Source organism: Salvelinus fontinalis, chromosome 40 (assembly GCF_029448725.1).
Source record: "Salvelinus fontinalis isolate EN_2023a chromosome 40, ASM2944872v1, whole genome shotgun sequence".
Taxonomy (NCBI): Eukaryota; Metazoa; Chordata; class Actinopteri; order Salmoniformes; family Salmonidae; genus Salvelinus; species Salvelinus fontinalis.
The window spans coordinates 7,525,772-7,647,691 of record NC_074704.1 but is presented as its reverse complement, the minus strand read 5'-3'; the positions used below and the strand labels follow the sequence as shown (position 1 = coordinate 7,647,691).

The window sequence follows — 121,920 nt, the reverse complement described above, 5'->3', positions numbered from 1 at the left end:
CTACCGCAGGTACGGGCACATAGGGGTGGTGTCGCCACAGGTGTTATCGGTGACAGCAAGGCTCGCGGCAGAAACTCTTCAAATTCCACCATGGTCGAGCATATCCCGGAGTCATGACCCTCAACGGTTGACGGTTCTGAGGTGAAGTTTCCTAACTTCATCTCCCGCACTAGGTCAGCCAGCTTCAAGTAGTCCCGCCACGGTTCGAAACTCTTGTTTTCGGACTCCATGTAAGGCGGTAGGTCTATGAGTTGACAAATCATAGCGTTCATTCTCACAATTTTTTTTATAGCTCAACAGACTAGTGTCTGATAACGATCAGAATGTACCAGAATAAAGAAAGCGGTGTCTAAACTTCTGAACAGTGCGATGTGTTCAATTAATTGACAACTCAACTGAAGGCTTGACAACATGCACCTTTGGGCTTGTCCGTGTTTTGGAAAGCAGCCAATCAGATGGTGTCGAGCGCGAGCAGTGCGGAGTCCGTGGCACGCGACAACAGCCAATCAAATGGTTTCAAACTGACAACTGATAAATTGGTCATTTTAGAAGATCAACTATTTGGGATACAATTTTACTCAATATTAGAAAACTTAAAATATAAGTGTTGAATCTATTCTAGGGTCTAAATTGATAGGACTTCTAATTCTTAGTTATAGGGAGCTGTTTGATAATAGCCTATTTTAATAACAAAATATCACTGAGCGGGTCGTCTTCTTTCTCTGTTAAAATTCAAAACTGCGTCGACTTCCTTGCTGTTCACTACTACCACCATTCGTTTTTGTAACATTTTTCCTGGCTCATCGAGTGAATTCAGTAATCATTAGTAGAGAAGGAACGTGTCAAACAATCAATCTTTATTAATCACATTGAAAACGATTTCATAAAACACAACAGAAACGACAAAGTAACAACATACAACTGAAACAGACAATATTATAAAACATACAATGGAAACTACATAAACAGCAATCCTACTGAAATGACCAGTCCAGGCGAGTACCAGGGGGGGCGACCTGGAGCCTCTCTGCCCCCACATCCCAGCACTCTGACTGGGCATCACTCTCACTGGACCTGCGGAGTTCGAGGGACGGGGGCGGGGTAATGGCAGAATTTATATATATCACAAACACACACACACACACCACAACAAAAATCCATCTGTAATCATATAAGATCTGTGATTGAGGTAATCATTAATAATGATTTCCACTTTGGGGATAATTAATAAAGATATGTTTAAAATCAATCTTATTGAAGAAAGAGGACAAAGACTGGATAGATTTAACAGTTTAGTAACTAGATCTACATCTTAAATGACACCCCATTCTCTATATAGTGGCCTACTTCTGACCAGGCCCTGGTCAATAACAGAGCACCAAATAGGGAATAGGGGGCCATTTGGAACAGAGCCAGGACATGTCTGGGCCTGACCTGCAGCTGTAGGGCAGTTGGAGGGCAGAGTAGAGCTCTGGGGTGCTGGGCGTGTGAACTTTGACCCTGCCATGAACCTGCAGAGACCCCGATGACCCTAACCAGGGCATGATCCCAGACTCGGCAGAGGAGGGCGTGGCCAGCCGGCAGCCGGACAAGATCATGTGATCAGAATCTGAGAGATCTGCGAGTGCAAACAGGAATCCCCTGAAGTGACTAAAATACGATGCTATAGTAAAACCTGTTAGTAAAGCAATAACTATAGTTGAAACCAAACTAGTAAAGCTTTAGCAAATATCTATCAGTATGTAGTGTTCATTGTTGATTACAAACTGGGTAGTTGGAGCCTAAATACTGATTGGCTGAAAGCCATGGTATATCAGACATGTATCATGGGTATGACAAAAACAAAGTAAAATTTACATTGGTAACCAGTTTATAATAGCAATAAGGCACCTCAGGGGTTTGTGGTATATGGCCAATATTTAAAATTTAACTAGGCAAATCAGATAAGAACAAATTCTTATTTACAATGGACGGCCTACCCCGGCCAAACCCGGACGACGCTGGGCCAATTGTGCGCCGTCCTATGGGACTCCCAATCACGGCCGGTTGTGATACAGCTTGGAATCAGTAGTGACGCGTGTCTGTAGTGACGCATCAGCACTGAGATGCAGTGGCTTAGACTGCTGCGCCACTCGGGAATCCCCAATAAACACTACATGACAAAAGTATGTGGACACCCGTTCAAATTAGTAGCTTCGGCTTTTTCAGCCACGTTCGTTGCTGACAGGTGTATAAAATCGAGCACACAGCCATGCAATCTTCATAGACAAACATTGTAGGCAGAATGGCCTGACTGACTTTCAACATGTCTGCCTTTCCAACAAGTCAGTTCATCACATTTCTGCCCTGCTAGAGCTGCTCCTGTCAACTAAGTGCCGTTATTGTGAAGTGTAAACATCTAGGAGCAACAACGGCTCAGCTGCAAAGTGGTAGGCCACGCAAGCTCACAGAACGGGACCACCAAGTGCTGAGGCACGTAGCGAGTAAAAATAGTCTGTCCTCGGTTGCAACAGTCACTAACGAGTTCCAAACTGCCTCTAGAAGCAATATCAACACAATACCTGTTCGTCGGGAGCTTCATGAAGTGGGTTTCCATGGCCGAGCAGCCGCACACAAGCTTAGGATCACCATACACAATGCCAAGCGTCGGCTGGAGTGGTGTAAAGCTCACTGCCATTCGACTCTGGAGCAGTGGAAACGCGTTCTCTAGAGTGATGAATCACGCTTCACCATCTGGCAGTCAGACGGACAAATCTGGGTTTGGAGGATGACAGGAGAACGCTACCAGCCCCAATGTATAAGGCCAACTGTAAAGTTTGGTGGTGGAGGAATAATGTTCTGGGGCTGTTTTTCATGGTTCGGGCTAGGCGCCTTAGTTCCAGTGAAGGGAAATCTTAATGCTACAGCATACAATGACATTCTAGACAATTCTTCGCTTCCAACTTTGTGGCAACAGTTTGGGGAAGGCCCTTTCCTGTTTCAGCATGACAATTTCCCCGTGCACAAAGTAAGGTCCATACAGAAATGGTTTGCCGAGATCGGTGTGGAAGAACTTGACTGGCCTGCTCAGAGCCCTGACCTCAACCCCATCGAACACCTTAGGGAAAATTTGGAACGCCGACTGTGAGCCAGGCCTAATTGTCCAACAGAGCCCGACCTCACTAATGTGCTCGTGGGTGAAAGTCCCTGCAGCGATGTTCCAACATCTAGTGGAAAGCCTTCCCAGAAGAGTGGAGTCTGTTATAGCAGCAAAGGAGGGACCAACTCCATATTAATATCCCTAATTTTGGAATGAGATGTTTGACCAACAGGTGTTCACATACAACTGGTCATGTATATACAGTAGATGTATAGAACAGGATTTCTGCTGACTCACTGAGGACGGTGCTCTCTCTCCTGTTGTGATGCTGCAACGGAGAGTCAAATAGATACTGCTGCTTCACCACACAGGCCCTCTGCTGCTCAAAGTCACGTCTCTACACACACACAGCAGTATTTAAAAAAATGTATTACAAGCATTTCGCTACACTAGCAATAACATCTGCTAACCATGTGTATGTGACCAATAACATCTTCTAACCATGTGTATGTGACCAATAACATCTTCTAACCATCTATAAGCGACCAATAAACATCTGCTAGCCATGTGTATGTGACCAATAACATCTGCTAACCATGTGTATGTGACCAATAACATCTACTAACCATGTGTATGTGACCAATAAACATCTGCTAACCATGTGTATGTGACCAATAACATCTGTTAAATATGTGTATGTGACCAATAACATCTGCTAAATATGTGTATGTGACCAATAACATTTGCTAAATATGTGTATGTGACCAATAACATCTGCTAAATATGTGTATGTGACCAATAACATTTGCTAAATATGTGTATGTGACCAATAACATTTGCTAATTATGTGTATGTGGCCAATAACATCTGCTAAATATGTGTATGTGACCAATAACATTTGCTAAATATGTGTATGTGACCAATAAAATGTGATATATTTGATTTGCCGAACAAGGCAGAAAGTAACCTCCCCTGCAGCCGATTGTGTTGACGAGCTGGAACGCGCTCTGTATTACATTGGGTTGAAAGTTGCCGATGTACAGCACTGATCTTGGGTCAGTGTTCCATTATTTTCGGCTTGGGGAGAGAAAGCTGATCCTAGATAAATTACTTCACTACCGTTCAAAAGTTTGGGGTCATTTAGAAATGTCCTTGTTTTTGAAAGAAAAGCACATTTTTGTGTCCGTTAAAATAACATCAAATTGATCAGAAATACAGTGTAGAAATTGATAATTATAGAGCATTGGTTAAATGAGGACATTCATACTATGGAAGAGTGGAGTGGTAGACTGAAAGAACTGTATTTAATGGAAAAGATCACCTACAACATAAAACTGCAGACAGATTTAGTCTACTTGAAAAGGATGGGAACCGCTCGTTGTAAATAATATTGTGTAGACACGACTCAGTCTCAAAGCAACCAAACATACGATAATTGTATATATATATATTATTTTATTGTTTAATCATTATTACTTTAGTTTCTTCATTGTAAAGTTGTCTTGTTTATTGTATAGCCTACTTGTTGGTGTCTCAGACGACCCGAACCTTAATAATAATCCCACACTTAAGTCACAGACAATACTTCTACTAGTTGACTGGACGGACACACAGCAGGATACTGACACAGTCCGCAGTGATCGGGAATGCGTTTTGGGGGGGCTGGATACACCGCGAACCAGCCCCTACTGTTGTCGATCACAAATACTAATGCCAAGTTCACGTGCAATCGGAGTTATCGGAAATACCTAGTTCCGACTGGGAAGATTCACTTGAATAACCTTAAAAATTGGAATTACAAGTGTGAAACGGAGAATATGTTGTTGCCAATCTATTGGCTTATGAATTGTTGCGATTTGAAAAGAACTTGAACACAATCATGTCGGAGTTACGACTGCCCATTGTCCAGTGTCCCAGGAGAATATGAAGCCAGCATAATACAGCATTAAAGTGATAGTCGCTACTAGGAAACTGACATTTCTGACTCGCTAACTTGATAGACACCGTAATAACCATAATGAATCGGCCTTGGAAGAGCCATAAGTGTCAACAAACAAAATTCATTATTTTACATGAACCTGCTTAACTTGTATTAAATGCATTATGAAGAAAATTGTGATTTAGGCTCCACGAAATATGAAATGCGTTATGAAGAATAACCTGTACTGTTGCCTTCACGAAAAAAAGGGGCCTTTCTGACTACAAGTGCACCAGTATCCCAAAGGATTAAGCGAAATCAAACATAGAAAACAGCAGTGGCATTAATAAAAATGTTTTTCCAACGGATTAAGTCGCACATAAATGTATGTCTTTTCTCACAAATTCTGATCAGAAAGTCTCCTCAGAAAAATCGAAAACAGTATATATAGCAATACAAACACCTTTTATAAAACGGGATAAAATAAATACAACATTAAGGTATATTCATAACGTTCATTAATGAAAAAAAAATTGAAATATAGGCTATCGTGCTTAAATTCTTGTCTTTTCTCACGAATTAAGCCACAAAACAACATGCTGAAATACATTATGTACATGCACGAATTGAATGTGAGATTGTGTTGTCAAATTGGCCTGAACCGGTTTTGAGTGACCATTTACAATTTATTTACAATAAATTTACAGAATAATAGCAAACCACTCAATTCAATTGGGCACACGTCAATTCACGGGAGACTGCCAGGGTTGGGTCACTAACCTTGATTTACAGAACAGTGATGATTAATGGCCCATCTCAGGTTCCTATACAACAATGGGTTGATGACTGTCCATCTGTGGAGCATTCTAGAAGGCCTGGGCTGATCCAGAAAGCTGGTTGCGTGTCTGGTACTTCCCTACTTAGTCTGTTAATTTGGGAGGTAAAGATTGCCTATTGACAAGATTGAAACGGTGTCTGTTTCCTTACATCAGTGTTTCCCAACTCCAGTCCCCCAACAGCACACATCGTTGTTGTAGCTCCACGTGGAAAAAGTACCCACTTGTCAAACTTGAGTAAAAGTAAAGATACCTTAATATGAAACGACTCAAGTATAAGTGAATGTCACCCGGTAAAATACTACTTGAGTAAAAGTCTAAAAGTAAATGGTTTAAAATATACTTAAATATCTGAAGTAAATGTAATTGCTAAAATATACTTAGGTATCAAAAGTAAAAAGTAAAGCAAACCAGATGGCACCTTTGTGTTGTTCTTTATTAATTTACAGATGGCCAGGGACACACTCCAACACTCAGACATCATTTATAAACGAAGCATGGGTTTAGTGAGTCGGCCCGATCAGATGCAGTAGGGATGTTCTCTTGATAAGTGTGAATTAAACAATTGTCGTGTCCTGATAAGCATTCAAAATGTAAAGAATAGTTTTGGGTATCAGGGAAAATGTACGGAGTAAAAAGTACATCATTTTCTTTAGGAATGTAGTGAAGTAAAAGTAAAAACCTTAATTTAATTAGGCATATCAATTAAGAACAAATTCATCTTTACAATGACGGCCAAACCCGGACGACGCTGGGCCAATTGTGCGATACCCTATGGGACTCCCAATCACGGCCGGTTGAGATACAGCCTGGATTCGAATCAAGGTGTCTGTAGTGACGCCTCAAGCACTGAGCTGCAGTGCCTTAGACCGCTGCGCCACTCGGAAGCCCAAGAAAAGTCCAGATAACCCCAAAACTACTTAATTAGTACTTTCAAGTATTTCACTAAAGTACTTTACGCCAATGGGCGAGACATAGACAGAGCTGTAGGTGGTTTCGACCAGGGGACAATGGTGCTCGTTGGCGGCTTGGGCCCCGGTGGCCCCGCAGAGAGGGCAGACATACAGCCGCAGGTACGGGCACATCATGTCCCCATCCTGGCCCGTTGTGTTTGCAGAAGCTGCAGAACTTGCGCTCAGGTGATGGCACCTCCTCCGGTGTGTTTCTCCCACTCTGGCCCCAGGTGCCAGCGGGGGATTTGGACGCTGCTGTAGGGGGCTCGGGACCCTCGGTGCTGCTCGGCCATAAAGGAGCGTCTTCGTGCAAGAGGTCGATTTCTGAATCCAGAGGTTCCATTTCGTGCCATAAGGGTGGTGTCGCCACAGGTGTTATCGGTGACAGCAAGGCTCGCGGCCGAAACTCTTCAAATTCCACCATGGTCGAGCATACGCCGGAGTCATGACCCTCAACGGTTGACGGTTCTGAGGTGAAGTTTTCTAACTTCATCTCCCGCACTAGGTCAGCCAGCTTCAAGTAGTCCCGCCACGGTTCGAAACTCTTGTTTTCGGACTCCGTGTAAGGCGGTAGGTCTATGAGTTGACAAATCATAGCGTTCATTCTCACACTTGTATATTTTATAGCCCAAAAGACTAGTGTCTGATAACGATCAGAATGTACCAGAATAAAGAATGCTGGGTCTAAACTGACAACTCAACTGAAGGCAAATTTGACAACGTTCACGTTTTAACCTGTCGGTGTTTTGTTAAACAGCCAATCAGATGGCGTTGTGCGGAGTCCGTGGCACTTTACAAAGCCAATCAAATGGTTTCAAACTGACAACTGCTAAATTGGCCATTTTAGAAGATCAACTGTTTGGGATACAATTTTACACCTCAACAATATTAAAAACTTCAAATATAACTGTTTAATCTATTCTATGTTCTAAATTGATAGGACTTGTAATTCTTAGTTATAGGAAGCTGTTTGATAATAGCCTATTTTAATAAGAAAATATCAGTAAAATAACTGTTAAAATTCAAAACTGCTTTTTAAAATGTTTATTTTATTTAACTGAAACAGACAATATTATAAAACATACAATGGAAACTACATAATTAGCCATCCTACTGAAATGACCAGTCAGGACGGGGACGGGAGTTGGGGGAGTCGGGGTTTGGAGAGAGGGATGGGGACGGAGGGGAATACCGGGATTGGAGGAATGGGGAGATGGAGGAATTTAGTTACAGTCAAATAAATACACACGCAACAATCTACACAAAAGTCCATCTGTTATCATATAAGATCAATGATTACCTCATTCACCGATATTGATTTTCCCTTTGGGGTGATTAATAAAGTTACGTTGAAATCCATCGAATTGAAGAAAGACGGCAAAAAAGGAAGAATTGAAACAGTTTAGTAACGAGGTCTGCGTCTTAAATGACTCCACATTCCCATCCCAAGTATCAACCCAGATTTGAACTGAAAGTGTGTGAAGTTATATGGGCCCAACGTTATAATGATAATGCAGGTCTATAAATCACATTTTATTGTGTCACATACACATATTTATCAGATGTTATTGTGGGTGTAGTGAAATGCTTGTGTACCTAGCTCCAACAGTGCAGTAGTATCTAACTATTCACAACAATACACACAAATCTAAAATTAAAATAATGGAATGAAGAAATATATAAATATTATGCTGAGCAATGTCGGAGTGGCATTGACTAAAATACAGTAGAATAGAATATAGTATATACATATGAGATGAGTAAAGCAGCATGTAAACATTATTAAAGTGATTAATGTTCCATTATTAAAGTAGCCAGTGATTCCATGTCTGTGTATATAGTGCAGCAGCCTCTAACGTGCAGGGTTGAATTGGCATAAAAAGCTACCACCCGGTTTAAGGGTGGACAGTTTAAGGGTTATTTTCTTCTCCTCTGCCTTTCCCAATGCTGAGGACATCAGTTTGGAACAGTATGTGGTTACTGTGTTTTGTAGAATGTGTTATAAATAAATCATTACTAAGGTGAATCTTTGGTTATTGTACATCTCCTCATCTCAGTCGTGGCTCTATGAAACATGTTGCTTTTATAACTAACCAGTCTAAAAAGATTCCCAGCATAAAGACCACCTTTACAACTAAGATCTAAAGTCCACCTGTAGACAATGCCCTATATAGTGCACTACTTTAGACCACAGCCCTATATTGTGCACTACTTTAGACCACAGGCCTATATAGTGCACTACTTTAGACCACAGCCCTATATTGTGCACTACCAGCATAGCATAGGAGAGCTAGGAACACAAGCATTTTGCTACACCCGCAATAACATCTGCTAAATATGTGTATGTGACCAATAACATCTGCTAAATATGTGTATGTGACCAATAACATCTGCTAAATATGTGTATGTGACCAATACATTTTGAATTATTTGATTTGCCGAACAGGGCAGAAAGTAACCTCCCTTGCAGCCGATTGTGTTGACGAGCTGGAACGCGCTCTGTATTACATTGGGTTGAAAGTTGCGGATGCACAGCACTGATCTTGGGTCAGTTTTACATTATTTTCTGGTCGGCTTGGGGAGAGAAAGCTCATCCTAGTTAAGTTACTACACTACCGTTCAAAAGTTTGGGGTCATTTAGAAATGTCCTTGTTTTTGAAAGGAAAGCACATGTTAATATAACATCAAATTGATCAGACACCCGCAATAACATCTGCTAAATATGTGTATGTGACCAATAACATTTGCTAAATATGTGTATGTGACCAATAAAATGTAATTTATTTGATTTGCGAACAAGGCCGAAAGTAACCTCCCCTGCAGCCGATTGTGTTGACGAGCTGGAACGCGCTCTGTATTACATTGGGTTGAAAGTTGCCGATGTACAGCACTGATCTTGGGTCAGATTTCAATTATTTTCTGGTCGGCTTGGGGAGAGAAAGCTGATCCTAGTTAAGTTACTACACTACCGTTCAAAAGTTTGGGGTCAATTCGAAATGTCCTTGTTTTTGAAAGGAAAGCACATTTTTTTTGTCCGTTAAAATAACATCAAATTGTAGACATTGATAATTATAGAGCATTGGTTAAATGAGGACATTCATAATATGGAAGAGTGGAGCGGTAGACTGAAAGAACTGTATTTAATGGAAAAGATCCCCTACAACATAAAACTGCAGACAGATTTAGTCTACTTGAAAAGGATGGGAACCGCTCGTTGTAAATAATATTGTGTAGACACGACTCAGTCTCAAAGCAACCAAACATTTGATAATTGTATATATATATATATATTATTTTATTATTATTACTTTAGTTTCTTCGTTGTAAAGTTATCTTGTTTATTGTATAGCCTACTTGTTGGTGTCTCAGACGACCCGAACCTTAATAATAATCCCACACTTACGTCACAGACAATAATTCTACTAGTTGACTGGACGGACACACAGCAGGATACTGACACTCAGTCCGCAGTGGTCGGGAATGCGTTTTGGGCTGGACACACCGCGAACCAGCCCCTACTGTTGTCGATCACGAATACTAACGCCACGTTCACGTGCAAATGGAGTTATCGGAAATACCTAGTTCCGATTGGGAAGTTTCACTTGAATAACCCTAAAAATTGGAATTACAACGGGAAACATTGAAAATGTTGTTGTCAATCTATTGGTTAATGAATTGTTCCGACTTGAAAAGAACTTGACCATAATCATGTCGGAGTTACGACTTCCCATTGTCCAGTGTCCCAGGAGAATATGAAGCCAGCATTATACACCATTCATGTGAATAGTCAGTACTTGGAAACTGACATTTCTGACTCGCTAACATGATTGACACCGTAATAATCATAATGAATCGGCCTTGGAAGAGCCATAAGTGTCAACCAACAAAATTCATTATTTTACATTAACCTGTTTAACTTGTATTAAATGCATTATGAAGAAAATTGTGATTTAGGCTCCACGAAATATGAAATGCGTTATGAAGAATATCGTGTACTGTTGCCTTCACGAAAAAAAGGGCTTTTCTGACTACAAGTGCACCAGTTTCCCAAAGTATTAAGCGAAATCAAACATAGAAAAAAGCAGTGGCATTAATAAAAATGTTTTTCCCACGGATTAAGTCGCACATAAATGTATGTCTTTTCTCACAAATTCTGATCAGAAAGTCTCCTCAGAAAAATCGAAAACAGTATATATAGCAATACAAACACCTTTTATAAAACGGGATTAAATAAATACAACATTAAGGTATATTCATAACGTTCATTAATGAAGAAAAAATAGAAATATAGGCTATCGTGTTTAAATTCTTGTCTTTTCTCACGAATTAAGCCACAAAACAACATGCTGAAATACATTATGTACATGCACGAATTGAATGTGAGATTGTGTTGTCAAATTGGCCTGAACCGGTTTTGAGTGACCATTTACAATTTATTTACAATAAATTTACAGAATAATAGCAAACCACTCAATTTAATTTGTGCACACGTCAATTCACGGGAGACTGCCAGGGTTGGGTCACTAACCTTGATTTACAGAACAGTGATGATTAATGGCCCATCTCAGGTTCCTATACAACAATGGGTTGATGACTGTCCATCTGTGGAGCATTCTAGAAGGACTGGGCTGATCCAGAAAGCTGGTTGTGTGTCTTCTACCGCCCTACTTAGTCTGTTAATTTGGGAGGTAAAGATTGCCTATTGACAAGATTGAAACGGTATCTGTTTCCTTACATCAGTGTTTCCCAACTCCAGTCCCCCAACAGCACACATCGTTGTTGTAGCTCCACGTGGAAAAAGTACCCACTTGTCAAACTTGAGTAAAAGTAAAGATACCTTATTATGAAATGACTCAAGTATAAGTGAATGTCACCCGGTAAAATACTACTTGAGTAAAAGTCTAAAAGTAAATGGTTTAAAATATACTTAAATATCTAAAGTAAATGTAATTGATAAAATATACTTAGGTATCAAAAGTAAAAAGTAAAGCAAACCAGATGGCACCTTTGTGTTGTTCTTTATTAATTTACAGATGGCCAGGGACACACTCCAACACTCAGACATCATTTATAAACGAAGCATGTGTTTAGTGAGTCGGCCCGATCAGATGCAGTAGGGATGTTCTCTTGATAAGTGTGTGAATTAAACAATTGTCGTGTCCTGATAAGCATTCAAAATGTAAAGAATAGTTTTGGGTATCAGGGAAAATGTACGGAGTAAAAAGTACATAATTTTCTTTAGGAATGTAGTGAAGTGAAAGTAAAAACCTTCATTTAATTAGGCATATCAATTATGAACAAATTCATCTTTACAATGACGGCCAAACCCGGACGACGCTGGGCCAATTGTGCGATACCCTATGGGACTCCCAATCACGGCCGGTTGAGATACAGCCTGGATTCGAATCAAGGTGTCTGTAGTGACGCCTCAAGCACTGAGCTGCAGTGCCTTAGACCGCTGCGCCACTCGGAAGCCCAAGTAAAGGACAGATACCCCAAAACTACTTAAGTAGTACTTTCAAGTATTTCACTAAAGTACTTTACACCAATGGACGTGACATAGACAGAGCTGTAGGTGGTTTCGACCAGGGGACAATGGTGCCTGTTGGCGGCTTGGGCCCCGGTGGCCCCGCAGAGAGGGCAGTCATACAGCCGCAGGTACGGGCACATCATGTTCCCATCCTGGTCCTTGAGGCTGTGGGACCCATACACAGACTCAGACTCCCCGTTGTATTTGCAGAAGCCGCAGAACTTGCGCTCAGGTGATGGCACCTCCTCCGGTGTGTTTCTCCCACTCTGGCCCCAGGTGCCAGCGGGGGATCTGGACGCTGCTGTAGGGGGCTCGGGACCCTCGGTGCTGCTCGGCCATAAAGGAGCGTCTTCGTGCAAGAGGTCGATTTCTGAATCCAGGGGTTCCATTTCGTGCCATAGGGGTGGTGTCGCCACAGGTGTTATCGGTGACAGCAAGGCTCGCGGCCGAAACTCTTCAAATTCCACCATGGTCGAGCATACGCCAGAGTCATGACCCTCAACGGTTGACGGTTCTTTGGTGAAGTTTCCTAACTTCATCTCCCGCACTAGGTCAGCCAGCTTCAAGTAGTCCCGCCACGGTTCGAAACTCTTGTTTTCGGACTCCGTGTAAGGCGGTAGGTCTATGAGTTGACAAATCATAGCGTTCATTCTCACACTTGTATTTTTTATATCCAAACAGACTAGTGTCTGATAACGATCAGAATGTACCAGAATAAAGAACGCTGGGTCTCAACTGACAACTCAACTGAAGGCAAATTTGACAACGTTCACGTTTTAACCTGTCAGTGTTTTGTTAAACAGCCAATCAGATGGCGTAGTGCGGAGTCCGTGGCACTTGACAAAGCCAATCAAATGGTTTCAAACTGACAACAGCTAAATTGGTATTTTTAGAAGATCAACTATTTGGGATACAATTTTACACCTCAACAATATTAAAAACTTCAAATATAACTGTTTAATCTATTCTATGTTCTAAATTGATAGGACTTGTAATTCTTAGTTATAGGAAGCTGTTTGATAATAGCTTATTTTAATAAGAAAATATCAGTAAAATAACTGTTAAAATTCAAAACTGCTTTTTAAAATATTTATATTATTTCACCTTTATTTAACCAGATAAGCCAGTTGAGAACAAGTTCTCATTTACAACTGCGACCTGGCCAAGATAAAGCAAAGCAGTGCGACACAAACAACACCACAGAGTTACACGTGGAATAAACAAGCGTACAGTCAATAACACAATAGAAAAAAGTCTATATACAGTGAACTTCCTTGCTGTTCACTATGCTTCGACGTCCTTGCTGTTCACTATGCTTCGACGTCCTTGCTGTTCACTACGACCAAAACGATTTTAATACACAATGGAAATGACAAAGGAACAACAACTGAAACAGACAATATTATAAAACATACAATGGAAACTACACTAACAGCCATCCTACTGAAATGACCAGTCCAGGCAGGGACGGGGACGGGAGTTGGGGGAGTCGGGGTTTGGAGAGAGGGATGGTGGCGGAGGGGAATACCGGGATTAGAGGAATGGGGAGATGGAGGAATTTCGTTACAGTCAAATAAATACACACGCAACAATCTACACAAAAGTCCATCTGTTATCATATAAGATCAATGATTACCTCAATCACCAATAATGATTTTCCCTTTGGGGTGATTAATAAAGTTACGTTGAAATCCATCGAATTGAAGAAAGACTGCAAAGAAGGAAGGATTTAAACAGTTTAGTAACGAGGTCTGCGTCTTAAATGACTCTCCATTACCATCCCAAGTATCAACCCAGATTTGAACTGAAAGTGTGTGAAGTTATATGGGCCCAACGTTATAATAATAATGCAGGTCTGCAAATCACATTTTATTGTGTCACATACACATATTTATCAGATGTTATTGTGGGTGTAGTGAAATGCTTGTGTTCCTAGCTCTCCTATGCTATGCTGGTAGTGCACAATATAGGCCTGTGGTCTAAAGTAGTGCACAATATAGGCCTGTGGTCTAAAGTAGTGCACTATATAGGGCATTGTCTACAGGTGGACTTTAGATCTTAGTGGTAAAGGTGGTCTTTATGCTGGGAATCTTTTTAGACTGGTTAGTTATAAAAGCAACATGTTTCATAGAGCCACGACTGAGATGAGGAGATGTACAATAACCAAAGATTCACCTTAGTAATGATTTATTTATAACACATTCTACAAAACACAGTAACCACATACTGTTCCAAACTGATGTCCTCAGCATTAGGAAAGGCAGAGGAGAAGAAAATAACCCTTAAACTGTCCACCCTTAAACCGGGTGGTAGCTTTTTATGCCAATTCAAACCTGCACGTTAGAGGCTGCTGCACTATATACACATAAATACACACGCATCAATCTACACAAAAGGCCATCTGTTATCATATAAGATCAATGATTACCTCAATCACCAATAATGATTTTCCCTTTGGGATGATTAATAAAGTTACGTTGAAATCCATCGAATTGAAGAAAGACGGCAAAGAAGGAAGGATTTAAACAGTTTAGTAACGAGGTCTGCGTCTTAAATGACACCACATTACCATCCCAAGTATCAACCCAGATTTGAACTGAAAGTGTGTGAAGTTATATGGGCCCAACGTTATAATGATAATGCAGGTCTATAAATCACATTTTATTGTGTCACATACACATATTTATCAGATGTTATTGTGGGTGTAGTGAAATGCTTGTGTACCTAGCTCCAACAGTGCAGTAGTATCTAACTATTCACAACAATACACACAAATCTAAAATTAAAATAATGGAATGAAGAAATATAGAAATATTATGCTGAGCAATGTCGGAGTGTCTGTGTATATAGTGCAGCAGCCTCTAACGTGCAGGGTTGAACTGGCATAAAAAGCTACCACCCGGTTTAAGGGTGGACAGTTTAAGGGTTATTTTCTTCTCCTCTGTCTTTCCTAATGCTGAGGACATCAGTTTGGAACAGTATGTGGTTACTGTGTTTTGTAGAATGTGTTATAAATAAATCATTACTAAGGTGAATCTTTGGTTATTGTACATCTCCTCATCTCAGTCGTGGCTCTATGAAACATGTTGCTTTTACAACTAACCAGTCTAAAAAGATTCCCAGCATAAAGATCACCTTTACCACTAAGATCTAAAGTCTACCTGTAGACAATGCCCTATATAGTGCACTACTTTAGACCACAGGCCTATATAGTGCACTACTTTAGACCATAGCCCTATATAGTGCACTACTTTAGACCACAGGCCTATATCGTGCACTACTTTAGACCATAGCCCTATATCGTGCACTACTTTAGACCACAGGCCTACATAGTGCACTACTTTAGACGACAACCCTATTTAGTGCACTACTTTAGACCACAGGCCTATATCGTGCACTACTTTAGACCACAGCCCTATATAGTGCACTACTTTAGACCACAGCCCTATTTAGTGCACTAATTTAGACCACAGCCTTATATAGTGCACTACTTTTCACCACAGCCCTATGGCCCCTGATCAAAGTAGGGCACTATTTAGGAAACACAATGCAATTAAGGACACAAACATGATGTGCAGACAGGGACACCCGCTTTGAGGATAACACAGTGCCACCAACGCGGTCGCTACCAAGGACTGTGTGCTCTCCTTCTCCGTGGCCGACTTGAGCAAGACATTTAACCATGTTAACCCTCGCAAGGTTGCCGGGCCAGACGGCATCTCACCTTTTTAGGGACACCTCGCTGATAATTAAGACACACAGGAGTAGCCAATGCAGATACTATTGTTATTATTATAGAACACATGCTTAATAATAAACAAACATACTATTTAAACATAAGGTTCTGTAAAGTGAGATTAGATTTAACGTTAAAGTCGTATACAGCCAATCAAATGACATCACATTTTATTAGTCACATCGTCACATTAACCAACTAGGCAGTTTAAGAAATATAGTTTAGAAAATATTTACTAAAGAAAGTAAACAATAAAAAGTAACACAATAAAATAACAATAAGGAGGCTATATACAGGGGGTACCGGTACCGAGTCAATGCCCGGGGTACAGGTTAGTCCAGGTAATCTGTACATTTAGGTAGGGGTAAAGTGTCTATTCATTGATAATCAACAGCAAGTAGCAGAAGTGTAAAAACAAAGGGGGGGGGGGGGGGGGGGGGGGGGTATGAATGTAAATACTCCGGGTGGCCACGTGATTAATTGTTCAGACTCCGGGTCGAAGCTGTTATTAAGGAACCTTTTGTACCTAGACTTGGCGCTCTGGTATCGCTTGCCGTGCAGTGGCAGAGAGAGGAGTCTATGATTTGGATGACTTCAACCATTTGTTGGGCCTTCCTCTCCAATCTAAGTAGCATACACGTTGGAAAGTAAAAAAACAAGAAACCACCCTTCTAGATCTATTAAAATACAAGTATAACACTAAAATAGTAGCTAGCACGGTAAATGAGACATACAAAGTAGCTCTGCACACCACGTCATAAAACAGAAGTTGTCTTCTTGTCAATAGTAATGTTCTGATAATAGTTCTTTTAGGACCGTAGACTTGCAGATGTACAGTTAGATTAGAGCATGTCGTTTTAAAATAAGAGTCAGGAAAACAAGTCTCAAAACAAGACAACTTTTTTTTCCCTCCCCAAAGTAGCAGGGAGAAACGTGGATAAACGTCTAATTCTGCAGTGAGAGTTTGTTGATAAGGGCGGTTTATTAGTCGACACAGTATTAGAGGTTGGGAGGTTTTACAAAATCTCACAGCAACATCTAAAGACGCAGTTAGTTTGGTCACAGACAGACAGATTTACACTTTAAAGTAAAAACAGAAAACTCAAAGCCACAATGTGTTGTAAAGAACAAGTGAACGGGCAAATAATCACAAACCACACGTTATAAACAAATAGAAATAAGTGAAAAAAAGTTGAAAACACACGAGAAAAAGTAAAGGCAATAAATAAAATCACACGACTAACAGGCTATTAAATAGTTTACAAACTAGTCAGTCTGTTCCAAACGACGTCTAAGCTAAATATCCTCTCGTAAATCCTCTTACAACTGTCCGCATCCAGTGTGTTAGAGACGCTAAAGGAAGTCGCCAACACACCAGCAGTCTCTTCAGCGCTTCTCTAGCTCTGGTCCCACTCATCTCGCAACCATAAGTTGACTATGTTAGTAGGTCTAGAGGGTAGCGCAGTAACGGCCTGGACCAGAGCTAGCGCTTCTATCACTTGACATAGACCGACCTGTAGGTGGTGTCCACCCGGGGACAGAAGCGCTTGGTGTGGGCTTGGGCCCCGGTGGCCCCGCAGAGAGGGCAGATATACTGCCGCAGGTACGGGCACACCACGTCCCCATCCTGGTCCTTGAGACTGTGTGACCCAAACACAGACTCTGACTCCCCGTTGTGTTTGCAGAAGCTGCAGAACTTGCGCTCAGGCGATGGCACCTCCTCCGGCGTCTTGGAGCGGGTCGCCTTCTTCCTCTCCCTCTGGCCCCGGGTGCCCACGGAGGGTCTGGACGCTGCTGTAGGGGGCTCGGGACCCTCGGCGCTGCTCCGCCATAAAGGAGCGTCTTCGTGCAAGAGGTCGATTTCTGAATCCAGGGGTTCCATTTCGTGCCATAGGGGTGGTGTCGCCACAGGTGTTATCGGTGACAGCAAGGCTCGCGGCAGAAACTCTTCAAATTCCACCATGGTCGAGCATATCCCGGAGTCATGACCCTCAACGGTTGACGTTTCTGAGGTGAAGTTTCCTAACTTCATCTCCCGCACTAGGTCAGCCAGCTTCAAGTAGTCCCGCCACGGTTCGAAACTCTTGTTTTCGGACTCCATGTAAGGCGGTAGGTCTTGGAGTTGACAAATCATAGCGTTCATTCTCACATTTGTATTTTTTATATCCCAACAGACTAGTTAGTGTCTGATAACGATCAGAATGTACCAGAATAAAGAACGCGGTGTCTAAACTTCTGAACAGTGCGATGTGTTCAATTAATTGACAACTCAACTGAAGGCTTGACAACATGCACCTTTGGGCTTGTCCGTGTTTTGGAAAGCAGCCAATCAGATGGTGTCGAGCGCGAGCAGTGCGGAGTCCGTGGCACGCGACAACAGCCAATCAAATGGTTTCAAACTGACAACTGATAAATTGGTCATTTTAGAAGATCAACTATTTGGGATACAATTTTACTCAATATTAGAAAACTTAAAATATAAGTGTTGAATCTATTCTAGGGTCTAAATTGATAGGACTTCTAATTCTTAGTTATAGGGAGCTGTTTGATAATAGCCTAGTTTAATAACAAAATATCACTGAGCGGGTCGCCTTCTTTCTCTGTTAAATTTCAAAACTGCGTCGACTTCCTTGCTGTTCACTACTACCACCATTAAGTTATTGTAACATTTCTCCTGGCTCATCGATTCAATTCAGTAATCATTAGTAGAGAAGGAACGTGTCACAAACAATCAATCTTTATTAATCACATTGAAAAACGATTTCATAAAACACAACAGAAACGACAAACAACATACAACTGAAACAGACAATATTATAAAACATAGAATGGAAACTACATAAACAGCAATCCTACTGAAATGACCAGTCCAGGCGAGTACCAGGGGGGGCGACCTGGAGCCTCTCTGCCCCCACATCCCAGCACTCTGACTGGGCATCACTCTCACTGGACCTGCGGAGTTCGAGGGACGGGGTAATGGCAGAATTTATATATATCACAAACACACACCACAACAAAAATCCATCTGTAATCATATAAGATCTGTGATTGAGGTAATCATTAATAATGATTTCCACTTTGGGGATAATTAATAAAGATATGTTTAAAATCAATCTTATTGAAGAAAGAGGACAAAGACTGGATAGATTTAACAGTTTAATAACTAGATCTACATCTTAAATGACACCCCATTCCCTATATAGTGGCCTACATCTGACCAGGCCCTGGTCAATAACAGAGCACCAAATAGGGAATAGGGGGCCATTTGGAACAGAGCCAGGACATGTCTGGGCCTGACCTGCAGCTGTAGGGCAGTTGGAGGGCAGAGTAGAGCTCTGGGGTGCTGGGCGTGTGAACTTTGACCCTGCCATGAACCTGCAGAGACCCCGATGACCCTAACCAGGGCATGATCCCAGACTCGGCAGAGGAGGGCGTGGCCAGCCGGCAGCCGGACAAGATCATGTGATCCGAATCTGAGAGATCTGCGAGTGCAAACAGGAATCCCCTGAAGTGACTAAAATACGATGCTATAGTAAAACCTGTAAGTAAAGCAATAACTATAGTTGAAACCAAACTAGTAAAGCTTTTGCAAATATCTATCAGTATGTAGTGTTCATTGTTGATTATAAACTGGGTAGTTGGAGCCTAAATACTGATTGGCTGAAAGCCATGGTATATCAGACATGTATCATGGGTATGACAAAAACAAAGTAAAATTTACATTGGTAACCAGTTTATAATAGCAATAAGGCACCTCAGGGGTTTGTGGTATATGGCCAATATTTAAAATTTAACTAGGCAAGTCAGATAAGAACAAATTCTTATTTACAATGGACGGCCTACCCTGGCCAAACCCGGACGACGCTGGGCCAATTGTGCGCCGTCCTATGGGACTCCCAATCACGGCCGGTTGTGATACAGCCTGGAATCAGTAGTGACGCGTGTCTGTAGTGACGCATCAGCACTGAGATGCAGTGCCTTAGACTGCTGCGCCACTCAGGAATCCCCAATAAACACTACATGACAAAAGTATGTGGACACGCCTTCAAATTAGTAGCTTCGGCTTTTTCAGCCACGCTCGTTGCTGACAGGTGTATAAAATCGAGCACACAGCCATGCAATCTTCATAGACAAACATTGGAGGCAGAATGGCCTGACTGACTTTCAACATGTCTGCCTTTCCAACAAGTCAGTTCATCACATTTCTGCCCTGCTAGAGCTGCTCCTGTCAACTAAGTGCCGTTATTGTGAAGTGGAAACATCTAGGAGCAACAACGGCTCAGCTGCAAAGTGGTAGGCCACGCAAGCTCACAGAAAGGGACCACCGAGTGCTGAGGCACGTAGCGAGTAAAAATAGTCTGTCCTCGGTTGCAACAGTCACTAACGAGTTCCAAACTGCCTCTAGAAGCAATATCAACACAATACCTGTTCGTCGGGAGCTTCATGAAGTGGGTTTCCATGGCCAAGCAGCCGCACACAAGATTAGGATCACCATACACAATGCCAAGCGTCGGCTGGAGTGGTGTAAAGCTCACTGCCATTCGACTCTGGAGCAGTGGAAACGCGTTCTCTAGAGTGATGAATCACGCTTCACCATCTGGCAGTCAGACGGACAAATCTGGGTTTGGAGGATGACAGGAGAACGCTACCAGCCCCAATGTATAGGGCCAACTGTAAAGTTTGGTGGTGGAGGAATAATGTTCTGGGGCTGTTTTTCATGGTTCGGGCTAGGCGCCTTAGTTCCAGTGAAAGGAAATCTTAATGCTACAGCATACAATGACATTCTAGACAATCCTTCGCTTCCAACTTTGTGGCAACAGTTTGGGGAAGGCCCTTTCCTGTTTCAGCATGACAATTTCCCCGTGCACAAAGTAAGGTCCATACAGAAATGGTTTGCCGAGATCGGTGTGGAAGAACTTGACTGACCTGCTCAGAGCCCTGACCTCAACCCCATCGAACACCTTAGGGAAAATTTGGAACGCCGACTGTGAGCCAGGCCTAATTGTCCAACAGAGGCCGACCTCACTAATGTGCTCGTGGGTGAGTCCCTGCAGCGATGTTCCAACATCTAGTGGAAAGCCTTCCCAGAAGAGTGGAGTCTGTTATAGCAGCGAAGGAGGGACCAACTCCATATTAATATCCCTAATTTTGGAATGAGATGTTTGACAAACAGGTGTTCACATACAACTGGTCATGTATATACAGTAGATGTATAGAACAAGATTTCTGCTGACTCACTGAGGACGGTGCTCTCTCTCCTGTTGTGATGCTGCAACGGAGAGTCAAATAGATACTGCTGCTTCACCACACAGGCCCTCTGCTGCTCAAAGTCCCGTCTCTACACACACACAGCAGTATTTAAAAAAATGTATTAAAAGCATTTTGCTACACTAGCAATAACATCTGCTAACCATGTGTATGTGACCAATAACATCTGCTAACCATGTGTATGTGACCAATAAACATCTGCTAACCATGTGTATGTGACCATTAACATCTACTAACCATGTGTATGTGACCATTAACATCTACTAACCATGTGTATGTGACCATTAACATCTGCTAACCATGTGTATGTGACCATTAACATCTACTAACCATGTGTATGTGACCAATAACATCTGCTAACCATGTGTATGTGACCAATAAACATCTGCTAACCATGTGTATGTGACCATTAACATCTGCTAACCATGTGTACAGTGGGGCAAAAAAGTATTTAGTCAGCCACCAATTGTGCAAGTTCTCCCACTTAAAAATATGAGAGAGGCCTTTAATTTTCATCATAGGTACACTTCAACTATGACTGACAAAATGAGAAAAAAAATCCAGAAAATCACATTGTATGATTTTTAATGAATGTTTTTGCATATTATGGTGGAAAATAAGTATTTGGTCAATAACAAAAGTTTCTCAATACTTTGTTATATACCCTTTGTTGGCAATGACAGAGGTCAAACGTTTTCTGTAAGTCTTCACAAGGTTTTCACACACTGTTGCTGGTATTTTGGCCCATTCCTCCAAGCAGATCTCCTCTAGAGCAGTGATGTTTTGGGGCTGTTGCTGGGCAACACGGACTTTCAACTCCCTCCAAAGATTTTCTATGGGGTTGAGATCTGGAGACTGGCTAGGCCACTCCAGGACCTTGAAATGCTTCTTACGAAGCCACTCCTTCGTTGCCCGGGCGGTGTGTTTGGGATCATTGTCATGATGAAAGATCCAGCCACGTTTCATCTTCAATGCCCTTGCTGATGGAAGGAGGTTTTCACTCAAAATCTCACGATACATGGCCCCATTCATTGTGTCCTTTACACGGATCAGTCGTCCTGGTTCCTTTGCAGAAAAACAACCCCAAAGCATGATGTTTCCACCCCCATGCTTCACAGTAGGTATGGTGTTCTTTGGATGCAACTCAGCATTCTTTGTCCTCCAAACACGACGAGTTGAGTTTTTACCAAAAAGTTCTATTTTGGTTTCATCTGACCATATGACATTCTCCCAATCTTCTTCTGGATCATCCAAATTCTCTCTAGCAAACTTCAGACGGGCCTGGACATGTACTGGCTTAAGCAGGGGGATACGTCTGGCACTGCAGGATTTGAGTCCCTGGCGGCGTAGTGTGTTACTGATGGTAGGCTTTGTTACTTTGGTCCCAGCTCTCTGCAGGTCATTCACTAGGTCCCCCCGTGTGGTTCTGGGATTTTTGCTCACCGTTCTTGTGATCATTTTGACCCCACGGGGTGAGATCTTGCGTGGAGCCCCAGATCGAGGGAGATTATCAGTGGTCTTGTATGTCTTCCATTTCCTAATAATTGCTCCCACAGTTGATTTCTTCAAACCAAGCTGCTTACCTATTGCAGATTCAGTCTTCCCAGCCTGGTGCAGGTCTACAATTTTGTTTCTGGTGTCCTTTGACAGCTCTTTGGTCTTGGCCATAGTGGAGTTTGGAGTGTGACTGTTTGAGGTTGTTGGCAGGTGTCTTTTATACTGATAACAAGTTCAAACAGGTGCCATTAATACAGGTAACGAGTGGAGGACAGAGGAGCCTCTTAAAGAAGAAGTTACAGGTCTGTGAGAGCCAGAAATCTTGCTTGTTTGTAGGTGACCAAATACTTATTTTCCACCATAATTTGCAAATAAATTCTTTAAAAATCCTACAATGTGATTTTCAGGATTATTTTATATCATTTTGTCTGTCATAGTTGAAGTGTACCTATGATGAAAATTACAGGCCTCTCTCATCTTTTTAAGTGGGAGAACTTGCACAATTGGTGGCTGACTAAATACTTTTTTGCCCCACTGTATGTGACCAATAAACATCTGAATTGATTTGAGACACTAAGTACGTAATAAAATAACCACAGTCAAACACTTCACTAAGAGGGGTTAAAAGCAGAAGACAGATTTCAGGTGAATGCATTCAGTTGTACAACTGACTTGGTATCCCCCTTTCCCTAGCCACCCATCCCTTTAATCTTTCATTCAATCCAAGGAGACCGGTTTCACTCCCTCCCCCTTCCTGTCTCTCCCGTCCCTCACCTCGTGGCCCAATCGGATGGCGGCGTCGGTGAAGGCCCGTCTCTCCCTATGGAAGGTCCGCTTCTGGTGTTCTAGCTCCGCCCAGCTGTCCTGAAGCCGCTCCCACTCTTCCAGGAAGTAGCAGTCTGTCAGAGCGTCCGGGACCGGAGTGATCACACTGTCCTGGGGAGGGGGAGATAACATGGAGAAATGGGGAGGGAAGGTAGAGATGGAGGGGAGGAGAAAGAGAGAGGCGTGGGGAGAGAGAGGGCATGGAAGAAGGTGGATGACATGGAGAACCGGAGAGAAAGATGACTAAGTAACTTTGTCCAAAAGTTCAAAGCTTGCCTTAGCTGCCAAGTTAATGCCTAGACTAGACTAGACCAGCTCAGCGGATTAACATTCCTGTGTTTCACAGGTTTGAACCCAGCTGGTCACATACTTGTGTGTTTCTATGAACGCCAGTGTGTGTCGCTTTCTTCAGTGACTAGCCGTAACATTGTACCGTGTGTCGGTTTCTTTAGTAACGTGCCGTAACATTGTAGCGTGTCGGTTTCTTTAGTAACGAGCCATAACATTGTACCGTGTGTCGCTTTCTTTAGTGACGAGCTGTAACATTGCACCGTGTCGGTTTCTATAGTAACGAGCCGTAACATTGTACCGTGTGTCGCTTTCTTCAGTGACGAGCTGTAACATTGTACCGTGTGTCGGTTTCTTTAGTAACGAGCCGTAACATTGTACCGTATGTCGGTTTCTTTAGTAACGAGCCGTAACATTGTAGGGTGTCGGTTTCTTCAGTAACGTGTCGTAACATTGTAGCGTGTCGGTTTCTTTAGTAACGAGCCGTAACATTGTACCGTGTGTCGCTTTCTTCAATGACAAGCCGTAACATTGTAGCGTGTCGGTTTCTTTAGTAACGAGCCGTAACATTGTACCGTGTGTCGGTTTCTTTAGTAACGAGCCGTAACATTGTACCGTGTGTCGCTTTCTTCAGTGACGAGCTGTAACATTGTACCGTGTGTCGCTTTCTTCAGTAACGTGCCGTAACATTGTAGCGTGTCGGTTTCTTTAGTAACGAGCCGTAACATTGTAGCGTGTCGGTTTGTTTAGTAACGAGCCATAACATTGTACCGTGTGTCGGTTTCTTCAGTGACGAGCCGTAACATTGTACCATGTGTCGGTTTCTTTAGTAACGAGCCGTAACATTGTAGCGTGTCGGTTTCTTTAGTAACGAGCCATAACATTGTAGCGTGTCGGTTTCTTTAGTAACGAGCCGTAACATTGTTGCGGGTGTCGGTTTCTTTAGTAACGAGCCATAACATTGTAGTGTGTGTCGGTTTCTTCAGTAACGAGCCGTAACATTGTAGCGTGTTGGTTTCTTTAGTAACGAGCCGTAACATTGTAGCGCGTGTCGGTTTCTTTAGTAACAAGCCACAACATTGTAGCGCGTGTCGGTTTCTTTAGTAACGAGCCGTAACATTGTAGCGCGTGTCGGTTTCTTTAGTAACAAGCCATAACATTGTAGCGCGTGTCGGTTTCTTTAGTAACAAGCCATAACATTGTAGCGCGTGTCGGTTTCTTTAGTAACAAGCCATAACATTGTAGCGCGTGTCGGTTCCTTCAGTAACGAGCCGTAACATTGTAGCGCGTGTCGGTTTCTTTAGTAACGAGCCATAACATTGTAGCGTGTCGGTTTCTTTAGTAACGAGCCGTAACATTGTAGCGTGTCGGTTTCTTCAGTAACTAGCCATAACATTGTTGCGGGTGTCGGTTTCTTTAGTAACGAGCCGTAACATTGTTGCGGGTGTCGGTTTCTTCAGTAACGTGCCGTAACATTGTAGCGCGTGTCGGTTTCTTCAGTAACTAGCCATAACATTGTAGCGCGTGTCGGTTTCTTTAGTAACGAGCCGTAACATTGTTGCGGGTGTCGGTTTCTTCAGTAACGTGCCGTAACATTGTAGCGCGTGTCGGTTTCTTCAGTAACTAGCCATAACATTGTAGCGTGTTGGTTTCTTTAGTAACGAGCCATAACATTGTAGCGCGTGTCGGTTTCTTTAGTAACGAGCCGTAACATTGTTGCGGGTGTCGGTTTCTTCAGTAACGTGCCGTAACATTGTAGCGCGTGTCGGTTTCTTCAGTAACTAGCCATAACATTGTAGCGTGTTGGTTTCTTTAGTAACGAGCCATAACATTGTAGCGCGTGTCGGTTTCTTTAGTAACGAGCCGTAACATTGTTGCGGGTGTAGTCAACCTGTAGTAGATGCTGCTGCAGTTTGACCAACTGTTGACTCTGATCCAACTCTGTCTCTAGTTGGGCCAAGAGCTTATCCTGGTCAGTCCCCACAGCCACGTGACCTAAACACACAAAAACCACTGAATATTTCTTTAGTATTAAACAAATTCATGTTTATCTCATACAAGTCGCTGTGTGCTTCCGAAATGGCCCTATGTTCATAAGTGGTGCACTACATAGAGAATACGGTGCCATTTGGTGCTTCATCCCCTCTCACCCTGACTCAGGAGGTCCCGTAGTCTCCTCTGCACACTCTTCCATCCCTGGACTACACCCCCTGTCACATGGTCACCCAGGGACTCCTCTGACTGGACCAGCATCTTGGCGTTGTCTGGGTCCTCTTCCTGGTCACCCACAGTGTCCAATAGGGTCTGTGGGAAAAGTGACAAAGTAGTAGCTTTCGGGACAATCCTCTCAATCATACCCAGGGTTGGGTTCAGTTGCCAAATGTTGCAGATAGAAATGCCATGAATAGAGCTGACATGACTCCATATTCTATGTATCGAGAGGCATGTTAGTTCTACATAACATGTTTATAGCTGAACGTTCCAAAATGTTGTCTCCTGCTGACCGTGCCCAATTCCAGTTCCCATCCGTAGTCCCTTCCTCCACCCCAAGACCCTGTCCCTTCCCCCCACCCCAAGACCCCGTCCCTTCCCCAAGACCCTGTCCATTTCCTTCACCCCAAGACCCGGTCCCTTCCTCCACCCCAAGACCCTGTCCCTTCCCCCCACCCCAAGACACTGTCCCTTCCTCCCACCCCAAGACCCTGTCCCTTCCCCCCACCCCAAGACCCGGTCCCTTCCCCCCACCCCAAGACCCGGTCCCTTCCCCCCACCCCAAGACCCGGTCCCTTCCCCCCACCCCAAGACCCGGTCCCTTCCCCCCACGCCAAGACCCGGTCCCTTCCTCCACCCCAAGACCCTGTCCCTTCCTCCCACCCCAAGACAGGAGCCGTCTAACCCGTTCCCTGTCTGCTCTGAGCTATAGGAGCCGTCTAACCATTTAGTGTCTGCTCTGAGCTATAGGAGCCGTCTAACCCGTTCCCTGTCTGCTCTGTGCTATAGGAGCCGTCTAACCCGTTCCGTGTCTGCTCTGAGCTATAGGAGCCGTCTAACCCGTTCCCTGTCTGCTCTGAGCTATAGGAGCCGTCTAACCCGTTCCCTGTCTGCTCTGAGCTATAGGAGCCGTCTAACCCGTTCCGCTCTGAGCTATAGGAGCCGTCTAACCCGTTCCCTGTCTGCTCTGAGCTATAGGAGCCGTCTAACCCGTTCCGCTCTGAGCTATAGGAGCCGTCTAACCCGTTCCCTGTCTGCTCTGAGCTATAGGAGCCGTCTAACCCGTTCCGTGTCTGCTCTGAGCTATAGGAGCCGTCTAACCCGTTCCCTGTCTGCTCTGAGCTATAGGAGCCGTCTAACCCGTTCCCTGTCTGCTCTGAGCTATAGGAGCCGTCTAACCCGTTCCCTGTCTGCTCTGAGCTATAGGAGCCTTCTAACCCGTTCCGCTCTGAGATATAGGAGCCGTCTAACCCGTTCCCTGTCTGCTCTGAGCTATAGGAGCCTTCTAACCCGTTCCCTGTCTGCTCTGAGCTATAGGAGCCTTCTAACCCGTTCCCTGTCTGCTCTGAGCTATAGGAGCCGTCTAACCCGTTCCCTGTCTGCTCTGAGCTATAGGAGCCGTCTAACCCGTTCCCTGTCTGCTCTGAGCTATAGGAGCCGTCTAACCCGTTCCCTGTCTGCTCTGAGCTATAGGAGCCGTCTAACCCGTTCCGCTCTGAGCTATAGGAGCCGTCTAACCCGTTCCCTGTCTGCTCTGAGCTATAGGAGCTGTCTAACCCGTTCCCTGTCTGCTCTGAGCTATAGGAGCCGTCTAACCATTTAGTGTCTGCTCTGAGCTATAGGAGCCGTCTAACCCGTTCCCTGTCTGCTCTGAGCTATAGGAGCCGTCTAACCCGATCCCTGTCTGCTCTGAGCTATAGGAGCCGTCTAACCCGTTCCGCTCTGAGCTATAGGAGCCGTCTAACCCGTTCCCTGTCTGCTCTGAGCTATAGGAGCCGTCTAACCCGTTCCCTGTCTGCTCTGAGCTATAGGAGCCGTCTAACCCGTTCCCTGTCTGCTCTGAGCTATAGGAGCTGTCTAACCCGTTCCCTGTCTGCTCTGAGCTATAGGAGCCTTCTAACCCGTTCCCTGTCTGCTCTGAGCTATAGGAGCCGTCTAACCCGTTCCCTGTCTGCTCTGAGCTATAGGAGCCGTCTAACCCGTTCCCTGTCTGCTCTGAGCTATAGGAGCCGTCTAACCCGTTCCATGTCTGCTCTGAGCTATAGGAGCTGTCTAACCCGTTCCCTGTCTGCTCTGAGCTATAGGAGCCGTCTAACCCGTTCCATGTCTGCTCTGAGCTATAGGAGCCGTCTAACCCGTTCCGCTCTGAGCTATAGGAGCCGTCTAACCAGTTCCCTGTCTGCTCTGAGCTATAGGAGCCTTCTAACCCGTTCCGCTCTGAGCTATAGGAGCCGTCTAACCCGTTCCCTGTCTGCTCTGAGCTATAGGAGCCTTCTAACCCGTTCCGCTCTGAGCTATAGGAGCCGTCTAACCCGTTCCCTGTCTGCTCTGAGCTATAGGAGCCTTCTAACCCGTTCCGCTCTGAGCTATAGGACCCGTCGAACCCGTTCCCTGTCTGCTCTGAGCTATAGGAGCCGTCTAACCCGTTCCCTGTCTGCTCTGAGCTATAGGAGCCGTCTAACCCGTTCCCTGTCTGCTCTGAGCTATAGGAGCCGTCTAACCCGTTCCCTGTCTGCTCTGAGCTATAGGAGCCGTCTAACCCGTTCCCTGTCTGCTCTGAGCTATAGGAGCCGTCTAACCCGTTCCCTGTCTGCTCTGAGCTATAGGACCCGTCGAACCCGTTCCCTGTCTGCTCTGAGCTATAGGAGCCGTCTAACCCGTTCCCTGTCTGCTCTGAGCTATAGGAGCCGTCTAACCCGTTCCCTGTCTGCTCTGAGCTATAGGAGCCGTCTAACCCGTTCCGCTCTGAGCTATAGGAGCCGTCTAACCCGTTCCCTGTCTGCTCTGGGCTATAGGAGCCGTCTAACCATTTAGTGTCTGCTCTGAGCTATAGGAGCCGTCTAACCCGTTCCCTGTCTGCTCTGAGCTATAGGAGCTGTCTAACCATTTAGTGTCTGCTCTGAGTTATAGGAGCCGTCTAACCCGTTCCCTGTCTGCTCTGGGCTATAGGAGCCGTCTAACCATTTAGTGTCTGCTCTGAGTTATAGGAGCCGTCTAACCCGTTCCCTGTCTGCTCTGAGCTATAGGAGCCGTCTAACCCGTTCCCCGTCTGCTCTGAGCTATAGGAGCCGTCTAACCCGTTCCCTGTCTGCTCTGAGCTATAGGAGCCGTCTAACCCGTTCCATGTCTGCTCTGAGCTATAGGAGCCGTCTAACCCGTTCCCTGTCTGCTCTGAGCTATAAGAGCCACCTAACCCGTTCCATGTCTGCTCTGAGCGCGTGCAGTAGCGTGGTGAGTTTGTGTCGGAGCTTCATGGCCTCCCTTAACTCCGCCTCTCGCCGCTCCAGCATCACACGTAGCGCTGCCTCCTCCTTCCTGGGGGGTTGAAGGTTAAATCAGGTGCATTAGTGCTGGGCTGGAACAAAAGCCTGCATCTCAATTTCCTGGATCAGAATAGGTGATCTCTGGGGTTCCAACCGGAATCCACATTCCCAGTAGTCAACAGTAGTGCACTCTAAAGGGAATAGGGTGCCATTTTGGACTCAGACTCTTACCTTCCGTTGGTCCTGGCTGGTCTGTCCCTCTTCACCTGACCTCTGGGTACCGGGTTCAACAGCTCCATGGCTACAGAGAGAGGGAGAGAGACAGGCATGCAGTTAAGCCCCGCCCTCTTCAACATATCCATCAAAGATGTGGCGAGGGCACTAGAACAGTCTGCAGCACCCGGGCCTCACCCTACTAGAATCCAAAGTCAAACGTCAACTGTTTGCTGATGACCTGGTGCTTCTGTCACGAGCCAAGGAGTGCCTACAGCAGCACCTAGATCTTCTGCACAGAGTCTGTCAGACCTGGGCCCTGACAGTAAATCTCAGTAAGACAAAAATAATGGTGTTCCAAAAAAGTTCCAGTTGCCAGGCCCACAAATACAAATTCCATTTAGACACCGTTGCCCTAGAGCACACAAAAAAAACTATACATACCTTGGCCTAAACATCAGCGCCACAGGTAAGCTATGAACGATCTGAGACAAGGCAAGGGCCTTCAATGCCATCAAAAGGAACTCAATTTGACATACCAATTAGGACCTGGCTAAAAATACTTGAATCAGTTATAGAACCCATTGCCTTTAATGGTTGTGAGGTCTGGGGTCTGCTCGCCAACCAAGAATTCACAAAATGGGACAAACACAAAATTGAGATTACGCAAAAATATTCTCTGTGTACAAAGTAGAACACCAAATACATGCAGAGCAGAATTAGGCCGATACCCGCTAATGATCAAAATCCAGAAAAGAGCCGTTAAATTCTACAACCACCTAAAAGGAAGCAATTCCCAAACCTTCCACAACAAAGCCATCACCTACAGAGAGATGAACCTGGAGAAGAATCCCCTTAGCAAGCTGGTCCTGGGGCTCTGTTCACAAACACAAACAGACCCCACAGACCCCAGGACACAATTAGACAAAATCATGAGAAAACAAAAATAATTATTTCTAATATGTCAAGTAATTAACAAAAAACAGAGCAAACTAGAATGCTATTTGGCCCTAAACAGAGAGTACACAGTGGCAGAATACCTGACCACTGTGACTGACCCAAACTTAAGGAAAGCATTGACTATGTACAGACTCAGTGAGCATAGCCTTGCTATTGAGAAAGGCCGCCGTAGGCAGACACGGCTCTCAAGAGAAGACAGGCTATGTGCACACTGCCCACTAAATGAGGTGGAAACTGAGCTGCACTTCCTAACCTCCTGCCAAATGCATGACCATATTAGAGACACATATTTCCCTCAGATTACACAGACCCAAAGAATTTGAAAACAAACACAATTTTTGATAAACTCCCATATCTACTGGGTGAAATTTCACAGTGTGCATCACAGCAGCCAGATTTGTGACCTGTTACAACCCAGATCTAGGTATATTTATTTCATTTTTGAAATGTCTTCTTTAGTAACGTTTACTGTACATTATTGTATTGTTTATCTATTTCACATGTGAACATGTTTCCCATGCCAATAAAGCCCCTTAAATTGAAATTGAATTGAGAGAGAGCGAGTCCTGTTTAGTCTGAAGGTACTCTTAAAACCTCCACAGGATCAGTGGGTCCCCCTGCGGGACGGTTGAACTAACGTAGGCTAATGCGATTAGCATGAGGTTGTAAGTAACAAGAACATTTCCCAGGACATAGACATATCTGATATTGGCAGAAAGCTTAAATTCTTGTTAATCTAACTGCACTGTCCAATTTACAGTAGCTATTACAGTGAAAGAATACCATGCTATTGAGGAGAGTGCAGTTTTGAACTGGAAAAGTTGTTAAACAAATTAGGTGCATTTGGGCAGTCTTGATACAACATTCTGAACAGAAATTCAATGATTCATTGGATAAGTCAAACTTTGCACATACACTACTGCCATCTAGTGGCAAAAATCTAAATTGCACCTGGGCTGGACTAATACATTACGGCCTTTCTCTTGCATGTCAAAGAGTTTTTTTTTTTTGTACCATTGTATTACCTTTTACCAGATCTAACGTGTTATATTCTCCTACATTCATTTCACATTTCCACAAACTGTTTTATTTCGGATGGTATCAGGAATGTGTATCCTTGCTTCAGGTCCTGAGCGACAGGCAGTTAGACTTGGGTATGTTATTTTAGGCAAAAATTAAAAAAAAGGGCGGATCCTTAAAGCCAATAAGAAAAGGTAAAATATATTACTGTAATGTATTTATAAGGACTGAATGCTAAGGTTACCTTGGTTGCTAGCAACTTCAATTAGCACTGAGGTGTGAAGTGAGGTGTCAAAGCGCATGAGCCCAACAATGGCAGGAGAGTTTCACAGCCTCCCCCACCCAAATGCAGAGGCTTTTGAAGCTCTCTCCCTCTGTGCAGAGGTCATTACAATAGGCAGGTAGAAGGAGAGAAATGTAGAGAGAAAGGTGGAGTGGTATAGAATATGAGAGGGCACATTAAGTGTGAGAGAGATGGTTAGACAGAGATCCTTACAGGCGCCTCTCTCTCTGTGTCTCTCTGCAAGTTGGGTTAGTCTCTCCTTCAGTCTGGCGCTGTGCTGCTCTCTACGCCTCAACTCTGACCCCTGCTGATTACACCGAGACTGCAGGCTGGAACCCTTCAGAGAGTGTGTGTGTGAAAGAGAGAAGAGGGAAAAGGTTATTCATCAACATGGTTGATATTTTCCATCAAACTCATGATACCTGAGACACACCTTCTCTCTCTCGCGTCTCAGTGCATCCTGTAGTCTGGCAACGTGCTGATTTCTCTCAACCAGTTGCTCCTGTGAACAAAACCCATATTTTACCAGGTAAGTTAATGGAGATCACATTCTCATTTACAGCAATGACCTGGGGAATGGAGCAGGGGGGGGAGCCATTTCTAAACTGGGGATGATTGGGGGCCATGATGGTATGAGGGCCAGATTGGGAATTTAGCCAGGACACCAGGGTTAACACCTATACTCTAATTCCATGGCATCTTCTTGCCTTGTCTCTCAGATCGTTCACAGCTTTGTGGAAGTTACCTGTGGCCCTGATGTTTAGGCCGAGGTACATACGTGCCATCCGAAAGACAGCACAAGGCAATGTCCCCTATCACTGCCCTGGGGCATTGGGATATTTTTTTTAGACCAGAGGAAAGAGTGGGTCCTATTGGTTCTCCAACACCACTTCCAGCAGCATCTGGTCTCCCATCCAGGGGCTGACCAGGACCAACATTGCTTAGCTTCAGAAGCCAGCCAGCAGTGGTATGCTGGGTGGTATGCAGGGTGGTATGCTGGGTGGTATACTGCTGGCATAAGTTATTAACACAGAAAAACACACTATTCTATCACTCACATTCTCACCTGACTGACTCAAACTCACAATGTTAATTTGTTAAGTACACACCACACGCACAAGCTTACCCCAAGGGAGGGCCCAGTCTCTGTGTGCTCGTCCCTGCCGGACCACCAGGAGGCGTGGAGAGATAGGTTACTGAGAGGAGGGCTAGGCTCCCCATGGAGGAGGTATGTGTCCTGGAGGTCTGGAGACAGAGAGAGGGAGGGGATTGGATGGTGGTATGAGTGGAGAGAGGGAGGGGGTTGGATGGTGGTATGAGTGGAGAGAGGGAGGGGGTTGGATGGTGGTATGAGTGGAGAGAGGGAGCGGGTTGGATGGTGGTATGAGTGGAGAGAGGGAGGGGATTGGATGGTGGTATGAGTGGAGAGAGGTAGGGGGTTGGATGGTGGTATGAGCGGAGAGAGGGAGGGGGTTGGATGGTGGTATGAGCGGAGAGAGGGAGGGGATTGGATGTTGGATGGTGGTATGAGTGGAGAGAGGGAGGGGATTGGATGGTGGTATGAGTGGAGAGAGGTAGGGGGTTGGATGGTGGTATGAGCGGAGAGAGGGAGGGGGTTGGATGGTGGTATGAGCGGAGAGAGGGAGGGGATTGGATGGTGGTATGAGTGGAGAGAGGGAGGGGATTGGATGGTGGTATGAGTGGAGAGAGGGAGGGGATTGGATGGTGGTATGAGTGGAGAGAGGGAGGGGATTGGATGGTGGTATGAGTGGAGAGAGGGAGGGGATTGGATGGTGGTATGAGTGGAGAGAGGGAGGGGATTGGATGGTGGTATGAGTGGAGAGAGGGAGGGGGTTGGATGGTGGTATGAGTGGAGAGAGGGAGGGGGTTGGATGGTGGTATGAGTGGAGAGAGGGAGGGGATTGGATGGTGGTATGAGTGGAGAGAGGGAGGGGATTGGATGGTGGTATGAGTGGAGAGAGGGAGGGGATTGGATGGTGGTATGAGTGGAGAGAGTGAGGGGATTGGATGGTGGTATGAGTGGAGAGAGGGAGGGGATTGGATGGTGGTATGAGTGGAGAGAGGGAGGGGATTGGATGGTGGTATGAGTGGAGAGAGAGAGGGGATTGGATGGTGATATGAGTGGAGAGAGGGAGGGGGTTGGATGGTGGTATGAGTGGAGAGAGGGAGGGGGTTGGATGGTGGTATGAGTGGAGAGAGGGAGGGGGTTGGATGGTGGTATGAGTGGAGAGAGGGAGGGGGTTGGATGGTGGTATGAGTGGAGAGAGGGAGGGGGTTGGATGGTGGTATGAGTGGAGAGAGGGAGGGGATTGGATGGTGGTATGAGTGGAGAGAGGGAGGGGATTGGATGGTGGTATGAGTGGAGAGAGGGAGGGGATTGGATGGTGGTATGAGTGGAGAGAGGGAGGGGATTGGATGGTGGTATGAGTGGAGAGAGGGGGGGATTGGATGGTGGTATGAGTGGAGAGAGGGAGGGGGTTGGATGGTGGTATGAGTGGAGAGAGGGAGGGGGTTGGATGGTGGTATGAGTGGAGAGAGGGAGGGGATTGGATGGTGGTATGAGTGGAGAGAGGGAGGGGATTGGATGGTGGTATGAGTGGAGAGAGGGAGGGGATTGGATGGTGGTATGAGTGGAGAGAGGGGCAGAGGTGGTAAGAGATACTTTTTCATTATTTAACTAGTCAAGTCAGTTAAGAACAAACAATTATTTACAATGATGGCTTACACCTGCCAAACCCAGACAACGCTTGGCCAATTGAGCCCTATAGGATCCCAATCATTTCCGGTGAGATGAGGGAAAGAGGTATATACAGTGGACTTGGACTGAAATAGGTTCCAGTACTCATTTTGGGTGACAGTACTGTTTATATTTAGGTGCAGGAGCTCCACAATACTTCTGAGCTAATATAAGAGGAACAGGAGGTGTGTGTTAATATAAAGTTTTACCTGAGCTCTCCTGTCGTCTTCTCTGGTGTTGGGACCCTGCTGCCCGTCCCTGCCCACATCTAGAAGCCATCTGTGTTAACGTTTACTATCACAAACGGTACCTAGCTTAATAGGTATTCAGGTGTGTGTGTACTGTAGGTGTTGTTGGCCGTTCTACCTGAGCAGACGTTTGCTACTTTACTGGCAGCCATCTTTAATTACCAGCTGGCAAGTGCAACCAGGTGCTAGCATTTAAGCTAATCAATAACCTCTTTGATTGACATGCTCACAGCATTCTTTTTTCATACTGTTTGGTCGCGTTCCTCTGCTCAGACATTTCCGGCGCATAACAGATCTTACATGGTTCGAGCTAAGCCCCTTAGTTGCAGTGAAGGGAATTCTTAACGCTACAGAATACAATGTGTATCAGCTAACCAAGTTATAGCAATCTGGTACCTGACAGCACAGTCGATGACATAGCACGCAACCATTGGTTGATGCATGCAACATGGGCAGGGCAGTAAAGTACAAGGGAGAGTGAAAAGCAGCACACTTGACCCTCCAGGAACTGAGTTAGGCACCCTGCTTTATATTCTAGGGGACGTATTCAATTCTTACCCTACGAGGAGCCTGCTGGTCTTCTGTTCTACCTAATAATGAATTGCGCCCACATGGTGTTCCAGGTCTAACTCAGTCCCTGATTAGAGGGGAACCACAGAAGGAATGCAGGGGACCTGACTTCCAGGTCCAGAGTGGAGTCAGAGGGTTCTAGGGCCTACAGTCCAGGCTGCTGCCAATATACTGACTCATCTCTAGCCACTTTAATAATGAAATATTGATGTAATAAATGTATCACTAGGCACTTTAACAATGCCACTTTAGATAATGTTGACATACCCTACAATTCTCATCTCATATGTATATACTGTACTCTATACCATCTCCTGCATCTTGCCTATGCCGTTGAGCCATCACTCATTCATATATTTTTTATGTACATATTATTCATTCCTTTACACTTGTGTGTATGAGGTAGTTGTTGTTAGATTACTTGTTAGACATTACTGCATGGTCAGAACTAGAAGCACAAGCATTTCGCTAAAACTCGCCTTAACATCTGCTAACCATGTGTATGTGACCAATAACATTTGATTTGAAAGTATCAACATATATCTCCTCCCTATAAAATGGATGGAGCTCATTAAATACTTAATATTGCCATGAGACATTATTTTCCATATACATTAGAAATCTGAGAATGCACACAACTATATATTAGGAAGAATCCATACGATATATATAAATTATAAAGCTGACTAGTTCTCCAGCCATGTTTAATTTGCCTCTTTGGAGGACATTCTGTTTTAACTTTTCATTTTGGGGGGAAAAGGAAGAAAACAAAGATGAAAACAAAACCATGAACATTTTAGACCATTTGACCAAACAGAAGATGTAAGGGGGGACTGAGTCTTTATCTCAGGGATGGGTAACTCCCAAACAGAAGATGTAAGGAAGGACTGAGTCTTTATCTCAGGGATGGGTAACTCCCAAACAGAAGATGTAAGGGGGGACTGAGTCTTTATCTCAGGGATGGGTAACTCCCAAACAGAAGATGTAAGGAAGGACTGAGTCTTTATCTCAGGGATGGGTAACTCCCAAACAGAAGATGTAAGGGGGGACTGAGTCTTTAGCTCAGGGATGGGTAACTCCCAAACAGAAGATGTAAGGGTGGACTGAGTCTTTAGCTCAGGGATGGGTAACTCCCAAACAGAAGATGTAAGGAGGGACTGAGTCTTTAGCTCAGGGATGGGTAACTCCCAAACAGAAGATGTAAGGAAGGACTGAGTCTTTATCTCAGGGATGGGTAACTCCCAAACAGAAGATGTAAGGGGGGACTGAGTCTTTAGCTCAGGGATGGGTAACTCCCAAACAGAAGATGTAAGGGTGGACTGAGTCTTTAGCTCAGGGATGGGTAACTCCCAAACAGAAGATGTAAGGAGGGACTGAGTCTTTAGCTCAGGGATGGGTAACTCCCAAACAGAAGATGTAAGGAGGGACTGAGTCTTTAGCTCAGGGATGGGTAACTCCCAAACAGAAGATGTAAGGGGGGACTGAGTCTTTATCTCAGGGATGGGTGACTCCCAAACAGAAGATGTAAGGGGGGACTGAGTCTTTAGCTCAGGGATGGGTGACTCCCAAACAGAAGATGTAAGGGGGGACTGAGTCTTTATCTCAGGGATGGGTGACTCCCAAACAGAAGATGTAAGGGGGGACTGAGTCTTTAGCTCAGGGATGGGTGACTCCCAAACAGAAGATGTAAGGGGGGACTGAGTCTTTAGCTCAGGGATGGGTAACTCCCAAACAGAAGATGTAAGGAGGGACTGAGTCTTTAGCTCAGGGATGGGTAACTCCCAAACAGAAGATGTAAAGGGGGACTGAGTCTTTATCTCAGGGATGGGTAACTCCCAAACAGAAGATGTAAGGGGGGACTGAGTCTTTAGCTCAGGGATGGGTGACTCCCAAACAGAAGATGTAAGGGGGGACTGAGTCTTTAGCTCAGGGATGGGTAACTCCCAAACAGAAGATGTAAGGAGGGACTGAGTCTTTAGCTCAGGGATGGGTAACTCCCAAACAGAAGATGTAAAGGGGGACTGAGTCTTTATCTCAGGGATGGGTAACTCCCAAACAGAAGATGTAAGGGGGGACTGAGTCTTTAGCTCAGGGATGGGTAACTCCAGTCCTCTGGGGACTGATTAGTGTCACACTTTTCCTCCAGCCCGTTACTACACCTGACTCCACCAATCAACCAATCCTGATCTTCAGGTTGGAATGCAATTATATAAACACAACATGACACAATTTCAAAGATTTTCCTGGGTTACAGTTCATAGAAGGAAATCAGTCAATTGAAAGAAAGAAATTTGGCCATAATTGATGGATTTCACATGACTAGGCAATGGGTGGGTATAGGCCCACTTGGGATCCAGGCCAAGCAAAACAGAATGAGTTTCGCTCCACAAAAGGGCTTTATTACTGACAGAAATACTTCTCAGCATCACCCCTCCCCCTCAGACGATCCCGCAGGTGAAGAAACCGGATATGGATGTCCTGGGCTGGCATGGTTACACACGGTCTGCGGTTGTGAGGCCAGTTGGACGTACAGCCAAATTCTATAAAAGGATGTTGGATGTGGCTTATTGTAGAGAACTTAACATTCAATTATCTGACAACAGCTTTGGTGGACATTCCTGCAGTCAGCATGTCAATTGCACACTCCATCAAATTGAGACATCTGTGGCATTGTGTTGTGTGAAAAAAAATGCATATTTTTGAGCGGCCTTTTATTGTCCCCAGCACAAGGTGCACCAATCATGCTGTTTAATCAGCTTCTTGATATTCCTTAACTGTCAGGTAGATTAGCAAATGAGAAATGCTCACTAACAGGGATGTAAACAAATTTGTGCACAAAATGTGAAATAATGTTTTGTGCATATGGAAAATTGCTGGGATCTTTTATTTCAGCTGATGAAACATGGGACCAACACTCTACATGATGTGTCTGCAGGGAGACTGTCAGTGTCCCAAATGGCACCCTATATAGCATACTACTGTTGACCAGAGCCACACGGGACCTTAATCAAATGAGTAGCCTGGGGAATATGGAGCCATCTGGGATATCCTAGGAGGTTGCACCACGTCTCTCCCAGTTCCCCATAAACACGTGTTAAACAGCTAAAACATTACACCCTAAACAACAGGGGCCATATTCAGTAAGGTGACATGACTCCTGTTTTAACATGACAGAGAAATGCTGCACAATTATTATATATCTGCAGCGATGCACCCCTACAGAACAGAACCCCTGGCTAGTCTACAGACCCCACCCTACAGAACCCCTGGCTAGTCTACAGACCCCACCCTACAGAACCCCTGGCTAGTCTACAGACCCCACCCTACAGACCCCACCCTACAGAACAGAACCCTTGGCTAGTCTACAGACCCCACCCTACAGAACAGAACCCCTGGCTAGTCTACAGACCCCACCCTACAGAACAGAACCCCTGGCTAGTCTACAGAACCCCTGGCTGGTCTACAGACCCCACCCTACAGAACCCCTGGCTAGTCTACAGACCCCACCCTACAGAACAGAACCCCTGGCTAGTCTACAGAACCCCTGACTAGTCTACAGACCCCACCCTACAGAACCCCTGGTTAGTCTACAGTGCCAAAAAGACCCCGCCCTACAGAGACAATCTCCTGTTCCGATTGGCTAAAACCTGGACAAACTCCACCCTACAGAGACAATCTTCTGTCCCGATTGGATAAAACCTGGATCACCCGCTCTCCCTCGCAGCTGCCAGTTTGGTTAGACACTCAGACTGTTTGCTTTGATTGGTCGGTTGAAAAAGGTAACCTTGGGTGAAAGGTTAGGATTCAAGAATTTATTGATCGGGACGTTGGGTCAAAAGCGACGGGCTGGGGAAGAGGGAAGTGATTGGTAAAACTTCACAGAAGCTCAAAGTCATTTCTGTCCTGCAGGAGGCTCTCTGTGTGTGTGTGTGTGTGTGTGTGTGTATAATAGAACTGTGTGTGTACGTTTCTAAACCCCTATAGCCACAGTACATAAGATCCTTCTAAATGTTTCTATGTGGGCTGTGGATACATTACACATAATGGTTACAAGCACACACCTTTCAGTCTGCCTCAGAATGGTGTTGAGACAAAAGGATATGTTGAGGCAACATTACTTAAACCTATCAACGGTTGCAATCCAGACGGAATAAGTAGGACTTCAGAAATCCTCCAACCAGAATTCTGGAAAACCTGGACATTTGACAACCCTAATCCTTTCAGCGTCTAGTTGATTCTGGACTGGGCCTGAGAGATCAGGACCCAGAGAACGGAGGGATGAAGGGAGGAGAGGGACGTCCATATTATCAGTCCAGTTTGGTTTCCTTCCAGCTGTTGGAAGTCCAGAGAAGGGGAGGAAGGAGGGGAGAGGAGGGGAGCTACGGACGGTTGGTAGGTCTTAGCTCCCGTAGTGCATAGTGTTGCTAGGCATCGCCATGGGAGACGACATGGAGATGGAAGGCCCGCCCATGGTGAACTGGCTGTTGTTGATTGGGTATTGAGGACTGTTGCCGGGCCCCGATTGGCCAGTTGCCACTCCTGAGGAAGAGAGAAACAGGAAGTGAATTGGGGTCTTCAAAGAGCAGCTAGGGGCAGTTTCCCAGACCCAGATTAAGCCTAGTCCTGGACTAAGAAACAGTTTATATCTAAAATAAAACAAACATTAAAACAATGTCAGACCACACACGAACTGAACTGTGGACACGACTACGACATTAGCAACAGTAAACAGCTGTAGCTCTGTAACTATGGCGACACACTCACTCACCCTGGCCCACGCCTGTACTCATGATAGACCCAACTCTAGAAGATGTATGGTTCACTACCCCTGTGTTCACTGCCCACACACACACACAGAGGAGATAATTCACAAATTGGCAAATTTTATTTGGAGCAACAAAACACAGCAAAACTAGAATACAAAAAGGTCAGTTACACATATAGCTGGAGTTCAACATTTAGATACACAACTGCCATTACACACAGCACAGTTAGGGTCGCAACATTCCAGGAACTTTCCCAACCTTTACAGAAATCCTGGTAGGACGATCAACAGATTTCCTGGAATAATCTAACTGGGATTTCTGGAAAACTTGGGGGCCAGTATTTTGTAACCCTCTACAGCAGAGCTATTCACATGTAACACTGTACAGTCTAGACTAGTGCTGGTTTTCTACCTGATGACTCATTACCCCCACCTGGACCCCCACCTGGACCCCCACCTGGACCCCCAGGTGGAAATCACTCCCTGATTAGAAGGGATGCATTTTTAAAAAGCAGTGAAACTGGCTTAGAGATCCAGATGTGAATTGAAGGGCTATACAGTAAGGAGGGTAGGGATTGGTCAGTCACACACACACAGCGTACCAAGAGGGATGAGATTGTTGTGGGACACGGTGGAGCCACCGCCACCAATGACTGTACTCAGGTCATACACCGCAGGCATCCCTCCTGATAGACAGAGAGACAAATTAACAACAGGAAATAAACTATTCTGTATTCACCCGTCTGTGTGGTGTGTTGATTCATGGAGTGTGTGTGTGTACGTACCCTGGTTCATGTTGTAGACTCCTCCATTGCTCCACATGTTCTCTGAGGGGGAGGAGTAGTGAGAGCCTGGGGGCGGGGCTGACGTGCTGCCTGTGTACCTGCGGAACACACAATCAACCAATCAGATGGAGGCGAGCTCAGGGACAGTCAGTCATATACAAAGGACTTGAACATGTCTAGCAGGGAAAGAGGAGGTTTTAGACCACGATGACGAGGAGGAGGATAGATAGCAGATAAATAACAGCTTTAGGAACAACAGAAGGATAGAAAGTGAAAGAGGGAGAAAACAAGGAAATGGTAGAATGTCCCTGCTGACCAGACCTGAAGAAATGACAGAGAGAACAGAGAGACGGTAGAGTGTTGTTGACTTGAAGGAGAGAGAGAACAGAGAGACGGTAGAGTGTTGTTGACTTGAAGGAGAGAGAGAACAGAGAGACGGTAGAGTGTTGTTGACTTGAAGGAGAGAGAGAACAGAGAGACGGTAGAGTGTTGTTGACTTGAAGGAGAGAGAGAACAGAGAGACGGTAGAGTGTTGTTGACTTGAAGGAGAGAGAGAACAGAGAGACGGTAGAGTGTTGTTGACTTGAAGGAGAGAGAGAACAGAGAGACGGTAGAGTGTTGTTGACTTGAAGGAGAGAGAGAACAGAGAGACGGTAGAGTGTTGTTGACTTGAAGGAGAGAGAGAACAGAGAGACGGTAGAGTGTTGTTGACTTGAAGGAGAGAGAGAACAGAGAGACGGTAGAGTGTTGTTGACTTGAAGGAGAGAGAGAACAGAGAGACGGTAGAGTGTTGTTGACTTGAAGGAGAGAGAGAACAGAGAGACGGTAGAGTGTTGTTGACTTGAAGGAGAGAGAGAACAGAGAGACGGTAGAGTGTTGTTGACTTGAAGGAGAGAGAGAACAGAGAGACGGTAGAGTGTTGTTGACTTGAAGGAGAGAGAGAACAGAGAGACGGTAGAGTGTTGTTGACATGAAGGAGAGAGAGAACAGAGAGACGGTAGAGTGTTGTTGACATGAAGGAGAGAGAACAGAGAGACGGTAGAGTGTTGTTGACTTGAAGGAGAGAGAGAACAGAGAGACGGTAGAGTGTTGTTGACATGAAGGAGAGAGAGAACAGAGAGACGGTAGAGTGTTGTTGACTTGCAGGAGAGAGAACAGAGAGACGGTAGAGTGTTGTTGACTTGAAGGAGAGAGAGAACAGAGACGGTAGAGTGTTGTTGACTTGAAGGAGAGAGAACAGAGAGACGGTAGAGTGTTGTTGACATGAAGGAGAGAGAACAGAGAGACGGTAGAGTGTTGTTGACTTGAAGGAGAGAGAGAACAGAGAGACGGTAGAGTGTTGTTGACATGAAGGAGAGAGAGAACAGAGAGACGGTAGAGTGTTGTTGACTTGAAGGAGAGAGAGAACAGAGAGACGGTAGAGTGTTGTTGACATGAAGGAGAGAGAGAACAGAGAGACGGTAGAGTGTTGTTGACATGAAGGAGAGAGAGAACAGAGAGACGGTAGAGTGTTGTTGACATGAAGGAGAGAGAACAGAGAGACGGTAGAGTGTTGTTGACTTGAAGGAGAGAGAACAGAGACGGTAGAGTGTTGTTGACATGAAGGAGAGAGAACAGAGACGGTAGAGTGTTGTTGACTTGAAGGAGAGAGAACAGAGACGGTAGAGTGTTGTTGACATGAAGGAGAGAGAACAGAGAGACGGTAGAGTGTTGATGACTTGAAGGAGAGAGAACAGAGAGACGGTAGAGTGTTGTTGACTTGAAGGAGAGAGAACAGAGAGACGGTAGAGTGTTGTTGACTTGAAGGAGAGAGAGAACAGAGACGGTAGAGTGTTGTTGACTTGAAGGAGAGAGAGAACAGAGAGACGGTAGAGTGTTGTTGACATGAAGGAGAGAGAACAGAGACGGTAGAGTGTTGTTGACATGAAGGAGAGAGAGAACAGAGACGGTAGAGTGTTGTTGACTTGAAGGAGAGAGAGAACAGAGAGACGGTAGAGTGTTGTTGACTTGAAGGAGAGAGAGAACAGAGAGACGGTAGAGTGTTGTTGACTTGAAGGAGAGAGAGAATAGAGAGACGGTATAGTGTGAGAAGAGAGGGAAAGAGAAGGAACAGAGAGAGAGAGTGTGAGAAGAGAGGTAGAGAGAGGAAAGAGAAGGAACAGAGAGAGAGAGTGTGGAAGAGAGGTAGAGAGAGGAAAGGGAAGGAACAGAGAGAGAGAGAGAGAGAGTGTGGAAGAGAGGTAGAGAGAGGAAAGAGAAGGAACAGAGAGAGAGAGTGTGGAAGAGAGGTAGAGAGAGGAAAGAGAAGGAACAGAGAGAGAGAGTGTGAGAAGAGAGGTAGAGAGAGGAAAGGGAAGGAACAGAGAGAGAGAGTGTGGAAGAGAGGTAGAGAGAGGAAAGGGAAGGAACAGAGAGAGAGAGAGAGAGAGTGTGGAAGAGAGGTAGAGAGAGGAAAGAGAAGGAACAGAGAGAGAGAGTGTGGAAGAGAGGTAGAGAGAGGAAAGAGAAGGAACAGAGAGAGAGAGTGTGAGAAGAGAGGTAGAGAGAGGAAAGGGAAGGAACAGAGAGAGAGAGTGTGAGAAGAGAGGTAGAGAGAGGAAAGGGAAGGAACAGAGAGAGAGAGGGAAAGTGAAGGAACAGAGAGGTAGAGGGAAAGTGAAGGAACGGAGAGGTAGAGAGAGGGAAAGAGAAGGAACGGAGAGGTAGAGAGAGGGAAAGAGAAGGAACAGAGAGGTAGAGGGAAAGTGAAGGAACAGAGAGGTAGAGGGAAAGTGAAGGAACGGAGAGGTAGAGAGAGGGAAAGAGAAGGAACGGAGAGGTAGAGGGAAAGTGAAGGAACAGAGAGGTAGAGGGAAAGTGAAGGAACGGAGAGGTAGAGAGAGGGAAAGAGAAGGAACGGAGAGGTAGAGAGAGGGAAAGAGAAGGAACAGAGAGGTAGAGGGAAAGTGAAGGAACGGAGAGGTAGAGAGAGGGAAAGTGAAGGAACAGAGAGGTAGAGAGAGGAAAGAGAAGGAACGGAGAGGTAGAGAGAGGGAAAGAGAAGGAACGGAGAGGTAGAGAGAGGGAAAGAGAAGGAACGGAGAGGTAGAGAGAGGGAAAGAGAAGGAACAGAGAGGGAAAGTGCTGACCTGAAGAAGGGGTTCTTGAGATCCAGCAGGTTGCTAGACTTGCTTCCTGTCTGGTCCACCTGGGCCACCATACTGATGTCATAGCTCTGTCTGGGAGCACAGATGAATCCTTTAAGGGGGAACCTTGGCAGGTGTGTGTGTTCTGTGTGGTAGTTACCTGTTTAGGTGTGTAAGTGGGTGTGCATGGTAGTTACCTGTTTAGGTGTGTAGGTGGTAAAGTTACCCGTGTGTGTCTCACCTCTTGTTGGCAATGAGCGTTGCAGTGCCGGACAGGGTGTCTCCTGCCTTGGTGAAGAGAGGGGACTGGAGCAGACAGCGGACCTGGTACCAGTGGGTCAGAGGCTCCGTAGGGGAGGTGGAGAGCCACACTGTTACCCTGCACACACAGTTAGATAAACATACACACAGTTAGATGGACACACACACAGTTAGATGGACACACACACAGTTAGATGGACACACACACAGTTAGATGGACACACACACAGTTAGATGGACACACACACAGTTAGATGGACACACACACAGTTAGATGGACACACACACAGTTAGATGGACACACACACAGTTAGATGGACACACACACAGTTAGATGGACACACACACACACAGTTAGATGGACACACACACACACAGTTAGATGGACACACACACAGTTAGATAAACACACACACACACACAGCTAGATGGACACACACACAGCTAGATGGACACACACACAGCTAGATGGACACACACACAGCTAGATGGACACACAGTTTGATAAACACACACTTACCTTGGACACACAGCTAGATGGACACACACACACAGTTAGATGGACAGACACACACAGCTAGATGGACACACACACAGTTAGATGGACAGACACACAGATGACCACACAAACAGACGATTAAGGACAGCAGGTCAATCAAGACTGACAGAGTTTACATAACAACACAGGGGACTCACGCTGAGCCGATGAAAGCCACGTCGAACCAGAAGGCCAGACCATGGACCAGACCTGATGTCATCATGTGGAACTTAAAGGGAATCTCCATCCTGAGAGAGAGAGGAGAGAGGAGAGGAGAGAGGAGAGAGACAGAGAGGAGAGGAGGGAGGAGGAGAGAGAGACAGAGAGGAGAGAGGAGAGAGATGGAATAGTTTAAGGATGAGTAAACTCTCAGTAGTAACCTCAGTCACCACAACATCAGGCCCTGGATTCATAACCAGTCTCAGAATGCTGATCTAGGATCAGGCCCCCCTGTCCATTCATTATCATCTAAAAATAGATCAATTGATCCTGGATCCGCACTCCTACTCCAAGTCTCTAAATACAGGCCCCAGGAGGAGAGCTCTCTAAATACAGGCCCCAGGAGGAGAGCTCTCTAAATACAGGCCCCAGGAGGAGAGCTCTCTAAATACAGGCCCCAGGAGGAGAGCTCTCTAAATACAGGCCCTAGGAGGAGAGCTCTCTAAATACAGGCCCCAGGAGGAGAGCTCTCTAAATACAGGCCCCAGGAGGAGAGCTCTCTAAATACAGGCCCCAGGAGGAGAGCTCTCTAAATACAGGCCCCAGGAGGAGAGCTCTCTAAATACAGGCCCCAGGAGGAGAGCTCTCTAAATACAGGCCCCAGGAGGAGAGCTCTCTAAATACAGGCCCCAGGAGGAGAGCTCTCTAAATACAGGCCCCAGGAGGAGAGCTCTCTAAATACAGGCCCCAGGAGGAGAGCTCTCTAAATACAGGCCCCAGGAGGAGAGCTCTCTAAATACAGGCCCCAGGAGGAGAGCTCTCTAAATACAGGCCCCAGGAGGAGAGCTCTCTAAATACAGGCCCCAGGAGGAGAGCTCTCTAAATACAGGCCCCAGAAGGAGAGAGGAGGCGATGGACTCACCTGTGCAGATCCCCCTCTTTTGCATCCAGGAAGTTGACGGTGTATTTGACAGACTTGGACATGAGGATACGGATATCAAAGGTGTCCTGAGAGAGAGAGATCATTACATTTCTGTATTGGATAGATAGAGATAGACAGTTGAAGTCGGAAGTTTACATACACTTAGGTTGGAGTCATTAAAACTAGTTATTCAACCACTCCACAAAATTCTTGTTAACAAACTATAGTTTTGGCAAGTCGGTTAGGACATATACTTTGTGCATGACACAAGTCCTTTTTCCAACAATTGTTTACAGACAGATTATTTCACTTATAATTCACAGTATCACAATTTCAGTGGGTCAGAAGTTTACATACACTAAATTGACTGTGCCTTTAAACAGCTTGGAAAATTCCAGAAAATTATATCATGGCTTTAGAAGCTTCTGATATGCTAATTGACGTCATTTGAGTCAATTGGAGGTGTACCTGTGGATGTATTTCAAGGTCTACCTTCAAACTCAGTGCCTCCTTGCTTGACATCATTGGAAAATCAAAAGAAATCAGCCAAGACCTCAGAGAAAAAAATTCTAGACCTCCACATGTCTGGTTCATCCTTGGGAGCAATTTCCAAACGCCTGAAGGTACCACATTAATCTGTACAAATAATAGTACGCAAGTATAAACACCATGGGACCACGCAGCCGTCATTCCGCTCAGGAAGGAGACACGTTCTGTCTCCTAGACATGAACGTACTTTGGTGCGAAAAGTGCAAATCAATCCCAGAACAACAGCAAAGGACCTTGTGAAGATGCTGGAGGAAACAGGTACAAAAGTATTGATATCCACAGTAAAACGAGTCCTATATCAACATAACCTGAAAGGCCGCTCAGCAAGGAAGAAGCCACTGCTCCAAAACCGCCATAAAAAAGCCAGACTACGGTTTGCAACTGCACATGGGGACGAAGATGTTACTTTTTAGAAAATTGTCCACTGGTCTGACGAAACAAAAATATAACTGTTTGGCCATAATGACCATCGTTATGTTTGGAGGAAAAAGGGGGAGGCTTGCAAGCCGAAAAACACCATCCCAACCGTGAAGCACGGGGGTGGCAGCATCATGTTGTGGGGGTGGTTTGCTGCAGGAGGGACTGGTGCACTTCACAAAATAGATGGCATCATGAGGTAAGAAAATTATGTGGATATATTGAAGCAACATCTTAAGACATCAGTCAGGAAGTTAAAGTTTGGTCGCAAATGGGTCTTCCAAATGGACAATGACCCCAAGCATACTTCCAAAGTTGTGGCAAAATGGCATATGGACAACAAAGTCAAGGTATTGGAGTGGCCACCACAAAGACCTGATCCTATAGAAAATTTGTGGGCAGAACTGAAAAAGCGTGTGCGAGCAAGTAGACCTACAAACCTGACTCAGTTACACCAGCTCTGTCAGGAGGAATGGGCCAAAATTCACCCAACTTATTGTGGGACGCTTGTGGAAGGCTACCCGAAACGTTTGACCCAAGTTAAACAATTTAAAGGCAATGCTACCAAATACTAATTGAGTGTATGTAAACTTCTGACCCACTGGGAATGTGATGAAAGAAATAAAACCTGAAATAAATAATTCTCTACTATTATTCTGACATTTCACCATCTTAAAATAAAGTGGTGATCCTAACTGACCTAAGACAGGGAATTTTTCTAGGATTAAATGTCAGGAATTGTGAAAAACTGAGTTTAAAGGTGTATGTAAACTTCCGACTTCAACTGTATGTATATATATTTACATTTTGTATTATAGCCACTATTCTTATTGTTGTTTTGATAATTGTTCTGAGTAACTTGGCTTCAGCAACATTCACCTTGTCAATCATGCCAATAAAGCAGAGAGCGAGAGAGATGGAGAGAGCGAGCGAGCGAGAGAGAGAGAGAGCGAGCGAGAGAGAGAGAGAGCGAGCGAGAGAGAGAGAGAGCGAGAGAGAGAGAGAGCGAGAGAGAGAGAGAGCGAGAGAGAGAGAGAGCGAGAGCGAGAGAGAGCGAGAGAGAGCGAGAGAGAGAGAGAGCGAGAGAGAGAGAGAGCGAGAGCGAGAGAGAGCGAGAGAGAGCGAGAGAGAGAGAGAGCGAGAGAGAGAGAGAGCGAGAGAGAGAGAGAGCGAGAGAGAGAGAGAGCGAGAGAGAGAGAGCGAGAGAGAGAGAGCGAGAGAGAGAGAGCGAGAGAGAGAGAGCGAGAGAGCGAGAGAGAGAGAGCGAGAGAGAGAGCGAGAGAGAGAGCGAGAGAGAGATCGAGAGAGAGATCGAGAGAGAGAGCGCGAGAGAGAGCGCGAGAGAGAGCGCGAGAGAGAGCGCGAGAGAGAGCGCGAGAGAGAGCGCGAGAGAGAGCGCGAGAGAGAGCGCGAGAGAGAGCGCGAGAGAGAGCGAGAGAGAGAGAGCGAGAGAGAGCGAGAGAGCGAGAGAGAGAGAGCGAGAGAGCGAGAGAGAGAGAGCGAGAGACTCACCACAATGGGTTGTCTGAAATACTCGTCTACTGCAGCTTCTCTCAGTGATGACAGATCAACACCATGGAAAGATGGCTGATACCTGACAGACAGACAGAGAGAGACCGTGGGAAGTGACTTTAGTTATTTGACTTTGTTACAATTATACAAAAATATTTAATTGTCACTAAGGCCTGGTGAATTCGCTCTCCCCCCCAACACTTTCCAGGTAAAAATTAAGCTTTAATAATATAGTAAATAAAGTTAAAGGTTATTCACCAGAAGTTGCATAATGAAGAGTGAGACTAGCTTGTTAAATGAAGTGAAAGGTTAAAGGTTACTCACCAGAAGTTGGCCTTGGTGAACTGTTCCATGTATAACTGTTCGTCTGTGAAGGGAGCCAGGTGGACGTCACCTAAAGTGGGGAACATGTTACCTAGGAGAGGAGAGAGGGTTAGGGCTGTCACCTAGGAGAGGAGAGAGGGTTAGGGCTGTTACCTAGGAGAGGAGAGAGGGTTAGGGCTGTCACCTAGGAGAGGAGAGAGGGTTAGGGCTGTCACCTAGGAGAGGAGAGAGGGTTAGGGCTGTTACCTAGGAGAGGAGAGAGGGTTAGGGCTGTCACCTAGGAGAGGAGAGAGGGTTAGGGCTGTCACCTAGGAGAGGAGAGAGGGTTAGGGCTGTCACCTAGGAGAGGAGAGAGGGTTAGGGCTGTCACCTAGGAGAGGAGAGAGGGTTAGGGCTGTTACCTAGGAGAGGAGAGAGGGTTAGGGCTGTCACCTAGGAGAGGGTTAGGGCTGTCACCTAGGAGAGGGTTAGGGCTGTCACCTAGGAGAGGGTTAGGGCTGTCACCTAGGAGAGGAGAGAGGGTTAGGGCTGTCACCTAGGAGAGGGTTAGGGCTGTCACCTAGGAGAGGGTTAGGGCTGTCACCTAGGAGAGGAGAGAGGGTTAGGGCTGTCACCTAGGAGAGGGTTAGGGCTGTCACCTAGGAGAGGAGAGAGGGTTAGGGCTGTCACCTAGGAGAGGAGAGAGGGTTAGGGCTGTCACCTAGGAGAGGAGAGAGGGTTAGGGCTGTCACCTAGGAGAGGAGAGAGGGTTAGGGCTGTCACCTAGGAGAGGAGAGAGGGTTAGGGCTGTCACCTAGGAGAGGAGAGAGGGTTAGGGCTGTCACCTAGGAGAGGAGAGAGGGTTAGGGCTGTCACCTAGGAGAGGAGAGAGGGTTAGGGCTGTCACCTAGGAGAGGAGAGAGGGTTTGGGCTGTTACCTAGGAGAGGAGAGAGGGTTAGGGCTGTTACCTAGGAGAGGAGAGAGGGTTAGGGCTGTTACCTAGGAGAGGAGAGAGGGTTAGGGCTGTTACCTAGGAGAGGAGAGAGGGTTAGGGCTGTTACCTAGGAGAGGAGAGAGGGTTAGGGCTGTCGGCAACACCTGTATACGCCTTCTACGAATTCCATTTCCTCATCCCCCTCCATCTTTCCATCCATCTTACCGTTGGGCTGTATCCCTCTCTCATCCATCACTTCCTCTATCCCTCTCTCATCCATCACTTCCTCTATCCCTCTCTCATCCATCACTTCCTCTATCCCTCCCTCTCATCCATCACCTCCTCTATCCCTCCCTCTCAGCCATCACCTCCTCTATCTCTCTCTCTCATCCATCACCTCCTCTATCCCCCCCTCTCTCATCCATCACCTCCTCTATCCCTCCCTCTCATCCATCACCTCCTCTATCCCTCCCTCATCACCTCATCTATCCCCCCCTCTCTCTCTCATCCATCACCTCCTCTATCCCCCCCTCTCTCTCTCATCCATCACCTCCTCTATCCCCCCCTCTCTCATCCATCACCTCCTCTATCCCTCCCTCTCATCCATCACTTCCTCTATCCCTCCCTCTCTCATCCATCACCTCCTCTATCCCTCCCTCTCTCATCCATCACCTCTATCCCTCCCTCTCATCCATCACTTCCTCTATCCCTCCCTCTCATCCATCACTTCCTCTATCCCTCCCTCATCTATCACCTCCTCTATCCCTCCCTCTCTCTCATCCATCACCTCCTCTATCCCTCCCTCTCTCTCATCCATCACCTCCTCTATCCCTCCCTCTCTCTCTCATTCATCACCTCCTCTATCCCTCCCTCTCTCTCTCATCCATCACCTCCTCTATCCCTCCCTCCCTCTCTCATCCATCACCTCCTCTATCCCTCCCTCTCATCCATCACCTCCTCTATCCCTCCCTCTCATCCATCACCTCCTCTATCCCTCCCTCTCATCCATCACCTCCTCTATCCCTCCCTCTCATCCATCACCTCCTATCCCTCCCTCTCATCCATCACCTCCTATCCCTCCCTCTCATCCATCACCTCCTCTATCCCTCCCTCTCTCATCCATCACCTCCTCTATCCCTCCCTCTCTCATCCATCACCTCCTCTATCCCTCCCTCTCTCATCCATCACCTCCTCTATCCCTCCCTCTCTCATCCATCACCTCCTCTGTCCCTCCCTCTCTCATCCATCACCTCCTCTATCCCTCCCTCTCATCCATCACCTCCTCTATCCCTCCCTCTCATCCATCACCTCCTCTATCCCTCCCTCTCATCCATCACCTCCTCTATCCCTCCCTCTCATCCATCACTTCCTCTATGCCTCCGACCCTCCCTCATCAATCACCCCCTCCCTCCCTCCCTCCCTCCCCAATCCCCCCTTCCTCCCTCATCAATCACCCCATCCCTCCCTCATCAATCACCCCATCCCTCCCTCATCAATCACCCCATCCCTCCCTCATCAATCACCCCATCCCTCCCTCATCAATCACCCCATCCCTCCCTCATCAATCACCCCATCCCTCCCTAATCACCTCCTCCCTCCCTAATCACCTCCTCCCTCCCTAATCACCTCCTCCCTCCCTAATCACCTCCTCCCTCCCTAATCACCTCCTCCCTCCCTAATCACCTCCTCCCTCCCTAATCACCTCCTCCCTCCCTAATCACCTCCTCCCTCCCTAATCACCTCCTCCCTCCCTAATCACCTCCTCCCTCTCTCAGCTTTAACAACTTCTTGGCATGTAGGAAGCTCCCTAGCATTCCCTAATTCCCCTCTCATTCCATCCCTCCCATCTCTCCCTCCCTCCTCACCGTTGGGTTGAGGAACTTCTTGGTGTGTAGGTAACTCTCCAGCATTCTCTAATTCCTCCCTCCCTCCCATCTCTCCCTCCCTCCTCACCGTTGGGCTTGAGGAACTTCTTGGCGTGTAGGTAACTCTCCAGCATTCTCTAATTCCTCCCTCCCTCCCTCCCTCCCTCCCTCCTCACCGTTGGGTTGAGGAACTTCTTGGCGTGTAGGTAACTCTCCAGCATTCTCTAATTCCTCCCTCCCTCCCTCCTCACCGTTGGGCTTGAGGAACTTCTTGGCGTGTAGGTAACTCTCCAGCATTCTCTCGTTGAAGAGCATGTATCCCATGGGTTCAGAGATGATGATGTCCACCTGCTCTGGTAGAGAGATCTCCTCCACCTTCCCTGCTATCACCACCACACGATCCCCCATTCCGTTGGAGTTTACCAGCACCTACACACACACACACGGGGTTAGGGTGTGTGTGTGTGTGAGGTAGGGTGTGTGTGTGTGATAGTGCGCATGGTTGAGGAGGCCTCTCAGTGTAGTCTAATTAACAACAGCTTTATCACTAAGAATCACCATAATAAAAATACATCACAGCAAAAGAAACAAACCCACACTCGTACGGTCAGTGTGGTGGTCAGTGTAGTGGTCACTGTGGTGGTCAGTGTGGTGGCAAGTGTTTGTGTGTGTTACCTCTGCGTGCTGGGCCATGGTGCTAGCCTCCACAGCGTAGACCTTCCTGGCTCCGGCCTGCGCCGCAAAGAACGACAGAATACCTGAACCACAGCCCACATCTAACACCACCTAGAGAGAGTGGGAGGGAGGAAGAGGGAGAGAGATCACAGATCATTGGATTGGCAGCACACATAAAATCAGTCACCGCGTGTCTGTGCCCGTGTGTGGTACCTTGTCCTTAAAGTCAGCATGGTTCTGAAGGATGGCACGTTGGTAGGTTCCGGTCCGAACATAGTCCTGCATCATGTTCTGCTGCTGAGAGAGATAGCCATAGAACTAGAGGGAGACGAGGGTCAAAATGGAGAAGGCAAAGGTCATTCAGAGGCCAATCAGTCAAAATTCAGCAGTTATCTCCAATGTCTTTTAGACTTGATAACGCTGTGTGTGTGTGTGTGTGTGTGTGTGTGTGTGTGTGTGTGTGTGTGTGTGTGTGTGTGTGCAGTGATAAAAAAATAATAATAGGTGGGTAAACTGATGGCCACAGTAGAAAAAGTAACGCTTCCTTTTCTTTCAATGCATTTTTCTGAAAAAGGTGTGTAAACTGTTGGGCCTAAAAAAAGGTGTGTAAACTGTTGGGCCTAAAAAAAAAGTGTAAACTGTTTACTTGCGTTACCCCTCCACTCCACCGCCGTGTGAGAGTTGGATTAGATGGAACTGCAGGAAATGCCTTGGACTCACAGTAGTCCAGCGCAGGTGTGTGTGTGTGTGTGTGTGCGCGCGTGCGTGCGTGTGCGTGCGTGCCCACCTGAAAGTATTGCACAGCAGAGGACTCTTCCGTCCGGTCACTGAAGACGGAGTGTTCTGCATTGTGGCCCCGGCAACTCTTCAGAATGTTATAGAAGGAAGTAAACTCTACACACCCACACACAGTTAGAAACAGATTGAACATCACCACCGATGAGGCAATCACTGCACAACGTTTGTAAACATCCACACAGCCTACCTGCAGGTGTGGAGAACTGTAGCAGGACACTGTTGCAGCCCAGTGTGATGATGAATGACTGTTTCCCCACACGACTGCATTCCGTTTCCCTGGACAACGAACACTTGAAGACTGAGGTCTCATCGCCTGTTGACAAACCATCAGACTGGTCAGATAAAGATGCACAATATTTACAAAGTCGAATTAAACCAACTTTTCAAAGCACTGGTAGGGAGTTAAAATGGCACTATCAGTGCTTCACCTGAAGCATCCGCTGAAGCAGGTAAACAGGTGCAAGAGCTTGGCAAGCACGCATGCTTCTATTCTCATCTTGTGCACATGCTTCAGGTGAGAGACATTTTAACACACTAGTACTTTGAAGAGTTGATTTAATTACACTTTTTTGTATTGTCTCATTCCTACATGTAATGGACCAACCGCACGGGTAAAGTAAGTTAAAATATATTTTTATTCAACATTCTGGCTTGCAGAGGTCGAGAGAGTTAACTTTCCTGATCACAACGATTAAATTATGCCCAACATCAAATTCAATGAAATTCAACGTCGGGTTTCCAGGCTAACTGACGGGCTAACGTTACTCTACAATGAAGATGTGTAGCTACAGGACAAAGCCACCAAGATGTATAGGCATAGCCAGCCTCAAACTTAGCATGCTAGTTACCTAGCTATCTCATAACGTTAATAAGATGCTATTTTATATGTAGTGTATCAATATTCTGGTAATAACCACCCAATTTATACAACAGCAACATTAGTTCACTTTGAAAAACACATTTTGGGTAAACTTGTGCTATCCCAACGTACCGGCCCATCACAGTGAAATGCTACCTGGCTAGCTAGCTAGATGCTAAAGTTAGTTAGCCGCTGCTTTACCGAATCCTATTCATTCTTCATTGCATCGTGAAGGGTTCTCGGGCTACCACAAGGCAGGAAGCGCTAGCTAACTAGCGGATAATCAATACGCCGGGAGCTGGTTATAGCAGCTACTTACTATTGGAGAGATTTAGGAGAGCCGTGTCTGGGGTGCTTTTGACCTCCAACCTCAGGGGCTGTTGCTCGGAGTGTCGCTGGATCTCTCCGTTCACGTCCCCGATGGACCGCAACCGCACACAGGGAAACACCGATACCGCCATCTTTGCTACTTGACTTTGCTTCGTCGGCTCAGACTTCACGATCAAGCAAACTGTTGCTATACTGCCACCCACAGTCAGTCGGAGCATAACAGAAGCTGCATCTTGTGAAATACCAAGGCTATCTGACCTTGTTTCTCAAACCTGGTGGATAGAGGGTAGTCCAATAATGTGTATCCATTAAAGAGTTTGGGGTCACTTAGAAATGTTGTTTTTGAAAGAAAAGCTATTTTTTGCCAATTAAAATAACATTCATTGATCAGAAATACAGTGTAGACATTGTTAAATGTTGTAAATGACAATTGCAGCTGGAAACCGCAGATTTTTAATGGAATATCTACATAGGTATACAGAGGCCTATTATCAGCAACCATCACTCCTGTGTTCCAATGGCGCTTTGTGTTAGCTAATACAAGTTTATAATTTTAAAAGGCTAATTGATCATTAGAAAACCCTTTTGCAATTATGTTAGCACAGCTGAGAACGGTTGTGCTAACTAAAGAAGCAATAAAACTGGCCTTCTTTAGACTAGTTGAGTGTCTGGAGCAATAGCATTTTGTAGGTTCGATTGCAGGCTCAAAATGTCCAGAAACAAAGAACTTTCTTCTGAAACTCGTAAGTCTATTCTTGTTCTGAGAAATGAAGGCTATTCCATTTGAGAAATTGCCAAGAAACTGAAGATCTCGTACAACGCTGTGTACTACTCCCTTCACAGAACAGCGCAAACGTGGTCTAACCAGAGTAGAAAGAGTGGGAGGCCCCGGTGCACAACTGAGCATGAGGACAAGTACGTTAGACGGTCTAGTTTGAGAAACAGATGCCTCACAAGTCCTCAACTGGCAGCTTCATTAAATAGCACCCACCAAACACCAGTCTCAACAGTGGAGAGGTGACTCCTGAATGCTGGCCTGCTGCCAAGGAACTGACGTTTGTTTTGTTGCTTTGTCGGCACATTGGAAGAATGCCTTTCAAAAATGTTTAGGCGTCAACAATCTATCCAGAGAACCACCCACACACATAAAGTAGTCACACACACATAGTGGAAGTATGCCTTTCAAAAATGTTTAGGCGTCAACAATCTATCCAGAGAACCACCCACACACATAAAGTAGTCACACACACATAGTGGAAGTATGCCTTTCAAAAATGTTTAGGCGTCAACAATCTATCCAGAGAACCACCCACACACATAAAGTAGTCACACACACATAGTGGAAGTATGCCTTTCAAAAATGTTTAGGCATCAACAATCTATCCAGAGAACCACCCACACACATAAAGTAGTCACACACACACAGTGGTAAATGTGATTTACTAGGTTGGAAACACAGTTACAAAGTTAAGGCACAGAGGATCGACAGTACATCAGGTATCAAAGTAAAACTCCTCATTCAAGGCAGGTAGCTAGGCTAGACAGTTCCACGATATAAATATAAACTTATATAGGCTGATGGAATCATAAAAATGGCAGTCATGGTGATGTGGCTAATCAGTAATCTGATACAAGCTGAAGCACCAGCTGTGGCATATGGAAATGAGTGTTGTTTGTCTTAGTTAAATACGTTCCCATTTGCTACAGTGTTATCGGTGAATGAATGTAGGCCAGTGGAAAAACGTGCCATAGTGTTATCGGTGACTGAATGTAGGCCAGTGGAAAAACGTGCTACAGTGTTATCGGTGACTGAATGTAGGCTAGTGGAACAACGTGCTATAGTGTTATCAGTGACTGAATGTAGGCCAGTGGAAAAACGTGCTATAGTGTTATCGGTGACTGAATGTAGGCCAGTGGAAAAACATGAGAAGGACATGAGAATTTCCAGGGAGAAAGGCCAGGACAGGAGTGTCTTCCTAAAAAAAAGGTACAGGAGGGCACAACAATGTAACATTTAAGATCACATCAGTATCATCATGACCGAATGAACGAACCCTTCGATAAAAAGGCTGATTATTTCATAAAACCTTAAATAAAATAGGTAGAGGAAAGTTTAAAAGAAACATGTACCTGCCAGTCTCTTGTATAGAGTACAACTGGGGAATATGTGGTTAGTGTTCTGCATGAATTCTATATTCTAATTCTATGGTTCTGTATCCCTGGGTTGAGAATGTCAACCTGTACCGTGTGGTAGTTTGTACCAGGAAGTATACTGCATGTGGAACACGAGCAATAGAAGGTGACAAGACAGCATGTAGGCCAATAGGCTAAGAACTGTAGGCTAAATATCAATACATACCCTGGTTAAAACATTCAACTGTTGGTCACTTCCTTATTGTGCTGTACATGTCGTCGGACACATTAGTTGCATTCCAAATAACACCCTATTCTCTATATACTGCACTATAGGGCTCTGGTCAAAAGTAGTGCACTATATAGGGAATAGGGTGCTATTTGGGAGACACAAAGAGACAACCTCAAAAGGCACATTCACTGGCTGCCTGTCAGAGGCTGATATCATACTGATGGAAAGTACAGTGCATAGATACAATGTAGGGTTTCAGAACTACAGTAACTTTCCAAATTTTCCTGAAATTCCAGTAGAAGATTCCTGGATGTTCTACTTATTCCCTCCTGATTCCAGGAATCTTCCAATAGGAATTTCTGGAAAACTGGGGAATTTTCAGGAAGTTAGAACCCTAATACAATGTCATCATCATCATCATCATAACAAATAGGATATCACATCAACATCCTGAACATAAATGTATAATGGCACTACTAGACTTAATCTTAATACATGGACAGTCTAGCCTGGTCCCAGATCTGTTTGTGCGGTCTTGCCAACATCTATATGGTCATTTTCGTGCCTTGGCATGCCAGATCTGGGATCAGGCTAGAGGTTAACATTGGGATAGCTGCAGCACACAAACGGACCAGCAGTAGAGAGAGAAGAGGAAGGGTCCCTCATAGGACATACAGCAACAACTCCTCCTCCATACACTGACTGCTGCTGCAGAGAGAGACAGACAGAGGGGGTGGGGGGAGAGAGACACACACACACAGAGAGGGAGAGACACACAGAGAGGGGGAGAGACACACAGAGAGGGGGAGAGACACACAGAGAGGGGGAGAGACACACAGAGAGGGGGAGAGACACACAGAGAGGGGGAGAGACACACAGAGAGGGGGAGAGACACACAGAGAGGGGGAGAGACACACAGAGAGGGGGAGAGACACACAGAGAGAGGGAGAGACACACAGAGAGAGGGAGAGACACACAGAGAGAGGGAGAGACAGACAGAGGGGGTGGCGGGAGAGAGAGAGAGAGACACAGAGAGGGACAGAAACACACAGAGAAAGAGACAGAGACAAAGAGAGAGAGGGGGGGGGGGGCACAGAGAGGTATGGTAAATAAACAAAACACTATCAACCACACACATAATTATTATAATTAGGAGGATCTGACATATTGCCAATTCACCAGCATCTATCCCATCCTAAAACCCAGACAGGAGAGGAGACTGGAACAGGGGAGAGAGTGGAGAAGAGGAGACTGGAACAGGGGAGAGAGTGGAGAAGAGGAGACTGGAACAGGGGAGAGAGTGGAGAAGAGGAGACTGGAACAGGGGAGAGAGTGGAGAAGAGGAGACTGGAACAGGGGAGAGAGTGGAGAAGAGGAGACTGGAACAGGGGAGAGAGTGGAGAAGAGGAGACTGGAACAGGGGAGAGAGTGGAGAAGAGGAGACTGGAACAGGGGAGAGAGTGGAGAAGAGGAGACTGGAACAGGGGAGAGAGTGGAGAAGAGGAGACTGGAACAGGGGAGAGAGTGGAGAAGAGGAGACTGGAACAGGGGAGAGAGTGGAGAAGAGGAGACTGGAACAGGGGAGAGAGTGGAGAAGAGGAGACTGGAACAGGGGAGAGAGTGGAGAAGAGGAGACTGGAACAGGGGAGAGAGTGGAGAAGAGAGAGGGAGGGAAAAGAGGAGACGAAGGTGTACATCCGTAGAACAGGCTGCAGGACTCTGGAGAGAGAAGGAGAAGAGGGGGAGATTGGATAAAGGTGTCCTAGACTACCCCAGAACAGGCTGCAGGACTCTGGAGAGAGAAGGAGAAGAGGGGGAGAGTGGATAAAGGTGTTCTAGACTACCTCAGAACAGGCTGCAGGACTCTGGAGAGAGAAGGAGAAGAGGGGGAGAGTGGATAAAGGTTTTCTAGACTACCTCAGAACAGACTGCAGGACTCTGGAGAGAGAAGGAGAAGAGGGGGAGAGTGGATAAAGGTGTCCTAGACTACCTCAGAACAGACTGCAGGAATTAGGGGGTGAGAAAAGAAGAGGAGGAAGAGGAGGACAGGAGATTGTGTACTAGGTTACCTCGGACCAGGCTGCAGGACTCTGGAGAGAGAAGGAGAAGAGGAGGAAGAGGAGGACAGGAGATTGTGTACTAGGTTACCTCGGACCAGGCTGCAGGACTCTGGAGAGAGAAGGAGAAGAGGAGGAAGAGGAGGACAGGAGAATGTGTACTAGGTTACCTCGGACCAGGCTGCAGGACTCTGGAGAGAGAAGGAGAAGAGGAGGAAGAGGAGGACAGGAGAATGTGTACTAGGTTACCTCGGACCAGGCTGCAGGACTCTGGAGAGAGAAGGAGAAGAGGAGGAAGAGGAGGACAGGAGAATGTGTACTAGGTTACCTCGGACCAGGCTGCAGGACTCTGGAGAGAGAAGGAGAAGAGGAGGAAGAGGAGGACAGGAGAATGTGTACTAGGTTACCTCGGACCAGGCTGCAGGACTCTGGAGAGAGAAGGAGAAGAGGAGGAAGAGGAGGACAGGAGAATGTGTACTAGGTTACCTCGGACCAGGCTGCAGGACTCTGGAGAGAGAAGGAGAAGAGGAGGAAGAGGAGGACAGGAGAATGTGTACTAGGTTACCTCGGACCAGGCTGCAGGACTCTGGAGAGAGAAGGAGAAGAGGAGGAAGAGGAGGACAGGAGAATGTGTACTAGGTTACCTCGGACCAGGCTGCAGGACTCTGGAGAGAGAAGGAGAAGAGGAGGAAGAGGAGGACAGGAGAATGTGTACTAGGTTACCTCAGACCAAGCTGCAGGACTTTAATTTGGGGGTGGGGGCATATATTTGTCCTGTTACACAAGTGTGTAATGTAAATGTGTTTCTTGCATATCCCAACTCCCCCAGTGGGGTCACGACCAGGGTCACCATTGTATAGCGCCCCTGGAGTAATTCAGGTTAAGTGCCTTGCTCAAGGGTACAGCGACAGATTTTTCACGGCTCCGGCTCCGGTGTCCGAACCAGCGACCTTTTGGTTACTGGTCCAGTGCTCTAACCTTGAGGCGACCTGTCGAGAAGAGGAGGAAGAGGAGGAGAGTGGACGAAGGTGTTCTAGACTACCTCAGAACAGGCTGCAGGACTTGGGGGGTCTGAAGGGGTTGTCACTGGAGGGTACCCCCATCAGGAGAGGGTCCTGGTGAGCATTCTGCAGACAGTAGTTCTTCAGCTCCACTGCAGCCTGAGACACCTGGGGGTTCATTACAATAATTATTCATTACAGAATACAAGAAGATATATGAATGGGACTGATGCATTATGGGGCGGCTTCCCAGACACAGATTAAACCTAGTCCTGAACTAGACAGTGATCTCAATGGAGAATGTCTATTAAAAGCTGTAGTTAGTCCAGGACCAGGCTTAATCTGTGTCCGGGAAACTGACCCTAGATACCAGGGCTCTCCAACCCCGTTCCTGGAGACACACCCTCCTGTATTTTCACTCCAACCCCGTTCCTGGAGAGATAGCATCCTGTATTTTCACTCCAACCCCGTTCCTGGAGAGACACCCTCCTGTATTTTCACTCCAACCCCGTTCCTGGAGAGATAGCATCCTGTATTTTCACTCCAACCCCGTTCCTGGAGAGATAGCCTCCTGTATTTTCACTCCAACCCCGTTCCTGGAGAGATAGCCTCTTGTATTTTCACTCCAACCATGTTCCTGGAGAGACACCCTCCTGTAGGTTTTCGCTCCAACCCCGTTCCTGGAGAGATAGCCTCCTGTATTTTCCCTCCAACCCCGTTCCTGAAGAGATAGCCTCTTGTATTTTCACTCCAACCATGTTCCTGGAGAGACACCCTCCTGTAGGTTTTCCCTCCAACCCCGTTCCTGGAGAGATAGCCTCCTGTATTTTCCCTCCAACCCCGTTCCTGAAGAGATAGCCTCCTGTATTTTCACTCCAACCATGTTCCTGGAGAGACACCCTCCTGTAGGTTTTCGTTCCAACACTAATCTAGCGCACCTGATTCTAATAATTAGCTGGTTGATACGTTGAACCAGGTTGGTTACAACTGGGGTTGGAGCGAAAACCATACAGGAGCTATATACACTATGGACCGGTTTCCCAGACACATATCAAGCCTAGTTCTGGATTAAAATGAGCTATAAATAGAGAATCTCAATGGAGCATGCTTTTAGTCCAGCACTAGGTTTAATCTGGGAACCCGGGCCTGTATGCTACTAACACATGACAGGTGTCGACACAGTGGAGAGCTGACAGAGGAAACAAGGGCTCCGTACTGCATATTGACTGGCTGCATCACTGCTCGGTATGGCAATAGCACCGCCCTGGATCACATGGCGTATCCTTGTCCCCTTACCCCTATACATATCTACCTCCATCCCTCCAGTATCCCTGTCCCCTTACCCCTATACATATCTACCTCCATCCCTCCAGTATCCCTGTCCCCTTATCCCTATACATATCTACCTCCATCCCTCCAGTATCCCTGTCTCCTTACCCCTATACATATCTACCTCCATCCCTCCAGTATCCCTGTCTTCTTACCCCTATACATATCTACCTCCATCCCTCCAGTATCCCTCTCCCCTATACATATCTACCTCCATCTCTCCAGTATCCCTGTCCCCTATACATATCTACCTCCATCCCTCCAGTATCCCTCTCCCCTATACATATCTACCTCCATCTCTCCAGTATCCCTGTCCCCTATACATATCTACCTCCATCCCTCCAGTATCCCTGTCCCCTATACATATCTACCTCCATCCCTCCAGTATCCCTGTCCCCTATACATATCTACCTCCATCCCTCCAGTATCCCTGTCCCCTTACCCCTATACATATCTACCTCCATCCCTCCAGTGTCCCTGTCCCCTATACATATCTACCTCCATCCCTCCAGTATCCCTGTCCCCTATACATATCTACCTTCATCCCTCCAGTATCCCTGTCTCCTTACCCCTATACATATCTACCTCCATCCCTCCAGTATCCCTGTCCCCTTACCCCTATACATATCTACCTCCATCCCTCCAGTGTCCCTGTCCCCTTACCCCTATACATATCTACCTCCATCCCTCCAGTATCCCTGTCCCCTATACATATCTACCTCCATCCCTCCAGTATCCCTGTCCCCTATACATATCTACCTCCATCCCTCCAGTATCCCTGTCCCCTATACATATCAACCTCCATCCCTCCAGTATCCCTGTCCCCTATACATATCTACCTCCATCCCTCCAGTATCCCTGTCCCCTATACATATCTACCTCCATCCCTCCAGTATCCCTGTCCCCTATACATATCTACCTCCATCCCTCCAGTATCCCTGTCCCCTTATCCCTATACATATCTACCTCCATCCCTCCAGTATCCCTGTCCCCTATACATATCTACCTCCATCCCTCCAGTATCCCTGTCCCCTATACATATCTACCTCCATCCCTCCAGTATCCCTGTCCCCTATACATATCTACCTCCATCCCTCCAGTATCCCTGTCCCCTATACATATCTACCTCCATCCCTCCAGTATCCCTGTCCCCTATACATATCTACCTCCATCCCTCCAGTATCCCTGTCCCCTATACATATCTACCTCCATCCCTCCAGTATCCCTGTCCCCTATACATATCTACCTCCATCCCTCCAGTATCCCTGTCCCCTATACATATCTACCTCCATCCCTCCAGTATCCCTGTCCCCTATACATATCTACCTCCATCTCTCCAGTATCCCTGTCCCCTATACATATCTACCTCCATCCCTCCAGTATCCCTGTCCCCTTATCCCTATACATATCTACCTCCATCCCTCCAGTATCCCTGTCTCCTTACCCCTATACATATCTACCTCCATCCCTCCAGTATCCCTGTCCCCTATACATATCTACCTCCATCCCTCCAGTATCCCTGTCCCCTTATCCCTATACATATCTACCTCCATCCCTCCAGTATCCCTGTCCCCTATACATATCTACCTCCATCCCTCCAGTATCCCTGTCTCCTTATCCCTATACATATCAACCTCCATCCCTCCAGTATCCGTCCCCTATACATATCTACCTCCATCCCTCCAGTATCCCTGTCCCCTTATCCCTATACATATCTACCTCCATCCCTCCAGTATCCCTGTCCCCTATACATATCTACCTCCATCCCTCCAGTATCCCTGTCCCCTATACATATCTACCTCCATCCCTCCAGTATCCCTGTCCCCTATACATATCTACCTCCATCACTCCAGTATCCCTGTCCCCTATACATATCTACCTCCATCCCTCCAGTATCCCTGTCCCCTATACATATCTACCTCCATCCCTCCAGTATCCCTGTCCCCTATACATATCAACCTCCATCCCTCCAGTATCCCTGTCCCCTATACATATCTACCTCCATCTCTCCAGTATCCCTGTCCCCTATACATATCTACCTCCATCCCTCCAGTATCCCTGTCCCCTTATCCCTATACATATCTACCTCCATCCCTCCAGTATCCCTGTCCCCTATACATATCAACCTCCATCCCTCCAGTATCCCTGTCCCCTATACATATCTACCTCCATCCCTCCAGTATCCCTGTCTCCTTACCCCTATACATATCTACCTCCATCCCTCCAGTATCCCTGTCCCCTATACATATCTACCTCCATCCCTCCAGTATCCCTGTCCCCTATACATATCTACCTCCATCCCTCCAGTATCCCTGTCCCCTATACATATCTACCTCCATCCCTCCAGTATCCCTGTCCCCTATACATATCTACCTCCATCCCTCCAGTATCCCTGTCCCCTATACATATCTACCTCCATCCCTCCAGTATCCCTGTCCCCTTATCCCTATACATATCTACCTCCATCCCTCCAGTATCCCTGTCCCCTATACATATCTACCTCCATCCCTCCAGTATCCCTGTCCCCTATACACATCTACCTCCATCCCTCCAGTATCCCTGTCCCCTATACATATCTACCTCCATCCCTCCAGTATCCGTCCCCTTACCCCTATACACATCTACCTCCATCCCTCCAGTATCCCTGTCCCCTATACATATCTACCTCCATCCCTCCAGTATCCCTGTCCCCTATACATATCTACCTCCATCCCTCCAGTATCCCTGTCCCCTATACATATCTACCTCCATCCCTCCAGTATCCCTGTCCCCTATACACATCTACCTCCATCCCTCCAGTATCCCTGTCCCCTATACATATCTACCTCCATCCCTCCAGTATCCCTGTCCCCTATACATATCTACCTCCATCCCTCCAGTATCCCTGTCCCCTATACATATCTACCTCCATCCCTCCAGTATCCCTGTCCCCTATACATATCTACCTCCATCCCTCCAGTATCCCTGTCCCCTATACATATCTACCTCCATCCCTCCAGTATCCCTGTCCCCTATACATATCTACCTCCATCCCTCCAGTATCCCTGTCCCCTATACATATCTACCTCCATCCCTCCAGTATCCCTGCACATGTAAATATGGTATTGGAACTGACTCAATATTTCCTGTATATAGAATGCTGACCTACATACTGTACTTTATCCTGTACTTGATATTTCACGTGTTTTTTTTCTAGTAATACATTGTTATTGATTATTGCATTGTCGGGTTTTGAGTTGACAAAAAAGGCATTTCACTGTTCTTGTGCATGTGACATTAAAACTTGTATCGCACTGGTGTTACTACACAGACTCATTTCCATAGTAACAGATTAACACAGAAGTTTTGAATACATTTTCTAGTGACTAAACGACAGTTAGGCTACAGCTGGATTTCCAATGCAAAGAAGAGAGTACTTCATGCCCTGTACAGGAAGCAACCTACCCCATTCATAGATGCTAACTACTCTAGTGCTTATTGACGATAAGTGTCTTCTGACCAGGGGATCTTTGTTAGGAGCCCTGATGCTTTGCTATAAACATGAAAACACATCGCTTGTGGTACCGTTTTGGAAACATAAGGAACGCATCACTACAGTCCCTGGTTCGATTCCAGGCTGTATCACATTTGGCCGTCATCGGGAGTCCCATAGGGCGGCACACAATTGGCCCAGCGTCATCCGGGTTTGGCCGGGGTAGGCTGGCATTGTAAATAAGAATTTGTTATTAACTGACTTGCCTAGTTAAATAAAGGTTAAATAAATAAATTAAATCTTTCATTTCAGCGAGAAATACATTAAAAAAAAACATGTAAATGATTACACACCATAAGAGTTACGGTTAGTGCTCCTACATGGCCATGTTACAGCGCTTGTTTGCGGAAGACATAGCTAATTAGCACAGGTGGCGGCCTATCTAGCTGCTCCAGCTGCTAACTACCATTCGTATAAACTGGTAGCATAACTAGCTTACAGAAATCATTGGTGGTAATCAGTCGTTAAACTAATGCAGTTGATTGGTGACGTGAACAAGTATTGTTGTTGACATCCATACAAGAATTAGTCAGATTTAACCTCAACATAGTGTGAAACGCACATAGCCAAGGGGAGTGGTCCTGGGCGTGCTGCGGCACCCCTGATAAATCAGTTATAAGGTCATTCATATTTCCCCCCATCAAATCAAATTAGTGCACTAGGCCTTTTAGGCTACTCGTGAAAGGGCTGAGCAAAATACTGGTCAGCAGAGCGGGGAGAAATGGCGCCCCCTATGGCTACAATAAGATACACACGTCATTAATCACCGATTTCCCGAAACGGTTTTCGCAACATATGCTGATATGCCCCTTATCTTTAATGTCAGCTAGAAATAATATTTAAAATAAAAAATATACACTTACTGTAGACATAACCCCTCCCCAACCACCTAACCAACCAGCGTCTATGGCTACAGTAACTGTATATTTATTATTTATTTTTATATTTAAAATATTCTGAGACAAGAAAAGGGGCATATTAGCATAGGTTCCGAAAGCGATGATTATTGACGTTAAAGCACAGCTTCAAGAATTGTAGTTTACATACATAGAGCCAAATGTAATGGCTGAAAACCATACATGCGGAAAAGGGTTTTCGGGAGCTAGGAGTAGCCTAGCTACACCAGGCAGAGGCAGTAATAAGACAAGTTAACTTAGAGAAAGAAAAAAATGGCTTCGGAATATTACTAACCCGTGGGAATGTCAGTGAACTGACTCATCCAAGATAGGCCTACACTCTGACCCGACTTTCAATCTATTTCACTAGGCCACCGATGCAGGACCATGGTCCTAGGACTGTCTCGATAGCAGGCAAAAGTTGATGGAATTATGAATTACTTTCCTATTTGATCGCCTTTATTCTTTTTGGCTATGTCAACAATACTAGCCTACTGACAGGAGGCGACGGTGTAGACCAGCCTACTGTTCAATAGACATTTGTAACATGACAACATTGATACAAGGTAGCAACATGTACAACTGGAGGCGACGGTGTAGACCAGCCTACTGTTCAATAGACATTTGTAACATGACAACATTGATACAAGGCAGCAACATGTACGACTGTATTATACCTAACATGACAACTTCATAAAGCAACCTTTGCATCATTGTAACGTCGTGTTTACTACTTTGTTTCACGTCACTAGCCTAGCCTACTCCAAGCCGCGACGCTGTCCCAGCGACAGGAGTGTCGTTAACAGCTCTTCCGTGTTTGTTTGGTGTTAGTGTTGCTGCTACTATCCCTTTTACCTTGATCCTACGGACACTGGCCTCCAACCGCAGCTGTTTCACTACTCTCTGAGCGACGACCAAGTTGCTGCTGGCGTTGTTGTTTGACATGTCGAGGGTCAGAAGTGCGAAAGTAGGTTATCCTACTAGGGCGACTGTGAGTGAAAGTGTCAGAGTTTGTGAAGCAGTCAGTCTGTCGTTCTCTCCCCGCCCACTCGACACAATGTTTCCTCAACAACAACATTCTAATTGGTTGTCCGTCAATCGATCACTAAGTACGTTTACATTCACACTAACTATTTGATATTAAACTGATTATGGATGAAGGCCGAGTATGGCAATAGTCATGTAAACACCTTGTTCTTCTTATCTTAATCGGCGTAAGGTCATGATCGAAGTAAGCATACGTTGATTAACACACCTGGGTTTCTGAGCAATTCAAAAACATTATTAGGACACGTAAACAGCATAATCGGCGTGGTCTGCGGTGCATTTCGTCTGCTGATGTGCCAGCAGCCGGTAGCGCGAAGCTTCGCTCTTTTGCGCGAATGAGAGGAGTTCGGAAAAACTGAAAGTATGCATCTTATAAACAATTTTCACATACAAACATTGTCTTTATATGTCCTAAATCAGAATCAAATAGTCTTCGCAAAGATAACATGGTCACCGTGGTAGAACGTTGATTTTGATTGGCGATTTTCTGCATTTATCAAAAGGCAAAGCAGTAGACTGATTTCAGATGTGGCCATATAAACTGGCTTATTAGGGAAATCGTTATTCTTACAAAACATGTAAACGTTTTAAAACGAACTATTATATTAATCTGACTATCCACAATAATCGTATTATTGTGTGCATGTAACCACTTTGTAATTTACGCAGTCTCCAATATGGTGTAATTGCAGAACGCAATTCGGGGCGTTTCTGGATGTGATCGTTTCTTGACAGCAGGAAACGCCCATTGGTGCTTGTCTGGTCAATTCCGATGATAATGAGACTGACTGTTTCTCGACACTAATTATTTGTTTATATAGCAGGTTAGGATAACTGACGTGGCGGGTTAGGCTTCACTACAGTGAGTAGGTTCGATTAATCTCGCCCGTTTTACACCAGTTGAAAGTTGATCGCATTCGATTTGGAACCTTCCTTCCCTGGCCTATGGCGAAGTCGGGTGAAAACAGAAGTGACTTAATTTAGCACGTGGATTGATGAGTACTATTCTGTGTGGTCCAATGCAAAAGTGATTTATCTTTATTTTATTTGGTACATGGGGAATTTTACAGCAAAAGGTATTTTATGTGCACCACGTCATCACGCACAGCCTTTTATCTGCAACAAGTCAATTTGATGAAACACCCGTCTGTTGGGAAAATGCGCATATTTTTTATATGCGGATTTGAGAATATTCGCATGAAAATCTTTAATCAATTGGATGGAAACGTAGCTATTGCCAGTCTTCAACAGCTGTTGTCCCCAATGCGAAAGAAACGGCCACGGACCAATGACGAGCATCAATGGGTGTAATTTAACTCAAGAAATGGCTTTATCAGAAAACGCCTGTAATTGCCCGTCTCAGTGGCAGATTTACCATTAGGCATAACAGTCCACCGAGACGGAAGCGGAAGCTAGACACCCCACTCACTTTTTTTCCCGGTTTAATTGAAGTCAATGAACTACAGTAGACCAAACCCAGTTGCTATTCCATTGGTGTCTATGGCAGTCACCCAGTCCGGAACTGACAATGTTTTTCAATGATAAAAGGCCTGAGTAAGCTATCTTCATTTATCCACCATCTTTATTTAAAAATATGTATTTAATATATATATATATATAATTATGGTAACAAAATAAAACAGGCCCTACATAATTTGCCTTAATATTCATGCTTGAGGCTTTTACTGGGCTGGGTCTCAAATTCTGAGAATTGATGTGGGCTGGGAGGGTTTCGGACTCTGTATCAAGATGATACGTATAGGCTAGAGTGCACTCAGAAGAATGATGTTCCACCAGACCAGGACAGGCAGTGTATCTCAGAAGCCCATAACTCTAATTGTATCTGTTAATACCAATATACAGTTTATCCTAGTAACAATATGACTGTCCTGCTAATGTGCATCACTATACCTGGTAACCTATCGAAAGGAGACCAGTAACAATATGACTGTCCTGCTAATGTGCATCACTATACCTGGTAACCTATCGAAAGGAGACCAGTAACAATATGACTGTCCTGCTAATGTGCATCACTATACCTGGTAACCTATCGAAAGGAGACCAGTAACAATATGACTGTCCTGCTAATGTGCATCACTATACCTGGTAACCTATCGAAAGGAGACCAGTAACAATATGACTGTCCTGCTAATGTGCATCACTATACCTGGTAACCTATCGAAAGGAGACCAGTAACAATATGACTGTCCTGCTAATGTGCATCACTATACCTGGTAACCTATCGAAAGGAGACCCATAGGCGTAGCTGATCCAAATGTTTCCCTCAGACAGGCTTGTTAGTTTGTAATACATTTTTTGAGCGATTTAAATGTCTGACAGAAAATCTATGTATTTTCTTAATTAGTCAAGGCACAGACCTTATTTTCACCATTTATCCCCCCAAAAACATGAATTGTCCCATAGGCTTTGGCCAACGAGGCATGGCAGTTGCGCTGCTTTCACATGATAGTCGTAACTAGAAAAAAACCTCACATTTCCGACTAGCTAACTGGTAGTAGTTATATACGTGCAGTGTCCAACGAATCAGCCAGTAGGACATTTTTGAGTTTCTTAGTTCCGACTAGCATTGGTGCCTACAAAAATACACCATTTCTATTGCTCTCTATAGACATGGGCCTCCAAATCACTGTCTGCCCTGAGTCTGTCACATCTACTACAGCGTAGCCTCCCCCCAGGTAATCATGATTAACATTCATGATTTGCCAAGAAAAAACTAATTCCTGTACACGTTTCTTATGTTCCGTTCAGAGATGGTCATTAGAAACTAGGCTAGAGGCTAAGAAACCAACAGAGTTATAAAACACCTGTGGGATGTACGTCAAGGTATGTTTGTAAAATCCTATGCTAAGCTTTGTAGTCTGCACTTTCATCCGTTTTGTAGACGTGATTTGTGCAATAAAAACACACACGGCCTAGACAAGGGGCGTGTTCAGCAGGACACAACATTATTTCTATCTGAAGGTTCCAGAACGTTATGTAGAACAAACATGTCTCTATGATATGTAAAACAATGAATCATGTCGGCTCTATTCCTGGCATTTCTATCTGGAGACTGAACGTGACCCATGCAATGACTGTGCAGAAACACTGATGCTTTTTTCTTTAATGCATAAAACAATTGCATTACAGTATGGATGTGGTACAGATAGGTGACTATCTAACTTCCATCCAAGGTAGCTTACAGTATCTTTGGCAGTAACCATTGTGTCCCCTACCATGACATTAAAGCCAAGGGATCTGCTCCATTTGATACAAGAGAATACAGTCTTAACCCAGTGGTGGAAAAAGTACCCACTTGTCATACTTGAGTAAAAGTAAAGATAACTTAATAGAAAATGACTCAAGTATAAGTGAATGGAACCCAGTAAAATACTACTTGAGTAAAAGTCTAAAAGTATTTGGTTCAAAATGTACTTAAGTATCTAAAGTAAATGTAATTGCTAAAATATACTTAAGTATCAAAAGTTAAAGTATAAATCTTTTCAAATTCCTTATAAAGCAAACCAGGCTGCACCCTTTTCTAGTTTTTAAAACTTACGCATAGCCAGGGGCTCAGACATCATTTACAAACCAAGCATGTGCTTAGTGAGTCCACCAGATCAGAGGCAGTATGGATGACCAGGGATGTTCTCTTGATACGTGTGTGAATTGGACCATTTTCCTGTCCGGCTAAGCATTCAAAGTGTAATGACTACTCTTGGGTGTCAGGGAAAATGTATGCAGTAAAAAGTACAATATTTCCTTTAGGAATGTAGTGAATTAAAAGTAGTCCAAGTCAAAACTATAAATAGTAAAGTACAGATACCCCCAAAAACTTCTTAAGTAGTACTTTGAAGTATTTTTTACTTAAGTACTTTACACCACTGTCTAAACCCCTCTCCCACTCCACCATGTGACACAGCAAAACATGTCTGTAAGACTGTGTCGTAGGCTGTGACTATAAGAGATGAACGGTTGCTGTCAGAGAGTTCAGTCCAAACCCAAGATAGAGAGGCTCAGTGAATGTGGTGTGGAATGTATACAGATGGGTCATTGTGCCCAATTGGTTGACCATGTAAAAGGACAAAGTGCCGGCCGGCCAATCCAGATACACTCCTACTCTGTAGGGCACTTGTGCTTTGATTTTAGGTAGCTGTAACCTGTGTAGAATGTCTTTGTGCTGTGCATGGCCCTTATACTTCGAGGCGTACAAGTCCAAGAATTGGCATTGCATCCTAGTGTTACGCTTTCACCGGTTCCTTTCCTCTCGATTCCCTTGTAGGCCATGCCTATGTGAACGTTGTGTAGACACTCCACCTCCAGGTAATGACGCTTGTCGAGGCCCTCCTTACACAGCACCTGGTTGCATTTATCAAACCTGTCTTGGGTGATGGGATACTGCTGCTTTGTGCTCTGGCGCGTCACCTTCCTGTCCCCCTCAGACAGAGAGACATTCAGAATAACAAAGCTCAGATAATTCCCACAATTCATCTGTAATAACAAGACATGGAATTATTTGCAGGGATGACTTACTCATCGTCATCATCACCAACATCAACAGACGAGAGTGGACTCCATGGAGGGGAGGCCACATATTGTGGTGAAGGTGGACGATAAGCCTCGGAATGGTGGAGGGAAGGCCACAGGAAGTGGTATAGGTGGAGGGGGGGCCACGGGCAGTTGCACTGGTGGAGGGTGGGCCACAAGAAGTGGTGCAGAAGATGGGAGGGGGGCGCAGGAATAGGTGCTGTTGCAGGTGTAACCTCATTTGAAAAAGTAGTCTGTAAAAGGTCATTTTAAAGGCTTATACATTTCAAAAGCATGGAGAAAGCAATAAAGCTGTCAAACATGAGGTGATTGCGTTCTGAAAATGATTTACAGAAAAAAAATGTAGCTGCATGCATCACTCACTATAGAATGTAATCAATGTGTTGGTCAAGAAGACCTTTTAATGATGCATGTAGCTCTATTTTCTAAATAATATTTTCAATATGTATTACATTCAACAAGCAGTGTTGTTTCCTCCTCTCTGGTCCGTCCTAACTCTGGAGGGAACGCCATATCTGGAGACAGCATTCATGAAGCAATCCATTACAGTAGTTCTGCGATTGTTGCTGGAAGCACGGAGAAACACAACGAGACGGCTGTACCCATCAATGCCACCATGTATGACTATCCTCCACCTAAATCAGAAAACACAGCACTGGACGATACAAAAGCTGAACACATGAAATATACAAACATCACCATCCTCCTTTACCACTTAGATGCTGCATCAGGTTCCTGCAGTACATAACAAAGCAGCAGACCAGATATTAAATGAACATCCAAAGTGTGGAACAATGTTAATGAACATCCAAAGTGTGGAACAATGTTAATGAACATCCAAAGTGTGGAACAATGTTAATGAACATCCAAAGTGTGGAACAATGTTAATGAACATCCAAAGTGTGGAACAATGTTAATGAACATCCAAAGTGTGGAACAATGTTAATGAACATCCAAAGTGTGGAACAATGTTAATGAACATCCAAAGTGTGGAACAATGTTAATGAACATCCAAAGTGTGGAACAATGTTAATGAACATCCAAAGTGTGGAACAATGTTAATGAACATCCAAAGTGTGGAACAATGTTAATGAACATCCAAAGTGTGGAACAATGTTAATGAACATCCAAAGTGTGGAACAATGTTAATGAACATCCAAAGTGTGGAACAATGTTAATGAACATCCAAAGTGTGGAACAATGTTAATGAACATCCAAAGTGTGGAACAATGTTAATGAACATCCAAAGTGTGGAACAATGTTAATGAACATCCAAAGTGTGGAACAATGTTAATGAACATCCAAAGTGTGGAACAATGTTAATGAACATCCAAAGTGTGGAACAATGTTAATGAACATCCAAAGTGTGGAACAATGTTAATGAACATCCAAAGTGTGGAACAATGTTAATGAACATCCAAAGTGTGGAACAATGTTAATGAACATCCAAAGTGTGGAACAATGTTAATGAACATCCAAAGTGTGGAACAATGTTAATGAACATCTAAAGTGTGGAACAATGTTAATGAACATCCAAAATGTGGAACAATGTTAATGAACATCTAAAGTGTGGAACAATGTTAATGAACATCTAAAGTGTGGAACAATGTTAATGAACATCCAAAGTGTGGAACAATGTTAATGAACATCCAAAGTGTGGAACAATGTTAATGAACATCCAAAGTGTGGAACAATGTTAATGAACATCCAAAGTGTGGAACAATGTTAATGAACATCCAAAGTGTGGAACAATGTTAATGAACATCCAAAGTGTGGAACAATGTTAATGAACATCCAAAGTGTGGAACAATGTTAATGAACATCCAAAGTGTGGAACAATGTTAATGAACATCCAAAGTGTGGAACAATGTTAATGAACATCCAAAGTGTGGAACAATGTTAATGAACATCCAAAGTGTGGAACAATGTTAATGAACATCCAAAGTGTGGAACAATGTTAATGAACATCCAAAGTGTGGAACAATGTTAATGAACATCCAAAGTGTGGAACAATGTTAATGAACATCTAAAGTGTGGAACAATGTTAATGAACATCCAAAGTGTGGAACAATGTTAATGAACATCCAAAGTGTGGAACAATGTTAATGAACATCCAAAGTGTGGAACAATGTTAATGAACATCCAAAGTGTGGAACAATGTTAATGAACATCCAAAGTGTGGAACAATGTTAATGAACATCCAAAGTGTGGAACAATGTTAATGAACATCCAAAGTGTGGAACAATGTTAATGAACATCCAAAGTGTGGAACAATGTTAATGAACATCCAAAGTGTGGAACAATGTTAATGAACATCCAAAGTGTGGAACAATGTTAATGAACATCCAAAGTGTGGAACAATGTTAATGAACATCCAAAGTGTGGAACAATGTTAATGAACATCCAAAGTGTGGAACAATGTTAATGAACATCCAAAGTGTGGAACAATGTTAATGAACATCCAAAGTGTGGAACAATGTTAATGAACATCCAAAGTGTGGAACAATGTTAATGAACATCCAAAGTGTGGAACAATGTTAATGAACATCCAAAGTGTGGAACAATGTTAATGAACATCCAAAGTGTGGAACAATGTTAATGAACATCCAAAGTGTGGAACAATGTTAATGAACATCCAAAGTGTGGAACAATGTTAATGAACATCCAAAGTGTGGAACAATGTTAATGAACATCCAAAGTGTGGAACAATGTTAATGAACATCCAAAGTGTGGAACAATGTTAATGAACATCCAAAGTGTGGAACAATGTTAATGAACATCCAAAGTGTGGAACAATGTTAATGAACATCCAAAGTGTGGAACAATGTTAATGAACATCCAAAGTGTGGAACAATGTTAATGAACATCCAAAGTGTGGAACAATGTTAATGAACATCCAAAGTGTGGAACAATGTTAATGAACATCCAAAGTGTGGAACAATGTTAATGAACATCCAAAGTGTGGAACAATGTTAATGAACATCCAAAGTGTGGAACAATGTTAATGAACATCCAAAGTGTGGAACAATGTTAATGAACATCCAAAGTGTGGAACAATGTTAATGAACATCCAAAGTGTGGAACAATGTTAATGAACATCCAAAGTGTGGAACAATGTTAATGAACATCCAAAGTGTGGAACAATGTTAATGAACATCCAAAGTGTGGAACAATGTTAATGAACATCCAAAGTGTGGAACAATGTTAATGAACATCCAAAGTGTGGAACAATGTTAATGAACATCCAAAGTGTGGAACAATGTTAATGAACATCCAAAGTGTGGAACAATGTTAATGAACATCCAAAGTGTGGAACAATGTTAATGAACATCCAAAGTGTGGAACAATGTTAATGAACATCCAAAGTGTGGAACAATGTTAATGAACATCCAAAGTGTGGAACAATGTTAATGAACATCCAAAGTGTGGAACAATGTTAATGAACATCCAAAGTGTGGAACAATGTTAATGAACATCCAAAGTGTGGAACAATGTTAATGAACATCCAAAGTGTGGAACAATGTTAATGAACATCCAAAGTGTGGAACAATGTTAATGAACATCCAAAGTGTGGAACAATGTTAATGAACATCTAAAGTGTGGAACAATGTTAATGAACATCCAAAGTGTGGAACAATGTTAATGAACAGTCTACCGCGGATCACAGCTATAAGTACTTCTGTTAGGCCTTAAAGGCGACAACAAGGGTTTGTTCCAGACTGTTTCCTGCAGCGGAAGATTTGTGATTACAATATCTACTTCAGTTGGATAAAATAACCACGTTTATCTTGGTGAGTCAAGAGGACAGACTCTCCTGTTGTTCACACTTAGGCACAAATACTTTTTGCTCCAACTGTGTTTACCTCCGTACGTCCTCAATATCAGCATGTTTGTTCATTTCATGATGCAGATATTCTGTCATTAACAGAAGTAGCAGAAATGCAATAAAACAATTATTACCCACATCAGTGACATGTGGTATGAAGGGCCATCAGTGACATGTGGTATGAAGGGCCATCAGTGACATGTGGTATGAAGGGCCATCAGTGACATGTGGTATCAAGGGCCATCAGTGACATGTGGTATCAAGGGCCATCAGTGACATGTGGTATCAAGGGCCATCAGTGACATGTGGTATCAAGGGCCATCAGTGACATGTGGTATCAAGGGCCATCAGTGACATGTGGTATCAAGGGCCATCAGTGACATGTGGTATGAAGGGCCATCAGTGACATGTGGTATGAAGGGCCATCAGTGACATGTGGTATGAAGGGCCATCAGTGACATGTGGTATCATGGGCCATCAGTGACATGTGGTATCAAGGGCCATCAGTGACATGTGGTATCAAGGGCCATCAGTGACATGTGGTATGAAGGGCCATCCGTGACATGTAGTATGAAGGGCCATCAGTGACATGTGGTATCATGGGCCATCAGTGACATGTGGTATGAAGGGCCATCAGTGACATGTGGTATGAAGGGCCATCAGTGACATGTGGTATGAAGGGCCATCAGTGACATGTGGTATGAAGGGCCATCAGTGACATGTGGTATCATGGGCCATCAGTGACATGTGGTATGAAGGGCCATCAGTGACATGTGGTATGAAGGGCCATCAGTGACATGTGGTATCATGGGCCATCAGTGACATGTGGTATCAAGGGCCATCAGTGACATGTGGTATCAAGGGCCATCAGTGACATGTGGTATGAAGGGCCATCAGTGACATGTGGTATGAAGAGCCATCAGTGACATGTGGTATGAAGGGCCATCAGTGACATGTGGTATCAAGGGCCATCAGTGATATGTGGTATCAAGGGCCATCAGTGACATGTGGTATCAAGGGCCATCAGTGACATGTGGTATCAAGGGCCCTCAGTGACATGTGGTATCATGGGCCATCAGTGACATGTGGTATCATGGGCCATCAGTGACATGTGGTATCATGGGCCATCAGTGACATGTGGTATGAAGGGCCATCAGTGACATGTGGTATCAAGGGCCATCAGTGATATGTGGTATCAAGGGCCATCATTGACATGAGGTATCAAGGGCCATCAGTGACATGTGGTATCAAGGGCCATCAGTGACATGTGGTATGAAGGGCCATCAGTGACATGTGGTATCAAGGGCCATCAGTGACATGTGGTATCAAGGGCCCTCAGTGACATGTGGTATCATGGGCCCTCAGTGACATGTGGTATCATGGGCCATCAGTGACATGTGGTATCATGGGCCATCAGTGACATGTGGTATGAAGGGCCATCAGTGACATGTGGTATCATGGGCCATCAGTGACATGTGGTATCAAGGGCCATCAGTGACATGTGGTATCAAGGGCCATCAGTGACATGTGGTATGAAGGGCCATCAGTGACATGTGGTATGAAGAGCCATCAGTGACATGTGGTATGAAGGGCCATCAGTGACATGTGGTATCAAGGGCCATCAGTGACATGTGCTATCAAGGGCCATCAGTGACATGTGGTATGAAGGGCCATCAGTGACATGTGGTATCAAGGGCCATCAGTGATATGTGGTATCAAGGGCCATCAGTGACATGTGGTATCAAGGGCCATCAGTGACGTGGTATCAAGGGCCCTCAGTGACATGTGGTATCATGGGCCATCAGTGACATGTGGTATCATGGGCCATCAGTGACATGTGGTATCATGGGCCATCAGTGACATGTGGTATGAAGGGCCATCAGTGACATGTGGTATCAAGGGCCATCAGTGATATGTGGTATCAAGGGCCATCAGTGACATGAGGTATCAAGGGCCATCAGTGACATGTGGTATGAAGGGCCATCAGTGACATGTGGTATGAAGGGCCATCAGTGACATGTGGTATCAAGGGCCATCGGTGACATGTGGTATGAAGGGCCATCAGTGACATGTGGTATCAAGGGCCATCAGTGACATGTGGTATCAAGGGCCATCAGTGACATGTGGTATGAAGGGCCATCAGTGACATGTGGTATCAAGGGCCATCAGTGACATGTGGTATCAAGGGCCATCAGTGACATGTGGTATCAAGGGCCATCAGTGACATGTGGTATCAAGGGCCATCAGTGACATGTGGTATCAAGGGCCATCAGTGACATGTGGTATGAAGGGCCATCAGTGACATGTGGTATGAAGGGCCATCAGTGACATGTGGTATGAAGGGCCATCAGTGACATGTGGTATGAAGGGCCATCAGTGACATGTGGTATCATGGGCCATCAGTGACATGTGGTATCAAGGGCCATCAGTGACATGTGGTATCAAGGGCCATCAGTGACATGTGGTATGAAGGGCCATCAGTGACATGTGGTATCATGGGCCATCAGTGACATGTGGTATGAAGGGCCATCAGTGACATGTGGTATGAAGGGCCATCAGTGACATGTGGTATGAAGGGCCATCAGTGACATGTGGTATGAAGGGCCATCAGTGACATGTGGTATCATGGGCCATCAGTGACATGTGGTATGAAGGGCCATCAGTGACATGTGGTATGAAGGGCCATCAGTGAATGTGGTATCATGGGCCATCAGTGACATGTGGTATCAAGGGCCATCAGTGACATGTGGTATCAAGGGCCATCAGTGACATGTGGTATGAAGGGCCATCAGTGACATGTGGTATGAAGAGCCATCAGTGACATGTGGTATGAAGGGCCATCAGTGACATGTGGTATCAAGGGCCATCAGTGATATGTGTTATCAAGGGCCATCAGTGACATGTGGTATCAAGGGCCATCAGTGACATGTGGTATCAAGGGCCCTCAGTGACATGTGGTATCATGGGCCATCAGTGACATGTGGTATCATGGGCCATCAGTGACATGTGGTATCATGGGCCATCAGTGACATGTGGTATGAAGGGCCATCAGTGACATGTGGTATCAAGGGCCATCAGTGATATGTGGTATCAAGGGCCATCATTGACATGAGGTATCAAGGGCCATCAGTGACATGTGGTATCAAGGGCCATCAGTGACATGTGGTATCAAGGGCCATCAGTGACATGTGGTATGAAGGGCCATCAGTGACATGTGGTATCAAGGGCCATCAGTGACATGTGGTATCAAGGGCCCTCAGTGACATGTGGTATCATGGGCCCTCAGTGACATGTGGTATCATGGGCCATCAGTGACATGTGTTATCATGGGCCATCAGTGACATGTGGTATGAAGGGCCATCAGTGACATGAGGTATCATGGGCCATCAGTGACATGTGGTATCAAGGGCCATCAGTGACATGTGGTATCAAGGGCCATCAGTGACATGTGGTATGAAGGGCCATCAGTGACATGTGGTATGAAGAGCCATCAGTGACATGTGGTATGAAGGGCCATCAGTGACATGTGGTATCAAGGGCCATCAGTGACATGTGCTATCAAGGGCCATCAGTGACATGTGGTATGAAGGGCCATCAGTGACATGTGGTATCAAGGGCCATCAGTGATATGTGGTATCAAGGGCCATCAGTGACATGTGGTATCAAGGGCCATCAGTGACGTGGTATCAAGGGCCCTCAGTGACATGTGGTATCATGGGCCATCAGTGACATGTGGTATCATGGGCCATCAGTGACATGTGGTATCATGGGCCATCAGTGACATGTGGTATGAAGGGCCATCAGTGACATGTGGTATCAAGGGCCATCAGTGATATGTGGTATCAAGGGCCATCAGTGACATGAGGTATCAAGGGCCATCAGTGACATGTGGTATCAAGGGCCATCAGTGACATGTGGTATCAAGGGCCATCAGTGACATGTGGTATCAAGGGCCATCAGTGACATGTGGTATGAAGGGCCATCAGTGACATGTGGTATGAAGGGCCATCAGTGACATGTGGTATCAAGGGCCATCAGTGACATGTGGTATCAAGGGCCATCAGTGACATGTGGTATCAAGGGCCATCAGTGACATGTGGTATCAAGGGCCATCAGTGACATGTGGTATCAAGGGCCATCAGTGACATGTGGTATCAAGGGCCATCAGTGACATGTGGTATGAAGGGCCATCAGTGACATGTGGTATGAAGGGCCATCAGTGACATGTGGTATGAAGGGCCATCAGTGACATGTGGTATCATGGGCCATCAGTGACATGTGGTATCAAGGGCCATCAGTGACATGTGGTATCAAGGGCCATCAGTGACATGTGGTATGAAGGGCCATCCGTGACATGTGGTATGAAGAGCCATCAGTGACATGTGGTATGAAGGGCCATCAGTGACATGTGGTATCAAGGGCCATCAGTGATATGTGGTATCAAGGGCCATCAGTGACATGTGGTATCAAGGGCCATCAGTGACATGTGGTATCAAGGGCCCTCAGTGACATGTGGTATCATGGGCCATCAGTGACATGTGGTATCATGGGCCATCAGTGACATGTGGTATCATGGGCCATCAGTGACATGTGGTATGAAGGGCCATCAGTGACATGTGGTATCAAGGGCCATCAGTGATATGTGGTATCAAGGGCCATCATTGACATGAGGTATCAAGGGCCATCAGTGACATGTGGTATCAAGGGCCATCAGTGACATGTGGTATGAAGGGCCATCAGTGACATGTGGTATCAAGGGCCATCAGTGACATGTGGTATCAAGGGCCCTCAGTGACATGTGGTATCATGGGCCCTCAGTGACATGTGGTATCATGGGCCATCAGTGACATGTGGTATCATGGGCCATCAGTGACATGTGGTATGAAGGGCCATCAGTGACATGTGGTATCATGGGCCATCAGTGACATGTGGTATCAAGGGCCATCAGTGACATGTGGTATCAAGGGCCATCAGTGACATGTGGTATGAAGGGCCATCAGTGACATGTGGTATGAAGAGCCATCAGTGACATGTGGTATGAAGGGCCATCAGTGACATGTGGTATCAAGGGCCATCAGTGACATGTGCTATCAAGGGCCATCAGTGACATGTGGTATGAAGGGCCATCAGTGACATGTGGTATCAAGGGCCATCAGTGATATGTGGTATCAAGGGCCATCAGTGACATGTGGTATCAAGGGCCATCAGTGACGTGGTATCAAGGGCCCTCAGTGACATGTGGTATCATGGGCCATCAGTGACATGTGGTATCATGGGCCATCAGTGACATGTGGTATCATGGGCCATCAGTGACATGTGGTATGAAGGGCCATCAGTGACATGTGGTATCAAGGGCCATCAGTGATATGTGGTATCAAGGGCCATCAGTGACATGAGGTATCAAGGGCCATCAGTGACATGTGGTATGAAGGGCCATCAGTGACATGTGGTATGAAGGGCCATCAGTGACATGTGGTATCAAGGGCCATCGGTGACATGTGGTATGAAGGGCCATCAGTGACATGTGGTATCAAGGGCCATCAGTGACATGTGGTATCAAGGGCCATCAGTGACATGTGGTATGAAGGGCCATCAGTGACATGTGGTATCAAGGGCCATCAGTGACATGTGGTATCAAGGGCCATCAGTGACATGTGGTATCAAGGGCCATCAGTGACATGTGGTATCAAGGGCCATCAGTGACATGTGGTATCAAGGGCCATCAGTGACATGTGGTATCAAGGGCCATCAGTGACATGTGGTATGAAGGGCCATCAGTGACATGTGGTATGAAGGGCCATCAGTGACATGTGGTATGAAGGGCCATCAGTGACATGTGGTATGAAGGGCCATCAGTGACATGTGGTATGAAGGGCCATCAGTGACATGTGGTATCATGGGCCATCAGTGACATGTGGTATCAAGGGCCATCAGTGACATGTGGTATCAAGGTCCATCAGTGACATGTGGTATGAAGGGCCATCCGTGACATGTAGTATGAAGGGCCATCAGTGACATGTGGTATCATGGGCCATCAGTGACATGTGGTATGAAGGGCCATCAGTGACATGTGGTATGAAGGGCCATCAGTGACATGTGGTATGAAGGGCCATCAGTGACATGTGGTATCATGGGCCATCAGTGACATGTGGTATGAAGGGCCATCAGTGACATGTGGTATGAAGGGCCATCAGTGACATGTGGTATCATGGGCCATCAGTGACATGTGGTATCAAGGGCCATCAGTGACATGTGGTATCAAGGGCCATCAGTGACATGTGGTATGAAGGGCCATCAGTGACATGTGGTATGAAGAGCCATCAGTGACATGTGGTATGAAGGGCCATCAGTGACATGTGGTATCAAGGGCCATCAGTGATATGTGTTATCAAGGGCCATCAGTGACATGTGGTATCAAGGGCCATCAGTGACATGTGGTATCAAGGGCCCTCAGTGACATGTGGTATCATGGGCCATCAGTGACATGTGGTATCAAGGGCCATCAGTGACATGTGGTATCAAGGGCCATCAGTGACATGTGGTATCAAGGGCCATCAGTGACATGTGGTATCAAGGGCCATCAGTGACATGTGGTATGAAGGGCCATCAGTGACATGTGGTATGAAGGGCCATCAGTGACATGTGGTATGAAGGGCCATCAGTGACATGTGGTATCATGGGCCATCAGTGACATGTGGTATCAAGGGCCATCAGTGACATGTGGTATCAAGGGCCATCAGTGACATGTGGTATGAAGGGCCATCCGTGACATGTAGTATGAAGGGCCATCAGTGACATGTGGTATCATGGGCCATCAGTGACATGTGGTATGAAGGGCCATCAGTGACATGTGGTATGAAGGGCCATCAGTGACATGTGGTATGAAGGGCCATCAGTGACATGTGGTATGAAGGGCCATCAGTGACATGTGGTATCATGGGCCATCAGTGACATGTGGTATGAAGGGCCATCAGTGACATGTGGTATCAAGGGCCATCAGTGACATGTGGTATGAAGGGCCATCAGTGACATGTGGTATGAAGAGCCATCAGTGACATGTGGTATGAAGGGCCATCAGTGACATGTGGTATCAAGGGCCATCAGTGATATGTGTTATCAAGGGCCATCAGTGACATGTGGTATCAAGGGCCATCAGTGACATGTGGTATCAAGGGCCCTCAGTGACATGTGGTATCATGGGCCATCAGTGACATGTGGTATCATGGGCCATCAGTGACATGTGGTATCATGGGCCATCAGTGACATGTGGTATGAAGGGCCATCAGTGACATGTGGTATCAAGGGCCATCAGTGATATGTGGTATCAAGGGCCATCATTGACATGAGGTATCAAGGGCCATCAGTGACATGTGGTATCAAGGGCCATCAGTGACATGTGGTATCAAGGGCCATCAGTGACATGTGGTATGAAGGGCCATCAGTGACATGTGGTATCAAGGGCCATCAGTGACATGTGGTATCAAGGGCCCTCAGTGACATGTGGTATCATGGGCCCTCAGTGACATGTGGTATCATGGGCCATCAGTGACATGTGTTATCATGGGCCATCAGTGACATGTGGTATGAAGGGCCATCAGTGACATGAGGTATCATGGGCCATCAGTGACATGTGGTATCAAGGGCCATCAGTGACATGTGGTATCAAGGGCCATCAGTGACATGTGGTATGAAGGGCCATCAGTGACATGTGGTATGAAGAGCCATCAGTGACATGTGGTATGAAGGGCCATCAGTGACATGTGGTATCAAGGGCCATCAGTGACATGTGCTATCAAGGGCCATCAGTGACATGTGGTATGAAGGGCCATCAGTGACATGTGGTATCAAGGGCCATCAGTGATATGTGGTATCAAGGGCCATCAGTGACATGTGGTATCAAGGGCCATCAGTGACGTGGTATCAAGGGCCCTCAGTGACATGTGGTATCATGGGCCATCAGTGACATGTGGTATCATGGGCCATCAGTGACATGTGGTATCATGGGCCATCAGTGACATGTGGTATGAAGGGCCATCAGTGACATGTGGTATCAAGGGCCATCAGTGATATGTGGTATCAAGGGCCATCAGTGACATGAGGTATCAAGGGCCATCAGTGACATGTGGTATCAAGGGCCATCAGTGACATGTGGTATCAAGGGCCATCAGTGACATGTGGTATCAAGGGCCATCAGTGACATGTGGTATGAAGGGCCATCAGTGACATGTGGTATGAAGGGCCATCAGTGACATGTGGTATCAAGGGCCATCAGTGACATGTGGTATCAAGGGCCATCAGTGACATGTGGTATCAAGGGCCATCAGTGACATGTGGTATCAAGGGCCATCAGTGACATGTGGTATGAAGGGCCATCAGTGACATGTGGTATGAAGGGCCATCAGTGACATGTGGTATGAAGGGCCATCAGTGACATGTGGTATCATGGGCCATCAGTGACATGTGGTATCAAGGGCCATCAGTGATATGTGTTATCAAGGGCCATCAGTGACATGTGGTATCAAGGGCCATCAGTGACATGTGGTATCAAGGGCCCTCAGTGACATGTGGTATCATGGGCCATCAGTGACATGTGGTATCATGGGCCATCAGTGACATGTGGTATCATGGGCCATCAGTGACATGTGGTATGAAGGGCCATCAGTGACATGTGGTATCAAGGGCCATCAGTGATATGTGGTATCAAGGGCCATCATTGACATGAGGTATCAAGGGCCATCAGTGACATGTGGTATCAAGGGCCATCAGTGACATGTGGTATCAAGGGCCATCAGTGACATGTGGTATGAAGGGCCATCAGTGACATGTGGTATCAAGGGCCATCAGTGACATGTGGTATCAAGGGCCCTCAGTGACATGTGGTATCATGGGCCCTCAGTGACATGTGGTATCATGGGCCATCAGTGACATGTGTTATCATGGGCCATCAGTGACATGTGGTATGAAGGGCCATCAGTGACATGAGGTATCATGGGCCATCAGTGACATGTGGTATCAAGGGCCATCAGTGACATGTGGTATCAAGGGCCATCAGTGACATGTGGTATGAAGGGCCATCAGTGACATGTGGTATGAAGAGCCATCAGTGACATGTGGTATGAAGGGCCATCAGTGACATGTGGTATCAAGGGCCATCAGTGACATGTGCTATCAAGGGCCATCAGTGACATGTGGTATGAAGGGCCATCAGTGACATGTGGTATCAAGGGCCATCAGTGATATGTGGTATCAAGGGCCATCAGTGACATGTGGTATCAAGGGCCATCAGTGACGTGGTATCAAGGGCCCTCAGTGACATGTGGTATCATGGGCCATCAGTGACATGTGGTATCATGGGCCATCAGTGACATGTGGTATCATGGGCCATCAGTGACATGTGGTATGAAGGGCCATCAGTGACATGTGGTATCAAGGGCCATCAGTGATATGTGGTATCAAGGGCCATCAGTGACATGAGGTATCAAGGGCCATCAGTGACATGTGGTATCAAGGGCCATCAGTGACATGTGGTATCAAGGGCCATCAGTGACATGTGGTATCAAGGGCCATCAGTGACATGTGGTATGAAGGGCCATCAGTGACATGTGGTATGAAGGGCCATCAGTGACATGTGGTATCAAGGGCCATCAGTGACATGTGGTATGAAGGGCCATCAGTGACATGTGGTATGAAGAGCCATCAGTGACATGTGGTATGAAGGGCCATCAGTGACATGTGGTATCAAGGGCCATCAGTGATATGTGTTATCAAGGGCCATCAGTGACATGTGGTATCAAGGGCCATCAGTGACATGTGGTATCAAGGGCCCTCAGTGACATGTGGTATCATGGGCCATCAGTGACATGTGGTATCATGGGCCATCAGTGACATGTGGTATCATGGGCCATCAGTGACATGTGGTATGAAGGGCCATCAGTGACATGTGGTATCAAGGGCCATCAGTGATATGTGGTATCAAGGGCCATCATTGACATGAGGTATCAAGGGCCATCAGTGACATGTGGTATCAAGGGCCATCAGTGACATGTGGTATCAAGGGCCATCAGTGACATGTGGTATGAAGGGCCATCAGTGACATGTGGTATCAAGGGCCATCAGTGACATGTGGTATCAAGGGCCCTCAGTGACATGTGGTATCATGGGCCCTCAGTGACATGTGGTATCATGGGCCATCAGTGACATGTGTTATCATGGGCCATCAGTGACATGTGGTATGAAGGGCCATCAGTGACATGAGGTATCATGGGCCATCAGTGACATGTGGTATCAAGGGCCATCAGTGACATGTGGTATCAAGGGCCATCAGTGACATGTGGTATGAAGGGCCATCAGTGACATGTGGTATGAAGAGCCATCAGTGACATGTGGTATGAAGGGCCATCAGTGACATGTGGTATCAAGGGCCATCAGTGACATGTGCTATCAAGGGCCATCAGTGACATGTGGTATGAAGGGCCATCAGTGACATGTGGTATCAAGGGCCATCAGTGATATGTGGTATCAAGGGCCATCAGTGACATGTGGTATCAAGGGCCATCAGTGACGTGGTATCAAGGGCCCTCAGTGACATGTGGTATCATGGGCCATCAGTGACATGTGGTATCATGGGCCATCAGTGACATGTGGTATCATGGGCCATCAGTGACATGTGGTATGAAGGGCCATCAGTGACATGTGGTATCAAGGGCCATCAGTGATATGTGGTATCAAGGGCCATCAGTGACATGAGGTATCAAGGGCCATCAGTGACATGTGGTATCAAGGGCCATCAGTGACATGTGGTATCAAGGGCCATCAGTGACATGTGGTATCAAGGGCCATCAGTGACATGTGGTATGAAGGGCCATCAGTGACATGTGGTATGAAGGGCCATCAGTGACATGTGGTATCAAGGGCCATCAGTGACATGTGGTATCAAGGGCCATCAGTGACATGTGGTATCAAGGGCCATCAGTGACATGTGGTATCAAGGGCCATCAGTGACATGTGGTATGAAGGGCCATCAGTGACATGTGGTATGAAGGGCCATCAGTGACATGTGGTATGAAGGGCCATCAGTGACATGTGGTATCATGGGCCATCAGTGACATGTGGTATCAAGGGCCATCAGTGACATGTGGAATCAAGGGCCATCAGTGACATGTGGTATGAAGGGCCATCCGTGACATGTAGTATGAAGGGCCATCAGTGACATGTGGTATCATGGGCCATCAGTGACATGTGGTATGAAGGGCCATCAGTGACATGTGGTATGAAGGGCCATCAGTGACATGTGGTATGAAGGGCCATCAGTGACATGTGGTATGAAGGGCCATCAGTGACATGTGGTATCATGGGCCATCAGTGACATGTGGTATGAAGGGCCATCAGTGACATGTGGTATGAAGGGCCATCAGTGACATGTGGTATCATGGGCCATCAGTGACATGTGGTATCAAGGGCCATCAGTGACATGTGGTATCAAGGGCCATCAGTGACATGTGGTATGAAGGGCCATCAGTGACATGTGGTATGAAGAGCCATCAGTGACATGTGGTATGAAGGGCCATCAGTGACATGTGGTATCAAGGGCCATCAGTGATATGTGGTATCAAGGGCCATCAGTGACATGTGGTATCAAGGGCCATCAGTGACATGTGGTATCAAGGGCCCTCAGTGACATGTGGTATCATGGGCCATCAGTGACATGTGGTATCATGGGCCATCAGTGACATGTGGTATCATGGGCCATCAGTGACATGTGGTATGAAGGGCCATCAGTGACATGTGGTATCAAGGGCCATCAGTGATATGTGGTATCAAGGGCCATCATTGACATGAGGTATCAAGGGCCATCAGTGACATGTGGTATCAAGGGCCATCAGTGACATGTGGTATGAAGGGCCATCAGTGACATGTGGTATCAAGGGCCATCAGTGACATGTGGTATCAAGGGCCCTCAGTGACATGTGGTATCATGGGCCCTCAGTGACATGTGGTATCATGGGCCATCAGTGACATGTGGTATCATGGGCCATCAGTGACATGTGGTATGAAGGGCCATCAGTGACATGTGGTATCATGGGCCATCAGTGACATGTGGTATCAAGGGCCATCAGTGACATGTGGTATGAAGAGCCATCAGTGACATGTGGTATGAAGGGCCATCAGTGACATGTGGTATCAAGGGCCATCAGTGACATGTGCTATCAAGGGCCATCAGTGACATGTGGTATGAAGGGCCATCAGTGACATGTGGTATCAAGGGCCATCAGTGATATGTGGTATCAAGGGCCATCAGTGACATGTGGTATCAAGGGCCATCAGTGACGTGGTATCAAGGGCCCTCAGTGACATGTGGTATCATGGGCCATCAGTGACATGTGGTATCATGGGCCATCAGTGACATGTGGTATCATGGGCCATCAGTGACATGTGGTATGAAGGGCCATCAGTGACATGTGGTATCAAGGGCCATCAGTGATATGTGGTATCAAGGGCCATCAGTGACATGAGGTATCAAGGGCCATCAGTGACATGTGGTATGAAGGGCCATCAGTGACATGTGGTATGAAGGGCCATCAGTGACATGTGGTATCAAGGGCCATCGGTGACATGTGGTATGAAGGGCCATCAGTGACATGTGGTATCAAGGGCCATCAGTGACATGTGGTATCAAGGGCCATCAGTGACATGTGGTATGAAGGGCCATCAGTGACATGTGGTATCAAGGGCCATCAGTGACATGTGGTATCAAGGGCCATCAGTGACATGTGGTATCAAGGGCCATCAGTGACATGTGGTATCAAGGGCCATCAGTGACATGTGGTATCAAGGGCCATCAGTGACATGTGGTATCAAGGGCCATCAGTGACATGTGGTATGAAGGGCCATCAGTGACATGTGGTATGAAGGGCCATCAGTGACATGTGGTATGAAGGGCCATCAGTGACATGTGGTATGAAGGGCCATCAGTGACATGTGGTATGAAGGGCCATCAGTGACATGTGGTATCATGGGCCATCAGTGACATGTGGTATCAAGGGCCATCAGTGACATGTGGTATCAAGGGCCATCAGTGACATGTGGTATGAAGGGCCATCCGTGACATGTAGTATGAAGGGCCATCAGTGACATGTGGTATCATGGGCCATCAGTGACATGTGGTATGAAGGGCCATCAGTGACATGTGGTATGAAGGGCCATCAGTGACATGTGGTATGAAGGGCCATCAGTGACATGTGGTATGAAGGGCCATCAGTGACATGTGGTATCATGGGCCATCAGTGACATGTGGTATGAAGGGCCATCAGTGACATGTGGTATGAAGGGCCATCAGTGACATGTGGTATCATGGGCCATCAGTGACATGTGGTATCAAGGGCCATCAGTGACATGTGGTATCAAGGGCCATCAGTGACATGTGGTATGAAGGGCCATCAGTGACATGTGGTATGAAGAGCCATCAGTGACATGTGGTATGAAGGGCCATCAGTGACATGTGGTATCAAGGGCCATCAGTGATATGTGTTATCAAGGGCCATCAGTGACATGTGGTATCAAGGGCCATCAGTGACATGTGGTATCAAGGGCCCTCAGTGACATGTGGTATCATGGGCCATCAGTGACATGTGGTATCATGGGCCATCAGTGACATGTGGTATCATGGGCCATCAGTGACATGTGGTATGAAGGGCCATCAGTGACATGTGGTATGAAGAGCCATCAGTGATATGTGGTATCAAGGGCCATCATTGACATGAGGTATCAAGGGCCATCAGTGACATGTGGTATCAAGGGCCATCAGTGACATGTGGTATCAAGGGCCATCAGTGACATGTGGTATGAAGGGCCATCAGTGACATGTGGTATCAAGGGCCATCAGTGACATGTGGTATCAAGGGCCCTCAGTGACATGTGGTATCATGGGCCCTCAGTGACATGTGGTATCATGGGCCATCAGTGACATGTGTTATCATGGGCCATCAGTGACATGTGGTATGAAGGGCCATCAGTGACATGTGGTATCATGGGCCATCAGTGACATGTGGTATCAAGGGCCATCAGTGACATGTGGTATCAAGGGCCATCAGTGACATGTGGTATGAAGGGCCATCAGTGACATGTGGTATGAAGAGCCATCAGTGACATGTGGTATGAAGGGCCATCAGTGACATGTGGTATCAAGGGCCATCAGTGACATGTGCTATCAAGGGCCATCAGTGACATGTGGTATGAAGGGCCATCAGTGACATGTGGTATCAAGGGCCATCAGTGATATGTGGTATCAAGGGCCATCAGTGACATGTGGTATCAAGGGCCATCAGTGACGTGGTATCAAGGGCCCTCAGTGACATGTGGTATCATGGGCCATCAGTGACATGTGGTATCATGGGCCATCAGTGACATGTGGTATCATGGGCCATCAGTGACATGTGGTATGAAGGGCCATCAGTGACATGTGGTATCAAGGGCCATCAGTGATATGTGGTATCAAGGGCCATCAGTGACATGAGGTATCAAGGGCCATCAGTGACATGTGGTATGAAGGGCCATCAGTGACATGTGGTATGAAGGGCCATCAGTGACATGTGGTATCAAGGGCCATCAGTGATATGTGGTATCAAGGGCCATCAGTGACTTGTGGTATGAAGGGCCATCAGTGACATGTGGTATCATGGGCCATCAGTGACATGTGGTATCAAGGGCCATCAGTGACATGTGGTATCAAGGGCCATCAGTGACATGTGGTATGAAGGGCCATCCGTGACATGTAGTATGAAGGGCCATCAGTGACATGTGGTATCATGGGCCATCAGTGACATGTGGTATGAAGGGCCATCAGTGACATGTGGTATGAAGGGCCATCAGTGACATGTGGTATGAAGGGCCATCAGTGACATGTGGTATGAAGAGCCATCAGTGACATGTGGTATGAAGGGCCATCAGTGACATGTGGTATCAAGGGCCATCAGTGACATGTGCTATCAAGGGCCATCAGTGACATGTGGTATGAAGGGCCATCAGTGACATGTGGTATCAAGGGCCATCAGTGATATGTGGTATCAAGGGCCATCAGTGACATGTGGTATCAAGGGCCATCAGTGACGTGGTATCAAGGGCCCTCAGTGACATGTGGTATCATGGGCCATCAGTGACATGTGGTATCATGGGCCATCAGTGACATGTGGTATCATGGGCCATCAGTGACATGTGGTATGAAGGGCCATCAGTGACATGTGGTATCAAGGGCCATCAGTGATATGTGGTATCAAGGGCCATCAGTGACATGAGGTATCAAGGGCCATCAGTGACATGTGGTATGAAGGGCCATCAGTGACATGTGGTATGAAGGGCCATCAGTGACATGTGGTATCAAGGGCCATCGGTGACATGTGGTATGAAGGGCCATCAGTGACATGTGGTATCAAGGGCCATCAGTGACATGTGGTATCATGGGCCATCAGTGACATGTGGTATCATGGGCCATCAGTGACATGTGGTATCAAGGGCCATCAGTGACATGTGGTATCAAGGGCCATCAGTGACATGTGGTATCATGGGCCATCAGTGACATGTGGTATCATGGGCCATCAGTGACATGTGGTATCATGGGCCATCAGTGACATGTGGTATCAAGGGCCATCAGTGACATGTGGTATGAAGGGCCATCAGTGACATGTGGTATCAAGGGCCATCAGTGACATGTGGTATCAAGGGCCATCAGTGACATGTTGTATCAAGGGCCATCAGTGACATGTTGTATCAAGGGCCATCAGTGACTTGTGGTATGAAGGGCCATCAGTGACATGTGGTATCATGGGCCATCAGTGACATGTGGTATCAAGGGCCATCAGTGACATGTGGTATCAAGGGCCATCAGTGACATGTGGTATGAAGGGCCATCAGTGACATGTAGTATGAAGGGCCATCAGTGACATGTGGTATCATGAGCCATCAGTGACATGTGGTATGAAGGGCCATCAGTGACATGTGGTATGAAGGGCCATCAGTGACATGTGGTATGAAGGGCCATCAGTGACATGTGGTATGAAGGGCCATCAGTGACATGTGGTATCATGGGCCATCAGTGACATGTGGTATGAAGGGCCATCAGTGACATGTGGTATGAAGGGCCATCAGTGACATGTGGTATCATGGGCCATCAGTGACATGTGGTATCAAGGGCCATCAGTGACATGTGGTATCAAGGGCCATCAGTGACATGTGGTATGAAGGGCCATCAGTGACATGTGGTATGAAGAGCCATCAGTGACATGTGGTATGAAGGGCCATCAGTGACATGTGGTATCAAGGGCCATCAGTGATATGTGGTATCAAGGGCCATCAGTGACATGTGGTATCAAGGGCCATCAGTGACATGTGGTATCAAGGGCCCTCAGTGACATGTGGTATCATGGGCCATCAGTGACATGTGGTATCATGGGCCATCAGTGACATGTGGTATCATGGGCCATCAGTGACATGTGGTATGAAGGGCCATCAGTGACATGTGGTATCAAGGGCCATCAGTGATATGTGGTATCAAGGGCCATCATTGACATGAGGTATCAAGGGCCATCAGTGACATGTGGTATCAAGGGCCATCAGTGACATGTGGTATGAAGGGCCATCAGTGACATGTGGTATCAAGGGCCATCAGTGACATGTGGTATCAAGGGCCCTCAGTGACATGTGGTATCATGGGCCCTCAGTGACATGTGGTATCATGGGCCATCAGTGACATGTGGTATCATGGGCCATCAGTGACATGTGGTATGAAGGGCCATCAGTGACATGTGGTATCATGGGCCATCAGTGACATGTGGTATCAAGGGCCATCAGTGACATGTGGTATCAAGGGCCATCAGTGACATGTGGTATGAAGGGCCATCAGTGACATGTGGTATGAAGAGCCATCAGTGACATGTGGTATGAAGGGCCATCAGTGACATGTGGTATCAAGGGCCATCAGTGACATGTGCTATCAAGGGCCATCAGTGACATGTGGTATGAAGGGCCATCAGTGACATGTGGTATCAAGGGCCATCAGTGATATGTGGTATCAAGGGCCATCAGTGACATGTGGTATCAAGGGCCATCAGTGACGTGGTATCAAGGGCCCTCAGTGACATGTGGTATCATGGGCCATCAGTGACATGTGGTATCATGGGCCATCAGTGACATGTGGTATCATGGGCCATCAGTGACATGTGGTATGAAGGGCCATCAGTGACATGTGGTATCAAGGGCCATCAGTGATATGTGGTATCAAGGGCCATCAGTGACATGAGGTATCAAGGGCCATCAGTGACATGTGGTATGAAGGGCCATCAGTGACATGTGGTATGAAGGGCCATCAGTGACATGTGGTATCAAGGGCCATCGGTGACATGTGGTATGAAGGGCCATCAGTGACATGTGGTATCAAGGGCCATCAGTGACATGTGGTATCAAGGGCCATCAGTGACATGTGGTATCAAGGGCCATCAGTGACATGTGGTATCAAGGGCCATCAGTGACATGTGGTATCAAGGGCCATCAGTGACATGTGGTATCAAGGGCCATCAGTGACATGTGGTATCAAGGGCCATCAGTGACATGTGGTATCAAGGGCCATCAGTGACATGTGGTATCAAGGGCCATCAGTGACATGTGGTATCAAGGGCCATCAGTGACATGTGGTATGAAGGGCCATCAGTGACATGTGGTATGAAGGGCCATCAGTGACATGTGGTATGAAGGGCCATCAGTGACATGTGGTATGAAGGGCCATCAGTGACATGTGGTATCATGGGCCATCAGTGACATGTGGTATCAAGGGCCATCAGTGACATGTGGTATCAAGGGCCATCAGTGACATGTGGTATGAAGGGCCATCCGTGACATGTAGTATGAAGGGCCATCAGTGACATGTGGTATCATGGGCCATCAGTGACATGTGGTATGAAGGGCCATCAGTGACATGTGGTATGAAGGGCCATCAGTGACATGTGGTATGAAGGGCCATCAGTGACATGTGGTATGAAGGGCCATCAGTGACATGTGGTATCATGGGCCATCAGTGACATGTGGTATGAAGGGCCATCAGTGACATGTGGTATGAAGGGCCATCAGTGACATGTGGTATCATGGGCCATCAGTGACATGTGGTATCAAGGGCCATCAGTGACATGTGGTATCAAGGGCCATCAGTGACATGTGGTATGAAAGGCCATCAGTGACATGTGGTATGAAGAGCCATCAGTGACATGTGGTATGAAGGGCCATCAGTGACATGTGGTATCAAGGGCCATCAGTGATATGTGTTATCAAGGGCCATCAGTGACATGTGGTATCAAGGGCCATCAGTGACATGTGGTATCAAGGGCCCTCAGTGACATGTGGTATCATGGGCCATCAGTGACATGTGGTATCATGGGCCATCAGTGACATGTGGTATCATGGGCCATCAGTGACATGTGGTATGAAGGGCCATCAGTGACATGTGGTATCAAGGGCCATCAGTGATATGTGGTATCAAGGGCCATCATTGACATGAGGTATCAAGGGCCATCAGTGACATGTGGTATCAAGGGCCATCAGTGACATGTGGTATCAAGGGCCATCAGTGACATGTGGTATGAAGGGCCATCAGTGACATGTGGTATCAAGGGCCATCAGTGACATGTGGTATCAAGGGCCCTCAGTGACATGTGGTATCATGGGCCCTCAGTGACATGTGGTATCATGGGCCATCAGTGACATGTGTTATCATGGGCCATCAGTGACATGTGGTATGAAGGGCCATCAGTGACATGTGGTATCATGGGCCATCAGTGACATGTGGTATCAAGGGCCATCAGTGACATGTGGTATCAAGGGCCATCAGTGACATGTGGTATGAAGGGCCATCAGTGACATGTGGTATGAAGAGCCATCAGTGACATGTGGTATGAAGGGCCATCAGTGACATGTGGTATCAAGGGCCATCAGTGACATGTGCTATCAAGGGCCATCAGTGACATGTGGTATGAAGGGCCATCAGTGACATGTGGTATCAAGGGCCATCAGTGATATGTGGTATCAAGGGCCATCAGTGACATGTGGTATCAAGGGCCATCAGTGACGTGGTATCAAGGGCCCTCAGTGACATGTGGTATCATGGGCCATCAGTGACATGTGGTATCATGGGCCATCAGTGACATGTGGTATCATGGGCCATCAGTGACATGTGGTATGAAGGGCCATCAGTGACATGTGGTATCAAGGGCCATCAGTGATATGTGGTATCAAGGGCCATCAGTGACATGAGGTATCAAGGGCCATCAGTGACATGTGGTATGAAGGGCCATCAGTGACATGTGGTATGAAGGGCCATCAGTGACATGTGGTATCAAGGGCCATCGGTGACATGTGGTATGAAGGGCCATCAGTGACATGTGGTATCAAGGGCCATCAGTGACATGTGGTATCATGGGCCATCAGTGACATGTGGTATCATGGGCCATCAGTGACATGTGGTATCAAGGGCCATCAGTGACATGTGGTATCAAGGGCCATCAGTGACATGTGGTATCATGGGCCATCAGTGACATGTGGTATCATGGGCCATCAGTGACATGTGGTATCATGGGCCATCAGTGACATGTGGTATCAAGGGCCATCAGTGACATGTGGTATGAAGGGCCATCAGTGACATGTGGTATCAAGGGCCATCAGTGACATGTGGTATCAAGGGCCATCAGTGACATGTTGTATCAAGGGCCATCAGTGACATGTTGTATCAAGGGCCATCAGTGACTTGTGGTATGAAGGGCCATCAGTGACATATGGTATGAAGGGCCATCAGTGACATGTGGTATCATGGGCCATCAGTGACATGTGGTATCAAGGGCCATCAGTGACATGTGGTATCAAGGGCCATCAGTGACATGTGGTATCAAGGGCCATCAGTGACATGTGGTATCAAGGGCCATCAGTGACATGTGGTATCATGGGCCATCAGTGACATGTGGTATCATGGGCCAATGCTAAACTGCTAGTTGTTGATGAACGAGTTGTTGATGAACAATTTCAGATGTTACAATGTACAACTTCTCACCAGTGATGTAGATAATTGTGTCCATCACAAAGATACATCTGCCTCATCAGTTTGTGGTTTCCATCAAGGTGTCATAACGAGTTTGGTCCGTTAATACACATCACTATCATCACTATCATCACTATCATCACTATCATCACTATCATCAACCGTACGGTTTTGGAAGCATAAGAACCTTATTTTTCATACCAACGGAATAAAATAAAATAATTAACTCCAGAGACAATTCACCATTTAAACAGAACAGGGGTGACGTTAGTCTCCTTTAGTCCCTTATTGGGCTAGGAGCGAGGACTTGTTGGAAGAAGCCCTTCTTCTACCTTGTTTTACACTTCAAGTCATTTACTTCTTGTTAGAGATGTATTTACACTTAAATGTCCCTAAATGCCGATCGGCGCAGCGGTCTAAGGCACTGCATCTCAGTGCTAGAGGCATCACTACAGACCCTGGTTTGATTCCAGGCTTGTATCACAACCGGCCGTGATTGGGAGTCTCACAGGGCGGCGCACAATTGTCCCAGGTCGTCCAGGTTTGGCCGGAGTAGGCTGTCATTGTAAACAAGAATTTGTTCTTAACTGACTTGCCTAGTTAAATAGAAAAAAATAAATAAAAATAAATAAAACGTATGTGTGTGTATGTGTGTGAATATCTATGAATTGAAATAATAAAAATGTATGTGAATTTTTTTTCAATCAAACTGCAGCTGGCCCTGTATAGCCGACATGAAGAAATAAGTAAATAAGTAGTCTACAGTTTGAAGTCAAACGTTGCGTCTGTTTATTGAAGTGACGGGAAACTCGCATGGTGTCCATTTGACACGGCTAGTCTATTTATTAGCCTACATTAACCCCTGCTGGCGTAAACTGTTTACTGCAGAGCAAATAGACAATCATTAGACAATGAGCATCATCATACAGAGTTATTTACTGACATCATCAAAGCACAGCACACACACACACAGCAACTCAAGTTTGGTTGGAACTTGAATTTAAAATTGATAAAATTTAGATTTTGTGTCATTGGCCTACACGCAATACCTCAAAATGGCAAACTGGAATTAAACGTTGTTTCGTTAAATTGTACAAATGAATTGTTTTGAGTCAATAAGTAATTAACAACTTTGTTATGGCAATCCTAAAACAGTTTAACAAATCAGATTATAAATTGCATGGACTCACACTGTGTGAAATAATGTTTAACATGATTTTTTTAATGACTTCCTCATCTCTGTACCTCACACATACAAGTATCTGTAAGGTCCCCCAAGTCAAGCAGTGAATTTACAACACAGATTCAACCATAAAGCCCAGGGAGGAAGATGGGCACCTATTGGTAGATGGGTAAAACAAAACAAAAAGCAGACATTGAATATCCCTTTGAGCCTGGTGAAGTTATTAATTACACTTTGGATGTTGTATCAATACACCCAGTCACTACAAAGATACAGGCGTCCTTCCTAACTCAGTTGCCGGAGAGTAAGGAAACTGCTCAGAGATTTCACCATGAGGCCAATGGTGACTTTAAAACAGTTACAGAGTTGAATGGCTGTGATAGGAGAAAACTGAGAATGGACCAACAACATTATAGCTACTCCACAATACGAATCTATACTGAGTATACCAAACAATCCACCGTCTCAATCCACCACATCCGCCAGTGTCGCAGAGCTAGAGTGGTGTTTGGCAGACCATGAAACGTCTGTAGCGTCCGAACCGTTTGGCCTACCACTCGATTGAAAGGGGAGACTCTCACGAACACGATGGTCGTCTCCATTTTGCTCTATGACCCCCACAAGTGTCATGGGACTCGTCTGAAGGTAACCGGCAACGGTAAAAAATATGAATGGAAGTATGGAGGTAGTTTTGTACCTATCCAAAAAAATTGGGTTAAATACATGTTAAACCCCCCCCCCCCACATATTTGCTGAGCATTCTTATTTCTACTAGATAAAGGACAGACAATTCCAAATTGTTTTCATTATGATTTTTTTATACTGTCTTTTTTTGCTATTTATTCATGTGCTATTCAATGCGTTTCTATGGGGTATAGTAGTAAAGGCCAAATTCAATATTTTTCATTCATTAGATTTTTTTTTCCGGGATACCTAAAGGGGTCCTAATATACCAAATCAAATAGGTAAATGATCTATGGTATGAACATCTTAAAACCATTCCATATGTTAGCGTAGAACCCCCCCCCCCCCCCCCCCTCAATGGCTTAGACTCTTAGGAATTAACCTGTCTACTCCCCTTCACCTACACTGATTTGAAGTGGATTTAACAAGTGACATCAATAAGGGATCATAGCTTTCACTTGGATTCACCTGGTCATCATATATGCATAGTCACTTTAACCATATCTACATGTACATACTACCTTAATCAGCCTGACTAACCGGTGTCTGTATGTAGCCCCGCTACTTTTATAGCCTCGCTACTGTATATAGCCTGTCTTTTTACTGTTGTTTTATTTCTTTACTTAGCTATTGTTCACCTAATACCTTTTTTTGCACTATTGGTTAGAGCCTGTAAGTAAGCATTTCACTGTTGTATTCGGCGCATGTGACAAATAAACTTTGATTTGATTTTACCTGGTCAGTCTGTCTTGGAAAGAGCAGGTGTTCTTAATGTTTTGTATACTCAGTGTAAGTGACAGAGTGAAAAGAAGGAAGCCTGTATAGAATACAAATATACATTCCTGAGGCACTGAAGTAAAATTCCCCAAAATGTTAACAAAGAAATTAACTTTATGTCCTGAATACAAAGCTTTATCTTTTGGGGAAATCCAACACATCTCTGAGTACCACTCTTCATATTTTCAAGCATGGCTGTATGCTTGTCATTGGCAGGAATTAAGGAGTTTTTTAAAGGATAAAAATAAACGGAATAGAGCTATAAGCACAGGCAAAATCCTAGAGGAAACCTGGTTCAATCTGCTTTCCAACAGACACTGGGTGACAAATTCACCTTTCAGCAGGACAATAACCTAAAACACAAGGCCAAATCTACACCGAAGTTACTTACCAAGACCACATTGAATGTTCCTGAGGGGCCTAGTTACAGTTTTGTCTTAAATTGGCTTGAAAATGGCTGTCGAGAAATGAACCAACTTGACAGAGCTGGACGACTTTTAAAAATAATAATATGCAAATATTGTACAATCCAAGTGTGCAAAGCTCTTAGAGAATTACCCAGAAAGGCTCACAGCTGTAATCGCTGCCAAAGGGGATTCTAACACGTGTTGTCTTAGGCGGTTGAATACTTACCGTGCATTCGGTATTCAGAACCTTTCCCTTTCCCCACATTTTGATACGTTACAGCCTTATTCTAAAATAGATTAAATTAATTGTTTTCCTCATCAATATACACACAATACCCCATAATGACAAAGTGAAAATAAGCTTTTAGACATTTTTGCAAATGTTTAAAAAATATGACAACTGAAATACCTTATTTACAAAATAGACCCCTGCTCCGCTCGGGAGAATATAATTACTTTAAAAAGATGAAGAGATTCAACACATGAAGAAACAATATAAAAAGGACAATTACTCCACTTTTCAACCTCATATTTATTATCTCCAGCACGATGTCAGCATCGATGTACAGTGTGGAACGAGATTACTGACACCCTTGATAAAATATGATCAACTATGACTGTATAAAATAAATAATTCAAATACTGTGCTATATTGTATGATATTTTTTGGGGGGAAATGATGTAAATAATAAACGCAGACGTTCTGTATATTACCTCGGAAACAATGGATGACGCAGCGGGACAAGGTGGAGCGGAGTTTGATTACAAGGTGTCCCGATATCTTATTTCATTATTTTTTGTTTTTTTGTTTTAATGTCCATTCTAGATTGCCCTTCTAGCTAATCATAAACTAATATTCAACAATGCTGTGGTATAAACTATTTTATACTAATACAATTGATCAGATACATATATATACACTGCTCAAAAAAATAAAGGGAACACTTAAACAACACAATGTAACTCCAAGTCAATCACACTTCTGTGAAATCAAACTGTCCACTTAGGAAGCAACACCGATTGACAATAAATTTCACATGCTGTTGTGCAAATGGAATAGACAAAAGGTGGAAATTATAGGCAATTAGCAAGACACCCCCCAAAAAGGAATGGTTCTGCAGGTGGTGACCACAGACCACTTCTCAGTTCCTATGCTTCCTGGCTGATGTTTTGGTCACTTTTGAATGCTGGCGGTGTTTTCACTCTAGTGGTAGCATGAGACGGAGTCTACAACCCACACAAGTGGCTCAGGTAGTGCAGCTCATCCAGGATGGCACATCAATGCGAGCTGTGGCAAAAAGGTTTGCTGTGTCTGTCAGTGTAGTGTCCAGAGCATGGAGGCGCTACCAGGAGACAGGCCAGTACATCAGGAGACGTGGAGGAGGCCGTAGGAGGGCAACAACCCAGCAGCAGGACCGCTACCTCCGCCTTTGTGCAAGGAGGTGCACTGCCAGAGCCCTGCAAAATGACCTCCAGCAGGCCACAAATGTGCATGTGTCAGCATATGGTCTCACAAGGGGTCTGAGGATCTCATCTCGGTACCTAATGGCAGTCAGGCTACCTCTGGCGAGCACATGGAGGGCTGTGCGGCCCCACAAAGAAATGCCACCCCACACCATGACTGACCCACTGCCAAACCGGTCATGCTGGAGGATGTTGCAGGCAGCAGAACGTTCTCCACGGCGTCTCCAGACTCTGTCACGTCTGTCACATGTGCTCATGTGCTCAGTGTGAACCTGCTTTTATCTGTGAAGAGCACAGGGCGCCAGTGGCGAATTTGCCAATCTTGGTGTACTCTGGCAAATGCCAAACGTCCTGCACGGGGTTGGGCTGTAAGCACAACCCCCACTTGTGGACGTCGGGCCCTCATACCACCCTCATGGAGACTGTTTCTGAACGTTTGAGCAGACACATGCACATTTGTGGCCTGCTGGAGGTCATTTTGCAGGGCCCTGGCAGTGCACCTCCTTGCACAAAGGCGGAGGTAGCGGTCCTGCTGCTGGGTTGTTGCCCTCCTACGGTCTCCTCCACGTCTCCTGATGTACTGGCCTGTCTCCTGGTAGCGCCTCCATTCTCTGGACACTACGCTGACAGACACAGCAAACCTTTTTGCCACAGCTCGCATTGATGTGCCATCCTGGATGAGCTGCACTACCTGAGCCACTTGTGTGGGTTGTAGACTCCGTCTCATGCTACCACTAGAGTGAAAGCACCGCCAGCATTCAAAAGTGACCAAAACATCAGCCAGGAAGCATAGGAACTGAGAAGTGGTGTGTGGTCACCACCTGCAGAACCATTCCTTTATTGGGGGTGTCTTACTAATTGCCTATAATTTCCACCTTTTGTCTATTCCATTTGCACAACAGCATGTGAAATTTATTGTCAATCAGTGTTGCTTCCTAAGTGGACAGTTTGATTTCACAGAAGTGTGATTGACTTGGAGTTACATTGTGTTGTTTAAGTGTTCCCTTTTTTTTTTTGAGCAGTGTATATAGTAATACTTTTTCTCTCAAAAAGATAATTAGTTGCACCCTTTAAGAATTCTTATTAATAAAGAAGCCAAAAGTTTAGTATTTGGTCCCATATTCCTAGTACGCAATGACTACACCAATGTTGTGATACTACAAACTTGTTGGATGCATTTGCAGTTCGTTTTGGTTGTGTTTCAGATTATTATGTGCCCAATAGATGGTAATGGTAAATATTGTGTTGTCATTTTGGAGACACCTTTATTGTAAATAAGAATAGAATATGTTTCTGAACACCTCTACATTTAATGTGGATGCTACCATTGTTACGGATACTCCTATGTGAATCGAAGAATAATGATGCGTGAGAAAGTTAGAGAGGGTCAAAGATCATACCCCCAAGACATGCTAACCTCTCACCATGACCAATGACAGGGGAGGTTAGCATTATATATCATACCCCCAAGACATGCTAACCTCTCACCATGACCAATGACAGGGGAGGTTAGCATTATATATCATACCCCCAAGACATGCTAACCTCTCACCATTACAATAACAGGGGAGTTGAAAATGTATTGGGAGTATGGGACAAAATACTAAACTTTTGACTACATTATTTATAAGAATCTTTAGGGGTGTAAATAATTTTACTTGTTAAACAAAATCTCTTTCTCTGAGCAATTGTATTAGTAAAAAAAAAAAAAAAAACGTTTTTTTTTTAATGATTTGAATGTATTTGAATGATTTATGATTTATTTTAAACAGTCATTATTGCTCATATTTATCAAGGATGACAATCATTTCGGACCTCGCTGTATGTGAAAATGGCATGTTTCTATGATCGGTGGTTAAAAAGAGAAGAAGAAGAAAGGTCCTTAAAAAACGTCAGGATCTAAAGTTAAAAAAAACTGTGATTTTTCTAGCCAGAGGAGGGTCATTTTCATAATCTCAGTATTTGAAAATCAATATTTATTTATTTTTTAACTTTTGATGTCATCAGGTAGAACTTTACATATTATTTTCTACAAAATGTCGAAATTTGCAGTTTTCACACATGTAGACAATGGTATTGTGCTGGAGATAATCAAAATGACGTCGAATATTGGTGGAATTGCCAGTTAATTATTGAATTAATAAAAAAGTATTTGTAAGTCTGCTGTTGTGTCGTGATGATGCAGACTTCTACCAGTGTTTCTGTGGTAATACTGACACCTACTGGTTCATCATTGTCTTGACTGATCCCAGAGACAGAACTAAGCTATAGCAATAGTACACTACATGCCCTGTACATTATTCATACATTAATACATTTATACATATATTTATCATTTATATTTTATTAACAATATTAAATTACTGCACATGCAAAGCATTTTAGAGCAATAGTACACTACATGCACAGTACATGAATACATTGATACATACATTTATCATATTTAATAACACTATTAAATTACTGCACAAACAAAGCATTTTAGAGCAATAGGATGAAATAATATTATAGCTGCAGTGTGAACTAGAAAAGGGAGATGTTTGTGTTGATATAATCCCAACTAGATGTCCATTTATTTTCACGTTTTAAACATTAGTGGCCAGCTCATACACTTTCTGGCCTCACGCCTTCGTTAAAGGTTCAACAATTAATTTGTGTTGATTCAATAAATAAATGTTTTCCCAATTATTCTAGTCATAAGAAAAATATAAAAATATCCTAAAAATATCCTTATTTATAACTGGATGTATGTAAGATGTTAAATATGAAATGGCTTGGTTTACGACATAAATGATGTATAGGTGAGATAGGTTTATGAACTTCACATGAATCATTTAAATAACTGAGTTCATTGTTTATTTAGGATACAGGAAGCATGACAGGGATTCATGAAGTTCAATCTTAATTTTGGGACCCTGAAAGTCAAAAACAAATACACTGTTAGTTATTTAGTTACTTAGTTACTTAGTTACCTGAGTGTCCATCATTGACATCAACATAATTTGTTTGATTGACATCTATTAAATGATTGGTTTTGATTGATAACGTATGAGGTCGTACTCACAGGTGATTGGTCCGATGGTGAGGGGTTCGAGGGGGACAGAGGGGGTGACAGAGCGGTATTTCCTTTTGTTGCACACCTGAGGAGAGAGACGGGAAGGAGTCAGAGAGACCAGACACTGAGACAGAGAGACGAGAGAGAGTCAGAGAGACCAGACACTGAGATGAGAAGGAGTCAGAGATACCAGACACTGAGACAGAGAGACGGGAAGGAGTCAGAGAGACCAGACACTGAGACAGAGAGACGGGAAGGAGTCAGAGAGACCAGACACTGAGACAGAGAGACGAGAAGGAGTCAGAGAGACCAGACACTGAGACGAGAAGGAGTCAGAGATACCAGACACTGAGACAGAGAGATGAGAAGGAGTCAGAGAGACCAGACACTGAGACAGAGAGACAAGGAGTCAGAAAGACCAGACACTGAGATGAGAAGGAGTCAGAGATACCAGACACTGAGACAGAGAGACGGGAAGGAGTCAGAGAGACCAGACACTGAGACAGAGAGACGAGAAGGAGTCAGAGAGACCAGACACTGAGACGAGAAGGAGTCAGAGATACCAGACACTGAGACAGAGAGATGAGAAGGAGTCAGAGAGACCAGACACTGAGATGAGAAGAAGTCAGAGAGACCAGACACTGAGACGAGAAGGAGTCAGGGAGACCAGACACTGAGACAGAGAGATGAGGAGTCAGAGAGACCAGACACTGAGACAGAGAGACAAGGAGTCAGAAAGACCAGACACTGAGATGAGAAGGAGTCAGAGAGACCAGACACTGAGACAGAGAGAGGAGAAGGAGTCAGAGAGACCAGACACTGAGACAGAGAGACGAGAAGGAGTCAGAGAGACCAGACACTGAGACAGAGAGACTCAGGAGAGCCAGAGAGACCAGACACTGAAAAAGATAGACGAGAAGGAGTCAGAGAAACCAGACACTGAGACAGAGAGACGAGGAGTCAGAGAGACCAGACACTGAGACAGAGAGACGAGGAGTCAGAGAGACCAGACACTGAGACAGAGAGAGGAGAAGGAGTCAGAGAGACCAGACACTGAGACAGAGAGACGAGGAGTCAGAGAGACCAGACACTGAGACAGAGAGACGAGGAGTCAGAGAGACCAGACACTGAGACAGAGAGATGAGAAGGAGTCAGAGAGACCAGACACTGAGACAGAGAGACCAGACACTGAGACAGAGAGACGAGAAGGAGTCAGAGAGACCAGACACTGAGACAGAGAGACGAGAAGGAGTCAGAGAGACCAGACACTGAGACAGAGAGATGAGAAGAAGTCAGAGAGACCAGACACTGAGACGAGAAGGAGTCAGAGAGACCAGACACTGAGACACAGAGACGAGAAGGAGTCAGAGAGACCAGACACTGAGACAGAGAGACGAGAAGGAGTCAGAGAGACCAGACACTGAGACAGAGAGACTCAGGAGAGCCAGAGAGACCAGACACTGAAAAAGATAGACGAGAAGGAGTCAGAGAAACCAGACACTGAGACAGAGAGACGAGGAGTCAGAGAGACCAGACACTGAGACAGAGAGACGAGGAGTCAGAGAGACCAGACACTGAGACAGAGAGAGGAGAAGGAGTCAGAGAGACCAGACACTGAGACAGAGAGACGAGGAGTCAGAGAGACCAGACACTGAGACAGAGAGACGAGGAGTCAGAGAGACCAGACACTGAGACAGAGAGATGAGAAGGAGTCAGAGAGACCAGACACTGAGACAGAGAGACCAGACACTGAGACAGAGAGACGAGAAGGAGTCAGAGAGACCAGACACTGAGACAGAGAGACGAGAAGGAGTCAGAGAGACCAGACACTGAGACAGAGAGATGAGAAGAAGTCAGAGAGACCAGACACTGAGACGAGAAGGAGTCAGAGAGACCAGACACTGAGACAGAGAGACGAGAAGGAGTCAGAGAGACCAGACACTGAGACAGAGAGACCAGACACTGTACACAGAGAGACGAGAAGGAGTCAGAGAGACCAGACACTAAGACGTAAAGGAGTCAGAGAGACCAGACACTGAGACAGAGAGACGAGGAGTCAGAGAGACCAGACACTGAGACACAGAGACGGGAAGGAGTCAGAGAGACCAGACACTGAGACAGAGTGACGAGGAGTCAGAGAGACCAGACACTGAGACAGAGAGACGGGAAGGAGTCAGAGAGACAAGATACTGAGACAGAGAGACTCAGGAGAGTCAGAAACCACCACACACAAAATTAGTGAGACCAGAGAGAGACCACAGACTGAGTGGATGAGTCAGCGGGAAAGATGCAGGACTCACTGGAGTGCAGGAGGAGCTCCTCAGGTCACACAGGCTGAGTCTGCAGTGTAGGAAGACATCCCGGTAGTCCCCCTGGTACAGGAACAGCAGAGCAGAGAAGTGAGCCCTGAGAGACGAGCCGCTCTCCTCCACCCTCACCTGACGGAATTCAGTCGGACATCTAAGAAACAGGGAGGGTCAGGATTTAGGTTAGATAACGCAACAAAAAATACACAAACATTAGTGTTCAGTTTCCCAGACACAGAATAAGCCTGGTCCTGGAGTAAAAAGCATCTCAATGGAGAAGCTCCATGTAAAGTGTTGTTAGTCCTGGACCAGACATAACCTGTGTCTGGGAAAACCTCCATGTGTTCCTTGAGTTTAAACCAAGACACCCTTACTTGTTCTGAATGATGTAGTATCGCATGATGTCTTTAGGGTCGGGGGATTGTGTGGCATAGCAGTCCTCCAGAACGACCACGAAACGCTCCGTCTCGGACTCCTCTACGGACACACCCACGTGCAGCACGGAACCCACCGGCAAGGTGACTCCGCCCGCTGGGTAAGCCTTTGTGAAGTTGTCGCTGTGGTACAGAGTCATGTTGGAGCCCACTTTGGAGCCCTTACCGACTTGGACATCCTTCAGCCTGTCAAATGGGCAAATAGGAGATTTGGTTAATAAGAGATGCACTCAGAGATGGTGAAGGACAAACAAAGTGACTTATGCGAGAAATGCACTTTACAGGCTCAGTAAAATGAATCGTTTATATTATTATTTATAATAACAATAATTCGAATTAAAAAAATTATTATAATAATAACAATAAATACACTTTATTTTTGAAGCACTTTTCAAGACACCCAAAGTCACTTTAGATAAGATAAGAAATTATTATTATTATAGTTTTAACACTATTACACAGCCAGCTTCAGCTGAGTATTTTGTTGGAAAAACCAGTACAACCAGAACAACCAGTACTGTGATGAGTGGACAGAGGAGATGCAAAACTCTTATCTGGTTATCTAAAGGATCATCAAGAACCACAGGTTTAAAGTAATAACTGTCTATACATTAACAGCATACTGACAGTCCGACATGTGTTCGCCTGCATTGTGTTACATTGTGTTACATTGTGTTACAGGGTTTGGTTTTAGAAGTAAAGAAGTGGAAGTGGGGGGGACATAATTATTATCGTTTTTAAATCCAGTCGTATAAACACTCCAAACAGCCTACCTGACTGCTCGGAGGCGTCTGCATGGTCCTAAAGTACACCATTGCCTCGTATTGTATCACATTCCAATGTGCAAAAGTTGCGCCCCTGTTGTGTTACATTGTCCATGTTTTACATTGTTTACTGTAACGTAACGTCTCCACTTACGACAGGTAGGGTTTGATGGCCACATCCAGGCTGGTCTCTGATTCCAGAGGGTAGGCACAGGAGAAAGGCACGCTCACGGGTCGGCTGAAGGACACGGCGTGAATGTGGTAGATGAATAAACTGTTGGAAAAGATGGCGTCAGTTCCGTTGGTCTGGTGAAAGGGGGAAAAGGGAAGAAGATTAGAAGCCAGGAGAGGACCTCTCACCAGTCCTCAGAATAATATAATTCTTGGTCAATTGTATTTCAGTTCATCTGTTCATCATTTTCTGTTGATGGCAACATGTCTCACAGCAAGTGTTCTCTGTTGAAGGTTTCGGTGAGGAACGGGGTGAACGGGTCGGGGTCTGTTCTCACCTCCAGAGTGTTTCCGCAGGTGCCCTCCGTGCGCTCCACCTGGTACCATACCATGCCGCCACGCTCTTCGTGAGCGTTACACCGGGGGTCGGCCAGGTTAGCGGTGGTGGCATCCAGACCAGCGGCCTCCAGGTTAGTCCTGTTGAGACCCACCTGTACCAGACTCCCCCCACACACTACCGCTGGGTGCAGCAAAACAGGCTGATCTGTAAGAGAGAAAGAGAGCGAGAGAGAGATGAGAAAAGAAAGACAACGGGAGTGTTATTCAAGAACTCCAAATGAAAAGAAGGAATTACAAATTCTCATATGCACTCCTAGAAAAAATGATTTCAAAATGGTTCTTCGGCTGTTTCCATAGGAGAACCCTTTTTGGTTCCAGGTCGAACCCTCTAGAGAAGGGGTTCATCTTGGAACCCAATAGGCTTCTACCTGGAACCAAAAAAGGGTTCTTCAAAGGGTTCTCCTATGGGGGCAGCCGAAGAACCATTTTAGGTTCTAGATAGCACCTTTTTTTCTAAGAGTGTACATAGGTCCTCAAGCAGGTGTTTTCTGAGAACTCACCTGGCCTCTCACACCGCCAAGTGACCCCATCATTGCTCACGCAGGTCTCCCCCGCTCTGCAGGTACCACACATTGCTTTTGGCGTAGTCGTGACAACCTGTGACTGTGTTGTTGTTGTGGTGCGATTGTTGTCTACTGGTGTTCTTGTCGAGGTGACAACATCTACTGGTGATTTTGTCGTAGTGGTGATATTTACGGATGTTTGTGTTGTCGTGGTGATCTTAATAGGTGTTTGTGTTGTCGTGGTGACCTTAACCGGTGTCTGCATTATCGTGGTAATCTTAACAGGTTTTTGCGGTGTTGTGGTGATCTTATCAGGTGTTTGTGTTGTCGTGGGTATCGTAACAGGTGTTTGTGTTGTTGGGGTGATCTTTACAGGTGCTTTTGTTGTCGTGGTGACCTTTACAGGTGCTTTTGTTGTTGTGGTGGGTGTTGTTGTGGTTGTTGTTGTGACTGGTTTTGGTGTTGTGGTGGGAGCTGACACATCTGGAACAAGGAGTTAAACAGGAGACACAGTTACGAGGGAACATTCATCGCTCATGTTTTGAAAGAACTAGTATGCTGGTATTACCAGAATCATACAATACGCCTATATGAATGAATGGATGAATATGCTGAGTACTGTTGATATCTAGGGCCATAAGAAGAACATCATGGTGTATATAACCAGCTGGTTAATGACTAAGCAGTAAACAGTTAAAGAAGTAAGTACAATAACTTCAATTCAAAAGGCAGAACAACAACAGCAAGTCCCACACAGAACTTGGCAAAGCAGGGGGCGAAACCTTACATGCACAATAGGCGAAGTAGCACCCGGGAGGCATGACCAACTTGTACACAAAGTAGTTCCCAGGGCATGCCTTGACGTGGATGGGCTGAGACTGCACCCAGCAGCAGTCCTCATTGAAGCTGGCGCAGACTGCACTCTGGACAATTTCATCCACCTGCTGGGGGGGAGGAAACGCCAGCCACAAGGGAGCCTGGGTGCCGCACTTGAACGAATCCACGCACTTGTCCGGCATGGACACGCTCTGGTTACCGATGTACATGCGGTAATAGCCGTCCCAGTGGACGTTGCGGTCGCAGTGTTTCTCGCCCCCATTGTTGCTGGTGGAACGCCACGGGTCGTTCAGGACCGTGTAGATCTTGCAGGGGTTGGCGCACTGCTGGATGCCGTCGACCGTGATACAGTCCTCCCCGTCGGCGCACTCATAAAAGCCGCAGCTGAACCGGACATGGGCAAGGTTGGTGTTGGAGATGGGATAGGAGCGGCGGACACGGCGAGAGGCGTGGTGTTGGTCGTCGGTCGCGGTGTGGCCAGGTAAACAGATGAGGCCGTCTCCGGAGAAACCCTTCTTACAGGTGCATGTGATGTCACCTGCCATGGGCGAGGTGCGGCAGACGGCTTGTTCGTGACAGGCCTCGCAGCTGGTGACAATCGTACCTGTGGGAATATGGGAATATATGGGTTCTTCGTCTTATTAGGTTGAGTCATCGTGATACACCTGCACTGTTTTGATGCTTCCATTTTAAGGTTCTGAAACTAAAGAGCAGAGAAAATACAGAAGTCAATTGTGTGGTGGGTTGTTTAAGCAATAAGGCATGAAGGGGTGTGGTATGTGGCCAATATACCACGGCTAAGGGCTGTTCTTAGGCACGATGCATCTTGGAGCTGGACACAGCCCTTAGCCCTGGTATATTGGCCCTATATCACAAACCCGAGTTGTCTTATTACTATTATAAACTGGTTACCAATGTAATTAGAGGAGTAAAAATAAATGTTTTGTCATACCCCTGGTATACGGTCTGATAAACCACGGCTGTCAGCCAATCAGCATTCACCACCCAGTTTATAGAAACTCTATTAAATACTTAGTAAATACAATACTTAATACATGATACATATATCCCTATACTGTCTAACCAAATATACTTGATATCTTAATATGGCAGACACTCAATGAGAAAATCTATTTTACAAATTATACATTGTCTGTCATATATAGTATTCATTATGTAATATATATTTTGGACACACCTACTCATTCAAGGGTATATCTTCTGTATACCACCCCTACCTTGTCACAACACAACTGATTGGCTCAAACGCATTGAGAAGGAAAGAAATTCCACAAATTAACTTTTAACAAGGTACACCTGTTAAAACTTCTTATGGGTGGGGGGCAGTATTGAGTAGCTTGGATGAATAAGGTGCCCAGAGTAATATTTTGATAGATTTGGATAGCAAACACTCTGAAGTTTCTAAAACTGTTTGCATGATGTCTGTGAGTATAACAGAACTCATATGGCAGGCAAAAACCTGAGAATAAATCCAACCAGGAAGTGGGAAATCTGAGGTTTGTAGTTTTTCAACTCATTGCCTATCGAATATACAGTGTCTATGGGGTCATATTGCACTTCTGAAGGCTTCCACTAGATGTCAAAAGTCTTTAGAACCTTGTTTCAGGCTTCTACTATGAAGGAGGGGGGAATGAGAGCTCTTTTAATCAGGTGTCTGGCATGAGCTGTTCACGCGTGCTCCCGTGAGAGCGACCTGCCTTCCATTGCATTTCTAAAGACAAAGGAATTATCCGGTTGAAACATTATTGAAGATTTATGTTAAAAACATCCTAATGATTGATTCTATACTTCGTTTGACATGTTTCTACGAACTGTAATGGCATTTTTTTACTTTTCGTCTGACCTGCGCATCGTGAATTTGGATTTGTGAACTTGCGTGAACAAAAAGGAGGTATTTGGACATAAATGATGGACTTTATCGAACAAAACAAACATTTATTGTGGAACTGGGATTCCTGGAAGTGCATTCTGATGAAGATCATCAAAGGTAAGTGAATATTTATAGCGCTGTTTCGGACTTTTACTGACTCCACAACATGGCGGATATCTGTATGGCTTATTTTTGTGTCTGTGCGCCTTACTCAGATTATTACATGGTGTGCTTTTTCGGTAAAGCTTTTTGAAATCTGACACAGCGGTTGCATTAAGGAGAAGTTTATCTAAAGTTCCATGCATAACACTTGTATTTTCATCAACATTTATGATGAGTATTTCTGTAAATTGATGTGGCTCTCTGCAAAATCACCGGATGTTTTGGAAGCAAAACATTACTGAACGTAACGCGCCAATGTAAACTGAGATTTTTGGATATAAATATGAACTTTATCGAACAAAACATACATGTATTGTGTAACATGAAATCCTATGAGTGTCATCTGATGAAGATCATCAAAGGTTAGTGAGGAATTTTATCTCTATTTCTGCTTTTTGTGATTCCTCTCTTTGGCTGGAAAATGGCTGTGTTTTTCTTTGACTAGGTACTGACCTAACATAATCGTTTGGTGTGCTTTCGTCTTAAAGCCTTTTTGAAATCGGACACTGTGGTGGGATTAACAACAAGTCCTTCTTTAAAATGGTGTATAATACTTGTATGTTTGAGGAATTTTAATTATGAGATTTCTGTTGTTTGAATTTGGCGCACTGCACTTTCACTGGCTGTTGTCATATCGATCCCGGTAGCGGGATCTAAGCCATAAGAAGTTTTAAATGAAATGCATTCCATGTGACTACCTCATGAAGCTGGTTGAGAGAATGCCAAGAGTGTGCAAAGCTGTCATCAAGGCAAGGGAGGCTACTTTGAAGATTCAAAAATATTTCATATATTTTGATTTGTTTAACACTTGTTTTGGTTACTACATGATTCCGTATGTGTTATTTCATAGTTTTGATGTCTTCACTATTATCCTACAATGTAGAAAATTGTAAACATTAAAAAAAAACTTGAATGGGTAGGTGTGTCCAAACTTTTGACTGGTACTGTAAATATTTTGATGTATTAAATATATAGTATAATTGTGTGTACCTGAGGTATGTCCAGCTGTTGATGTATTAAATATATAGTATAATTGTGTGTACCTGAGGTATGTCCAGCTGTTGATGTATTAAATATACAGTATAATTGTGTGTACCTGAGGTATGTCCAGCTGTTGATGTATTAAATATATAGTATAATTGTGTGTACCTGAGGTATGTCCAGCTGTTGATGTATTAAATATATAGTATAATTGTGTGTACCTGAGGTATGTCCAGCTGTTGATGTATTAAATATACAGTATAATTGTGTGTACCTGAGGTATGTCCAGCTGTTGATGTATTAAATATATAGTATAATTGTGTGTACCTGAGGTATGTCCAGCTGTTGATGTATTAAATATATAGTATAATTGTGTGTACCTGAGGTATGTCCAGCTGTTGATGTATTAAATATATAGTATAATTGTGTGTACCTGAGGTATGTCCAGCTGTTGATGTATTAAATATATAGTATAATTGTGTGTACCTGAGGTATGTCCAGCGCTGGACAGAACCAGTAGAGGCACCAGCAGAGCTACCAGGATCATCCTCATCAACACTAGTTACTTCTACAGGGGCAGAAACGGGGAACACAACCTGAAGGAAAATACACTTATTATATTCATCCACACTTTACATCTACTGGATAGTCAGTCACTTTTACATCTACTGGATAGTCAGTCACTTTTACATCTACTGGATAGTCAGTCACTTTTACATCTACTGGATAGTCAGTCACTTTTACATTCAAGTTTGAATTGATTTAATTTGACTGTATCTATACAGGTCATCCTATTGTGATAAAAAATATTTTATTTTCTGTCACAAGACTGCAATAAACCACGTTACAAAACATCTAATACAACTATAGATATTAAGCGTGGACACACACATCCTCTGGAGGGTAATATAACATTTCAAACTTAGTCAGTTCAGATATATTAATTTCACCAAACCAAAATAACTTTGTTTAACCATACAGTATGAATAGTGATCTGAGAGGAGTACTGACTTACCAAATCTTGATGCTGACTGCTGGACCCACCTGTAAGCTCAGCATTTATACCCTGGTTATCGGGGAGTGGGGGAAACGGGACACATTGTGCAATATTCCCAGGGACAATACCTTAGCCTGGGTCCCAGTATGTTTAGCTCTCATTCCACTCCTTGACACTCCTTGTCATGATAAACTGTTTGGCAATGACCCTGAGTAAAGGAGTGAAACGTCAGCCGAAACTGACTGGATTTCAGGCTAACAATGGGTCTGGAAGAGATTCAATGGCAACTATCAACGTTCATACGTAAGGAATGCAACAATCACCTGATAACCATGGAAACCTGGGCTGTGATTAAGCTAAAGTCTATATGCTCTGTTGGGTGGCATGTCGAATAAATTGGATGTTTTCAAACGAATTAAGCAAACTTAAAAGAAATCTCTAAAACCTTAAATCAACAGGACAGGTGTGGTGGCTGATTGGAGGCATTAGGTCAACGCCATATGATTTATGAGGTGATTAATGTCTCACAATAACCCAGAGAACAACTTAACATGTGGCTGACTTCTTACCCCCAAGACATGCGAACCTCTCACCATTACAATAACAGGGGTGAGAGTATGAAATGTATGCCTTTAACTTTCTTACTCATTATTAACAATTAATTTAGGATTATCTGTAACCATGGTAGCATCCACATTAATGTAGAAGTGTTTAGAAACATATTATATTCTTATTTACATTTAAAAGTGACTCCAAAACAACACAATACATTATTTACCATACATTTCTATTGGGCACAAAATAATCTGAAACACAACAAGAACAAATAGCAAATGCATCCAACTAATTGATGTAGTCAATGTGTGCTATGAATATGGGACTAAATACTGTACTTTTTACTACTTTAATACCCATATAAGTGAACTTGTCCCAATACTTTTGGTCTCCTAAAATCAGTCGACCGTGTACAAAAGGTGCTGTAATTTCTAAACAGTTCACCCGATATGGATGAAAATACCCTCAAATTAAAGCTGACAGCCTGCAATTGAACCTCAACGTTAGCCAATAATTTCACATCAAAAGTGCTGGAATACAGAGCCAAAACAATTAAATATGTGTCACTGTCCCAATACTTTTGGAGCTCACTGTCCAGTGTTCTTGTCACTGTTCCCTTTATCGTTCAGTTTTTTGTCTTCTGTTTGTACTATAGATATGCCTGTTTCAACTGTGTTGCGTAATACATCTCCAATTAGTCAGCGGATTAATAACAGGAAAAGATCTGACCCAATCCCTTTGTCTTATTCCAAACCCTTTTCTCTTTGCTCCAGATGACCAACAAAAGCCAGTTGTCACCATGATGACATTATATCAACTATTCACACTGAGGGAAAGGTGAACTGTTCCCACTCATCTAAACACAGACTCAAATGGCACTCTATTCCCTGTATAGTGCACTACTTTTGTTCACTAAGATGGTCAAAAGTAGTGCACTAAATAGGGAATAGGGTGCCATTTGAAACAGAGCCATAGTATTCAACAGGCATTATCCCTCTCGCTATGGCTTATAGACGATACAACAAGTTTTGTTATTTTGTTTTAGTGTTAACTCACTTCTACATGCTTGAACAATTTGAGAGCTTTGTATTTAATGTTTAGAGCCCCTGTGAATCCATGAAACTCATGTATGAAGTTAAGCACAAAAATGGTTGCACCCTTATATTTTCAGTTGTGAAGAGGCCTGACAACGCTTCATCTCTCCTCACTACGCTGAAAAGATTTGGTATTTGCCCTCAGATCCTCAAAATGTTCTACAGCTGCACCATTGAGAGGATCGTGACTGCCTGCATCACCGCTTGGTTTGGCAGTTATGAAGTTAGCACATACATTAAAAAAAATGTTTCACCCTTACAAGGGAGTCAAATAACATTAAGCCTGATCAATCAATTAGAAAACCTTAGTAAATAACACACTCAACACCTTAGCAACGGGCCTACGACCAAATATGGTCATGTCATGTATCCTTCTGTACATACTGAAAGAAATGGGTCTACCGTTCTCAAATTAGGACCAACAAAAAATACATGAACCCTTTAATAGATGAAGATGGAAGCAACGCCTCTTAATGATTTAAGTCCTGCTGTTTAGTCACGTTTAGTCAGAACCTCAGCTTAGCCCTAACTCTGCTTAACTTAAAGTCAACAGCAGACATTGATATAATGACACAACAGACTGATGTAATAGTAAAAAGGTACAGTTCACTTTATTATCTCAGTCGTTAAGATACAGAAGCTCTCTGTTGTCCCATTGCAGTTCTGTTTGGTTCACTCTGACCATTTGGTCCCTGGAAGACAAACAGTGAAAATACAAGGTTACCAGTGACAAACACATCCTTACCAAAGGATTGTGACCGCAGACAGAGCCGCCACCGGCAACTAACACATGACCTTCTGACCTCTGAACTCTTCACCCAATGACGAGCCGCCCCAAGCCTGCCTGCTGATCAGTTAACTGGTAATTGCTTTTTGCTAGCCTCTCAGGGCGCAGTGAGAAAGAGGCGCCTGCCCTTAGTTACCCTAACATGTTTTAGATGTAAAAAAAAACATAAAAAAAAAAAAAATATATATATATCACAATCTCATAGAAACAAGTAATTATTTTATTGTTTGGTCTGATGTTCTGAACATATTGCTCAATATATGTCTGATGTTCTGAACATATTGCTCAATATATGTCTGATGTTCTGAACATATTGCTCAATATATGTCTGATGTTCTGAACATATTGCTCAATATATGTCTGATGTTCTGAACATATTGCTCAATATATGTCTGACGTTCTGAACATATTGCTCAATATATGTCTGATGTTCTAAACATATTGCTCACTATATGTCTGATGTTCTGAACATATTGCTCAATATATATCTGATGTTCTAAACATATTGCTCAATATATGTCTGATGTTCTGAACATATTGCTCAATATATGTCTGATGTTCTGAACATATTGCTCAATATATGTCTGATGTTCTAAACATATTGCTCACTATATGTCTGATGTTCTGAACATATTGCTTAATATATGTCAGCTGCAGAGAGACAAGAGATCATGAGAAAATGAGTTCTGATCAGTCATGGAAATAAAAGTGTTGAAAACATGTTGACTCACTATTTAAAAACAAGATGGAGAACAAGATATAGGATGAAAAATACTGGAGTTTAGTTGCATGTACAGGCGATTAGCGCTCGCTAAAGCTATTTAGCAAAAGAAATGGAGTCAAAGTATCAATTTAAGTCAGATTTGTCTCAGTTGATAGAGCACGGCATTAGCAATGTCAAGGATCACAGGTTCAATTTGAATGTAAATGAAAACCAGGAAAAATGTAATTTGGCAAACACAGTGTGTAAACATGTCATATTTCTCCCAGGAAGGTCTGACGGCTACATCCAGTCTCCTCTCCAGGGGATAGATACAGGAGAAAGGAAGGCTCGTCTGCTCTCCAGGGGATAGATACAGGAGAAAGGAAGGCTCGTCTGCTCTCCAGGGGATAGATACAGGAGAAAGGAAGGCTCGTCTGCTCTCCAGGGGATAGATACAGGAGAAAGGAAGGCTCGTCTGCTCTCCAGGGGATAGATACAGGAGAAAGGAAGGCTCGTCTGCTCTCCAGGGGATAGATACAGGAGAAAGGAAGGCTCGTCTGCTCTCCAGGGGATAGATACAGGAGAAAGGAAGGCTTGTCTGCTCTCCAGGGGATAGATACAGGAGAAAGGAAGGCTCGTCTGCCCTACAGGGGAAAGATACAGGAGAAAGGAAGGCTCGTCTGCTCTACAGGGGATAGATACAGGAGAAAGGAAGGCTCGTCTGCTCTCCAGGGGATAGATACAGGAGAAAGGAAGGCTCGTCTGCTCTCCAGGGGATAGATACAGGAGAAAGGAAGGCTCGTCTGCTCTCCAGGGGATAGATACAGGAGAAAGAAAGGCTTGTCTGCTCTCCAGGGGATAGATACAGGAGAAAGGAAGGCTCGTCTGCTCTCCAGGGGATAGATACAGGAGAAAGGAAGGCTTGTCTGCTCTCCAGGGGATAGATATAGGAGAAAGGAAGGCTCGTCTGCTCTCCAGGGGATAGATACAGGAGAAAGGAAGGCTTGTCTGCTCTCCAGGGGATAGATACAGGAGAAAGGAAGGCTCGTCTGCTCTACAGGGGATAGATACAGGAGAAAGGAAGGCTTGTCTGCTCTACAGGGGATAGATACAGGAGCAGGGAGGCTCGTCTGCTCTCCAGGGGATAGATACAGGAGAAAGGAAGGCTCGTCTGCTCTACAGGGGATAGATACAGGAGAAAGGAAGGCTCGTCTGCTCTCCAGGGGATAGATACAGGAGAAAGGAAGGCTTGTCTGCTCTCCAGGGGATAGATACAGGAGAAAGGAAGGCTCGTCTGCTCTCCAGGGGATAGATACAGGAGAAAGGAAGGCTCGTCTGCTCTCCAGGGGATAGATACAGGAGAAAGGAAGGCTCGTCTGCTCTCCAGGGGATAGATACAGGAGAAAGGAAGGCTCGTCTGCTCTCCAGGGGAAAGATACAGGAGAAAGGAAGGCTCGTCTGCTCTCTAGGGGATAGATACAGGAGAAAGGAAGGCTCGTCTGCTCTCCAGGGGAAAGATACAGGAGAAAGGAAGGCTCGTCTGCTCTCCAGAGGAAAGATACAGGAGAAAGGAAGGCTCGTCTGCTCTCCAGGGGAAAGATACAGGAGAAAGGAAGGCTTGTCTGCTCTCCAGGGGAAAGATACAGGAGAAAGGAAGGCTTGTCTGCTCTCCAGGGGAAAGATACAGGAGAAAGGAAGGCTCGTCTGCTCTCCAGGGGAAAGATACAGGAGAAAGGAAGCCTCGTCTGCTCTCCAGGGGAAAGATACAGGAGAAAGGAAGCCTCGTCTGCTCTCCAGGGGAAAGATACAGGAGAAAGGAAGCCTCGTCTGCTCTCCAGTGGAAAGATACAGGAGAAAGGAAGGCTCGTCTGCTCTCCAGGGGAAAGATACAGGAGAAAGGAAGGCTCGTCTGCTCTCCAGGGGATAGATACAGGAGAAAGGAAGCCTCGTCTGCTCTACAGGGGATAGATACAGGAGAAAGGAAGGCTCGTCTGCTCTCCAGGGGATAGATACAGGAGAAAGGAAGGCTTGTCTGCTCTCCAGGGGATAGATACAGGAGAAAGGAAGGCTCGTCTGCTCTCCAGGGGATAGATACAGGAGAAAGGAAGGCTCGTCTGCTCTCCAGGGGATAGATACAGGAGAAAGGAAGGCTCGTCTGCTCTCCAGGGGATAGATACAGGAGAAAGGAAGGCTCGTCTGCTCTCCAGGGGAAAGATACAGGAGAAAGGAAGGCTCGTCTGCTCTCTAGGGGATAGATACAGGAGAAAGGAAGGCTCGTCTGCTCTCCAGGGGAAAGATACAGGAGAAAGGAAGGCTCGTCTGCTCTCCAGAGGAAAGATACAGGAGAAAGGAAGGCTCGTCTGCTCTCCAGGGGAAAGATACAGGAGAAAGGAAGGCTTGTCTGCTCTCCAGGGGATAGATATAGGAGAAAGGAAGGCTCGTCTGCTCTCCAGGGGATAGATACAGGAGAAAGGAAGGCTCGTCTGCTCTACAGGGGATAGATACAGGAGAAAGGAAGGCTTGTCTGCTCTACAGGGGATAGATACAGGAGCAGGGAGGCTCGTCTGCTCTCCAGGGGATAGATACAGGAGAAAGGAAGGCTCGTCTGCTCTACAGGGGATAGATACAGGAGAAAGGAAGGCTCGTCTGCTCTCCAGGGGATAGATACAGGAGAAAGGAAGGCTTGTCTGCTCTACAGGGGATAGATACAGGAGAAAGGAAGGCTCGTCTGCTCTCCAGGGGATAGATACAGGAGAAAGGAAGGCTCGTCTGCTCTCCAGGGGATAGATACAGGAGAAAGGAAGGCTCGTCTGCTCTCCAGGGGATAGATACAGGAGAAAGAAAGGCTTGTCTGCTCTCCAGGGGATAGATACAGGAGAAAGGAAGGCTCGTCTGCTCTCCAGGGGATAGATACAGGAGAAAGGAAGGCTTGTCTGCTCTCCAGGGGATAGATATAGGAGAAAGGAAGGCTCGTCTGCTCTCCAGGGGATAGATACAGGAGAAAGGAAGGCTTGTCTGCTCTCCAGGGGATAGATACAGGAGAAAGGAAGGCTCGTCTGCTCTACAGGGGATAGATACAGGAGAAAGGAAGGCTTGTCTGCTCTACAGGGGATAGATACAGGAGCAGGGAGGCTCGTCTGCTCTCCAGGGGATAGATACAGGAGAAAGGAAGGCTCGTCTGCTCTACAGGGGATAGATACAGGAGAAAGGAAGGCTCGTCTGCTCTCCAGGGGATAGATACAGGAGAAAGGAAGGCTTGTCTGCTCTCCAGGGGATAGATACAGGAGAAAGGAAGGCTCGTCTGCTCTCCAGGGGATAGATACAGGAGAAAGGAAGGCTCGTCTGCTCTCCAGGGGATAGATACAGGAGAAAGGAAGGCTCGTCTGCTCTCCAGGGGATAGATACAGGAGAAAGGAAGGCTCGTCTGCTCTCCAGGGGAAAGATACAGGAGAAAGGAAGGCTCGTCTGCTCTCTAGGGGATAGATACAGGAGAAAGGAAGGCTCGTCTGCTCTCCAGGGGAAAGATACAGGAGAAAGGAAGGCTCGTCTGCTCTCCAGAGGAAAGATACAGGAGAAAGGAAGGCTCGTCTGCTCTCCAGGGGAAAGATACAGGAGAAAGGAAGGCTTGTCTGCTCTCCAGGGGAAAGATACAGGAGAAAGGAAGGCTTGTCTGCTCTCCAAGGGAAAGATACAGGAGAAAGGAAGGCTCGTCTGCTCTCCAGGGAAAAGATACAGGAGAAAGGAAGCCTCGTCTGCTCTCCAGGGGAAAGATACAGGAGAAAGGAAGCCTCGTCTGCTCTCCAGTGGAAAGATACAGGAGAAAGGAAGGCTCGTCTGCTCTCCAGGGGAAAGATACAGGAGAAAGGAAGGCTCGTCTGCTCTCCAGGGGATAGATACAGGAGAAAGGAAGGCTCGTCTGCTCTACAGGGGATAGATACAGGAGAAAGGAAGGCTCGTCTGCTCTCCAGGGGATAGATACAGGAGAAAGGAAGGCTTGTCTGCTCTCCAGGGGATAGATACAGGAGAAAGGAAGGCTCGTCTGCTCTCCAGGGGATAGATACAGGAGAAAGGAAGGCTCGTCTGCTCTCCAGGGGATAGATACAGGAGAAAGGAAGGCTCGTCTGCTCTCCAGGGGATAGATACAGGAGAAAGGAAGGCTCGTCTGCTCTCCAGGGGAAAGATACAGGAGAAAGGAAGGCTTGTCTGCTCTCTAGGGGATAGATACAGGAGAAAGGAAGGCTCGTCTGCTCTCCAGGGGAAAGATACAGGAGAAAGGAAGGCTCGTCTGCTCTCCAGAGGAAAGATACAGGAGAAAGGAAGGCTCGTCTGCTCTCCAGGGGAAAGATACAGGAGAAAGGAAGGCTTGTCTGCTCTCCAGGGGAAAGATACAGGAGAAAGGAAGGCTTGTCTGCTCTCCAGGGGAAAGATACAGGAGAAAGGAAGGCTCGTCTGCTCTCCAGGGGAAAGATACAGGAGAAAGGAAGCCTCGTCTGCTCTCCAGGGGAAAGATACAGGAGAAAGGAAGCCTCGTCTGCTCTCCAGTGGAAAGATACAGGAGAAAGGAAGGCTCGTCTGCTCTCCAGGGGAAAGATACAGGAGAAAGGAAGGCTCGTCTGCTCTCCAGGGGAAAGATACAGGAGAAAGGAAGGCTCGTCTGCTCTCCAGGGGAAAGATACAGGAGAAAGGAAGGCTCGTCTGCTCTCCAGGGGAAAGATACAGGAGAAAGGAAGGCTCGTCTGCTCTCCAGGGGAAAGATACAGGAGAAAGGAAGGCTTGTCTGCTCTCCAGGGGATAGATACAGGAGAAACGAAGGCTTGTCTGCTCTACAGGGGATAGATACAGGAGAAAGGAAGGCTCGTCTGCTCCCCAGGGGATAGATACAGGAGAAAGGAAGGCTCGTCTGCTCTCCAGGGGATAGATACAGGAGAAAGGGAGGCTCGTCTGCTCTCCAGGGGATAGATACAGGAGAAAGGAAGGCTCGTCTGCTTCCCAGGGGAAAGATACAGGAGAAAGGAAGAATCGTCTGCTCTCCAGGGGATAGATACAGGAGAAAGGAAGGCTCGTCTGCTCTCCAGAGGAAAGATAGAGGAGAAAGGAAGGCTCGTCTGCTCTCCAGGGGATAGATACAGGAGAAAGGAAGGCTCGTCTGCTCTCCAGGGGATAGATACAGGAGAAAGGAAGCCTCGTCTGCTCTCCAGGGGAAAGATACAGGAGAAAGGAAGCCTCGTCTGCTCTCCAGTGGAAAGATACAGGAGAAAGGAAGGCTCGTCTGCTCTCCAGGGGAAAGATACAGGAGAAAGGAAGGCTCGTCTGCTCTCCAGGGGATAGATACAGGAGAAAGGAAGGCTCGTCTGCTCTACAGGGGATAGATACAGGAGAAAGGAAGGCTCGTCTGCTCTCCAGGGGATAGATACAGGAGAAAGGAAGGCTCGTCTGCTCTCCAGGGGATAGATACAGGAGAAAGGAAGGCTCGTCTGCTCTCCAGGGGATAGATACAGGAGAAAGGAAGGCTCGTCTGCTCTCCAGGGGATAGATACAGGAGAAAGGAAGGCTCGTCTGCTCTCCAGGGGATAGATACAGGAGAAAGGAAGGCTCGTCTGCTCTCCAGGGGAAAGATACAGGAGAAAGGAAGGCTCGTCTGCTCTCTAGGGGATAGATACAGGAGAAAGGAAGGCTCGTCTGCTCTCCAGGGGAAAGATACAGGAGAAAGGAAGGCTCGTCTGCTCTCCAGAGGAAAGATACAGGAGAAAGGAAGGCTCGTCTGCTCTCCAGGGGAAAGATACAGGAGAAAGGAAGGCTTGTCTGCTCTCCAGGGGAAAGATACAGGAGAAAGGAAGGCTTGTCTGCTCTCCAGGGGAAAGATACAGGAGAAAGGAAGGCTCGTCTGCTCTCCAGGGGAAAGATACAGGAGAAAGGAAGCCTCGTCTGCTCTCCAGGGGAAAGATACAGGAGAAAGGAAGCCTCGTCTGCTCCCAGTGGAAAGATACAGGAGAAAGGAAGGCTCGTCTGCTCTCCAGGGGAAAGATACAGGAGAAAGGAAGGCTCGTCTGCTCTCCAGGGGAAAGATACAGGAGAAAGGAAGGCTCGTCTGCTCTCCAGGGGAAAGATACAGGAGAAAGGAAGGCTCGTCTGCTCTCCAGGGGAAAGATACAGGAGAAAGGAAGGCTCGTCTGCTCTCCAGGGGAAAGATACAGGAGAAAGGAAGGCTCGTCTGCTCTCCAGGGGATAGATACAGGAGAAACGAAGGCTTGTCTGCTCTACAGGGGATAGATACAGGAGAAAGGAAGGCTCGTCTGCTCCCCAGGGGATAGATACCGGAGAAAGGAAGGCTCGTCTGCTCTCCAGGGGATAGATACAGGAGAAAGGAAGGCTCGTCTGCTCTCCAGGGGAAAGATACAGGAGAAAGGAAGGCTCGTCTGCTCTCTAGGGGATAGATACAGGAGAAAGGAAGGCTCGTCTGCTCTCCAGGGGAAAGATACAGGAGAAAGGAAGGCTCGTCTGCTCTCCAGAGGAAAGATACAGGAGAAAGGAAGGCTCGTCTGCTCTCCAGGGGAAAGATACAGGAGAAAGGAAGGCTTGTCTGCTCTCCAGGGGAAAGATACAGGAGAAAGGAAGGCTTGTCTGCTCTCCAGGGGATAGATACAGGAGAAAGGAAGGCTCGTCTGCTCTCCAGGGGATAGATACAGGAGAAAGGAAGGCTTGTCTGCTCTCCAGGGGATAGATATAGGAGAAAGGAAGGCTCGTCTGCTCTCCAGGGGATAGATACAGGAGAAAGGAAGGCTTGTCTGCTCTCCAGGGGATAGATACAGGAGAAAGGAAGGCTCGTCTGCTCTACAGGGGATA

General features: G+C 45.6%; 6 protein-coding genes and 1 pseudogene across 9 annotated transcripts; all 7 read right to left on the bottom strand.

Annotated features, from left to right (window-relative positions):
• Positions 1-6,719: 6,719 nt before the first annotated feature.
• LOC129839293 (nanos homolog 3-like) lies at positions 6,720-7,390 on the bottom strand (annotated as a pseudogene).
• Positions 7,391-10,151: 2,761 nt separating this feature from the next.
• LOC129839234 (nanos homolog 3-like) lies at positions 10,152-12,966 on the bottom strand. Its single transcript, XM_055906546.1, has 2 exons — positions 12,331-12,966; positions 10,152-10,166 (listed from the first exon to the last, which is right to left on the bottom strand). Exons 1-2 carry the CDS (start codon positions 12,964-12,966, stop codon positions 10,152-10,154), a joined length of 651 nt encoding a protein of 216 aa, XP_055762521.1.
• A 4,581-nt stretch (positions 12,967-17,547) lies between these two features.
• Positions 17,548-18,195, bottom strand: LOC129840001 (nanos homolog 3-like). The gene has a single exon (XM_055907779.1). It carries the CDS (start codon positions 18,193-18,195, stop codon positions 17,548-17,550), a length of 648 nt encoding a protein of 215 aa, XP_055763754.1.
• Positions 18,196-18,804: 609 nt separating this feature from the next.
• Positions 18,805-34,992, bottom strand: LOC129839794 (afadin- and alpha-actinin-binding protein-like). Its single transcript, XM_055907433.1, has 12 exons — positions 34,848-34,992; positions 33,007-33,125; positions 32,314-32,382; positions 32,094-32,217; positions 29,636-29,705; positions 29,336-29,456; positions 26,081-26,234; positions 25,822-25,925; positions 23,592-23,753; positions 21,291-21,390; positions 19,351-19,534; positions 18,805-19,004 (listed from the first exon to the last, which is right to left on the bottom strand). Exons 1-12 carry the CDS (start codon positions 34,915-34,917, stop codon positions 18,905-18,907), a joined length of 1,377 nt encoding a protein of 458 aa, XP_055763408.1. The 5' UTR covers positions 34,918-34,992; the 3' UTR covers positions 18,805-18,904.
• Positions 34,993-38,321: 3,329 nt separating this feature from the next.
• On the bottom strand, positions 38,322-54,496 carry LOC129840015 (histone-arginine methyltransferase CARM1-like). 3 transcript variants are annotated; one of them, XR_008757149.1, is made up of 17 exons: positions 54,244-54,496; positions 53,253-53,378; positions 53,055-53,161; positions 52,481-52,585; positions 52,268-52,378; positions 51,844-52,021; positions 48,814-48,904; positions 48,490-48,571; positions 46,012-46,097; positions 45,089-45,178; positions 44,373-44,510; positions 44,135-44,224; positions 41,007-41,104; positions 40,824-40,907; positions 40,225-40,293; positions 39,156-39,995; positions 38,322-39,103 (listed from the first exon to the last, which is right to left on the bottom strand). XR_008757149.1 is itself a non-coding variant. In XM_055907806.1 (16 exons), exons 1-16 carry the CDS (start codon positions 54,470-54,472, stop codon positions 39,856-39,858), a joined length of 1,824 nt encoding a protein of 607 aa, XP_055763781.1. In that variant the 5' UTR covers positions 54,473-54,496; the 3' UTR covers positions 38,322-39,855. The 3 variants fall into 3 exon arrangements, 2 of the variants coding, with proteins under 2 accessions (XP_055763781.1, XP_055763783.1); XM_055907806.1 differs by having other exon boundaries at positions 38,322-39,995; XM_055907808.1 differs by lacking the exon at positions 40,225-40,293 and having other exon boundaries at positions 38,322-39,995; positions 54,244-54,494.
• Positions 54,497-55,677: 1,181 nt separating this feature from the next.
• Positions 55,678-66,477, bottom strand: LOC129840016 (guanine nucleotide-binding protein G(I)/G(S)/G(O) subunit gamma-5-like). Of its 2 annotated transcripts, none has more exons than XM_055907810.1 (3): positions 66,290-66,477; positions 59,719-59,845; positions 55,678-57,324 (listed from the first exon to the last, which is right to left on the bottom strand). In XM_055907810.1, the coding sequence occupies exons 1-2, from the start codon at positions 66,377-66,379 to the stop codon at positions 59,720-59,722; spliced, it is 216 nt and encodes a 71-aa protein (XP_055763785.1). In that variant the 5' UTR covers positions 66,380-66,477; the 3' UTR covers positions 55,678-57,324; position 59,719. The 2 variants fall into 2 exon arrangements, with proteins under 2 accessions (XP_055763785.1, XP_055763784.1); XM_055907809.1 differs by having other exon boundaries at positions 55,678-57,327; positions 66,290-66,475.
• A 241-nt stretch (positions 66,478-66,718) lies between these two features.
• On the bottom strand, positions 66,719-111,494 carry LOC129839233 (pancreatic secretory granule membrane major glycoprotein GP2-like). The gene is made up of 12 exons (XM_055906545.1): positions 111,428-111,494; positions 107,858-108,511; positions 107,523-107,553; positions 107,068-107,225; positions 106,507-106,712; positions 106,152-106,303; positions 105,174-105,419; positions 104,794-104,953; positions 102,503-102,578; positions 71,045-71,166; positions 70,727-70,918; positions 66,719-66,805 (listed from the first exon to the last, which is right to left on the bottom strand). Exons 1-12 carry the CDS (start codon positions 111,492-111,494, stop codon positions 66,719-66,721), a joined length of 2,151 nt encoding a protein of 716 aa, XP_055762520.1.
• Between the last annotated feature and the right edge of the window lie 10,426 nt (positions 111,495-121,920).

Coding starts and splice junctions, on each gene's coding strand:
- LOC129839234 (XM_055906546.1), bottom strand. CDS start 12,966: ATGAACGCTATGATTTGTCAACTCATAGACCTACCGCCTTACACGGAG.
- LOC129840001 (XM_055907779.1), bottom strand. CDS start 18,195: ATGAACGCTATGATTTGTCAACTCCAAGACCTACCGCCTTACATGGAG.
- LOC129839794 (XM_055907433.1), bottom strand. CDS start 34,917: ATGGCTTCTAGATGTGGGCAGGGACGGGCAGCAGGGTCCCAACACCAG. Junction 29,706..32,093: donor ACACAGAGAGAGAGGCGCCT/GTAAGGATCTCT, acceptor CTCTCTCTGTAG/CCATGGAGCTGTTGAACCCG. Junction 19,005..19,350: donor CAACTGCCCTACAGCTGCAG/GTCAGGCCCAGA, acceptor CGAACTCCGCAG/GTCCAGTGAGAGTGATGCCC.
- LOC129840015 (XM_055907806.1), bottom strand. CDS start 54,472: ATGCTCCGACTGACTGTGGGTGGCAGTATAGCAACAGTTTGCTTGATC. Junction 48,572..48,813: donor TTCACCAAGGCCAACTTCTG/GTGAGTAACCTT, acceptor TCTGTCTGTCAG/GTATCAGCCATCTTTCCATG. Junction 41,105..44,134: donor CTCAAGAACCCCTTCTTCAG/GTCAGCACTTTC, acceptor TGTGTTCCGCAG/GTACACAGGCAGCACGTCAG.
- LOC129840016 (XM_055907810.1), bottom strand. CDS start 66,379: ATGTCAAACAACAACGCCAGCAGCAACTTGGTCGTCGCTCAGAGAGTA. Junction 59,846..66,289: donor CCAGTGTCCGTAGGATCAAG/GTAAAAGGGATA, acceptor ATGAACCCCCAG/GTGTCTCAGGCTGCAGTGGA.
- LOC129839233 (XM_055906545.1), bottom strand. CDS start 111,494: ATGAGGATGATCCTGGTAGCTCTGCTGGTGCCTCTACTGGTTCTGTCC. Junction 107,226..107,522: donor CCCACCACAACACCAAAACC/AGTCACAACAAC, acceptor ACCAGTAGATGT/TGTCACCTCGACAAGAACAC. Junction 106,713..107,067: donor TTGGCGGTGTGAGAGGCCAG/GTGAGTTCTCAG, acceptor TCTCTCTTACAG/ATCAGCCTGTTTTGCTGCAC.